The sequence below is a fragment of the Gymnodraco acuticeps genome, unplaced genomic scaffold (genome assembly GCF_902827175.1).
Source record: "Gymnodraco acuticeps unplaced genomic scaffold, fGymAcu1.1, whole genome shotgun sequence".
NCBI classification, from domain to species: domain Eukaryota; kingdom Metazoa; phylum Chordata; class Actinopteri; order Perciformes; family Bathydraconidae; genus Gymnodraco; species Gymnodraco acuticeps.
The window spans coordinates 3,513,437-3,626,312 of NW_022989894.1; the positions used below are offsets into that span (position 1 = coordinate 3,513,437).

The 112,876-nt window shown below is 41.6% G+C and overlaps 6 protein-coding genes across 8 annotated transcripts; 4 read left to right on the forward strand and 2 right to left on the reverse strand.

Annotated features, from left to right (window-relative positions):
- The first annotated feature begins 1,527 nt into the window (after positions 1–1,527).
- On the forward strand, positions 1,528–11,878 carry LOC117538227 (uncharacterized protein KIAA2026). The gene is made up of 10 exons (XM_034203817.1): positions 1,528–2,011; positions 2,559–3,294; positions 3,804–4,004; positions 4,088–5,712; positions 5,818–5,879; positions 6,038–6,127; positions 6,273–6,388; positions 6,679–6,902; positions 7,063–8,871; positions 9,334–11,878. The coding sequence occupies exons 2-10, from the start codon at positions 2,585–2,587 to the stop codon at positions 10,821–10,823; spliced, it is 6,327 nt and encodes a 2,108-aa protein (XP_034059708.1). The 5' UTR covers positions 1,528–2,011; positions 2,559–2,584; the 3' UTR covers positions 10,824–11,878.
- Positions 11,879–11,919: 41 nt separating this feature from the next.
- Positions 11,920–14,566, reverse strand: mlana (melan-A). Its single transcript, XM_034203829.1, has 5 exons — positions 14,408–14,566; positions 13,452–13,544; positions 13,170–13,266; positions 12,891–12,998; positions 11,920–12,232 (listed from the first exon to the last, which is right to left on the reverse strand). Exons 2-5 carry the CDS (start codon positions 13,538–13,540, stop codon positions 12,164–12,166), a joined length of 363 nt encoding a protein of 120 aa, XP_034059720.1. The 5' UTR covers positions 13,541–13,544; positions 14,408–14,566; the 3' UTR covers positions 11,920–12,163.
- Positions 14,567–18,263: 3,697 nt separating this feature from the next.
- LOC117538219 (nipped-B-like protein B) lies at positions 18,264–45,155 on the forward strand. The gene is made up of 47 exons (XM_034203804.1): positions 18,264–18,646; positions 19,919–20,066; positions 20,770–20,935; positions 21,200–21,300; positions 23,088–23,187; positions 23,273–23,421; positions 24,290–24,408; positions 24,492–24,576; positions 24,664–25,188; positions 25,286–26,965; positions 27,139–27,267; positions 30,145–30,321; positions 30,629–30,700; positions 30,796–30,885; positions 30,976–31,079; positions 31,162–31,248; positions 31,336–31,567; positions 31,688–31,839; positions 31,935–32,015; positions 32,135–32,235; positions 32,347–32,467; positions 32,564–32,646; positions 35,272–35,404; positions 35,510–35,653; positions 35,751–35,837; positions 36,031–36,245; positions 36,338–36,440; positions 36,525–36,623; positions 37,407–37,553; positions 37,922–38,056; positions 38,145–38,243; positions 38,336–38,389; positions 38,506–38,614; positions 38,725–38,861; positions 39,837–39,977; positions 40,097–40,190; positions 40,514–40,668; positions 40,753–40,843; positions 40,961–41,134; positions 41,567–41,757; positions 42,160–42,267; positions 42,434–42,634; positions 43,188–43,334; positions 43,451–43,815; positions 43,921–44,095; positions 44,187–44,375; positions 44,802–45,155. Exons 2-47 carry the CDS (start codon positions 20,003–20,005, stop codon positions 45,153–45,155), a joined length of 8,265 nt encoding a protein of 2,754 aa, XP_034059695.1. The 5' UTR covers positions 18,264–18,646; positions 19,919–20,002.
- Positions 45,156–47,137: 1,982 nt separating this feature from the next.
- Positions 47,138–67,727, forward strand: nup155 (nucleoporin 155). Its single transcript, XM_034204505.1, is given in 34 exon segments — positions 47,138–47,279; positions 50,842–50,979; positions 51,121–51,217; positions 52,205–52,275; positions 52,368–52,460; positions 52,608–52,871; positions 52,962–53,035; positions 53,138–53,229; positions 53,307–53,404; positions 54,830–54,997; positions 55,131–55,231; positions 55,436–55,606; positions 55,711–55,821; positions 56,517–56,611; positions 56,704–56,789; positions 56,969–57,110; positions 57,222–57,288; positions 57,382–57,454; positions 57,457–57,496; positions 57,867–57,970; positions 58,175–58,308; positions 58,429–58,620; positions 60,104–60,242; positions 60,323–60,458; positions 60,555–60,708; positions 60,800–60,904; positions 61,142–61,296; positions 61,426–61,555; positions 61,641–61,754; positions 61,865–61,985; positions 62,397–62,507; positions 64,817–64,953; positions 65,098–65,204; positions 66,905–67,727. Coding segments are annotated over 34 exon segments (4,101 nt in total). The 3' UTR covers positions 67,044–67,727.
- Positions 67,234–70,178, reverse strand: LOC117538653 (neuropeptide Y receptor type 1). 2 transcript variants are annotated; one of them, XM_034204532.1, is made up of 2 exons: positions 70,163–70,178; positions 67,234–69,714 (listed from the first exon to the last, which is right to left on the reverse strand). In XM_034204532.1, exon 2 carries the CDS (start codon positions 69,705–69,707, stop codon positions 68,622–68,624), a length of 1,086 nt encoding a protein of 361 aa, XP_034060423.1. In that variant the 5' UTR covers positions 69,708–69,714; positions 70,163–70,178; the 3' UTR covers positions 67,234–68,621. The 2 variants fall into 2 exon arrangements, with proteins under 2 accessions (XP_034060423.1, XP_034060417.1); XM_034204526.1 differs by lacking the exon at positions 70,163–70,178 and having other exon boundaries at positions 67,234–69,961.
- Positions 70,179–71,163: 985 nt separating this feature from the next.
- Positions 71,164–83,055, forward strand: zdhhc8a (zinc finger DHHC-type palmitoyltransferase 8a). 2 transcript variants are annotated; one of them, XM_034204514.1, is made up of 10 exons: positions 71,164–71,642; positions 78,596–78,717; positions 78,806–78,963; positions 79,358–79,530; positions 79,649–79,751; positions 80,164–80,255; positions 80,344–80,473; positions 80,585–80,684; positions 81,129–81,241; positions 81,337–83,055. In XM_034204514.1, the coding sequence occupies exons 1-10, from the start codon at positions 71,476–71,478 to the stop codon at positions 82,609–82,611; spliced, it is 2,433 nt and encodes an 810-aa protein (XP_034060405.1). In that variant the 5' UTR covers positions 71,164–71,475; the 3' UTR covers positions 82,612–83,055. The 2 variants fall into 2 exon arrangements, with proteins under 2 accessions (XP_034060405.1, XP_034060412.1); XM_034204521.1 differs by having other exon boundaries at positions 71,164–71,529.
- Positions 83,056–112,876: the final 29,821 nt, after the last annotated feature.

A 112,876-nucleotide genomic window follows, 5' to 3' on the forward strand; every position in this document is an offset into this window, starting at 1 on the left:
AGATCAGATCATGACGAGTGCAAAGTCCTATATTCTTTTTTTAGATACCATTATTCAAATTACAAAGCACACACTTCATAGTGACCCGAGGAGTTTGCTGACCCCTCGGAATATGAGGCCCATTTAGTCTGAATAGTAATCCAGTGATGGTTAAATATACTGGTACTCTTTAGGATTTCAAATGTTGTCATGTATTTCATTGCCTTAATCAAAATCTTGGATTTCTATCTTACAATAAATAAATGATGATCCGAAATAGCCTCCACTCTCTGCAATTTCTGCCAACTTTAATCAATATAACATTTTCCTACGGTGAAGTAATGATGAATTATAATAATACCCTTTACAAATATCTTGATTAAAAAGCCAATCCATACAATTCCCGAAGAGTAAATAAAAAAACGTAGTCTGGAATATAAATCTTACTTTCCCAAAACATATGGCTAGTAAAATCCAGGTTGTGTCTATTTGACAGAAGTGGATTGCATCTGTCTATGTTCCTTATCATATTATTACACACCACTAATGCACATTGCAGTGGGGAAAGCCTATAATCAAAGGAAAACCTCTTGCCCTGACTATTTCTCCTAGTTGAGCTAAAATCGCTGTAAAGCATATGCCTCTCGTGGCACAACTGCTTAATTAACAATTTCCCCAGCTGGAGACCTCTTCGATGTGCCACTGGCAAATCCATTATTGTCAGTATAGGGGAGGATAATCGGTATTTTGCTCGCTTTGCATTTGCTGTATGTCCTATCTTACATGGTAGGCCTAGTAATATTAAACGAATATGGGGTGCTAAAAATACGGTTTTAAAAGATCAATCTGGTAACAAACAACTCTAATCCCACACCTCATCCTACAGCAGTGAAGGTATACATTGAGCAGGCAAAACATTATGTGGGAGTATATTGCCCTGATGAAGGTCTCTCGGGTAGTCAATTTACTCAAGCGTTGTACAAATTCTGCTTCCTGACGATTTGATTAACACACAGTAGTCCATACATAGCTAAAACCAGAAAAAAACATGTTGTGGAGCTTTTTGGGGGCGATAAATAGTCTGGGGTCAAGAGCTACCTGGAAGTCTAAACAAAGGGCAGTTAAGCCCTTTAACGCCACTGCCTGTAGAACATTAGTGACTGGCGACATCTAGCGGTTAAAAGTAAGTCATGCGGGACACTGTACATTCAGGAGTTCACAGTGTGTCTTATTTAACTAACTGAAAGGCTATCCATTAATACAAATACGTTGACATTATGATGCTGCTTCCTTGCTGTTTTGCTGCCTATCGATATTGAGGCATTTTATAAATAGGTTCGGATGACAGCTGTGTCCAGATCCTCCTCTTTCAGTTAGTTCAACGAGAGAACAAATCACAATAGGTGTGTGTAATAATACAACGTAAAGCGAATGAGTGTGTATGTGTGTGTCAGCAAGGACCCTAAAACAAAACTAACAATTTAATATGACACTGGACCATTTAGATAACGTGCGTAAGGCAGCGCACATTTGTATTGGGCGCACGAAGGGTGGAAGTGGAGTGGACGGGGTCTTCAGGCAAATCAGACAGGCAGTTAGTGGGATACATGCTTCTCATAAAGCCAACAGGGTTTAGAATATTTCTGACACATGACGCAAATGTGTCTCTAAAGTAAAACCAAATGTTCTTACTTGTCATAAAGTGACTGTTAACTTACAAACCTAGCTTGTTAGCTGGACAGCTAGTGATAATGAAGAGTCGGACAATCAGCTAGTGTTACACCGGCTAATGCTGCTTTAGCCATCTTCCTGTCACTGACATCACTCCTTACGCTGACGATATGAGATGTGTGCATAACTTTTTATCTGATGGACATGTTATTGCTACCCGTTTTTCATTATGGACAGCGATCTCAGCAATTGCTGGCCCCAGATTGGAGACAATGGCAAGCTAACCTGGCTAGCAAGTTGCCTTTGCTGCTAAGCTTGCTAAAAGCTGGTGCGTGTCTGCAGCCGCACTAGACACGTCGAGGTATGTTATTTAACCAGCCAAGCTCTGCCTGTGGTCTGTTTGTTTAGGTCATTATCTACACGTGACAGCACATGCTAAGGGAGTTCGCTGTATATTTTCCTATTAGCAAGCAGGACAAAGTTTGTTTACTTATTGTTGTGATAACTATCGTTAGCTAGCTCGCTAATAGCTAACTCCAAGCTAGCTAGCAAATGATCCGGGGAAAATAAAAAGTTTGAAAACATCAGGCAGATGGATAAAGTGAATATTACTGCTAGATATGTTAAACTATCCAATTGTGAAAACATTTCAGTGTTCATGGCATCAAGTCTTTAATAGTGTCAGGATAAAATGACAGGATATGTAATGTCAGGAAACTTAGCCTAGCAATTTGTTATTTTAGGTAGGAAAGCCTCATCTTGCTCTCATTTCTTCTTGATCTCTTAAAAATAAATGCTAAGTAAGCACCGTTTTTTTGTTTTGATTTATTTTGCCCTCGTGTCAAAACTGTGTTTGAGTGTTATTTGCATCCATGTTCACCATATGTGACACCTGTTACCCACTGCAGGTGTCTTCACCACGAAGCAGGTGGATATGACAGACCAAATCACAGCAGCTTGTAGTCAACCGTTGTTTCCCAACCAAGACCAGGCTATGGCCGGCCAAGAATCATTCCCCCAGCAGCCCTACTCCAACATAATGTCTTCACAATCCAAATGGGTGAGCAGCAGCAGAACTGAAGACACTGACCTGATCATAACTGAGGATCTGCTCAGTAATGGCACCTGTGAGATTGAGACAATGGTAGCATTACACTGTCCTGGCGAGAGTGAGGATGTCATTGTTGAGGGTGACCACCTTGCACTGACCAATGATGGCATTTCAGAGATTTCTAACAGTGACCTCTCTCTGCCTGAGGTCTGCATTTCTACCAACAGCAATAGCTTTGAGGAGGATATGAACTATGAGGTGCAGCAAGCATATCGGATATTTAATGGCTTTCTTTTGGACAAGCACAAAGGGATCACCAGCCCGTTCCTCCAGCCAATAGGCCAGCAGGAAGCCCAGCATGGTATTGGAGGCGTCCGGGGCTGGAGTCAGGCACAGCTCAGGCAGTTGATGTGCTTGCGAAGGATGGAGGAGAAGTTTATCAACCAAGAGTACGAGACCATTACAGAGTTTGTTGCAGACTTTAGGCTGATGTTGGAGAACTGTTACCGTTACCATGGGGTGGACCACTGGATATCCAAGCAGGCTCAAAAGCTGGAAATCATGCTGGAGCAGAAGCTGACATTGCTATCTAGGTAAACATAATTTAAATATACTGTCTAGCCAATTAATTAGTTGGCAAATGTTTAAACCCACTATACTGCTATCGTGTATTTTATATGTCACATGAAATGTGATGATAAGTTAGTGTTGCAAGGCAATACATGTTTCTCTGTCAAGGATAGCCCTCAAATATTTTTTAAATAGCGTATTTAAAAAATGCCATCTATGAAATGTGTTCTAAATATAACAGTATAATTACATTTTTTCCATCCTGTATTTCATCATGGCATAAAATAAAAGTGTCTACACTATATCTATTGTTTATTGATAACATATGAGCCTGTTTAGCAGCATACTATGATCTTACAATAATGGTTCTCAAAAACATGTTTTAAAAAGGTAAACAAATCTATGCATTTTAAACAACTCTTGTTAAATTACATGGCTGCTAGGTTACAGTGGTGTAGATATACTGTATTTTTATTTCAAACAATACTGACAGCTATAAAACAGATTTTTTTCTCTCTTTCTGTCTTTCCAGGACACTGCGAGAGAAGACTACTTTGGCAGTGACGTCTAAAGGACGTTTTGGTGCAGAGGAGGAACGAAGTTCAGGTGGCACCTCCACGAGGAGGAGGCTGGCACCTCGTAGCCTGGCTACCATCATTGTTGGTGGACATGAGTCTGTCATGGTTCAGGCCCTACGGATGGAAGAACAACAGAAGGCCAAGGAGGAGAAGAGGTGAGTGAATATTTGATAAAGAAAAAAAAAAAGATGCTGTCGTAAACCCACTAACAATATACATATTTTGTCTTACTTTTCAGGCAACGTGAGCTTGAGAAGAAAGAAGCAGAGGAAATGTCAGCCAAAGAGGTGGAAGAGTGGGAGCAGAATTTGCTGTCTCAGGCTTCCCCCCACACTGTGGACACACTTTGGGAAATCCCTGCTATAGGGCACTTCCTCTGTCTGGCTCAGTCTGCACTTAACCTCCCAGAGATTGTATTTTTTGATCTGGAGCGTAGTTTGCTAATGCCCAGATGCAGCCTTCTTCTCTCCAAAATCATGTCTTCCCTGCTGTCCCCATCCCAGCGAAGGGCCACTCTGCACCGCCGGCCTGTACTGCCTTACCGTCGCTGGGAGTCAGAGCTCAGGCAGCGGGTCATGGGCTGGTATCGGTCTGTCGGTGCCTCCCATAATCAGCCAGGTCGGGCTGAGCAGCTGGGACTCTGCTACACATTTTTCAGCACCCTTGGAGAGGTGAGTCCTATGGAAGAGAAACCCTTTCACTTACTGCCCTTCTACCAGAGAGTATGGCTTCTGAAGGGGCTGTGTGATCATGTGTATGAGACACAGAAACATGTGCAGGATGCTCTCCTGGCCCAGCCTATCCATGAATGTAGGGAGTCTATTTTGGGATATGACAGCAAGGACAATGCCTATATACATTTCCCACATTTCTGTGGGGCAGACCTGAGGATATACTGCCAGAGCCCCAGCACAACCCCAGTGTCCCCTTTCCCTTCTGTGTGGGTCAAAAGGGTTGATATAGAGCAAGGGACGGAGGGTGAAGAGTCGGATGGAATGAAAGAAGAGGGGGTTACAGGTGGCGGTGGGTGTTATGAAGGCTCAATGGACACAGGAGAGTCTGATGACTTTGGAAAGGGGAGAGCAGAGACACTCAGGGGTTTAAAAGGGGAAAATGGGGATGGACAGGAAGATAACATATTTCAATCCTGGTCATTGAAGAAGAAGGAGGAGGGGTCTGAATCAGTGTCCTCTGACGAAAACTCCTGTGAAGATAAATTGGACTTTAAAAAACACATTAATTCCTTAACACTTTCACACACAAGTCCTATTGGTGGAAGTGATGCGGGAATACATTTGAATACAGAGACTGTAGAGCTAGAGCATCAAGCCAAGCAATGGACATTAAAACAGGAGCAGGGCCTCTCATTGGGCTCAATGCGCACCATTAAAGCAGAGATACAGGAGCCCTGTCTGAGTGTAGGGGAGCACAGCTACACAGGCAGGTCACCTGCTCGCTTGGTGAATCTTGCCTCCCCTATGAAACCAATCAAAAGGGGAGGAGGAAGTCCCAGTCAGGGGCAGCAAAGGTCTTCCTGTCTGGATTGTTGTAAAAGCAAAACTAGTAATGTTGAATCTAAGGAGCACGACTGCAGCTGTGGCACATCAGGGATAGCAACACAGTTGTCTTCTGAGAGTTCTCAAAATTCAAGTGATGAGAGGGTGAATGAAAAAATCTGGCCTAAGAAAAAAAAGCGAAAGAAAAGGCGAGGGAGGGAACAGCTGCCAAGGGTGAAAGGGGAGCACAAGCAGCTGCAGCCTGTGGACAGGATGAGGCTGTCCCCAGCGGAGACTACCAAATCTGCGGTGCGGAAAGTTGCCACAACGATCAATAGAAAAGACAGGAAGAGAAAACATAAAACAGGTGAGGAATAAAATGCACACTTCCTTCATTTCATTTAATATTTAGTTTATGTTTTTGAATAATAACTTGTTGGTTCAGTGTTTATATCTGCTATCTTGTTGACAGGAAAAAAGCTGGAATCTTCAATGAAAATTAAAGATGAACCTTCAGTTGAGCCATCATTTAAGGTAGTTGCACTGAAATATACTCTTATTTCTTTAGGAATGTATTTTGAATGCTATATTTATTGAGTTCACATTAATCAAATGTTATAACCAGTCTTTGCATACTCCTGTCCTTTTTTTAAATTTTCTTATGCAATCATGTTGTTATTTCTCTTCTGTAGTTGGTATGCTGCAGTCTTGAGGGGCTGCGAGCGCTGATCAGTAAGACAGAAGATGAGCTTGATGATCTGGAGAGCACTAAAAAGAGATTGGTAAGGGGCATTCTAAGTTTTGCAAAGAGACTCACTTGCTCGAGAGCCTTTTGCTTTTGGTGGAGAATGCAATGCAGTCGAACCTTTGCTCATATCTAATCCTGGTGACTTTAATAAAGTTTCGTCTGCATGTTTGGACTGACAGGGTCGGTGGTACCACAGGAGAGAAGCAGTAAAAGACCTCCACAGCACTCTAATCAGACTACTGAATGAGCTTTCACTCTGGGAACCCAAACTTGTAAAAGCCTTCCAAAGGAACAGGTATAACTTATTTGACATTTAAGAGGACCACCACAGCCACATACATCATGTCGCACATAGTGTTAGAAAGATAATACAAAGTTCACTCTCCATAAAAAGCCTACATGCACAGTATCTCAGCTTTTCCTCTGAAATTTATAAATATACAACTGAATTTTACATTAAAGAACATTTATAACCAAAATGAGCAAGGATCACATTTTTTTTAAAAACCTCTTTGGGTCTTCGAATGATTGCTGGACTGAGATAAAACCTTGCTCTATCTTTTTCTTCTCTTGGTTCTACATCAGGCTTCGTTTGAAAAAGGAATGTGATGATTTCAAGAAGCACCCAGAATACAATAACTTTGTGCGTGAGGAGTGCATTTCATCATCATCATCATCAGATGAGGATGATGATGAGGATGATGAAGAGAGCGGTTTGGGAAAGGAGTTGTGTTCACCCTTGGATAATTACAGAAAATCCGAAGAGGAAGACCTGGAACATATGGTTCCAAGAGGTCTTTGGAGTGGAGGTAAAGTATTTAACTTTGAATCTCACGTTTTGGATTTTGACTGTAATTGAAAAATGTGTTTTCCTTAAGGCTATAGATACACATTTCTGGTCTTATTATACACGTATAGATGGCTAATTAATCAGTGCACCCCTAACAGACATCTTTATTATTTTTTCAGCCACTAACAGAGAGTTTGTGGCAGAGTCTGCTGGAGAAGAAATTATGACCTACTTACCCCCCAACCACCTAAAACCATCCCTTTCCAGCACAGAGAAACACATCAGTCCACTGACAAGAAGTCAGGCTGGCAGCAGTATCAATCATTCAACCCCTGAATCTGGGAAACATTCTCGATTCGACCTGAGATCATCAAATCAATCCAAGGATTCCATCTCAACCCAGGCTCCACTATTACCCAGAACCCCCATCCTCCATCCCACCACTGGACTACCTAAGGGCTACACGCCCATCCCCACCCTGCTGGCTAAGAGTGTGGGAAACAAAGTGACCTTAATGAAACGGCCTGCTGATTTTACTACACAACTTTCAAAAGCACAATGTTCTCCATCCAGTTCGCGACAAATACAGATTCAAGGACTTAAACAAACAGAAGTACTAAGACAGCCAGGATTGGCTACAGTAATGGAAGCTCTTCCTAAATCACAACAGGGGAAACCAACACAGACTTTACAAAATAATCCTGTCCAAGTTGTGTACACAGTACCTGACAGGCTGGGTCACCTTGTGAGGAAGGAGAGCCCAGTCAAGATCTCTGTTCATCCTGTCGTGGACCAGAACACTGGGGAGAAGATCATGCAGCAATTGGTGATTCTGCCTTCTAAGCTTCTCATTAACAACACTGAAGAAAATGTGTTTTCTAAGGGCGTTCAGGTCCCACTTTCTAAAGTGGCCAGCCCCTTCTGTATGTCTACCAATGTGCCTGGGTTCACTATTCCCGAAAACAAAATCCCTGTTCAGCAAGTGGCTCCCTTAAAATATGCCAGGACACCTTCTCCTTCCCCTCATCTAAACACAGCAGGGCTCAAGGGGATACAGTTTTGCAGTCCCCAAGCTAGCAAACCACAAAGTGTCATGCCAAACCCCTCACCGATCCTCACTCCTTCTAGTGCAGTTTCTACTGACCCTGATAAACCCACGTACCCTAAACAGGAGCTTAAGACTGTATGTATCCGTGACTCGCATTCCATCCTGGTTACAACTAGAGGAGGCAACACGGGCATCGTCAGGATCCAGACCTCCTCAGACCAGTATGCTCTTGGTTCGTTGACCAACAGTCCAGTCATCACCATCTCACCCCAGTTTAAAGCCTTCCTCATATCCAAGGCTCATTCTGCACAATCTCAGACTTCCCCTTGCACCGTCCCAGCGTTGACAAATATACCAGTGGCCGCAAATCAGGAGCAGGTTCCTGCATTCACTGGTGACATTTCTGTTACACATCCAGGAAGCCATACAGCAAGCACCACGGTTACACAAAATCAAAGCCCCAACACATCAGTTGGTTTGACGAATTCAGCAAAGACACCCGCTCTTGGTTCTCATTTTCAAGCTTTATTAGGAACAAACACAGTTGCTGTCTCATCATTGAGTAATTCTGGTGTTCCCCAAGTTCTCACACAAGCTGAGTTCAACAAGACGGGTTTGAAGAGGGCCAGTACAGAGGAGAGATCCCAAGTTACTAAATTCATTCTAGTTACTCCCTCTTCTTCCTCTAATTCAGCCTTATCAAAAGGTAAACCCTCTTTCACCAAATCACTTCCTGGTTCAAGAGTCATGTTCATCAGCCAACCCACAGCGACATCATCCACAACCTCAATGGGAAGCTTTCCTAAGCCGACAATAGCGCCAGGGGCGAGTGGGCAGCTGCTGAGCACTTCATTATCAGGTCAGACTCTACAGATGGCATCGAGCACAGGCCAACCTGCGGTCAACTCAGAAGCTTTCAAGAACATCACTCTGCCCTCAGGTGGGTTGGTCTGAGTTGATGAACTGTTATTCTCATGTCTGCTCTATTTATTTTTGGGTTCAGTCAGTACATTTTTAAGCTGACACGATTAGTCAATAGAAGAAGATATTGGCAACATATCTTACAAATGTTAAAACCAATATACATTTTCTGATTCAAACCTCTTTTAGGTTGAACCAAACAAGTCATTTCAAGACAAAAAATGTGTTTATGTAGTTTTTACAATTATTATATATTATTATTATTTTTGAAATAATTGGAATATATTGTAAGAAATTGTTAGTTTCAGCCCTAGAAAATGCTGCAAGAATGGGACATTTTCTATTTAAACATATAGAAACAGCAGTTGGAGGAATGTAAAACCTTATTTTGTAAATTTGGTAAGACTAATGCCATACATTTAGCCCAATTATCAGTGTTGAGCTACTGAAACAAATCTCTCTATCTCTTGTGTGTCTCCAGGTGTTCAAATCCAGTTGTCAGGGAAGACGACAACCATTGGACAGACCATAGGTGCCCTGTCGCGCTCTCCTACTAAGAGCACACCAGAAACAACCCGTCCATCAGCCACCACCACTGGTCTGGTCCCAGTTACAAGTTCAAATACCATCACAAGTTGTTCTGCTCAGCTTGCCTCTCAGGCGTCTCAGACCATTTCATCCTTCAACATGATCTCCCAACCATTCTCTTCCACATCTACTTCTACCACTCTGCCTGCAGGAAACATCAACAAGAAGGCCGGTGGTATGCCAGCAGGTCGCTTGTTCAGCAACTCAACTGCTCAGGTAACTACTGCTGTGCAGAGTAACCTAGCTCAAACCTCCACATCCACGCTTGTTCATCAGCATTCAAATATCCAAAGTGGCATTGGTCAAGAAATCACTTCCTTCTCACCTCCCCAAACAACCATCCCCTCAGCATCAACCACCAATACCCCGTTCACCACCTCCACTCCTGGCACAATCCAGCAGCGCATAGTCATCAACACCTCTAAGCCCCTTGCTGCCGGTACACAGATCCTCCTCAACAATGCACGTTTTGTAGTCCCTCCCCAGGGTTTGGGCCCAGGCAGCCATGTCCTCATCATCTCTAACCCTGCACCACAAAAAGTGCCTACTGCCAGTGCCGCCAGCACTGGAGCATCAGGTCCTGCCCAAGTGGCAAGTCATGTCACTGTAGCCCCTCGAGCACCAAGTTTACCCCAATGCCCCGCTAGGCTGCCTGGTGTGCCAGCCGCGAGTTCTCCTTTTGTAGCATGCACACCTGCTGTTGGTCCATCGTTGCTAGCAAATACTTCAAATGTCCCGCCATGTCCTGGCTCCACGTGGTTACCCAGTAAAACAAAAGTAGTGTCTGCTCTGCCGAGGCTGCCAGCTGCACAGGTCTGTAACTTTGCTTCTCCACCTGGAGGCACACCCTCTCTTATGTCATCACCACCTAGGTTTGGCAGTGTACCAGCTCTAGTTTCCCCAGTGGTAACCAGTGCCCCTGCTCTCAGCTCAGCACTCACTACCTTCAGGTTAGCTGCTGGCACTCCTACACCAGCTGAATGTTCTACCATTTCACCTGCAGTAGCATCCCCCCTGTCAAGATTGTTTGCACCTCTATCATCATTGCCTGTTTTATCAAGCCCTTCAGCTGTTGCCCGGCCCAGCACTGTCACACTGCCCCTCTCCTCAGCAGGCACCCCAGCTTTGCGTTCTTCTCTTCCTGCTCAGCAGGTGGTTTCAGCAACAACACCGGGCCCAGGCACACAGCCCCAGCAGACAGCAGTTGGAATTGCAGCCTACTCCACAGCTCCATCACAGGCTTTGCTGCACATGGGACTAGGCAACATAGCAGTCAAAAACATGACGCCTGCAGTCATGCATCCAGTTCTTGCTGGCACACGGACACAGGTACTGCCCACAGTGGCTGTCCCGCCAATTGTAAGTGCAGCGTCTAGGATGTAGACGCTGCCCATTGCTACAGTTACACCCAACGGAAGCACTCAACACCTGTGAAACAGCGCCTGTGGTCACAGCGCTCTCCTCCAGAAGCACTGTAGTAAGCACTCCATCGCAACCAATCACATCACTGAAGACAAACATCATCCTACCACCTTTCGTTTCGACCAATCAAGCACTTGAAAAGCATACCAGTGTAGCATCCAAGCTACTCATTAGTCCTGATGGTGCTGTTTTGAACACAGTTCAGTGCCGGGTCAATCCAGTTGAGCTGACTGCCTGCCCCATACCGCTGGATGCACTGCTGGTTTCCCCCAACAATTCCACTGGAGCTCTACACACACAAGATTCCCCTTTACAACCTTCACACACAGACAGAAAGTGAACCAATAATCTCAGACTTTGACATCCATGTGAAGACTCAGATGCCACCTTTCAGATGCCTAGTTTTTCCAGGACTCATATCATCTTGTATAAATCCTGGGGTTAGTTAAAAACTGCTGTCCAGCTGTAGTTTGACTTACATTTAGAATGTAGTAGGTTATACCTTCCGGTTAGAACATCTTATAGGTAAAAGGTATGCTCAGACATACTGAACATGTGTACTGTGATGGTTTTCATAAGTGAAAAATGGGGAGGTTGCCCTAAGATGAATGTTGGAGACTTTCCTTTTTCTTAACTTTATGGCCAGTAATGTTATAAAAGAGCAGGGTCGATGCAATGAAGTTCAACTCCGGTATTTGTAATACTTTTCCATGCCATAACATACTGCTTCAATAATGAATAATAGGATACTATTCACCGGTACAACTTGGCTTTACTTTATGTCTGTTTTACAATACGGATTGTTCAAATCCAGATTGTCATGTGGTCCTCTTTTCAACTACAATTTAGAAATATAGATACATTTGTACTACATGTTGCACCCCATATACAATGTTTTAAATTCACAGTTATTTATTTTTACCATATAGATTTTTCAACAAATATTTACTAGGTACATTTTCATTGAACAAATGTGGACGTTTCTGCATGGGAATAAACAATGCAACTGTCCCCAGCAAGTGTGTTTGAGCGGCTTCATTATAGACAGACTTGTGGAATCCTTTATTTATTTATTTATTGAATCAACCTACAGTATATACAGTACATTGTGTTTGTTCATGGGAATAATTGTACAAAGTGAGGAATAGGATAGTTTCACATAATGGTACATTAAGCTACAAGGTATAAGGCACTCCAGTGACATAAAATGACATACGATCAGACTACGGATGAAGTTTAGAGTTTGTTGTCCAGTATTTTCCTTTCTTCTTCAGACATCTTTCCATCTTCTAGAAGTCCTTTTAGGGGGAATAGGGAGGGGGCATTGGCCCTGTAGACATCTTTTCGTAGGCTGGAGGAGCATTGGGAAGCTGAAATAGATTGGAACAAATACATCTGGATAAAACGGCTGTAAACAAAGTTTCCAAACACAGTCAAGGTAATATATTTCATTGAATCTCTATTAAGTTTTTAAGGATATTGAATATTTAAACCCATGTTGCCTTTGTATTTAAGGCTTTATCTACACACATGGAATTCAGCACTGTTTGTTTAAACAACCTTGGGCTTTGTATCACATTAGATATTTCAGTATGATTACTCTTAGAACTGGTGACTTCTGCAGCATTAAAGGACATTGTGCTTTTCCAACTTCATCTCACATGTGAGGGTGCTGATCTGCCCCCACCCCCTTCACTTTTCCCACACATGGATACACATACCTCCCTCGGGAATTAAACATTTGTAAGACCTACCCCTGGTCTGGTGACACAATAATCCCCCTAAAGGCATTAATTACGTCAGCTTCACGTGTTTTGTACTAAACAAGTAGCCTGTGTCGAGGACTGTATACAGAGTTAAGGAATAGGAACTGTTGATTTAAAAGATTATAGCTATAATTAATATAGGCAAATATAATTATATGTATCCAATTGTTGACTCTGTTGCCAGTTTCCTGTGTTTGCAAATTCTTGATTTAGGTACTGTGATACAGGAAATTCAGTGATGGGGTAACTTCCTATGCCTCACCGCTGATTTGAAGCTGCCGAAATCAGTGAGAGCCATCTTGTTATCTGCTGAAGTTCCTGCCTCTGAGAAATGGACTTCTGTCTGACGTGGAGACCCCGATCTAGGGCTCTGCAGGCAAGAGAAAGATTTATGAAAGTTATGAAAACAGATAAAAAAAATTAGGAAGGTGTGATATAGTGGGGGGATACAGTAAAGTAGAGTGGAAAGATATGTAAAAAAAGAACATGGATGTTTGAAAGAGGTATAAAGTGCAAAGACTGGTATTTCACAAGGTCTCACCCTGATTATTTTGTAGCCACTCCTCTTCTTGAAGTACCAGCAGCCCATGATGAGGAGAGCTGCCAGGATGACCACCAGCAGAACTATACCCACTGCCCTGTTTTTCACAACCAAATTCAAACAGACATTTTCAGTTAATGGATTTATCTATTATATTGTCATATTAGTTTTATTATATTCACCACAATGTAACAATAGAAAAAGAGGAAGATCATAATGCAAAAAAGCTCCATGGAACACAGGCATTATTTTCTGATTACAAAAATAAAAAGTTACACATACTCCTCAGCTCTGACAAATCCTCCCCTGCTGCTGGAAAAATAAATGTTGAAGTCTCCACGAGGCATTCCGTCTGAACAATTACGCGGCATTAAGCTGAAAATCAACAGAAAATTCCTTCATAAACTAATACTTTGTACACTTTAATAAGACATCATTATGTACACAAAGATTTTTTTTAAGTGTCTTTATAATAACAATTAATGCGAGACTATCATGTTAAGTCTGCTGTAATGAACAATTAAAATGCATTTGTCCAACACATTATTTTATCACCAGGTTGCATAACAATATGTATAGTCTAGACACACTTATTTACCATGAAACTGGGCATTGTTTATTTGTTGCCTTTACTATATTACCATTTTCTTCTCATTAAGATGCAGCAATAGGAAATACTGTCATATTAACTATTTTACCCCAAAACTTTGAAGGATCTCATATATCCTCAAGTATTCTAGCCTATTAGGAACATATTATCTGTGACTGCTTTCCTCACGCCACTGCCCGGACTCTATGACTAATGCTTTAAACAAAAAAGTGAAAACATGATTTTTCTTTAGCGAATAACGAAAATTCACATCTAAATGTGTCGTGTTTCACAACTCAACTTAGGCTGTATAACATATGTAACTTAAAGCCTGCAAATAAAAGCTTACATACGAATCAACAAGTTTTAATATGGTAAACCAATCGGAAATCTATCGATTATGCAACGTGGATCTCTTGATAGCACGAAGTGTCACTGTTATTCTGTTGGGTGGCAGCATCACTTGTTTTAGAAGCAGTAAATGTTATAGTTTATTCAGAATTGATTTCAGAAAGTGTAAGGCAGCATCCAATGTATTTATCCCCTACTAATTCAGGTCATACCTATGTGGGTTGTAATATTCATTAAAAGCATCTATTTGCACAATACTACTCTGCTAGAGAAACAAACAAACGCACCATCATCTTACCAAATTGGATAATTCGAGTTCAGGGAGCAGCTCTTCTCGTCGGTCGGGATGCCTTCTCAAAATGACCTGTTCCTTAGCTCTGTGTTTCTTCCCTCCTCGGTTTGCCGGAGAACAGAGAGGGGCAGAACACCCTCATGACCGTCACGGGATAGAGGCTCATGGATAAACCCATTGAAGTAGAGTAATTACCGTGAAACCCCGCGGTCCTGAACGCAACATTATTATCCACACGTGGAACTACAGGCGTCAGCTGCTGGCTTTTCATATGTGGGTGTCTGTGTGTGTGCTATTGTTGTTCCCACTTACCCTAATCCATGAGTTACAGTCAATGTATCTACTCTGTAAATAATAGATTACAAAATTGGTCGAGGATAGCATGCTAAAGGTGCCTTGGAAATATTATGGTTGTATAGAAAAGAAGAAAAAAAAGTTCCATAAGAAATATCAGTTGATATAAGCTTCTTATCATAATCGTATAGCAAAGTAGAAACTCTATGAATATTTCAACTGGTATATTATAACTGAGGACATTACTAATAATGTGTGTAACATGTGAAACCACAAGATGTGTCTATACCAGTGGTTCTCAAAGTGGGGGGCAGAGGCATGCCAGGGGGGGCGCGAGAGACCAGGAGGAAAAATGGTTATACAAAATAAAATAAAAGTACTATTACGTCTGGGTCTCTGTGTTTCATTAAAGCTCGGCTCTGTGTGTGTGTGTGTGTGTGTGTGTGTGTGTGTGTGTGTGTGTGTGTGTGTGTGTGTGTGTGTGTGTGTGTGTGTGTGTGTGTGTGTGTGTGTGTGTGTGTGTGTGTGTGTGTGTGTGTGTGTGTGTGTGTGTGTGTGTGTGTGTGTGTGTGTGTGTGTGTGTGTGTGTGTGGAACGAGCCATGTTGTGTGCACGAGCGAGCGAGAGAGAGAGAGCGCGCACCGGTACTGGAGATCGTTGTTGTTAGCTTCTGGTGCTAGCGAGCTACGCTAACGGATATAAGGAGTTTTTTCAACAACAAAGTGGAGGAGAGTCCTCTCCTGTCTGTCAGACTGAGAGACTCAGTGAACTAAAGCAGTGGTTCCCAACCTTTATTGTGCCAAGGACCGGCAGATCCATACAAAAAAAATCGCGGACCGGTTGTCAATTTTAACTGATTTTAATATTTACTCACCACCAGCAGGTATAGCAACAGAGGCTAATTGTATGTAACAGCCTGAACAAATACTATAACAATATGCATCCAAAACATTAACAACGTTTAAAAAAGAACCGGTGTCGTTTTTTGGTTTTTCGGAAAAACGGAAAACCAAAAATCCGACGTTATTCAGTTTTTAAACCAAAACGGGAAAACAGATAAATCAACGTTTTGGTTTTGTTTGTATGCTTTACGGATAATCCAGTGATGGGAAAACGAGGAAAAGGCGCATTATGAAGGAGATGTCCGGTCGCCAGGGTGTGTGTGTGTGTGTGTGTGTGTGTGTGTGTGTGTGTGTGTGTGTGTGTGTGTGTGTGTGTGTGTGTGTGTGTGTGTGTGTGTGTGTGTGTGTGTGTGTGTGTGTGTGTGTGTGTGTGTGTGTGTGTGACACTGACATTTGTTTTCAGAAGATATTATGATAGTCGTTCGTTCCGGTGCACTCCGACAGCATTTAGCACTATATCGAGATTAAGAATAAAGATTAAACTTCTTTTGGGAACACCCGTATATGGAGTTAGCCAGATGTGTGTAAATTACTGTTCATGGTCATTTGAAAACAAATGCCGGTGTCGGGCAGACACGAACACACAGAGCTGAGCAGAGCACACACACACGCACACACACACGCACACACACACACTGAGCCTGACTTGTGTTGGGGGGGCCCGACTTTTTTTTTCTCCAAAGGGGGGGCCTGACAGAAAAAGTCTAGACGTTGTCACTAATTTACGAATAAGACCAAAACTTCTCATCAACATTTCTGTTGCTTTTTAAATGTGGTTAAATGTTTTCATGGATGTATCGCTGTAGGGTCACCAGTCAACAAACTACAAGGATTTTCCTATAGGGAGCAGTTTTGTGATATTTAAATCAAATACAAATAAAAGTAATCTTTTAAGAAAAATGGGAGCTCAGGGTTGTGTCTTTGTTGTGAACAAACAGGAACAAAATGTAGGAGGAAAGAATGATTTTTATGATTCAACTGTAGGAGCTCTATAGCACAAGCCCTGAAGGCATCCTTAATAGTCTCAGATAAGAGTCAAATGGTCCATTACGCTCTTTAATAACAAATAAAAGAAGTATTATTTCTCAATGAATCACCCTATTGATCTTGAATAAAACTTAATCCAGATTAAAATTCAGAGTTTAAATATTTGTTTTTACAGTTGATAATCTTTTTTAATTTGTTTGTTTATTTGTTTACATCATCACACGTTACTGCAAAGATATTTTCATCACATTATCAAAATGGAAAGTGTGACAGTTTGAAAAGGGTTAACTGGAAGGTAGAACAACTTGGTTGACTATGCAAAATAACTTACAATTATCCCCACAAGAGGGAGACCAAAACCTGTTTATAAAATTCAGTCAGTTTTGTCTCAAGCTGTAATTACTATTTCAATGCTTATCAAGTAGGCCTACATGTTGGCCTACTAGATAGAATACATTTATGAATATTTCCAGCTGATTCCCTTTTTGCTATACCTCTACATCCCTGAACAGTTTGGATAGATGCAAGAAAGCCTAACTTTAGCAGCTTTGTGTAATGCTTGGTCAGTTGTTTTGTGGGCAGCAGTCAGCTGATGTTTGTTGTGATGACAAGCCTACATACTTCACTTCTCATTAGAAATTACAGGCAACAATTTTAAAAGTGAACAGCATCTGACCAGAAAATAACATATAATGACACGTTCCCCCCAGTTGGCGCAGTATAATATGGCAAAGGACATTTAGTCGTGCTGGCCAAAGCTTTAAAGCGTCAGATATAAACTTCACCAATATCAGAATTAGAATACCTTTATTAGTCCCACGGAGGGGACATTTGCGTAGTTACAGCAGGAAAAAGAGCCACAGACAGCTTAATGTTACATATGTTACATATGTTACATATGTTACATGCATTAAAAAAAAGTACTAAGTTAAGATATAATAAAAAATATAATAATAAAAAAAAAAAAGTTACATAATTTTCAAAATACACATCATGTAACAGTTCTTAGGATTTAGCAGCCAAGTATATTACACAGTTATTAACGGCACATATAGCACGTATATTGCACATTATATGATACTAAACCTGAAAAAGACAATTTAATCAGAATTACAAATACTTTTATTGATCCCTGGGGGGAAAGTGGGTTAGGTTATAGTTAATCTCATTGTATATACATATATAAGCACTGAGAAATTAATAGATACATATGAATGAGAAATAGGTATGTGCATATGACAATATCACAGTGTATAATAATGCTAAAATATGTCTATAATTGCTACCATGCAGTAGTGGTCTATAAAATACGTTGAAAAGTGCAGTATTAATACAATAATAATATCACATTTGAATTATTATTATTATTACATAGTACATTTTTGTACACAACAATTGTACTTTTAAGTCAGTTGGGCAGAGTTGAAGATATACATCATGATGGGGTTATAGCTGCTGACTGGAAGGCACATCAATAACGGTATTTCATTATTTGACATGTATAATACTGTCTTTAAATCTGTGTACCATTTTAATAACATTAAATGGATCCAGGAGGTACTTGCTAGCAGTTGTCAATGGTCACCAATGTTTATTATCCCGGCTCCTCACCGGTTGAGGGAGTTATTCCCTTTACCGGTTCTTCCGGTCGGCATTTTGAGAGAGAGAAAGAGAGACAGAGAAAGAGAGGAAGAGAGAGAGAGGTAGGGGCTAGACAATGTGGATCCCCCTTTTCGCTGTCCCTCGATTGTTTTCATTCCCGAAAATAAACTCGCTAACACAACACCCAGCGTCTGATAAACTAGTCATCTGAATTTGAGAGGATGCTCCCCAGCTCCCAGCAGATGTACATGCTCACCGTGAGAGAGAAGAGAAGCCCCCGGTCCTCCCGACAGGGATCACTGCCGTTGTGTTAGCTGTTAACCGAAGGAGCTGTTTGAACGGTGGGACGGAGAGGGAGCTAGAGACTCTTCTCCAGCTGCCATCCTACTCCTGCTCCTCCCCCTCCCCCCTCCTCCTCCTACACCACCAGAACCACTTCTCTTTCTCATCACATCCAGAGGTAAATAAGCCAGATTCAACAATAACAACCTCTATTCAGAGAAATCGTTCACCTTCCCCGAGTGTTTCCGGTTTGTCAGACACTCTCGGGCAGCCGTTGGTAACCGTTACCGGGATCAGCTAAAGGCGATCTGATTTGTGATGGGGTCTTTGCTTTGTACCCCTGCCTCCCTGGCGTCGGGTCGGGGTTACGCTTCCTAAGGCAAGTCCGAGGTCCACTTTGTGAGCTAGAGATGCGTCAGGGAAGGCCATAGTAAGTGTGAGGTGGAAATTTAAACCCATACACGACCTGCACGGTAAAGAAAAGAGCGTTACAGAGTATGCTAACCGGGTTTGATGCACTCCCGGTGATGCTAGCTTAACGTTAAGCAAGTTACAGCACCTTTCCAGTTAGCATACGTTAGCTAACTACATCTCCAGTCGCTGCTAATCGGCTAACCCCGAGTTGATTTAGTCACTTTAATAAACTTAGCTATGATGCTAGTTCTCTTAGCAAGTGTCTACAATGACAAGAAAATAAGAAATGAGTAATAATACCGTCATATGTGGGGATAAGATAAGCTAATGTTGCTGTTGTGTGTTTGGTCAGCCCCGGAAACCTTAACTGATACTGTAACAAAAGAAATAATTTTAGCCTAAACTACGAGGTTTTTTGAAATACGTTTGCTAGTAGACTTCATGTTTACGTCAATAAATAAAAACTCAGACTAGCTGACGTTTTACGTTGGAGACAGAAAGAGTGAGACAGAATCGTTGTAACTTTTTTTTAATCCTTAATTCTACCAGATAGCTAGCTATGTTTGTCACCACTGCATTGCACGACATCTGTATGAGAGCTAATATTGTTAATTGTATGTTTCTTTAGTTATGTAATGTTTGACTTAAGTTGGAATATCACAGGTAAAAAATAATACACACACTCAAGCTGTGAATGCAAAGTGGAAGAATGACCAGCAGGGGACAAGATGGTTTGGCCATAAGAAGCTGCCTTTAATCAATAACTTGTAAGGCATGCCCAGGCTTGCTATAAGGCTTCTATAAACTGTCTACGTCAGAGATGCAGTTATGTTGGCAGTTTAATAATGCACACTCATAAGCTGACACATCCCTAAAAGAAGCACACTATAGCTATATGGGGAAATATTAATTCTCATACTCCTATCATGAACAGTGTTCATGATAGGAGGGTATCAATGCAATGGCATCGATACCTTCATGGTAGTGAACATTCTTTAAAAGTGTGTGTTGCCATTTTTTTGTTTTGTCTCCGCAGCCTTTGGAGATGTGAGGAATAGAAAGAGATTGGTGATATTGAGCAGCCTGTGCATTGACACGACCTCTTGACCTCATCTTCAGCATGAATGGTGATATGCCTCATGTTCCCATCACTACTCTTGCTGGAATTGCTAGCCTGACAGACTGTAAGTGCAACATCATCTCTCACTAATGCTGTCCACACAGCCTAAATACTAACATTTTAACCAAGTTATGGCCAGGTTAAGGAATTATTGACTGCCAAAATGTTACTATGTGAAGTCTTCTTGGGCTTCTAGTATAATGTGTAGTTATACTGGAAGCTAAATACTGGTAATTATGATGTTTTCACTACTGCTGATTTCAGGGCAGACAGGAGTGAAGTGGCTTATGTTCCTAAAAAAGGGAAGTTGTAGTCTTACAGACAAAGATATCATAGCCCTTTCATATTTGATTGTAATAGATTGTAAAAATCGAACTTGTTCAATGTAGAGGTTGATGGACCTTTATTTCTTTCATTAACTTTCAATATAATGCTACCATATATTGATGGCTTTTTGATTACAAAGATAGACAGAACTTAAAAAAATGTATTCTGAGGCCTTTAGTAAACGGATTAGAGATGTTAAAACCCCAACATTAAATCCTTTACTTTTTATTTTAGCTTAAATATATCAAGCTTAAATAAGCATACCCAAAATGTACTTTCTTAAAAAAAAATTAAAGTGTATCATAGTCATTTGGCAATACTATCAAATAGTTGCATGGTCTACTAATACTTTTCCTAAACCTTTTTTCTTTGATATCTTTCCCATCTTTCTTTCTTTTTATTTCCAACGAACCTAACTAGTCTGTGTATCATCCTTTTAGTGTTGAACCAGCTGCCCTTGCCTTCTCCTCTCCCTGCCACCACCGCTAAGAGTCTGCTCTACAATGGAAGGATCTCCGAAGAGGTCAGCAACCTCCTGGTGTGCCGGGACGAGAATCTGGTGACTCAGCTGGCCCATAGCCTCAACCAGGTCTCCACTGAACACATGTAAGTGCCAATCACTGATGTTTCACAACATCTTTTAATCATTTAAATTGAATAGACAAAAGCTTGCCAGTAGCTACTACAGTAGGTTTGTAAAAGTGTGATTTAAAAAATGGTTTACTAGTTAAATCACTAGTTTAACCTGCACAGGGAATGTAAATTGAGGCTGGAAGGAATCAGATTGCATTACTCAATACTGCATTTAGGCCTAGTGTGCAGCTATTTCCTGCAATATGACTGTGTGCTATATTATTGTTTGCTTTTCAGAGAGTTGAAAGACAACTTGGGGAATGATGAACCTGAGGGTGACATGCCAGCGCTTCTACAAACTCTGCTGTCCAGGAACCCCAAAATATTTGGGGACAAAAGTATGCCAAGTCATTACATTACTCAGTACTCTTGTTTTTTTTTTAATATGACTAGTTACAGCTAGGTAGGTACACACAAGGACTTCCTGTGTCAGATGCACTACTTTGGTGATTTTCTAACAACAGGGGCAGAAGTATTGCAAGAGGAAAAAAATTCTTATTTCTATGGCTGAACTAACTCTTAAAAATGTGTAATGGACGGAGGTGAAATCTTTTTTTGGCCTCTGGGAATAAAGCATCTCATCCTGTCCCACTTAGTATAGATAAAACAGCTTGTTAGATAAAGTTATTTCATTAGACATTTTAAGTAATAGTTGTTTAAGTATAGCACTTGTCACACCATTTTTAGCAACACAAAAATATTTACTAATAAACCAATACACAGCTCTTAAAGGCTTAGCTGTGTTTGTTTTGTCATCATAGATTAAATGACTAATTGCCATAAATAGTTGAACATTTCTCTTTTAACCTTTGTTCAGGGAAGCCTTCTAGTTTTATAAGCAGCTGCACTAGACTGCAATTACGGTTGATTATAATTACATAGTTTTCATGCCCACTTTCATACTAAATCATTATTTGAAGAGAAAAAATTAGGGATGCTCCGATCGCCAATTTTGGGGCCGATCGCCGGAATCAGTATCGGCCGATAGCGATCGCCGATCCGATCAAGTGGGCGGGGCCTAAATGGAAGATTTAAACATCACTTTAAATCTTCCATTTAAAGTGATGTTTAAAACTCAGTTAATGGGGCTCATTCACTGGAGCTTCCACAAACAACAATCAACTTAATTATTACATTCAAATGATGTACATTATTCAAGTTTACATTCACTTTGGATAATAACACGGGAGAAATGAGCGGAAGCGCTCTATTTTCCTCTCTCTCTCTCCCTCCTGACAGCCTGTCAGTATATCATGCAGCTCACTGATCCAGTAATGGGTGACCCGACAGTGAAGAATAAATATATTTATAATAACTAGTTTAGCTTGTTCCAGAGGTAGATCAAATAGCTAAGTAGGTCTAACTCTTGTGTGTTTTGCTCCGCTCACCGGTCCGTCACAGCGGGTGGAGCTGCAGGATTTCTGCTTCACACACGTTGCATACCGCTATTTTACTGTCTTTTTCGGACACCTTGAAATACTGCCAGACCGGTGAAGCCATTTTGGCGAGCTTGTTTTGCCGCACACAGAGAAAAGTGTCATGTATTTTACGTCATGCGATCGGCATGTTTAGAGAGCACCGATCGATCGGGAGAGAGTGAGTATCGGCCGATCTCGATCGGTGACCGATCGATCGGAGCATCCCTAGAAAAAATACAGAAAAGCTGTGTGCACAGTGTGAACTAAACAGCTTGTGTATGACTGAAATCTTGATTACTTCTTATTTTTTACAAATGTACACAGATTTACCAGTTGACTGTGTATACATGTAATTGTTTTCCCAAACCATTACTGCAACAAATCCTATATTTTACTTTCTTTAAAGCTTTAGTGTCATCCTGGCACTGATCTTGATTTAACTAAAGTAATTGATGACGCTGCATATGATGGGGGTGTTATGACATTGTTTGGTGTAGAGTACATAGGGTTTGGTTTAGTTATTTCACTTTTGATGTTGTTAAATCTGAGCTGCCATGTTTCAAGAAGTGTTTATGTTATCAAATATGTAACCCTATATTACTGAGTTGCTATTCCTGAGGTATGTTGGCGAGTTTTGTTGCTGTGGAATTGTGCATATTCAGCTCATTGTTTGAACCAACGTTTTGTTTTCAATTCCTATCTCGTAGGTGTAATGCAACAGCCAATGGTGCAACAGTTTAAGATTTCTCAAAACCAGGTGCATGGGAGTCCAGGATCAAACTATCAGCAATCTCAGAGCCCAGCTGGGTAAGGCCTAGCCGGCATTCAGTCAGATGATGAAGATGTAGAAGTATCTGTATTTATAACAAGAGTACTTCTTCCTCCTTTGCAGATGTTTTGCATCGCCACAATCTGGATCAGGTGCTCGGTTCGTCCCCCAGCAGAACAGCCCTATACCCAGTCCCTACACCCCCCAGAGTCCTGCAGACTACATGCAGTACAATCCACCCAGTTATTCCCAACACCAACAGACCCAGCAAGGTAAGTACCAATAAAATCAAGAACATTTTAATTAGCTACCTGCCACACTTCTGCAATGGATAGCAAAAAGCAAACATTTAGATTTGAATGAACAACATAGAAAAACAGTTATTTATTTAATTTATTTTGTACACTTATTTGTATTCCAAGTCAAGGTGGAAACAATTCAACAAGAAAAGTACTGTGCATTCCCATTTTGATTTACCACATTTATTCATTTTATACTTAAGCATTCTGCCTGAAACAGGAAGTGTTTTGCAAGAGACTACAGAACAAATAGTACTTAGTCAAGGTGTGGCTCTGAGGCGGTGATCACACATTTCCCCCCCAGTACATACCTTTTAAAGTCCACCCACTATTCTTTGAAGGAAAACCCTTGTACAATTACACTGCCATTTCCTTAATATCTTTCATTTTTGTAAAGCACTTTGAATTTCCTTGTGTTGAAAGGTGCTATATATAAATAAACTTGCACCAACTAGATGGTGTTTCTTCTTTCGTCGTGGTCAAAATGCTTATACTGTAACTTCACTTCTCACATTTATTAAACCATGGTTTCTGTGGTTCTTAAATTCAATTATCTGAAATTCAGGCACAAAGAAGTAAAATTGAGGTTTTCCAAGACGCTTAGAATTTACTTCAAATATTAATATAATGGTCTAACCCTCATTGCTCTTGAGTTCTCTATCGTATATCTAAAAAGGGAAAAGGACAGAGACAAAATGACACAAACAAATCTTTAAAAATGTGATTAGATTAGGTCCAAATAGGTTTTGAAAGTCGTGAATTAACTTGTTGAAACCTGTGGTAAGCCATTTGCACGTCACAAATGATTAACCTGGAGATTTTCTTACGCTCTCTGTTTCAGTTCGAACCATCCATGACAACAAGGTCTCTGGTCAGCTGTCAGGTACTTCATCTAATCATAATGCGAGACTAGGCTCAGATGAGGACTACATCCACATGGCCCACAGACTGGGGAATGAGGTAATATAGAATCAAACTACCTGACCTACAATTAGAAGACGCTGACTGATAAACGTGATGCTAAATGTCTTGTGTTCCCACAGGTAAATGACCCCTCCATGAGGGCCTTTCAAGTGAAATCCCCACAGTCTGTGTGTTCCCCTGCTGGGAGTGAAGAGGCTGCAAAAAGTATGATCAATTCTTCTTCTTCTTCTTCTAAAAAAAAAAGACAAAATCTTAGCTAGCTTAACCTTAAATATATTTGTGTTTAACCAGGGTCCAGGCCTCCCCTCATCATGCAGTCTCCTCCCCCCGATGGGCCCCCAGGTGCAGCAGCTGACGTGCTCCTCAGCTCCGGGGACCGCAAAAAGAAGCAGAAGGAAAGGAGTAGAGAAGAAAATGAGCACACGGAAAAAAATCTCTCGTACGACATTGTCAGTTCTCCCTCTAAACAGTCCGCCAAGCTTACTATAAAACTGTCCCGCATGAAGTATTCCGACTTGGATGAACCTGAAGAACATCCTACGAGGTCACGGGTCGACTCAGACCGTGAAACTGATTTGATGTATAATAACATTAATCAGTTGTCAAGGTCTGCACAGGACTTGTCACACAAGTTAGGCGCTGAGGAGCAGGCCAACTGTCAGCAGATTCCTGTTCGGCCAATCACTAAGGAGTCCGGAGGCGTCAGCGGGGTCGTGTTTGATGACGCTGAGATGGACACACTAACGGAGATCGAGAGAATAGACCGCGAGTCGGCCAGCGAGAGAGAAAGGTGGTCTAAAGAAGTTCAGGATAAAGGTAATGTTCGTCCGCCTTTGCCCTGTTCTTTCTGATTCTTCCATGACCTACATCTGTTTGTAGAAGATCTCATTTTCATCTTTTTTTTATATCACAGATAAGCCACTGAAGAAACGAAAGCAAGACTCATATCCTCAGGAATCCGGAGCTGAGTCCAATGAAGGGCCCGCTGTACAAGTGTGCAACGCTGACAGCAAGTTGACACCCAAGAAGACGAATGCTGCGAGTAACGGAGCCGGTCGGCCTGCTTTGATGGTCAGTATTGATCTGCAGCAAGCTGGCAGAATGATAAGACAGCCTGTCGTGGTCTTGGAAGCACAGAAGATGTGTGACGACCACGTACTGCACATCAATTCAAAGAATGATGCAATCGCAGATAAAGTTGTTGAAAACGCAGATAAAGTTGTTGAAAACGCAGATAAAGTTGTTGAAAACAGACCTGGGATCATCAAACAGCATACTGACAGCACCAGGAAGTCTGGCTCAGAGGGGCAACCTGTAACCCCCAAACAGAAGCAGGAAAGTCGACGCGATTCCAAACACAGACATGACGATAAAAAAACAGTCAGTGGCAAGGGACATGTCGACAAACAGCCAGACAAACAGCCAGACAAACAGCCAGACAAACAGCCAGACAAACTGCCAGACAAACTGCCAGACACACCGCGGCAGAAACATGACAAGCATTCAGACCCACGCCACAAAGAGGAAAATAACCACAACAGTCATCGATCCAACGTCGGCCAACCTGAGACTCCAAAAACCCCGAGCAAGGCAGAGCGTAACTCCAAACATGGAGAAGACAAAGTCAAGGAAAAAGATAGGGATAAAGATAACGAAAAGGAAAAAAATATAGATAAAGAAAAAGATAGAGATAGGGATAAGGTTAGAGAACGAAAAAAAGAAAGAAATAAAGAAAGAGAAAAGGATAAGGTACGAGATAAAGATAGAGATAAGGAAAAAGACAGAGATAAAGAAACTGATAAAGAAACTGACAGAGATAAAGAAACGGACATAAATAAAGAGAAAGATAAGGAAAGAGACAAAGAGAGAGATAAGGACGGAGTTAAAGACAAAGAGAGAGATAAGGACGGAGTTAAAGACAAAGAGAGAGATAAGGACGGAGTTAAAGACAAAGAGAGAGATAAGGACGGAGTTAAAGACAAAGAGAGAGATAAGGACGGAGTTAAAGACAAAGAGAGAGATAAGGACGGAGTTAAAGACAAAGAGAGAGATAAGGACAGGGTTAAAGACAAAGAGAGGGAAAGGAAGCACAAAATGTCGAGGGAAAACTGCAACCGACCCTCTCCTGACGGGCATACTAAACCTGAGAGCCCGAGAGTGAAGCAGGACGGTAGCAGAAAATCTGCTGACCTCAATGGACGACAGAGGAAAGAGAGTTCCGGCCCTCAAAACTCCCAAAATAAGAAGGAGAGGAAAAGTGGGGAGGGAGTCGTTACTGGCCAAGCTGGAAACAAACAGCAGGCTGTGGAGGCCAAACCCAGCGAATTCCCCGCTTACCTGCTGGGGGGCAAGTCCACTCTGAAGAACTTTGTGATCCCTAAATTGAAACGCGATGTGAAAGAGAAAGACCCCCAACTCCTGAGCAAACTGACAGAGAGCGAGCCCCTGGTCCGGCTGGAGAGAGTGTCGTTGGTGGAGAGTTTAAACAAGGGAGCCAAACCCCTCGTGGTGCTCAACAAACTCAGCATCGCTGAAGTCAAAACCATCATCAAGGAAAGCAGGAATTCACACAAATCCAAGACCTCAGGGAAAGGTACGATTTACTTTGAAATATGTACAATGGGCCCAGTTTCCAGATTGTGTATTTCCTTCACACCACTATCAGTATTATTATCACAGTCTTTAATGACTCAGTAACTGATTGTATTTTCTTTTAAAGTACAGATGTGTCTGTGCAGGAAACTAACTCATCTCTTGTTTTTACAGAAATGTCTTCTGCTGAGAAGACAAACAAGCGGAATCACAGTTTGATCAGTAAGAAATCCAAGTACGCTGAGTCGGATGATGATGAAGAAGATGACAAAGAAGAAGATGAAGATTACTCTGAAAATGAGTGTTAGTATTTAACCTAAGATTTTTTTATTTTTGTACACACCACAAAATAAGTCAAAAAGCACTTCTTATACTAAATAAATCGAAGAAGAATAAAAATATACAGTGGGGCAAAAAAGTATTTAGTCAGCCACCAATTGTGCAAAAAAAAGAATTTATTTGCAAATGATGGTGGAAAATAAGTATTTGGTCAATAACAAAAGTTCATCTCAATACTTTGTTATATACCCTTTGTTGGCAATGACAGAGGTCAAACGTTTTCTGTAAGTCTTCACAAGGTTTTCACACACTGTTGCTGGTATTTTGGCCCATTCCTCCATGCAGATCTCTAGAGCAGTGATGTTTTGGGGCTGTCGCTGGGCAACACGGACTTTCAACTCCCTCCAAAGATTTTCTATGGGGTTGAGATCTGGAGACTGGCTAGGCCACTCCAGGACCTTGAAATGCTTCTTACGAAGCCACTCCTTCGTTGCCCGGGCGGTGTGTTTGGGATCATTGTCATGCTGAAAGACCCAGCCACGTTTCATCTTCAATGCCCTTGCTGATGGAAGGAGGTTGTCACTCAAAATCTCACGATACATGGCCCCATTCATTCTTTCCTTTACACCAGGGGTGGGGAACCTCCGGCTTCCGGGCCGTATACGGTCCGCGAGACAATTTGGTACGGCCCTCGAGGTAATTTATAAACACACGCAAAAAAGAAAAAAATGTAAGAAATCTAGACCGCAAAAAAATTAAACAAGCGAGTACCTGTTTTTCCTGGCCAAGGTCAGGGTCCTTGAACACAACACGAGCCTAACGTGTCATCACGTGGTATATGTCTCGACTGACAGGGGTGCAGTTCTGACTGAGAGCACCAGAACGCCACTCCAGCACTTCAGAAATTGCAGTACCGATAAGGAGCCTTACACATGCTGCAGTTTCTGCGTGTCTGTGTCTTTAGTTGAAAGCCCAGTGGCGATCTGTTCATCTGTCATACTGATACAGTCAATAACTTTGTTGTTATTATCATCTGGTTAGCTAGCTATGCTAACAAATATAAGATGCTTTTTCTACAACCAGTGAGGTAAAGGCACATCTTTATATGATCATTATAGTTATAAAAAAATAAGAGAATAAAGTGTAGGTTTAACAGGTATAAAATACTATATGACAGTAAAAAAAAGTTGTTATTAATAAAGAAGAATACAGTTTGAGAGGGGAGTGATTTGTCAAATATTCATAAAGAAAAAAAAATCTGCTTCCAGTTCTGTTTCATATGGGTGTTGAGAGATGTATCCATAGATCTCCTAATTTTGCTCTCAAAGTGCACCAGGTTGATGCTTTTAACTTCAACATTTAAAAAAAAAATCTTCCCGGGGGAGCATGCCCCCCGGACCCCCCTAGAGGAGGTTAGGTCCCCCCCCCCCCCACTTAAATCATGTTCACATGGATAGGAAACTAAATACATTTGCACACATCTTGTATCCATATCTTTCTGTTTTGGTGGTCACGCCACACCGTGCACGTGCATGCATACGCGAGTCATGGTGAGATATCTGGATTAAGAGGTTGCTTTTTCTTTGCACAGAACGAAATGAATGGGCTGTGATTTTAGTTTTTTTAAGCAGAGGTCAATAATTTGTACGGCCCTCTGAGGATATTGTAAACATTGAAATGGCCCTTGAGAGGAAAAAGGTTCCCCACCCCTGCTTTACACGGATCAGTGGTCCTGGTCCCTTTGCAGAAAAACAGCCCCAAAGCATGATGTTTCCACCCCCATGTTTCACAGTAGGTATGGTGTTCTTTGGATGCAACTCAGCATTCTTTCTCCTCCAAACACGTCTAGTTGAGTTTTTACCAAAAAGTTCTATTGTGGTTTCATCTGACCATATGACATTCTCCCAATCCTCTTCTGGATCATCTAAATGCTCTCTAGCAAACTTCAGACGGGCCTGGACATGTACTGGCTTAAGCAGGGGGACACGTCTGGCACTGTAGGATTTGAGTCCCTGGCGGCGTAGTGTGTTACTGATGGTAGCCTTTGTTACTTTGGCCCCAGCTCTCTGCAGGTCATTGACTAGGTCCCCCCGTGTGGTTCTGGGATTTTTGCTCACCGTTCTTGTGATCCTTTTGACCCCACGGGGTGAGATCTTGCGTGGAGCCCCAGATCGAGGGAGATTATCAGTGGTCTTGTATGTCTTCCATTTTCTAATAATTGCTCCCACAGTTGATTTCTTCACACCAAGCTGCTTACCTATTGCAGATTCAGTCTTCCCAGCCTGGTGCAGGTCTACAATTTTGTTTCTGGTGTCCTTTGACAGCTCTTTGGTCTTGGCCATAGTGAAGTTTGGAGTGTGACTGTTTGAGGTTGTGGACAGGTGTCTTTTATACTGATAACGAGTTCAAACAGGTGCCATTAATACAGTTAACGAGTGGAGGACAGAGGAGGCTCTTAAAGAAGAAGTTACAGGTTTGTGAGAGGCAGACATCTTGTTTGTTTGTAGGTGACCAAATACTTATTTTACAGAGGAATTTACCAATTCATTCATTAAAAATCCTACAATGTGATTTCCTGGATTCTTTCCCCCCATTCTGTCTCTCATAGTTGAAGTGTACCTAGGATGAAAATTACAGGCCTCTCATATTTTTAAGTGGGAGAACTTGCACAATTGGTGGCTGACTAAATACTTTGTTGCCCCACTGTATATAACAAAATAAAAAGCACTAATTATGCTAGAATATTGTTTACAAATACCCTAGTTTTTAAGATTTAACCCAAAAAAAAAAGCGGAGATGTTTTGATTAGAATTATTGCAGCTATTGAGCAACAATTGGAGCTTAAATTACTTGATATTTTCTGACCTATCTTTCCTGGGTTCTGTGTTTTTCTTGTTACAGCTCCAAAGAAAAGGTCTAAGAAAAGTCACGACAAACCATCTAAGTCTGAAAAGAGGGCGGGCTCTGGAGAGCACCGGCGAAGTAGCGGTTCCCACGCTGCCCGTCGGGGGTCCGGTGGCCGCAGCCGTGAACTGAGTGAATCAGAAGAAGGCAGCCCAACTCCAAGCCTGAGTGATTGTGAGTTTATTTTCCACAAGCTTAATATAAATAGATACAATTATAAAGGGTTTTTTGTTAAGTATCTCTAAGAAGACAACATGAATTTACCTTACACAACATACACTTGTGTAGGTCAATGCAAATCGTGATTGCCGTGTCTGGCGGCTGTCGTTCAGATCATTGCCATCTGAAATCAATGATCCATCTGGCCAATCCCCTGGATAGTCAGATTACTGCACCAAGTCTTCCTCTAATAAATATTCAGAGCTCGAGGGTGAGCTGCTGCTGTCAAGGATTTGACAAATGTTGTTTTCCTTTTGTTCAGCTGCCAGAAAATTGAAGAAGAAGGAGAAACAGAAAAACAAGAAGGCGTATGATTCCAAGCTGACAACAGAGGGTATTCTTTCACCACGTTGATTACTTTTATACTAATGGTGCATTTTAAAGCTAAATATGTTTTTTTAATCAATTTGTTTACATTTCTTTTAACAGAAAAGATGGACTCCTCCTCATATAAGAGATTCCTGGCCAATGTGGACAGCATTCTTGAGAGCCTCGAGGATGTGGACCTCGCTGCTACAGGTGAACATTTACTGCTGCAATATTTTTATGACATTTGATGAATTGTTAAGACATTTTTTTGACTATTATAACTTTGTTCCCCTCTAACAGATGATGATGATGGCATACCTGAAGAGCTGTTGCTCGGAAAGCACCAGTTGAGTGAGCTATGCAGTGATTCCACTAAGCTCAAAGCTATGCGCATCTTTCACAAGGTAAGAGGAGTGTGTTTGTGACACCGGTTGATATTTAGCTATTGTAAGTTTGATTGAAAGTAATCATTTGTTTACTCCTTAGTTTCCGTCTGATAAACTGGTGAAATTTCTGAATATCCTGGAGAAGAACATTCAGGACAGCGTCAAACTTACCACGTTAATGAACCATGTAAGTTTACAGGCACCTATCATTTTTTTGTTGCTTACTTGATTTAACTTTTGAGCTTTTCAATAAGATTTTTTTTTGTTTCTGTAGGATAATGATTCATTGGACGAGGAGCGGTTGTGGCGTGACCTCATCATGGAGCGGGTGGCTAAGTCTGCTGATGCCTGTCTGACTGCTCTCAACATCATGACATCTCCACGCATGCCCAAGGTTGTTTACATAGAGGACGTGATTGAGAGGGTGCTGCAGTACTCCAAGTACCATCTGCAAAATTCTCTGTACCCTCAGTATGACCCCGCCTACAGAGTGGACCCCCATGGAGGTCAGCACACTTTTCTTCTTAGTTCTACAAAATCTGTGAGTGTTTTTGTGCGTGTGTTCATATAAGCTCCAATACAACTCTTTTTTCAACTCCGATTTTTCTTTGTCTTCCTCACCTAAGGTGCTGTGCACACTCCAAAGTCCAAAAGAGGAAAGGGTTCCAGCCACAAACAGAAGGTGGTGGTCATGCTCTACAACAAAGTGTGTGATATTGTCAGCAACATGTCAGAGCTGCTAGAGATCCAGCTGCTCACTGACACCACCATTCTCCAGGTGAGACTCTTTATCTGTCTGTCATCATTTCAGTTCATGACCCTGTTAAACCTTTGAGTTCTAACACACCTGATACTCTTGTTTCCCACTTTTAGGTGTCGACTCTGGGTATAACACCTTTCTTTGTGGAGAATGTCAGTGATCTGCAGTTATGCGCCATCACACTAGTGACAGCAGTAAGTCTCCATGGCATCCATTTTCGTTTTATTTCAGCAGTCAGTTTTGTGTTTTATGACACCCACACAGTGTCTTCATTTTTATGTTTTGATTCATTGCTTTGCTTTCTCTTCCTCAGGTGTTCACTCGCTACGAGAAGCACAGGCAGCTAATTCTTGAGGAGATATTCACCTCCCTGGCTAGACTGCCAACGAATAAACGGAGCCTCAGGAGCTTTAGGTTACTATATATTTAGTGAATTATATCATTAAAATAACATGAATCAACATTTTTATTATTTAAGTGCTTTGTGTTTCTCTGTAAACCTAACAGCAGTTGTTTCTCGCCCAGGCTAAACAGTGATTCAGGAGGAGATGTGTATATCCAGATGGTCACTGCACTGGTTCTTCAGCTCATCCAGTGTGTGGTTCACTTTCCAGAGAAGGACGGAGATGATGATCATAATAAGAAGGTAACCACCGCAGATTTAGAAAATACTAAAACCATATTTTTCAGAAATTATGCTTTTATTCGGAAATGATTTAACATATTGGATGCTTTTTTCTAGGTGGATAAAGATGTCTTCATCACAAACTCTTTTGAAACTGCCATGCGGACAGCTCAGAACTTCCTATCAGTTTTTCTCAAGAAGTAAGTCACTGTAGAACTTGAACACTTGTCTTTCATCGTTTTCACACTGTAAATACACTTTTGTTCAGAAACATATACAAATATGTGTCGCTATATGTGCGATATATACGATGTGCGATATATATGTGCGATATATACGATATGTGTCGCGTTTCCACTGCAGGCCTCGCTCGGTTTGGTTAGGCCTTATTAGGCCCGACTCACTTTAATGCTGCGCTTCCATTACAGTTTAGGAACTGGGGCAGTTACTATAGTAACGCAGTGTAGGCGGAGCCGTGACGTCATCTTCAATGAGAGCCCCAGAAAAACAACACAGCCGTTAGCTCTTAGCACTCAGAGCTCACAGCTCCTCATATCTGTTCAGAAACTAGACAAAACAAGTACAAACCACAGACTGCCTGTGTCATGGCGAATACAGTCGCTGGTTTATTTATGTCTGTATAGGCCGTTGTTGTGAGTGTGGACGGTCGGAGCATATATAACGTTAGCTTAGCCAAGCTACATTTAGAAAACACGCATTTTTAAAGAGTTTTTCGCCTGCCGTCTGTCTGCAGACTTGTCAAAGCATTAATTAATGGTTTTTACTAACCAGTAACCAGTATGTTGTTACTTCGGCATCATTTTGAAACGTGTATTACAATTAAATCACGGTCAAATATGTTCATCTTGTTGTAGTTGTAGCCCCCTTGCCAGCGATTCTCTCTCTAGTTTAGCATACTCAGCCCGACTCAGCCTGGTTGTTCCTGGCCCTAGAACCACGATTTTATGGGCCAGAAAAAACTGTGAATTAGGACCCGCTAGCCGGTACTAGGCCAAGTGGAAACGCAACCAAAAACGGGCCCCGCACGGCTCGGGACGCTTAAAGCAAGCTACCCGCTGCAGTGGAAACGCGCCATTATGGGTGTCAAAACTAATCACCAAACATTTAGGCAAAGGTTTCGCTCCACTCCACCCAATGCAGTTTGGTTTTCGTGCACACCACTCCACTGAGACAGCTAACTGTCTTTGTGGAAAAGGTTAAATCTATGTTGGACATGAGCCCATATGTAGGTGCTGTCTTCCTTGATCTCAGGACGGCGTTTGACACAGTTGACCACCAAGTGCTCCTTACAAAGCTCACTCATTTCAATTTTTCGGCAGTTTCGATACATTGGTTTAAGTCTTACTTATCGAACAGAAAACAGTGTGTTTCGGTCAACGGTGCCAAATCCCCCTGCCTTGTGAACCCTGTTGGGGTTCCACAAGGTTCCATTCTTGGACCATTACTGTTTTCACTGTACATAAATGACTTGCCTAATGTATGTCCTGAGTTGAATGGGCAAATGTATGCCGATGATGCGGTAAAATGATCTCACCCTGTCTCTCAAATGCTTTGGACAAGGTTCAACACTGGCTGAACAACATTTGGCTGAACAACATTTGCTTACAGTTAAATGTAAAAAAAAACAGTATGCATGATGTTCGAAGGATCCAATGTGTTTTTTAAATGGAGCAGAAATAGAACTAGTCTCTCAGTTCAAGTATCTTGGAGTCATACTGGACTCAAACTTGACTTTTAAGAAACATATTAAGAAAGTATCCAACACAATTAAATTCAACTTGCAAAATGTTAAACAAATCAGACCTTTCTTAACTGTCAATGCTGCAAAGTCATACCTCCACTGTATGATTCTATCCAGTATTGAATACTGTTTGACAAACTGGTCGTTTGCTTGTGCCACACACCTTAAACCAGGGGTGCCCAATACTTCGATCGCGATCGACCGGTCGATCGCAAGGGTAGTGTGGGTAGATCGCATGGCATTGAAAGAAAAAAAAAACATTTCTTATTTTTTAAAGTTAGCCTATCAACCATCCTTACTGTGGCATTTGCCACTTGATTGACTTACAGGTAAGCCAGTCTGAGTTGTATTGTGCCATACGGGTTGATGTCGTTATGACGGGGCCTCACCTCCTCATCTGAAACGCAAATGTGGCGCACTATTATACGCTTATGCGGCGCAATTAGTGTAAGCACGCCACAGTTTATCCGCCGTTTAGGTCCCCCCCCCCCACACACACTGGACGCTGCACTAGGTCAGAAGCCAGAGGAGACTGTGAAGTCCACCGTAGATGGACCACTTTCGGTCAAAATGTACTATCAATTAAGGGCAGCTCATTGTGGAATAGCCTCCCAACTGAGATACGGGATTGTCCCACTTTGAACAGTTTTGAAGGTCAACTCAAAGAATGGTTGAGAAACAAACAAACGTGCAATGTTAAATTGTTAAACCGCTAAATGCACTTTAACACAGGGTATCTCCTCTTGCACTTTAGGAAGCTCTTTTATCTTCTCTTGCACTTTATATGTCGTAGCTGCTACATTGTATTACCATGTGTTTAATTGCCTGTATATGCTGCTCATGCTATTTCTGCATATCAAGTATTTATTTTTGCTATGTATATAAATGTCATGTTCTTAAATGTTGTATGTGAGGGACTACGAATGGAAATTAGCTAAAAGCTCAAATCCGGCATATTTACATTTTGAAGCATTAATTGTTAAAAATGTTCATCAATTGTCCCTCTTCAAATAAACGATTACATGAAAATGAAATGAAATATATTGTATTGTGTGTGTTTCAGGTGTGGCAGTAAGCAGGGGGAGGAGGACTACAGGCCTTTGTTTGAGAACTTTGTTCATGACCTGCTGTCTGCAGTCAACAGGCCTGAGTGGCCTGTAGCTGAACTGCTGCTCAGCTTACTGGGCCGGCTGCTGGTGAGTAACATCAATCACTTTAAAGGAATCACCCCCATCATCTGCTCGGTAGAAACAGCGGCTGATTCCCTTTTTGACATTTCCCCTCCACTTCTCGTGCTCCAGGTGCACCAGTTCAGCAACAAGCAGACAGAAATGGCGCTCAGGGTGGCGTCGCTCGACTACCTCGGCACCGTGGCATCTCGCCTGCGTAAAGATGCTGTCAATAGCAACATGGACCAAAAGACTATTGACCGCATCCTCAAAGAGGTAGACTAGATGATCACACAATTACTTTCACGGAGCTACATTAATAGTGGTGTTGAACTGCTTCTGAGCTGCTTCTGGTTTATTGATTTCCTTACAGACTCAAGGCAGTGATGAGATCCAGCAACTCCAGAAGGCCTTGCTGTACTACCTTAATGAAAACATTGAGACAGAACCCTCTCTTGTGGTAAGTGTTTAATATTCACCCACTAAACTGTGAATATACAGAAATCATTATGGGCACATTTAGGATTTTATTATGAATGGATACTAGGCAGTAGTTAAACACATGGACTGTTTATATAGTTAGACAGGGTTCCTTGATGTCAAATTACTTTATAGTCTTCTTAATTACTTATGTATTCATTTGTTTCATATAGTTTGCCAGGAAGTTTTATATTGCCCAGTGGTTCAGGGACGCTACGACTGAGGCCGAGAAAGCGATAAAGTCTCAAAATGACGATGAGGAAGTGAAAGGCCTTCATCATTCCATGGAAGTTGACTCAACTGAGGAGATTATGCAGAAATCCGAGTCACGAAAGAAATTCCTCCGCAAAGTCATCAGGACATCACCGTCAGATTTCAACTCTCTGAGGTAAATACTACTGTACTCTGCATCAATGCCCTGATTTGGTACGCTGTTTGACCTTATCTCCAATCCTGTTTGACTCTTGATTGTTCTTTCAGGGTAAACTCTGACACGGTAGAGTATGAGGACTCATGTCTGATTGTCAGATATCTGGCCTCCATGAGGCCGTTTGCACAGAGCTTTGATATTTATTTATCACAGGTGAGAGGATTCATTGCAAATAAACGTCAGTGAGAGACTTTGTTGTATTGGTAGTCTCTAACTTTTAAAAATATTTTGTAATAGATTCTGAGGGTGCTTGGTGAGAGTGCCATCGCAGTCAGAACTAAAGCCATGAAGTGTTTGTCTGAAGTAGTAGCTGTGGATCCAAGTATTCTGGCACGGGTAAGTCATCCTGTATTGTTGCTACATGATGCTCATATTACTGGATTGATAGGACCCAGATGAGGGTGTTGCACTTTTTCTTTGTACATGTGATGTGGGTGGCTGTGTGGATACTAGTGTGCTGGACTTCGAATCAGGGTATAGCAAGTTCGAGTCCCACTGCAGTCAGCATGTCGTTGTGTCCCTGAGACACTTCACCCCTAATTGCTGCTGTGGGGATTGTCCACAGTACTGAATGTATGTAAGTCGCTTTAGATAATAGCGTCTAACAAACGACATGTAATATGATGTTTCAGTGTTCTTGTTTTTTGTTTTGTTTCTTTCCGTTAACTGTCAAGTGGGAACTAAGTATTTTTTGTAGTAAGTTTTTGTGTTTCTCTTATTATCCTATGACACTGTGTGAATAAGAAAATATGAAGGACAGACCATCTATTTCCATTTTTTAATTTATTTTTTAGAAAGGGGCAGGTAACATAAGATCATTTTCTTCTCTCTGCTCCTTTTCGGTTAATGGTGTGTTAATAGAGACATGTTTTTTAAACAAGTATTAGACATTAAGTTGTGCATACCATGAATGGAACAAATACAAATTAAATTAAATAGAGGTAGCGCTAAATGTTTTTTTATTTGACAGATAAAAACCTTTTTTTACTGTGAATCTAACAAATTCAACAGGAGATTCTGTTAAAGCCTGGTTGTAATGTTGCTACATTCTAACCAGCAGTCATAACGCTCAGTGATTTGTTTCTTTGCTTGACTTCTCTTTACGTTTTTGTTTTGCAGTTGGACATGCAGCGTGGGGTTCACTGTCGCCTCATGGATAACTCTACCAGTGTGCGAGAGGCGGCGGTGGAGCTGCTCGGCCGTTTCGTGCTAAGTCGACCGGAGCTCATTGAGCAGTACTACGACATGCTCATTGAAAGGATATTGGTAATTTCTTTAGCTTCTCTCTTTACATTTTGAACAGCTCAATGAGAGCTTCTGTATTATGCACAAATGAATCAACTCCTTCCTGGTTTAAAATGATTGGGTCACATCATTGCCCTCTTAAGGGTTTGTGGACGAGGCCATGGCTTACATTGGTCCAACTGAAGTGGAACCTTCACACTTACTTGAGCAAACTGACCAAAAAGTTCATTTAAAGTGCCAAAGTTCAACTGAGGTTAAATCATATTCTCCCACACTGCCCCCTAAAGATCACATGTAGAACTACAACAATTTAGCAGTTTGAATATGCAATCGAGAAAGATATTTCTTCTTGACTATACTGACCTTCCCTTTAACCCATGTTCACACAGGACACAGGTATTAGTGTCAGGAAGAGGGTCATCAAGATCTTGAGAGATATTTGCCTGGAGCAGCCGGACTTCCACAAGGTGACCGAGATGTGTGTGAGGATGATCCGAAGGGTCAACGATGAGGAGGGGATCAAGGTTAGTGTTTGTTACAATCTGAATGATGCTTACATGAGGCACTTAAAAAAAAATATTCTTATATACTAACATTTCTTTTCATATGCAGAAACTGGTGAATGAGACTTTCCAGAAAATCTGGTTCACCCCCACACCCAGTCATGACAAAAATGCAATGACCCGGAAGATCCTGAACATCACAGACGTGGTGCGTATTACGTTGGCTTCCTAATAAGAAACTAATTGTGCTGTTTAACTTTTTTATTTCCTGACTCATGTTCTGCTTTGATTTCATGCCAGGTGTTTGCATGCAAAGATTCAGGCTACGACTGGTTTGAGCAGCTTCTCCAAAATGTGAGTTGTTGACCTGTGTGGTCGTAGTGGTATCTCAACATCATGCCCTTTCTCTTTATGATAGCTGTTTTTTCGGGCATCTTACTGTATCCAACTTCTGTATTAAATCTGTTTAGCTGCTCAAGTCTGAAGAACAAGCGTCGTACAAACCTGCCAAGAAGGCCTGTGTTCAGCTGGTGGACAATCTAGTGGAACACATCCTGACATATGAAGACACTCTTGCAGGTAATGAAAAAAACACCATATTAGCTTACAAAATGAGTATTGTATTGTTTTTGTGTTAGACATTCCTTTGCTTTGACAAATCTCAATGCTCTTTGTGTTTTGCCATTCAGACTGTGAAGACAAAGGGGTCACCTCAGGTCGTCTGGTTTCATGCATCACCACTCTTTACCTGTTCTGCAAGATCAGAGCACAGCTGATGGTCAAACACACCATGACTATGCAGCCCTACCTGACCTCCAAGAGCAATGTAAGTATCATCATTGGTTAAGTATAAGTCTAAAATTCTGACTTTTCTAAAAGTAAGAGTTATCATTTGTTGCTCTAAGGACAGATAGGAACAATACCAACTTTTATGTTGTGCTATAGGGCCATCTAGTGGCAGCCAAATGGAATGAACGCAGCCCTTCTCAGAATCAGAATACCATTATTAGTCCCACGGAGGGGAAATGTGCGTAGTTACAGCAGGAAAAAGGGCCACAGACAGCTTAATGTTACATAATGCATTTCAAAAAAAGTACTAAGTTATGATATACTAAAACAAATATAATTTTTTTTTAAAAAGTTACATAATTTAAAAAAATACACATCCTGTAACAGTTCTAAGGATTTAGCAGCCAGGTATATATTACACAGTTATTAACGGCATTTATATATATTGCACATCTAGCACATATTGCACATAGTTTGTTGGTATTTAGCAGCAAGGGGTGATCTGTGTTGTGTGTGTGTGTGTGTGTGTGTGTGTGTGTGTGTGTGTGTGTGTGTGTGTGTGTGTGTGTGTGTGTGTGTGTGTGTGTGTGTGTGTGTGTGTGTGTGTGTGTGTGTGTGTGTGTGTGTGTGTGTGTGTGTGTGTGTGTGTGTGTGTGTGTGTGTGTGTGTGTGTGTGTGTGTGTGTGTGTGTGTGTGTGTGTGTGTGTGTGTGTGTGTGGTGGGGGTCAACTAGGGGCTCTGCTGGTTGTACCCACATTTGCTGTAATGTGTGAGAAATCAATTGCTTACAATCAGTTGCCATATATAATGGGGCACACCTGTGTAATAAAGACATTCAAATACTAAATGCGTTATACTCAAATGCTAACACTAATGCTGTACATTGTTTAATTAAGTTTTATATTGTAGGATAAACTATACAGTGTTGAATTCATGTCTAAAGCAATTACTTAGTTAGTTATTTCCCAGCTCAGCTTTGGACTGAGCCGCTGTCTCTGCATTTATATTCCAGACTCAGAACGACTTCATGGTGATCTGTAACGTGGCAAAGATCCTGGAGCTGGCCGTGCCTCTGATGGAGCAACCAAGTGAGACTTTCCTCACCACCATAGAAGAAGACTTGATGAAGCTCATTATCAAATATGGCATGACGGTCAGTGTGATTTACAGCTTTCACAAATATATCCCAGGAAAACACAACAAATTCAGATGTGATACTGCTCTGAGCGCACTGATTTTAATTTGATTCCATTTGTTGTGTTTGTTTCTCAGGTCGTACAACACTGTGTCAGCTGTCTTGGTGCTGTTGTGAACAAGGTCACACACAACTACAAGTTCGTCTGGGCGTGTTTCAATCGCTACTATGGTAAGGCTTCTGTAAACATCAATTATAACATAAACAACACACATTTTCTCATACCAGAATTAGCATTCAGCTTGAGATGGGAAAGGCTGGAAAGAAATGTGAGAATACACAAAAACATCACAAAATATACGTAGGGATTATTATTGTTAACATGATAATTCACTTTCAAATGTACAGGGTTACATTATGCTCTTATCACCTCATTATACTCACTTTCTCATTTCACATGGATATAAATAAGAGCATTAAACGCACCAAAAGTTATTTCTATAAACCAGAGAAACAGAAGTTGGTATTCAATGCCGATTTGTATCTTTCTATAGGAGCTCTTGCAAAACTGAAGACCCAGCACCAAGAGGACCCCACCAGCGTCACCCTGGCTACCAACAAACCTACTCTCCTGCGCTCACTCTTCACTGTGGGGGCTCTCTGCCGACACTTTGATTATGATCAAGAGGAGTTCAAGGGCACTAGCAAGGTAAACAGCAGCCCTCAAACTATTTCAATCATGTGCCTTCTGACTTCTGTTGAACCTGACTCATAAATGACTGCTTTCACTCAGATCGTCATCAAGGAGAAAGTGTTGGAGCTTCTGTTGTACTTCACCACTCATGAAGATGAAGAGGTCCAGATCAAGGCCATCATAGGTCTAGGTAAGTTGCTCCTCATCTCATACTAACATAACATAGATCACTGTCATGTCTTCTTTTTATTTGCATATGTCTTTGGGTTCCCTCTATATTTATTTAAATGATTTCCATTCTCTCCAGGCTTCCAGTTCATCATGCATCCAGAGCTCATGTTTGTTCAGGATGTGAAGGTCCTCTATAACAACACCCTGTCAGAGGATAACCCTTCGGTCAGTCGGAGGATCCAGGTGCTGAAAAACCTGCAGATATACCTGCAAGAGGAGGACTCTCGAATGCAGGTGGCCGATCGTGAATGTGAGTTTAATTAAATATTCCCATTTTGGCTTTATTGTGAAGACAGACAAAATCCCTACTAATCTGTTTGCATGGCTACTCAAAATGAATGTTCCTATTTAAATGCCCTGCTTGTATGTTCTATGTTAGCATGTCAAACATGTAGCACCTTCGAAGACTAACCAAGCCAGTGGTCGCGTTAACCGAATATTTTCCTTCTATGACGATTTTTTTAAAAATAATGACGGAAAAATCTGCCGTACAAATAATTGAAATGTCTGTGAGTTTCTGCGTGACGCTGTGCACGCTCCCGCGAGGTGCATGCATATTTCGGTGGGCATGCATAACACCGACGCTAACAGTTCTCTGCACCCCGACCCCCCCAAAATGACGGGCAGTGAAAAAGTCTAGCGCCACCACTGAACCAAGCTGATGGTTTTTTTTTTTATTCAGGGAAGAATCAGGAAAAGCAGGAGGATCTGAAGGAAATGGGAGACATCTCATCAGGCATGAGCAGCTCCATAATGCAGATCTACCTGAAGCAGGTGCTGGAGTCCTTCTTCCACTCTCAGTCCACTGTTCGCCACTTCGCCCTGAGCGTCATCCTTCTGACTCTCAGCCAGGGCCTCATCCATCCTGTGCAGGTTTGCGCACAGTCTCACTCCAGCACTCTCACACAAGACTGAGTTTAAGATCTTACAAGCAAGAACTGTTTTTTTGTCTCGCAGTCATAACTAGGTTGATGATTAGTCACATTTAAACCTCATTTTCTAATCGCAAAAGATTCAAAAGATTGTTGTTCTGCAGTGCCTTGTTCTTTTTTATTATTGTATTGATGATGGTGATGTAAATATGATCTGTTTGCAAAGCTTGAAGTTACAGTTTACAATATTCTACTTTGTTGGAAGGTTTCTTACAATTGAAATGGTCACATGAGCGAGTGTATTTGACTGTTCTCCATGTTGTTCCACCCCAATGACAACATTCTCTTCCCGTCTTGAATGACTGATGAGCTGATCACTGATTTGAAATCTTTTTTTTTTTAGTGTGTGCCATACTTGATTGCCATGGGAACCGACCCGGAGCCAACAATGAAGAACAAGGCCGATCAACAGCTGGTGGAGATTGACAAGAAATATATTGGCTTCATCCACGTGAGTGACTTGTTTGTTTATTAACGGCAAACTAGATAAGTTACATTTTTGCATTTCTGTAAACGTACACATCTCATAATGGACTTTGTGATAGGCATCGGAAGGATTTGGATCATTATCTATTATCTACATCCATGCTGAGTTGTATTTCTTTGTGAATCCACAGATGAAGGCCGTAGCAGGGTTGAAGATGTCTTATCAGGTGCAACAGGCCATAAACGGAGCCAAAGGCCCACTGCTTAGAGGTTTTCGTCCGGATGACACAGACACTGCTCTCTGCGCTCATCTCTACTCTATGGTGCGAGGGAACCGACAGCACAGACGGGCTTTCCTCATTTCTCTGCTCAACCTGTTTGATGACAGCTCAGTAAGTCACCTTCAGTGCATCTCCAACCAGGCAGTATCCAAGCTTTACTGCTGGCCATTAATAGTTCATTTAGGTCAGGGGTGTCAAAATCAATTTCATCTTGGGCCACATTAGCATCATGGTTGCACTCAAAGGGCCAGTTTTATATACAAGAATATAAAAAATACATATATAAAAATGTAATGTATATAAAATAATGTATTATATTACATTATTGCCTCTGCATTGGATTATTATCGGATAGGGTAATAACTGAATAAGTCTCTTCAGTGAGAATGTCACAAAATGATTTAAAAAGAAAAGCCAAATTCTGGGAAAAAGTCAAAATCAAAAAAAAGAAATTACATTTTGAAAAAAAAAGTCAGATTCTGAGAAAAATACAAATTCTGAGTGCTTCTGTAAATCGGCATGTAACCTTATAATAAACATATTATATTCTTTGCAAGCTCTTGTGGGCCACATAAAATGAAGTCACGGGCTGGATTTGGCCCCCGGCCCTTGAGTTTGACACCGCTGATTTAGGTAGTGATTTTCTACCTTTTGTCTCCTGCAGAAAACAGAGGTGAACATGCTGTTGTTCGTAGCAGACAACTTAGCCTGCTTCCCCTACCAGACCCAGGAGGAGCCTCTGTTCATCATGCATCATGTAGACATCACGCTGTCAGTCTCTGGCAGCAACCTGCTCCAGTCCTTCAAGGAGGTGCAAAGCTTGCTTTTACTTTGGATGGGAAATATTGCTCTTTTTTGTGAGATGAAAATAAAAGCTCAGGTAATACATCTTCTGAATGATTGGTATGTGTTTGGTTCTCTGTGCAGTCTTTACGGAAAGAGCCTGTCAATCAGGAAGAGGAGATAAAGGCAAAAAAGAAGAAGAAGAAGAAAAAGAAGAAGAAGAAGAAGCATCATAAGAGACAACTGGGCTCGGATGAGGACGATGAAGAGGAGGACGAGGAGCAGAGCAGTAGCTCCTCCAGCAGCAGCAGTGAGGAGGAAGAGGAGGTGGTACACAGGGCGAAGAAACCTGTGGATCATGATTCTGACTTTGAAGATGAGGACGCAGTGATGTCCCGCCTGCCCGAAAACTCCAACCCTCTTCTGGAGTTTTCCAGCTCCTCGCAGGGCATCCTGCTGCTGCTGATGCTCAAACAACACCTGAAGAATCTGTTCGGTTTAACAGACAGGTGGGGCCACATCAGAAATGGACGGTTTAACCAATCTATATTTAAAAAAAGTAATGCAATTGATAATATGACTCGGACTAAACTTGTTTTTTGTTTACCTTTCAGCAAAATCCAGAAGTATTCCCCGACAGAGTCTGCCAAAGTGTACGACAAGGCAGTGAACAGGAAGTCTAAGGTGCACTTTAACCCCGGTCAGACACTGCTCTACCTGAAGAGTGATCTGGCCAACACGGAGCTCAGCCACGAGACCAAGAGGAATATTGTTAAACAGTATTTGGATGTAAGCATTCAGCACTATGTTCAAAGTGAATGTGTATTCATGTTTCAATCTCAGGAGTATGACTAATATTATATCTGCTTTTATCTCTTAGTTCAAGGTACTGATGGAGCACTTGGATCGTGACGAAGAGGACCAAGAGGGTGAAGCGAATGCAAACGCCAGAAACAAAGCCATTACTTCACTGCTGAAGGGCCCAAAACCAGTGAACCACAACCACAATAACCACACTGCTCCAGTGGAGTCAGAGGAGGAGGAGAGTGAAGCTGAAGAGCCCCCTGTGGTAGGAATTTTAAAACATTTTAAAATAAAGAACCCGCATAGGATTTCTATGTTCCTGTAATAAGACTGCATCAACGTGGGCAATAGTGAGGTGGATATCAAATTGAAGTTACAAACCAGAAGGGTTGAGGAAGGTTAATAAGAAATAAAAGAGAAAATGTTTTTTCATGATCAAATACAGGATATATTCTGTCGACCCATACAGAATTTCAATTTGACATGATATGACTGTAATGTCCATGACCTACACCAACATCTTAACATTCTTTGGATTATCTTCATTGTTGTAAACAGAAACTCAACTTTGATGGGCGTCTTACTGCAGCTTCACACATTATCCCAACAATTCTGTGAGATTTGTCTGTGGTGCCTCCTGTGTAATAAAGTTGTTTTCATGTGGTACACCCTCTGCTTCTTCTATCAACAGCGCAAACCGAAGAAAGCCGTAGAGACCCCAGAAGACACAGGCAACCTGCAGGAGAGAGTAAAGGCCATGGACATCATTGCCCTCTGCTGTCCCAAATTCAAAGACAGACCACAGATCGCCAGGGTCATCCAGAGGATCAAAACTGGCTACAGCATACACTGGATGACTGGTTCTTACTCTGGGTCCTGGGCGGAGGTAAAGAAACGGGAAGGTCGCAAAAAGGTGCCTTGGGTTGACACCATCAAAGAATCAGACATCATTTACAAGAAAATATCCTTCGCAAGTGGACAAAAGCTGTCGAACAAAGTGGCACAGACGTTACGGGATCTATACGCTGCCAAGGACGGGGACTAAGAGTCACATGGAACCTCCTCCCACACCCCAAACCTGTGCGGACCCAGTATGTTACTCAGAGGAAATCAAACCTCTTTAGATTTAAGGACCAGAAGGAGGAAAAGTATTGTGAACTATGATCTGTTTAAATACAGACATGTTTAAGTTAAACACAAGAAAAACATAAGAAGGAAATGTTTGGGAAAACATTGTGTGGGAGTTCCTTCGCTGTTGTGCAGCAACTTCGTTGTTTGATTTTTACTCCCACTGTATAATAGTTTAACTAAACACATGTTTATATCTGAACATAATTCTGTAAAAAAGTAAACTGAATGTTGGAAATTAGTGTTATGATGATGTTCTTAATAAAGTGTTTTTGGAGTTTAAACTAGCACCAGATGAATTTATTCACTTGACCTGAGCTCCAAGAACTTTTAGCTTTCTTTTTTGTTCTTGTTTCGAACACTTTGTTGTTTACCTACACTGTGTAATGGAGTATCTTTGATATGTTTTATTTATGTTAAGAGCAGTGCAGTATCTGTGCCTATATGCAGGGGAAGTTATATTGTTTTTAATATAGATTTTGATGTTATAGAACACAGCAAGAAAAAAGTTATCCCCCGCTCTTCTGGTGAAACAAATACTGCAATAAATTTTTCTTACGTCTTTGTTACTTGTTTGCGTTTTTTTCCTCACCTAAGAATATTTATTGTGTCATTTTCAAAAACGAATGCCTCGTTTTTTTCTGTCTCACCTGTCTGATGGAGATTTAGAATAGTGAAGTAAGACTTGGAGGGTTTTTTACAGATCAAATGGGACGGCAAACAGCTCTATCCGTGCCTCTAAAGAAATCATAACAGAGCATCCTAAATGGTTATTTAATTATCTAATCATTAAGCAATGTTTGCCATAACAGCTCATCTTGCTTTGATTAAGACTGGAAGGTCATTTTATAAAAATCAGTTGGACGTTACTCCACACTAGTGGTTGATGTCCTGTGCACAATTACGTTTTCTCTTTAGGATTATTTGCATTCTGGTAAAAAAATGTTTGATCAAGCAGATGATTTGAATTGAACAAGAATGCCCCTTTTCTACTTGTTTTTCCTCTCTATGCTTTAATTTATGATTGCTATGAAGCCACTTGCTTTTTGGAGAACAGAGAAACACAGGAAGTTCTTCATAGTATCAAAACGATGGAAACCTCCTAAAATGTACATGTACTCTAACATTTGAAAGTGCGACAAAGTCATTATAAATAATGTCAAGGGAATCAGATTTTCTTTATTTTGATGCTGAAATAAAAAACACTTGCAATATTTGTTAAGAATAGAAAACAAAAAAATTCTATAAAAGAAAAATTAAAAAACAATTAGGTGTTTAATACCTCTTCTTTGAATACTAAGGCAACAGGTTGAGTTGATTTCAATTATTCACATATCATTTTTACAGGATTATTTACATGCTTTGTGCTGTGAATTACAGATAAAATAACATTGACCGCTGGGTGGCAGCATAACCTTTTACTTGTCCCAGTCTGCGAAAATTAGGGAATCGAAGAAGAATTTGGTCAACCGGAAAAAAACCTTTCACCTCTGCCGCTGTGTGTGCATGAGGTTGGCGGGCTGCTAGTTGTATGTATTTGTTTAAATTCTGCTGCTCCATTGGTGAACACAACTTATTTGCCAAATAACCCATTACTACGCGGAATATTTTCAGTCGGGTAAAGCAACGAGTTCACTTTAAAACTCTTAATTTACACTTAGCTAGCATTTAGCTAGCAAGCTAAATAATAAGACGTTACTGATAGCAGCGGGCTAACTAACCGGTGGTCTTCCATCAGCATGCTAACATCAGCTAGCACCAGACAGAACATTTAATTGGTAGTGAAGTTGGCAGGATATCTCTTTATTATTTACATTTAAAACCTGGCCACCTTTGCTGACACTATCGTTAACTCTCATTGAACGGTTCTGTAGGTAAGTTAGCGGAGGTAGCTCAGCCATGCCGTCCGGCGCTGGACCCAGCAGCCCCGCAGCTGCACTCGCTGAAGCGCTGGAAAACTCTTCCCAGCTGATCGACAAACATCTGCTGGAGGACCGATGCTTCCCTGACCTGTCGGAGCTGCTCAGCGTCCCATGTCACAGTGAGTCCTTTGGAGGGATGGATCACAGAGACCTTGGTGTAGCTATCAAACTTGTGGTTCTGTTGACCAGTGGTGTAGTCTCATTTGTTGTAGTGGGTATACTGTAATAATTGTACTCATCCATCCTAGAGCATCACGGAGCGACACCTGTCTCGAAGCAACACCTCATGAACACCATCACACTCACTAATGCATAGACTAGTCTCGAGACTGGTTATGTGTTATCAACATGTCAATGTATTATAAGCATTTGTATGTGACTTTTAACTGCCCGTGACATTAACAATACACAAATAAAAGAATGAACAATGATGGAAAAAGCCCACTTATCTTCTAGGGTTGAACAATTAATCGACATTTTTATCAAAATCTCAATATGGCCTACTGCAATTTTCAAGTAATGTACAATAAATATGGTCATGCTACAGATGTCCTGACCCACACATCATATTCTACACTTCAAAAAGCATCTTTGTTTCGCATAGATCTGCACAAATATCACACAATAATCATTTTAAACATATTTTTCAATGCATTAGATATTTATTCAAACTTGTTCAGCCCTATTATCTTCCATAAATCATTGTCAAACTATGTACTGTATCAGCTTAAATGAACAAGCAAACATCCTTGAAGTGCTACAAGACAAATTAGCTTCAAACAAGAAACAAATGAACAAATAAGCTTCACGTCAATAAATGAGGGTTGAAAAAGCACTCGACGTGTCCATACTGGGTTCACTGTGTTCGTCCACAAGCCCTGAGAAAAGGATGGAACACTTCTAGACATAGTCTGGTAGTCTACAGAGCTTTCCAGATATGTTTGTACTCATCTGAGGTGTGCATTGCCTCCTTGCTTGCGTGGCAGAGCGATGGCTTCTCAGCCATGTGACGTACTTCCTTGGCTCATAAAGTGTTACAGGGTGATGCTGATCATCATCAAATTACTTACATTTGACAAGAACAGTGTCGATCTCTTGTCTGTGCATATATTGGTCATGAGACTGAAGCCCCTTTCACACTCAGCAGTGCTGCAAGGGATGGTCTTCGTCGGGGCAATGTTAGTATCTGTAGTGTGATTACTGAATTATAAAAGTACCGCGTTACACTACTCCGTTACCGACAAAAGTAATATTATTACACCCAACTCTGCTGGCCACCCATCGCGTGCTTAAAACTCTGCCAATTTTCAGGACTTGCGAGCCCACTTCTTGCGCTGCTTCCAGAAGCTCTCGAGAATTTGTATTGGACTGACTGTAGAGATCGTGGATCTTCTCTAGGAACACTTTGAAGTGGTTGACTGCCTGAACCTCATCCACAGCATCAGATACAGCCAGTTCCAAACGGTGGTTCATGCAGTGCCATGTGAAGAGGTTAGGGTACCTTGCTGTCAGCCTGGTTGCCACACCAGAGTTCTTGCCTAACATGACACTGGCTCCATCAGAAACAAATGAGACCCAGTTCTTTTGAAGCCACTCTTCAGTGAAGCCTGCAGTTTCCAAACACTTCAGCAGAGCTTCTTCTATATCCTTTGCCCTTTGGCTCTCCAGCTCAACCAGCTCCAGGAACAACAATTCAGGAGTAGCTCCATCCACTGAGGCTTTCAAGTTGACAATCATTGCAGATTTGTGGCTGATAGATGTAGCCTCGTCAATGAGAACAGACAACTTGCTTGAAGATGTCACAATACTGTGAACTATTTTTTTCTGCATCTCTTTTGCTATGTGTTCTACAATTTGCGTGGAACTGTACCGTGAGTACAGACTAGTGCCCATGTTGGCACCATTTTTTTCCTGAAGCTCAATGAGACTATCATGGTCAGTAAAAGGTCGGTTCATCTTCGCAAGATAGTATGCTGTTCTGAATACAGAATCTGTCTCTGCAAACACAGTCTCTGACACAGCTCTCACCACATTTCCAACTAAATCCTGCCCACCCTTCTCCGTGAGCTCCTGGGCTATTTTGTGTGCTCTGGACGTCTCATGTCGTCTAATCTTGTTCTTAAGCGACCCAACGGAAGTTTATTGTAAAATGCGCCGCGGCCATAACTCCGGCTAGGAAGGTCGTATCAACGTACTCCCGTCTCTAGCACCCCGCAGCCCGAGCTACGAGTGAAAGAACTAAACTTACATGAAACTTCCGTTGGGTTGCTTTAAAGTCAAGCTTCAGTTTAAGATTCACCCTGTAATAGAACATGTGATGGAGCATCACTAACCTGACTCAGATGGTTTGTTTCACCAAACCATCTAAAGCTCCATTGGAAGCCATTTGGAAAGGGCAGGCACTTTCAAAAGCACTTGGCAGGTGATTGGATCAATCTGTCTATCACCTTCTATCATGGGCCACTTCTGATTGTTTAACAATGGCTGGTACATGTGGAGCACAGCACTTCTGATTGGTGTGGATGACTGCGATTTTTTGATCGTGTTTTTGTATCTCACTCCCTTTCTCTTCCATTGATCCACCACACTAACGTTGATCAAGTTAGCTAGTTCTAACCAACTATCCCCTGCTACAGTTACGTTAATGATAACCATGCTAATTTCACTTACCGGGTAACTTTGCGGTAGCGCCGTGCTCGTTCTCTGTCACCTTTAGGACAGCCGCCTGACCTGGCTCTTCTTCTGTAGTGGTAGTAGGGGAAAACATTGAAATATTGTCGTCTGTTTTCGTTTCATGTTTGCTTCCTGTTTAGCGCTCTGCGAACTTGAATGGTGGACGGATCAAATTCTGATAACGTTAGAGAAACGTGGGGTTTGTCAGAGCCGAACAAAGTGTGTTGCTGTTGCTTAGCAACAGGTGACGGAAGCCCCAGACGTCCAAAAGTATTAACACAGAAAGGGCGAAAGCGTGAAAGCACGGTCACAAAATGATGTTGCGTATCATCGCTCATTTTTAAGAGGGTATACGGAAATCACTGGCATTTTCTAGTGGGTATACGGCGTACACCAGCGTATCACATAGACTACACCACTGCTGTTGACACTTGGGCTGCCATGCCACAGTACAGATGTTGGTTTGATCAAAATGGATATGGTGCTTATAAGGATTGTTTTTAGGCAGATAAATGTTCGAGGAATGATCCTGTGGAATTGAGTATGATGACGAATAAAGGTAGCTTTATCATGTTATTGTAATCCATCAAACGAGAAAGCAGTCATTCTGAGACAAAACATTGATCATACTTAGAGAAGACCTTTTGCAACTCTTTCCACATGAACTACCAACAAGACACGGATATATGGCATTCGTTTTTCATTCCACTGTATATATAAGAAGAAAGACCACACCCTAACAGAAATAATGTGTTTACTGTTTGAACCTGTTTCTGTCAGAATCTGTTAAGCTCTTGAACATACAAGTTTTCTGGCACCCATGGTAACGGGGATGAAAATAGGCCAGCTGAAAGAGTGGAACCATCAACTGGTTGAATACACAAAAATACTTTCTGCTGACTTTCTAACACTATGATTGATTATGTTTGTATATAACTGATATATATTATGATTGGGATCCAATGCCTGGGACAGTGCTTGATCTGCTGGTATTGCATGTGTTTATAGATATGCCGTCCCTCTCTGGAGTGTCGGACATGGACTACCCCCTGCAGGGACCGGGTTTACTCAGTGTGCCAAACCTCCCGGAGCTCAGTGCAGTCCGCCGGGTCCCTCTGCCGCCAGAGCTGGTGGAGCAGTTCAGCCGTATCCTTTTTATCATTCAGGAAATAAAATCGTTTCAAATTCACTGGACCAGGAGGTTTCTATCAAGCATATAGCACACAGTTTAGTTGATCCCTTTTTAGTTTTGCGTTGTATTTGAGTTTCAACTTAACAATTTCACAGATATGCAATGTAACTGCATGATGGGAGTTTTCCCAGAGATCTCTCGAGCATGGCTTACTATTGACAATGACATCTTTATGTGGAATTATGAAGATGGGTGAGTACATTTACTTTATGAGGAACACAGTGATGATCATGAGCAGCAAGGCAAGTTTATTTATAGCTCCTTTCAATACAAGGCAATTCAAGGTGCTTTACAAAAATGAAACAAAGGCATTTAAAAACAGTCATTAAAAATAAAAGATAATAAAAGAAACATTAAAAGAAAAAGTACATGAATAAACAGTTACAGTGCAGTTTAAGATATGAATAGTTCACACAGAAGTTCCACTTTACTGATGCCTTTCTTTAAGGTTTCTCCGAACATGAGCTGTGTACGCTTGTATGGCACATACGTCCCGAGCAGCATACACAGAGAAAATCAGCCAGGACAAAGTCCCCAGACACTGATTCCCTGGGGTTACTAGCCCCAAATGTTCATTAACCAAAAAACGAAACACAACCGCTCAGTTTCAATTAAAAGCAGCGACAAAAAGAAAAGTCTTCAGGCTGGATTTCAAAGTAGTCAGAGTTGCAGCGGACCTGCAAGTTTCTGGGAGTTTGTTCCAGATATTTGGAGCATAATAACTGAACGCTGCTTTACCATGTTTAGTTCTGACTCTGGGGACAGAAAGCTGACCAGTCCCTGAAGACCTGAGAGATCTGGATGGTTCATAATTTAGTAGGAGGTCAGAAATGTATTTTGGGCTTAAACCATTCAAAGCTTTATAAACCAGCAGCAGTATTTTGAAATCTATTCTTTGACACACAGGAAGCCAGTGTAAAGACTTCAGAACAGGAGTGATGTGATCCACTTTCTTAGTGTTAGTGAGGACTCGAGCAGCGGCGTTCTGAATCAGCTGCAGCTTTCTAATAGATTTTTTTAGTGAGACCTGTGAAGACACCATTGCAGTAGTCGAGTCTACTGAAGATAAAAGCATGGACAAGTTTTTCCAAATCCTGCTGTGACAGTACATAAAACCAGCTGAAGTTCACATGCAGTGCTTTTAAATGAATGGCTTTTTCCCCACATTATTCTTTGTAGGGGAGATGTGGCCTATTTTGATGGCCTTATTGAAACAATTCTGGCAGTGGGCCTTGTAAAACCAAAACAAGGTATGTGTCAACTCATCATTCATTATTAATTTTTATTTTTATTGAAGCACTTTAATTTGAGTAATGTTTATGTGTTGTGTTTTCCTTCTCAGGGATTTTACAGCCACATATCCACTACCTCTTAGTACTGGCCACCTCAGTGGATGTAGTGATCCTCGGGCTGAGCTTCCCCAAGAGCCAGGCTGGTGAGTTCTCCTTTGAATGTTGTGTTTCCAGCTTACTGTGAATAGTGTTTGGTTTCCTTACTCCAATGTGACAGTTAATTGTGGGCCTGGAGTAACACTGGTCCACATATTTGACTGTTTCTGACCTTTCTCTTTGTTTTGTCGTAGGGTTGAATGACAGCATGTCTGGTGCGATGCAGCTCCTTCCAGACCCCCTCTTCTCAATCCCCACAGACAACACCTACATCATTTCCATCACCTCCACAGACCTGGGACGCATCTTTATGGCAGGAAAGGACGGCTGCCTTTATGAGATCGCTTACCAGGCCGAGGCGGGATGGCTGAGCCAGCGCTGCAGAAAAATCAACCACTCCAAAAGCTCTCTGTCCTTCCTCGTGCCCTCTGTGCTCCAGTTCTCCTTCTCTGAAGACGGTGAGGAGAGGGACAGAAATCCATGTGGAAGAAACGTCCTTGATTTCATTAAAATTAAATGTAACCTTTTGATGTCCTTGTCCTCCGCAGACCCCATTGTGCAGATTGCGATTGACAACTCCCGCAACACACTTTTCACACGCTCAGAGAAAGGTGTCCTGCAGGTATGGCACTTTGTGAAATCCCATTTTAAAGTGTTGCTGTTTCGGATAAATTAAGAAACTTATCAAGGTCCAAAACGTAATATGAACTTGTCTGTGTTTTAGGTGTATGACCTGGGTGCTGATGGACAGGGCATGAGTCGTGTGGCAACCATGTCTCAGAACACAATTGTTGCTGTTGCTGGAAACATTGCCAGGTATGTCTGGGTTTGTCGATCCTTAAACGTGTTTGTTTCACATCTGTCATCTGGCTTTAACTCTCCTTCTTTTGCAGGACAATAGATCGTTCAGTATTCAAACCTATCGTCCAGATCTCTGTGATTGACAGATCTGAGTCGTCAGACTGTCACCTGCTTGCTGTCAGTCATGCAGGTAAAGACATCAGAGCAGTAACGAAAAGTAACAAAACCAGTAGGACACGTATTGAATAATATGCAGTGTTTCCCCTAGGATGGAGTCATAGCAGCGGTGCTAAGGCACGTGGGCCTAGCATAATGTGAGCGTGCGGAATTTTTTAGTGTGCACGTGCGAAGTGCGCCCCGCCAATTTGTTTCTATGTGTCTGCTAGCACAAGAAAGGCTCTTGAGGCCTAGTACCAGGGCCGGTTCTAGCCAATTTGCTGCCCTAGGCGCGATTTTATAAGAATAAATGAAAAATCTCTACAAAAGACAAATACACTACAAAAACAGAAACGTATTGACATAGGTAATATAAGTCAAAATGGTTACAAACGTATTCAGTATTGTATGAAAATGTTTTAATTGGGGGGTGGATGTCACATCCTCTAGGGGGGTCCGGGGGTATGCCCCCCCGGGTGGATTTTTTATTTTTTAACATTTTAAAGTAAAATGCTTCAATCTGGTGCACTTTGAGCACACAATTACTAGAGACCAGATCTAGGGGGTACAACTCTAAAACACCCATATGAAAAAGATCGGTTTACATTTTAATAACCAAATAAGTATGTGAACATAACCAATCACCTACCATAGCCAATAACAAATAAATGTAACTTTTTTATTTTTGTTGTTCATTTATATCTTATTTTACCAGTTAACATTTATTTATTTATGCATATTTTTGTATCTCTCCCACTTTAAACAATATTTTTGGTTTACTGTCCTATAGTATACATTGGAATGATTTCAAACCTGTTTTTATTTATCCTAATAATTATAAAGGAGTGCCTTGGAAATATGTGTTTACATAATTTGTAAACACATATTTGTTTGAGACCCACTGAGATAACTTAGACTAAAATTAACTATCCAAACACTCAGAGAGTCCTTTACCTCACTGAGCCTCTCAGTCTGACAGGAGAGCTCTCTTCCACCCTGGTTGTAGAAACATCTACTTCTTATATCTGTTAGCGCAGCTAGCACCACATTCTAATAACAACAGCGCCGGTACCGGTGCGCCCTCTCTCTCTCGCTCCCACGCTCGCACTTTGGCTGTGAGCTGCGGGCGCCTGATAAGTCAACATCCCCCACTTTCATCACTTACAGCGCCCATCGTACAGGGCAAATTAAAAGTGTAACCCCCCCAGATCTGGCCCCCTACAGTGGCAATGTCTCAAGATTTAGCAAAAATACATCTTTATTGAACATACAGTAACACAAATACTACAAATCCACATAACAAACAATCAAAAATGAAAAAGGGTCGCCACTTATTATTATATTATTAAAAAAGAAAAATTATTATATATTTTTACAGCTGCGCCGCCGCTATTTGTATATAGGGGAAACACTGATATGAAATGTTTATACTTTGTGTGCGCCATATCCCTTTCTCTAGGTGTGCGTCTCTACTTCAGCACTACACCTTTCTCCCTCCCACACCAGAGGCACCTGGCAGTGCGACCTAGCCTGCTGGCTTTGGTCCACGTCCGCCTGCCGCCCGGGTTTTCTGCATCCTCTACCCTCCAAAAACCTGCAAAGGTCCATAAGGCACTTCACAGCAAAGGTACAACTCTTCTGTCTGCTATTCAGTTCCCCACAAGGACCAACTCACTCAAAACTCAACAAACCCCAATATTAAGAATAATCCAGATCTGCCTGTTTATAGCATTCGTCTTTTCTTTGTTTAAATCCTGCAGGTATTCTGTTAATGGCTGCTTCAGAGACAGAAGACAGTGACATCCTCTGGTGCATCAACCATGACTCCTTCCCCTTCAAGAAACCCTTGATGGAGACTCAGGTAGGCTCTCAAAACAAAGTTGAGGTGACAGTTAAGGTGTGCTGTTACTACTACTTCTACTGCTATCTATACTTACTTCTCGGTCAGAAGTAATTAACCTTTTTTTTTTTTTTTTTTTAAATCGAGTGCTTTACTACCTAAAAGCCAGGCTACACTGAAAGAAACCTTAAATGATGCCTATTTTTCTTCTGCCTTCTATTGCAGATGATGTCTAATGTCGATGGACACTCTTGGGCTCTTTGTGCCATTAATGAGGAGAGACCATCCAAGATATCTTCTCCTCTGAACACAGCACTGATCCCCATCACTGATTCCCCTGTGGTGGTCCAGCAGCACAACATCCCTCCACAGAAGTTTGTGCTTCTCTCTGCAAAGGTCAAAAATGTTTTCCCTCTCATTGTTGCACACACAATCAATCTTGTCAACCAAAACATGTTTTAATTCTGTATACTAAGTGTAGACTTCTTGCCGTCCTGCAGGGGAGTCATATCTTCCAAAAACTGCGGCCGGTAGACCAGCTCCGTCACCTGCTGGTGAGCTGTGCCGGAGGAGAGAGTGAGGAGGTGGAGCGTTTCTTCAAGCTGCACAGGGTACAAAGCTTTTTCCCTCCTTCAAATGTTTTGATCCCCTTAAACCGGAAAAAGATACACATGTTTTCAGGCTACGCACTGTAAGCCAGCAGTTGCACGACACACAAACATCATCGCTTAATGAAGGCCTGCATATACTGTATCAGGGTGTTTGTGGGGTCTTAAAAAGTATTAAAAGTTGATAAATCAATTTAGCGAAAATGTAAGGCTATTAAACTGCATTTTCCAAGGTATTACATTTTGTAGCTTGTTTTCAATAAGTATATAAATTGTCCAAAGAGGTTGTATTCTACAGTGTGCCTGAATGTAATCACTGCGTAGGTGTGTAGTGTGATTCTGTGTAGTTTATTTATGGCATCCCGTTGGATTTGACGTCATCTGAACAGGACATCGCACGTTCACTGCTTGATAGCGCGAAGGTCCGTTTACGCCGGTTGTTAAACAACATCGTTATGGGGAAATGCAAGTTTACGTCCAAATGGTTGGAAGATAAGGAGGAAGGACAATCAATACTGTATATAGTAAATGTGAGGTAAAGTGTCGCCAATGTAACCAGTTAGAACTCCAAGTGGCGATGAGGTCTTAAAATGTATGGAAAGGGTCTTAAAAAAGGTCTTAAAGGGTCTTACATTTGACTTCAGGATTCCTGCGTATACCCTGTGTATATATTTGAGTTGTTATTCATTTCTGTACAGGAGGAGCAGGCTTGTGGCACAGCACTGATCCTGGCCTGTTCCAGTTCCGCCTGTGACAGAGAGGTTTCACAGTGGGCCACCAGAGCTTTCTTCAGGTCAGAAAACATTTTTACAACATGCTCATATTAACAATCACTTGCACTGCACATACAATTAAAAGCAGTTCCTTTGTTGTTGTGGTGATCAGATATGGAGGGGAAGCACAGATGAGATTCCCAGCAGCCATGGGATCTCCGAGTACTGTTGGACCTGTGATGAGCTCTCCAGCACCAGGTACATTATAAATAAATACTGACTGTGGGAATTATAGATAAAGACTAAACGTAGAAGCTTAAACTCACTGTCTATTTGGGTCAACAGAATATACAAACAAAATGTATTTACATTTCAAACACCACATTTTGTAATACTTTTATGAAAGACGTGTGAGCTTCCTCTTACTCTGCCCTTAGGCATCGTGCCCCCAGCTTTGGCTTCACCTTTCACACCGATGCATTCTGGGTCGGCCCCCCTCACACCCATGACGGCTGGCCCAGAGGTGATCTTCTCAGGGAAACACAACGGCATCTGTATCTACTTTGCTCGCATTCTCGGGTAAGTAAATGCTGTCATTGGTTGTCACATCGACACATTATGAATCTGAAATATGTTCCTCTTCAGTCTGTATCAGCACTGATCATGTCTTTCTCCCCTGTTCCCTAACAGAAATATTTGGGATGGAAGTCTTGCTTTTGAGAAAACCGTGGCCAATGGGAGTCAGACTGTTACTATTGTGAGTATCCACGTATTTATTTAACAGTTGATGTTTTTAGAATAACGGTAGTAATGGTTCGATAACACTGCCTTTTATCCGTCGTCTCCACAGTTGGAAAGCAGCGTTAGTTCATTTGATCTGGAGTCGGTACTTTTGGAGCTCGGCGGTTTGAGGGAGTTTCTGGATAAAACTCTCAGTTCAGTCCCTCGGCTCTGGGTGCTGCAAGGTAGGAACTTTTACTCTACTTTATACGCCTTACCTCAAACTAAGGGTAATGTTGTTGATGGATTCTGTTAGTTCTCACACACGTCAGTGCACACATGTCCTGACACTCAGGTAACGTACAAGACTTACATCATGTAATAACAGGTGGTTGCGTTTCACTGATCAAAGCTAATAAGAACTACATCAATGTTGCATTTGTGTTGATATGAAAGCTTTCTCATGACTCAACTCATGGCTGATTATGTGGTTAACAATAATAAACATATTTACTCATTTCCTATTACTTCTACGTTGTCACTGTTAGTACTTACTGCATGAAAACTAGATCTGATCAAACTCTACTGAACAACATCTGTGCTGCTCCCTGTTAGTTTCAGCTCCCCTGCCAACCTGCAGCAAAGGCTGCTTGGATTTATGCGTCCTGACGGAGCCAACACTCAGCAGGTCCAGCAGGAACTCCAGAGGAAATTTCACAGTGAGTTATGAGGGCAGGTTTCACCCCTTTTTCTTCTGAATATTGGAAAGGAAGGATCCAAATCAATGTGATATATTTGATCTATAGGGAAAGAGTGAATGTGGATCTTTGACGTACTAACACAAGAAGAACAAGTTATTTATGTTTCTCTCTCGTTACTGATGTCTTTATTAATGTATCTCTCTATTTTGTTTCCGTTTCCAGCCAAGGCTCAGGTGTATGAGAAAGTGTCTCTGCAGGGCATCCAGCAGTTGGTGCATCGCTGCTACCAGACTCTGGCCCTCCTGAAGCTTCTCTGTGATCATCAGTTCAGCCTCATTATGTCTGAGCTGCCGAAGGTACATCCCAAACAGATGCTCATACATTATCTCTGCATTAATCATCCACCTAATACACGTCCATTTTCTCCATGGTTCCTCCTATTGCTGCTCACCCTGCCACTCTGTTTCTGTTTTCAGGAGTTTCAGGAGCAGATGAAGGCAGCAAGTTTTAAGGATGTAGTGATTCGGGGCAAGGAGCTGTCTGGAGCGCTCATCACCGCCGTCATTAATGTCTACATCAAAGATAACGCGTCTGTGGAGGCCATCAGCAATCACCTGCGAGACATCTGCCCCCTGCTGTACAGCAGCGACGACAGCGTCTGCTCCAAGGTACAAACATAATGTGTTACGGTTCATTAAAGGTTTTAGAAATACAATATATTCTTGTTAAAATGCACCGGATAAAGTAGGACATAATCAGACCTTTCTCCTTATCTTTAACTATTATAATTAGGGCTGTCAAGTTAACGCGTGAACGCAAAAAAAAATTAACGCCACTAATTATTTTAACGCGATTAACGCATGTGTATTTTTTGTCCTCGGCCGCCCCGTAGTTTCAGAGCGCATCGAGTTTAAAATACATTCTACAAGCTGATGCTGACAGCCCCGCTCCTGCTGCCCGCTTGCGGCAGACCACACTTCCACGCTCACCGGCAGGCACCGACTGGCTATTGGGAGGACCGGGAGGGTGTGTGTATGTGTGGCCCGAGCGAGCGAGAGAGAGACCTTACGTGCATTGTTGTTGTTAGCATCTGGTGCTAGCTAGCTGCGCTAACGGATATAAGGAGCTGTTTCAATGAAAACAGAGGAGCGACATTTCGCCGACAACTGCGCCGAGCACTTGACTTTATGCAGGAAGCCAGACAGTGGGACATTGTACGAGAAGTCAGCACACTCAGCACGGATAGTGCGCAACATGATTGCAGCGTCCAGGCAGCTCCCGTTCGAGCATATGCCTTGAGTTGCACATAGCTCCAACGATCCATCACAGTGTCTCTCTCCACACACACACACACACACACACACACACACACACACACACACACAACACACACCACACACACACACACACACACACACACACACACACACACACACACACACACACACACTGTATTGTATGAGAGAGGTTCCAAATTGAATTGAGGCGGATATTTTTAATGTTCAGAGGTTGTTATGTTTAATAGTCATGAGAATATTTGTCATTGATAAAATGATAATAAACAAACATTTGCATAAAGCATATTTGTCCACTCATATATAAGAGTATTAAAAACTTAAAATATCCCTCTAAGGTACATTTAGAACAGATAAAAAATGTGCGATTAATTTGCGATTAACTATGGACAATCATGCGATTAATCGCGATTAAATATTTTAATCGACTGACAGCCCTCATTATAATTGAATGACTACAAAACTACAAATTCTGTCTGTACAGTTCTTGCAAACTTCTGGATGCTTTTGGGTGCATCAGAGTCATTCACTCAATTTACACACGGCATCTATTGCACGTCTGTACGTCCTGGGAGAGGGATCCCTCCTCTGTTGCTCTCCCTGAGGTTTCTCCCATGTTTCCCTTTAAACTGTGGGTTTTCTCCGGAAGTTTTTCCTTGTACGATGTGAGGGTCTAAGGACAGAGGGTGTCGTATTGTCATACTGATATTCTGTACAAACTGTGAAGTCCACTGAGACAAATGTAACATTTGTGATATTGGGTTATATAAATAAACATTGTTTGATTGATTCAACGGGATTGATTTAGCAGCATTGATTCATGTGTCCTAATTTGTTGCTTTTGTCTCCCACTCAGGCGAATGAATTGCTGCAGAGCTCTAAGCAGATCCAGAACAAAGCCGATAAAGAGCGAACACTGAAGGAGTCTCTACGGCTCTATCAGCAGATCAGCCAACACACAGATCTGCCGCTCGTCTGCTCCCAGTACAGACAAGGTGAGGACACACAACACACACGGTAATGCTGTGATTAGTTTTTTGACACCAATACTAATGCTTTTTGTTAATTGTCTCAGTGCGTTTCTACGAGGGCGTCCTTGAGTTGTGCCTCACAGCAGCAGACAAGAAGGACCCACAGAGGCTGGGGCCCCACTTCTACAAGAACGGAGAGCCCGAGGAGGACGGGGCGGGACAGCAGGCCTTCCAGGAAAGGTAACGCAGGAAAGAAACGGCACCCAAATCAGCAGCGTTGAAAGCCATTTCCTTTTCATCACCAACATTTGTTCCCCCCGCCTCGGTCTGCTCCAGGCTTTGCTGTTATAAGTGCATCACAGACACCATGCAGGAGCTGGTGAACCAGAGCAAGGCGGCCCCTCAGTCCCCCAGCGTACCGAAGCAGCCCGGGCCTCCTGTCATGACCTCTGACCCCAACATGCTCAGTAATGAAGAAGCTACAGCTCATGTGAGTATAAAGGAGACAGTTGATGCTTAATTTTCACCACAGCAATGTTCAGGATCTGCATTATTAATGAGGATATGCCGTTTCCTTGTAGTTTGAGCAGATCCTGGGTCTGGCCCAGCGGTCTCAGGACGAGCTGTTTCACATCGCTCTGTACAACTGGCTGATTCAGGCCGACCTGACTGACAAGCTGCTAGAGGTAGGAATTCAATCTTGGTATTCATCAATTTCCTGTTTGTGTTTTCTATTTCCAGGCTTTTTTCCCTGCCTATTTTAATGACAAATCCCCAGACCTTTAAAAATGAGCAAATTATTCAGAGTTTATGACCCAAAAATCAACAACTTTTGTGTTTTCTAATGAATTGAGACACTTTCCTGTTTTTGTTTTTGTTGTTATTGCTTGCCATGTATCTTACAGCTGTCTTCTGTTGTCCAGGTGAATTCTCCGTACCTGGAGGAACATCTGATGCATATGATCAAGCAGGACCAGAGTAAGGTGCACAACATGGACCTGTTGTGGCGCTACTACGAGAAGAACCGTAACTTTGGCAAAGCGGCTCACGTACTCGCTCGTCTCGCTGACATGCACAGGTTTGTACTCCCAACAACTGGATAATACGTTTAATTCAGTAAGATTCAAATTAAATATCTCCAGAAATTAAATAAAAATGACACTGACATTAGACTAAAAAGATTCTTGATCCTTCTCTGATTCTGCAGCACTGAGATCTCACTGAAGCAGCGTTTGGAGTACATCGCCCGAGCCATCCTGTCTGCTAAGAGTTCCTCCTGCATCTCGGCTCAGGCGTCTGACGGAGAGTTCCTCCACGAGCTGGAAGAAAAGATGGAGGTACGTGTGTGGCAGTGATCACGCTGAGAGAAATCTAGGAGTGATCAGGCGTTGTCACCGCTAACTTTCTGTGTTTTCTTCCCAGCTGGTGCGTATTCAAGTCCAGATCCAGGACACCCTGATCAGACAGTACTCCCATCATCCCTCAGTGAAAAATGTCATCTCTCAGTTAGACTCTGAGCTCATGGACATCACCAAGGTAACACACACACAGCAGCAGCAGAATAATGATGATGAGGAGCTGGGGGATTAGGAAGATAAAGTGAAGGGAATATTTTATAAATGCTGGGTTATTGTTCTCCGATGTAGCTCTACGGGGAGTTTGCTGACCATTTCAAATTGTCCGAGTGCAAACTGGCCATCATTCACTGTGCGGGACACTCCGACCCAATCCTGGTGCACTCGCTGTGGCAGGAGATCATGGAGAAAGGCAAGTGACAAGTCAGCAGCTTCTTAAAATAGTACCCTTTCATTCATTCATTTTATTTATTCATTCAGATGTTTAAATAAAGATGCAAGTACAATTTACAATATATATAGAATGGAGAAAGTTCATGTGAACATTACAACCCAAAAACATACCCCACACTAACCTAAAACCCTAAAAACTAAACTACTCTAACCACAACTACTTAATGGTCTTAAATATTTATTTCGTCAGTCTAAACATTTGTTTCAAAAAAGTATGACGGTACACCTAAAAGCATTTCAGAGGAAAGTAAATGTGTGTAGAAGTCCAAAGCCATTCAGCGTGTTAAATCTGCAATTGTTGCTTGCAAATCCTTTTTAAATGCCTTTTATTAGCTGCATGTGTGAATGATTATTGTTTTGTCTCTTCTAGAAATGGCGGACAGCGTGGCCATGAGTCCAGCAGACAGGATGAGGACTCTCAGTTTGAAACTGGTCTCACTGGGAAGGATTTACGCCGGGACACCAAGATATTTCCCTCTGGGTGAGCATATACCTTCCTGTAATTATGTTCAATTTTCCCCTCGTTAGAACTTTCCGTCTCGCTGTTTACTACTTTGTTAACAGTAATATAATTAGACTTCCCCTTTGCATCATACATGTCACCATGTCTCAGGGGCACAGGCCTGCAGGGTCACGGTGATTGCCCTCTCGTTACTGACAACCTGTTCCAACCTGTCCTCTCTACGGAGACAATGATTCATTTTATATACACCCTGGGTACCTACTCCAGTGGTTCTCAAACTTTTTCTGTCAGGCCCCCCCTTTGGAGAAAAAAAAAAGTCGGCCCCCCCCCCCCCCCCCCCCCCAACACAAATAGTCACGTAATGGGCCAAGTTAACATTTATTAAAATACATCAATATGAACGTGAGCATTCCTTTGCTAGAACAGTGATAATAAAACAATGCTCCATAAGTCTGTGGTCAAATAAATAAATACATAATACAATTGTGCAATCCCTTTGCTAGAACAATAAGTTATAATACTTTGCCACTTTGCAATCTGTGCAAAAAAATGAAAAGAAAGAAAATGCTGATATTTTGCTAAAAAGTGTGTCTTATCAGCATTAGTGGCTGCAATGAGCCTGTTCTGCACTGCACATTTCTTCAAAACGGGGCTGCAGGCTCCGTGGCGGCGCCAGAGATTTATTTTGGGGGTGCTGTGGGGTAGCTTGACGTTTCATAGAGGGTGCTCAATCATTTAGGGTTTCCCATCAATGTACCGGGCGCTACAGTTGAATTGTGTACTGCAACACTCCACGCAAATTAGGGATGCCAGAGATTATTCGATTTTTCGAATATTCGTTACAGTCTCCATAATCTAAAATTATTTTTAAAATTCGATTTTATTTATATATTTTTGTATTATTATTTATGTTTTTCTTTTTTATCTGGCTTAGTTTCAACCAAAATATAGACTAATGCTAATAATAGTAATAGTATTAATAATTGTAAATGGCCATTGGTCACACCACCAGTTTGTTTTACTGTAAACTTGGAGGAAGCCAGCAGCGCAGGCTTCGCAGAGTGCAGACTGCTGCTGCCTGCTGCAGCCTGCTACACACCGACCCCGCCCCCCCCCTCTCCGTCACACGTGCGATTGATTTATTGGCGATATACAGAACAGTGAGAACAACACAACTAAAGATGAACAAAGCGGCACGTTCAAAGAAGGGTTCCTCGTGGAACTACTTCGAACTGACAAGTGCAAATTAAGTAAAATGCAAGCTCTGCGAAAATACTTTGGTCTACCACAGCTCAACATCAACAATGCGTTCGCATTTGAGTGCGAAGCATGCCAAAGAAGTGCCTACAGAGAAAGACGCAGCACAGCCGGCCATTACTAACTTCACTTCAAGGCCACGTCGTTGTGATGACAGGTCAAACTGACGGCGGCGAATAATCGATTAATATTCGCATGGGCTGTCCGATTTTCGAATTTGATCGTGGTCAGTTTCTGGCATCCCTAACGCAAATACACAGTGTACCCACGACTGTTACAATGAAGGCTCGATAATCAGCTCACGGCATATAGGTGTAAGCAGGGGTAAAGTGCTATTTTTACAAGTGGGGAGTGGAGCTAACATAAAGGGGTCCGGAAGTTAAAAGCATCAATCTGATGCACTTTGAGAGCAACATGAAGAGATCTATGGATACCTCTCTCAACACCATTTGAAACAGAACTGTAAACAGATTTACTTTTTCTTTATGGATATTTTACAAATCACTCCCTTTTAAACTTTTTTTTTTTTTTTACTGTCATACAGTATTTCATACCTGTTTTTCATTTATTCTCTTATTTTTTTATAACTATAATGATCATATAAACGTGTGCCTCGGCAATAATTGTTTACATTAATCTTGACCAAACAGTTTGAGACCCGGCCACTAGCTCGCTAGCACCAGAAGCTAACAACAATCTCCGGTACCGGTGCGGCGGTGCGCTCTCTCTCTCTCGCTCGCGCACACACACACAAAATGGCTCGTTCCACACACACACAGCCGAGCTTGAATGAAACACAGAGACCCAGACGTACTGTATCATATTATTTTCGAATCAATAATCTTTCAAAATATGATTTTTTTTATTTTTTTTTATTTTTTTAAAAAACATTTTTCCCCCTGGTCTGTCGCGCCCGCCCTGTCATGCCTCTGTGCCCCCCACTTTGAGAAACACTGACCTACTCGCATGGACTCAAATCAATTATGTGAATCCCAAATCCTTTCCCCCCCAGTGATGAACACTGTGCTCACATTGCAATGCTAATAAGTGTCGATGTCCTGTGATTTCAGAGTTCCTAGTGAAGTTTCTAGAGCAGGAAGTGTGTCGGCTGAACTGGGATGTGGGCTTCGTCACTTGCACCATGCAGGAGATCGGAGTTCAGTTACCGCGCCTCCTCGAGGTCTATGACCAACTCTTCAAAACCAGGGTACATGCTTAAAAAAACATTGTTTAAATCCATCCTTTTTTATAGTTTCGCTGAAATGCATGCACATGATTATAAGCAGCAGTTGTTGTTCTTGTGGACTGAAGACTAAATTGTATTTTATTGAATCCACCTTGGGGCCTGTAGGATCCCTGTTGGCAGCGGCTGAAGAAACCTCTCCACCTGGTGGAGTGTATCCACGTTCTTCTGTCAGGATACGTGGATGATCCCAGCAGAGTACCAACCTATGACAGGTAATCACTGCTGTTCAGCTGCTGGCCTGCAGTGGGTGCTGTAGTGTTTGGCTTTGTTGATCATACTGAGGCATTTTTTGCTATTTTCTAGGTATCACATCGTGTCTGTCAATCACTTTTGTGCTACCGCCAGCAGATACATTCAGTCAGTCAAACACACAGTAGATAGAAAAACTCTTGAGACAATACTCACAGGCTTGAATGTACAGAGAAAGGTTCATACATACATACTCCTGACCATTCAGGCTGTAAAGAAATGTGTTCCTAAAGCTATTTCAATGCAGGGCTCGACATTATAAATGGCCCGCTGTCCCGGAAGCCCTATTTAGACACCCCGGGCCAGCATAACGTACTTTCCACTTGCCCGCTCGGGCCACTAAAAATATTGTTTAAAAAAAAATATTTCCTGTGGTATTGATATTTTGACTAGCAATTTTGTTAAATTGTTTCGTTTATCAACGCTACAACATAGCGTTTCGTGAGTCGCTTGTCATTGTTGGGTGTAAAGCTAACAGCTGTTTGCTGCGGAGCGCAGCGCGAGCAGGCTCCCGTGAGCGGGAGCACGCTCCTTCACTACAGAATATCGCGCCACCTTACCATTCGCCAAATGTTTTTAATACCAGCGGTAACCGGCCAAGCGCCGTGCAAAAAACAATCTTCAAATAAAAGAAAGTCACCGGAGGAGTTAAAGGAGAGTGACAGGGAGCATGAGAAGAAGAGGGAGAGAAAGCTTCAGCCAGCTTGATCGATGGAGTTGGCTGCAGTGACGCGTCCTAAAACCCTTTTATAATCTATCGGTTAGATTTATGATTCGAAAATTATAAAAGTAGGGTAGACATGTGGAGATTATCCGGCTGAACAAAACGTGCATTTATCAAACAGGTTTGTTTTCCACAGACCTTATTTCCAGCTATTTTCCAAAACCCTGTGGAGAAATCCCATTACTTTTTGTCGAGGGAACCAGCAGCTTACTTCCTGGTTTTATGACGCGTCACTGGCTGCACCTCTCAATATGATGCCAATACAAACAAGGTCTTCTGTCGGCTCTGTACATCAATGCTGACCTATGCTGACAAGTAAGTGAAGAGTAGACGATATAAAGGTATTGGCTATAGGGAAATGTCCCAGCAGTTTAGGATAATGAAGGATCTAATCTAATCTATAGCCATTACATTTCTAACTCCTAATGACAGGAAGGCAGAAAGCGCATTATACAAATAATAATACTCATAATAATAGCAGAATCTTTTTAACAATGACCACAATATCATTATTTTAATAAACCAAATATGAACAATTGAGGAAAATGAGGAAGAACTGATTGTTCAAATGTTGTAGTAATGTAGTTAGTGCATAAATTACTATTGCAACAAATGTGTTAATTTTCTTCATTATTAATCGATTTTTTTTTTGGGACGAATGCTCCGGGCCAGTGGTTACAATGGTGGGGCCAGTGATAATACAATTCCACCGGCCCGGAGGAATGTCTACCCCTGCAATGTAAAGGATGGATAGTGATTTAAGTGCAAATTTCCCTACATTGCATCTCAGCTAGTAATCACTGCCTGGGGTAATACAAATAAGAAATACAGAAGCTTATAGTAGCATCAGCAAGGCAACTAGTGTGTTTTTAAACTGAGAAAACTTGCAATAAACCTACAGTAAACCCGGTTTAACAGCTTGTATTCCCTCCATTTCAGACGCCGGTTCACGAACGTGTGTCTGGACAACATCTGTGGATACCTGGTGGAGCTGCAGTCTCTGAGCCCCAACTCGGCCCTTCAACAAACCATCGGGAACTTCAAGTCCCTGCAGGCGAAGCTGGAGAAACTCCACTGACGCTAGCCATGCCGTTCTTCACGGGACAGGTGACCTCTGGATCTCGCACTGTTGGCCTTAATTAAACAGCTGATCGAGTTTGCTTCTTTTTCCCTTCAGTTTGATACGTTCCAGCTTAGCGAGTGCTTTATAACGGACTTTGGTAGCCGATAACTCTTAAGTCTTCTGATAAAGATGAGGGAGACCGAAGAAGTTTTATAACTTATTTAATACATTTTGTTCTAAGTCTAAACATTATGCTGAAATACAACTTGGTTATCTGCATTGTGTTCAAATAGCTAGGTCTAAAATATGGATGTCTAAATTGACAAGATATTTGGGTTTTCATGTATTGAAAAAGCAGTTATTGATAATGAATTTTTGATATCGTATGACTACCCTATGTAAAGATACCTGACCTAAGTCTTTTGATCACAGGGGAGTCATTCAGATTTTTCTACGTTACCTCCAAACAAAGTGATGGATGTTGTAATTATGTACATAACTTGGCCACAATGTCGTCTCTTCTGCCAAAGGTCATTCAAACAACTCAACATTTTTTTTCCATGTGTATCATTTACATTTTGTCTTTTTGGCTGATTTAAGTGATTGTTTTGAATGTAGAGCAAGTTTTTATCCCGGTGCAGATCACAGTGCTACACCGAAATCTTTGAAAAAAAACATAAAACATTTTTTATAAAGAAATGAAACTTGTCATGGTTTTTGTGGATGTTTTGAAAACACTAGGAAAACTAAACATTACGAACAATTAGCTGCAGAAAGGAGGATTTCATTGCTTTGGGTTTATTATGTGACTCTGCAGAGGGAGTGCAATATTAGACTTAATGGTGTCACTGTTTGTGTTCACACAATTATCTTTAATTGCAATGGGCACTCAGGACTTCTTACTGTCATCACCAACAGTGCAGTGTTTTCCTTCTTTCTCCAATTAGCTTTACACTCAAGTGCACAATTTGTAGCCTCATGAAAAAACAAAATCATTTTTACCTGATAGTGGGTTGATATATCTTAATAACAGTCAGTACACAAATACAAGAGCCAAAATATTGCGTACATCAGCCAGATTGGAAAGAAATGTCATCCGTGAGGAACTTTACATTTGTATAATGTCTTCATGCATCTCTGGGCACAACAGGTAGCTAGAATACATGAATGATATGTTCTCTTGTAAACTGCAGTGAGCAGCAATATTATATTTTCTAATCTTCACTACCAACATTTTGCATTGTGATGTCTTTATGTCTGAACAACAGTCCAAACCCTGAATATCCACTTAACCATCACATAAGAGAACGCAAAGCAGCAAATCCTTATCTCTGAAGAACCGAAACTAGGGAATGTTTGGTATTTGACTTAACAAATGATTTAGTTGCTGTCATTTTTCTCAAAGAAATGACTATACTGCTAAGCATTTCAGATCTAAAGTATACTGAAGGAAAAAAAGGAGATTAGCTACCAATTGGCTAGAACATTTGCACTTTACCCTGTTTATCCCCATCTATTTTGTTTCCTCAACAGCTAAAGGGTGTTTTAAATGATCAAATCTGATCATTTCCTCTGTCTGCGTTATACACATTTCTACCTTGTGCATGAGCAAGACAGTTTTTTCACTCCGTACAGGAATATGTAGGGGATGATGCAGGTGTAGGAGGCTGCTATATAGCTTGCCACCTCCTTCACTATGGGCGATGTGTGGATGTTGTTGGTGATGCGGAGCAGCAGATGAGTCACCCAGCAGACCACGAACACGCTGGCTACAGCCACCACGCTCTTGGCTGCCCTCACCTGAGCGCTTGGAGAGTTACTGGGCTTAGCTGCCATCTTGCTGGCCTTTGAGACCTTTGGTGGAGGTCCATCACTGCTGTCTGTGTTTGTTTCCTTTATGGGGCTGCTGTGACCCGTCAGGTCTCCATTTGGACCAGAAGGAGGCACGCCTGTGTAAACGAGTGTTGGAGAGTCTTTGGGATCTTTTGTGTTGCCTCCAACAGAAATAGTGCCGACTGATCTGTCATCGTTAATCTTTTCAACACTTTTATGTTTATCCTCCGCTATCGCCTTCGTAGCTTCAGAGTCATTACCTTGTACGCGGAGCTGGTTTTGAAACAAAGTGATGACAATCTGTACACAGGTACATACAATACCAGCAATAGGGAGAGCATTAGCCAGGGTGAGATAGAAGATTTCGTAGATTTGTGCGGCTGTTGCTTCAGGAAACATATCCTCGCAGTCTAAGTGGCTGTCATTGCCTCTCACCAATCCGACGTACATATAGTGTGGCACGTTGAAGGCCACAGCCACCGTCCAGCTCCCGGCCATCAGACAGCCCACCAAGAAGAGGTTGTCCAGCTTCACAGGGGCCCCTCCACGTTTCAGGGAGCCCACCAGCTTCTGGTGCCAGAAAACGCTGATGAAGAAGGTCGTCAAGATGCTGCTGGTTTCCGAGAGGTTTGCACAAAAACTAAACACTTTGCAGAATGTTTCCCCAAAGATCCAACGTCCAGCGAAATCTGCTATGGTGTCAGGGAGGTCCACCAGGTAGTTGGTGATGAGGTTGGAAACGGCCAGGTTGATGAAAAGGAGCTCGTTGGTGCGGATGCCAGATTTCTTCCCAGGCAGGGAGCGTATAGCCAGCATGTTGTTTCCCAGAATCCCTGCCAAACACATGAGTCCTCTGATGAGGGATTCAATCAGCTGTTCAGCATCCATGACTCACAGGATCAGGTGACACTTGAACTTCACTATACAGTCGACTGGTCTCACAGTTCTCTAAGCTTGTGATGTGTTATGGTATTTATAGAGGTAGGTAAGAAGCCAGGCCAAATCACTAGAGTTCAAGCATCTTACTATTGGTTTCCCTCAATGAGCTGTCATCATGTAGTCCCACTGAGACCATGACACGCCCTCCCAACGAGTTTACCCTGACTTACCCTAGTAGTGTATTATCTGAACCACAATCAATAACCCTGTAGTGTCAAACAGTTGTTTCTACACTATAATCAAATCAAGTTTTATTTATATAGCACATTTATAAACGATTTTTGGTCGAGCCAAAGTGCTGTACATATAATAATTTTAAAAAATAGGTTAGGTTAGGAAGAATTCCACCCTTATTATCTCACCAATCCGACGTACATATAGTGTGGCACGTTGAAGGCCACAGCCACCGTCCAGCCGTCAGACAGCCCACCAAGAAAAAGAAAAAAAGAGGTTAGGTTAGGAAGAATTCCACCCTTATTATCATCTCTGCAGTTCAGTTCTACTTCTTTGCATATGACAAAATGAACTTTGAGTGCAAGTGGGACCTTCATTTTTTTTTATGTGTGGAAAAAATAACTTCTTAACTTCCAGCTGCACAACGGGAGAGCCTATTAGTTCTATATGCAGCACCGCGTGGTTTTACACCCCGGTGGTGAGACAAATGCCTGATTTTCTTTCTCCTTTAATCCTCAAAACAAACATCTCTATCACACTACTGTGTAATGTGTATGCAATGTCTCGTCCCCCTTTTACATTTAACATGTTTCTGCGGTACGTTGGCACCACTTTCTCTTTTTGTTTGGTCTCTTTGTATAAAAGGTCATACAGGAGCAACTCAGGTCTCTATGGTGAACTTGTTGTCATTATAATCCATCAATGAATGCTCATGGGTTCCTTTTTTTCTCTCTCTTTTTTTTAAAGCCCCCTCTCTGTAATTGTGAGCACATCAAAAAAATACTTTTGCTAAAGTTTAGTAGTTTACTATTCTACATGTTAAATTACAATCATGGTATAAAAAAAATTCATATTTGAAAATAATGATAAATTCACATTTGGTCCAACTAGCATAATCCTCTCAATTGGGCCTTACCATTAAAGCTATTAGTTAAACATTAAAGGAAGTTTGTACCGGATACAATCAATAAGTGGTGATTTAGTGCTCTCGTAAAAAAAAAAGATCATATAATATTTTCTTATATTAAATGTTGCATGTTATTAATAACTTCTTGTTACTATGAAAACCAAAAGACATGGCTGACTATTAATTATATAACAAAAGAAAAAAGCTATCATTACTTCACAGCGGGGCTCTGGCTATGTAGTAGTGCTCCACGTGATCCATGAGTAAAAGCTCCACCTTTCGGATAAACCAGAGGCGGCATCTGCGCGGCTGCTGCCTGCGGGACAGACGGACAGGACGGCATGCGGGAGTGAGCTGTGCCGCTGCGGGCTTTCAGGATCTTTTTATTTTTTACTCCTTTTTCGACTATGATTTTCGCTTTCCGGCTGCCTGAGGTTGACGAAGGGCTCAGTCTGAGAGAAAGAGGCACACAAACAGGTCCTCGCGCGGTGCGTTCGCTGTCTTCCCGGTAGTATGAGGCTCTGATGAGACCGGAGAGGACAGGATGCCCGCCAGCGGCGCAGACTCCCTGAAGACCAGCGCCTTCATCCCGGTATGCACGGCCGCCGTCCTCCTGGTCGGCTCCACCTCCCTGTTCTTCGTCTTCACGTAAGTGCGACCCTACAAATGAAAAGTTGGAGACATGCATTGTTGGTTTGCGCAACAGAAAAAAATCATCCATCCATCCTGACACCCATCGCTGTTCATCCACCATGCATCAGGTACTCTTTCATTTAACGATGTCATTATTTGCATGTGGAAGTGGATTTTGAGTATAACATGTTGGTAATTCTCTTCTTTTCATGGTTGTAAGCAGAATATTGAACAGTATTTGACCCATTATTTGTGATTTAGTTAATTCTCAATAACCAGAAAGCTGCTATAGTAACTAGCATAATAACCATTTAACTATAAATGTTCAAAACAACCATTTCTTCCTCACTGACTTCACCCTGCTGGCAGACGGTATCTGACCTTGTTGGCTCTCAATGTGGGCTATCCTGGGTGCCTGCCCAGTGCACCCTGAGGACTCGGAGTAAGCACAGTTGAGGGGATAAGCCACCCACAATCAACATGTATCAAAGTGTCAATATGACCCACATGGGTAATATACATATAGCTGAAAGAAATCAATACTCTCTGGTGTGTGTCAAGATCAGAAAAGCTGATTTTAAATCTCAGTTTCAATACAACATGGTGATGAGGTGGTGAAATGGATAATTTTAGCCTCCTGTTTCTGACCTATTTGTGAGGAACTAGTGGGAGGCTGCACTAAAGCCAACGCTGGGATGCTGAAAACAATGAAACACAATATCCCATAATACCCTCGAATCCAATTTAAATGAGGCCTATAGGTTAGTCAGATTTCTCAATATTTAAAAAAGCCTTTACTTGTGTACATTCAGAAGCTAAAAAAACAGACCACTGTCACATTTGACAGTACCGTACTTTGGAAATGAAACCCCCTCTGACATGATATGACTTATTGAGAAGGCTCCCACCTCATCAGCTCTATGCTAGTCATCTGACCTTTGACCTCTGTAGCCATATCTGTCCTACTTTCTCCATGTTCTCCAGCAGTGCACCGTTTCCACTGGAAATCTGACACCAGATTGGGATTAGGATCCTCTTTTCATTGCCATGTGATCCCCCATCTGGAAAAAATGGAGGCTGGGGGTCATTGAATTCACTCTGCAGATGTTTACTCTTCCCTCTTTGGAAGGAATTTCACTATGAAATACAAGTAGTTTTAATCTTTTTTTCAGAAAGCTCCATTATCGTTCTCATATCTACCTTTGCCTTTCTTTATATATACCTTTTTTTATAGATATAACTATAGATAACATCAGGAATATAAGCCCTTGTTTGCTGGAAAAAAAATAATATTGAACAGAAATTGAGTTTAGTTTTTAAACATATCATTTGAGAAGTATATAAAACACTTTCTTTACTTTAGGGTAGGGCTGGGCAATAATTCTATAAGATCATTTATCATCTTTAATAAAATCATGTTGTGATAAAACCATACACATGAGACATTGTGATACAAAATTAGGCTGTCTAAACTAATAATAACAAGCACATACTCGCTCAAATTTCTCCGGAAATCTCAAATCTACTGCAAAGTTAAATCTAACTATTGTCTTGATCTTATTATATTTGAGTAATATTAGAAATTACTTAAAGGGATTTGGAATTGTCTTAATCCATTTGGAGCGCTCTCCATGTTCTAATACACAGATATTCACAGCAGCTAATTGCTTGGGTCATGACGCCTTCGGGTGGCAGGCTCACAGGCCAGAAAAGGTGGAGAAACCCGGATGAACCCACTCATTCTCAGCGAGAGAAACAGAAATCAATGACCTGCTGACGTGATGGATTGAGATGAGACTTCTTAATTGGGACTGGACTGCTTAACCAGCAAAACCAGGACACTGCAAATGATTGAAAGAACAAGTGATGAATCTGCTGCTTCTTATGGGACAAGGGTTGCAATCTAGCGCGACTGACTTTATAACGTTCTTAGTGTGATATATTAACCTTAAGGGAGAGTAATTTTTCCTTTATTCAAGAAACTGTACATGTCCATCAAACATTATACACAAACAAGAAATGTACTTCAGGGGTAGGACACATAGGTACATAAAGAGTACAAAAATATAAAGAATATAGTGATAAAAAAAGGTAATATTTCAAGTTAAATATTTATCAAATACACATTTGGTTTCATTGCATTCTTTTTTAGTAGTGGTGCCACATTGTTGTAATTCTAGGAAAATTGGGCAAAATTTGGTTTAGAGTCAGTCCATTTCTTCGTAATAGAATGTGTTGTATAAAAATAACAATATTTTTATCACACCCATCATCTCTAAAGTATATGTTCTCATCCTGAATTTGTCTCGTTTGTCCCGTTTATATTTTTCGAAAATACTCAACATCAGACCAAAACATTTGTACACGTATAATCTGACCAATAAGCGGTGTGATATCCTGTGAGTGTGCCCAGTCAGCAGCTGCAGACTCCTCTCCTCCAGAAGATGGACAGGTGCCACGCTCTGTCAACCTCGTCTCTGTAACACTGAGTCAAAGGGACACCGCTTGTCACCCGTCAAAACGTCACCTTGTTTTTACCCCCGGTTGCTGTGAATCATGGGAACACACATGAAAATCATCCAGCCTTGAGTCCTTTTTTTTGTCCCCTGATGCATCCTTTTACCCATCATTTTAATCATAAACCCTGCAGTCAAATAACGTCTTAGCCCTTTCATCTTATCATCCAATATTCATGCAGTGTGTGTGTATATGCGAGGGTGCATGCTTCCATTTCTGTTTCCACTGCCGGTTTGGTACAGTTACAAAACAACCTTTAAAAAGGCTCTTTTGTTTTCCTAAAATTCATCATCATTTCCTGCTTTTGTTCCTCTGACCGTGAACTGTTGTTTGGGTTAGTGCTCAAGGTTTTGTGCATTGTTAAACTCTGGTTCGCCTACGCCCAACAAAGACCACTGACATCAGAACGACCACAAAAATGTCCCTTGTTAATTAGGTTGTGTTTTGCTCTCGCTCAGAAAATGTATTTAGAATACAGAAATATGTAGAAACTAGAATAACTACACTTGTGCTGAAGCGTCCACGTTGAAACGCTGCAGACAGGAATGTTGTTCTCTGGATGTGACATGTTGAAGGGGAGCTGCAGGTTACATTGATAAACCCCTGAGTTCATTGAATTGAGCACGACTGTTTTTATTATCTCCGTCAGGAATAAGCCTGGTGGGAGATCATGCATTTAGTTGTGTGTGTGTGTGTGTGTGTGTGTGTGTGTGTGTGTGTGTGTGTGTGTGTGTGTGTGTGTGTGTGTGTGTGTGTGTGTGTGTGTGTGTGTGTGTGTGTGTGTGTGTGTGTGTGTGTGTGTGTGTGTGTGTGTGTGTGTGTGTGTGTGTGTGTGTGTGTGCATCTGTCTGCCTGCAGCTAAACTCGTATACTACTGGGCCCGTCAGCGTAATACTTTTTGTGTACGACTCATGGACCTCTTGTAGTAGCACTGATTCACATTTATTGAAAAACCTTTTTTATTGTCTATTTTATACTTTCATTGACTGCTGACTTTTCACTCCTTTAATCGGCTGATAGTTATAAACAACTGCTTTAGTAGCCAATTTGAATTTCAGGCAATAGGCTTTGCTGAAAACAAGCCTTACTCAGTCTGTTGCAGGCCACTTTCTGGCCTGTGTTGTGGTTAGAAACTGACATCCATAGAAACATTTGGTCTCATGTTGAACGGGAACATTAGCATGTTATTTGTATACAGTTATGTTTCATATGGGTGTTTCCATAGATCTATTCTCTTTATTTTGCCCTCAAAATGCACCAGATGCATTTAACTCCAAAATAATACAAAAAAAGTGTTATGATCCACTAAAGTAAGACATGATACAAGATGAATAAGCTAGTGTTCTTGTGACCTCTCCACCATTCTGACTGTAAGGATGCATTAGCGACCATTGAGGCCGATTCCAGTTTTTTTTTGATAAAGAGAGAAACACAAGATTTAAGATTTCAACTTTTCATTTGCGAAGATAAATGTGTTGTGTCTCCTTTAAAAAATATTAAAAAATCCATATATCGAATATACAGACATAGACTTTCTATCCCTCATCCTCTGTGGTGTATAACGCTTAAATTGCTTTACTTGCGTGCATCAGAAAAATAAGTCCATTGAAAGGATTTTTTTGAACTTTTACACAATCATAAACCTGAATTGACTTTATCTCCATCTGATAATACACAGTGAGAACATGGATAAGGAAATAAGGAAGTCCTTGATCCCATGAAAAAGATTGAACCCATGACATCACCCCCAGTCCTTTCTGTTTATAAATCTGACACATCACATGGCAGTGATGTCCTTTATGTAACCGTGACAATGGCCCGTTTGAGGAAGGGAGCTCTGGCTGTCATCAGTGGCGAGCTCGCTGCTTGACCAATTGTTTGGCGTCTGCTGTGCCACTGACCCACTGCAGGGATGGGGGCAGTGTGCAGATTGCGAGTGCAGCTTACTGTTCTGTGTGATTTAATACAGCTTTCTCCGGGCTGTTTCATTAGGTGGGGCTTGTCTTTGCCGCGCTGCAGTGTAATGAACTGTTTCTCCCTGAGGTCCAGATGGCCTCAGAGCGATGATGGAGGCTGTCCACACTGTAATCTGCTGCATAAGAAAATCAGACGGATGAACTCTTACCATGCTCCCAGTTCACCTTCATCTGCAGCGCCATTACTGATTGGGAACAGGCCTGTGTTTGTCATAACACACTAATTTGGCCTTGAAATGGAAAAAATAAACAATTAATCTGTGAATCTGAAGACAAAATAGAGAACATCAAATATACTCTAACATTTAAAAATCTCAGGGTTACAATTTATGATTGAAGGATTGTTTTTTTATTAGCATTTTTTTCATTGTGAGTGACTGTTATAACTAACCAGCTCGAGTTACACAGATTAATGATCTGATCAGCTATGACAGTTTAGGCACATGTCAACACAAGATCATATTTAGTAAGAATGAGTTGGATGCATATCCTTAATACCAGCCTTACGGGGGCGCTGTGTTCTGATATGCTCCTTAATCTTTTTGTCACATATTTTAAGATACTCATAATTTCATTATTCTACATTTGTTGAAGTCTACAACAAAATCTTGTCCTTTCTCCAGTCTTTCCTAAGAATCTATAAGGGAATCGATTTGATTTATGTCATGATATCCAGTATATAGTAAGGTGCGGTGTGATATATGGAGACCTCAGGATCTGTGTTTAATGTCTGATGTGAGGAAGCCACAATGCGCTGGACGAGCAGAAATGGTCTGTAATCCAGAGATCATAATCCAGGGATTACTGGGTTTGCAGCTGGCATGGCATCAGCAGGCGTTCCTCTCGAGGGGGGTGGACCCCTCCCCCACAGCTTTAAACCAGCTGGGGGGTTTGGGGATTGAAGCAGCACTGGGATGAGGCGCATAATTGAGGCGGATGACTCTTAATTTAGTCAGCGTTTTCACTTAACATAAGACCTTTTGTTTTAATCACTCAAATGTATTTATGGTTTTCTTTCCCGTGGAGAATATATCTGGAAAAGAGATTTAAAAATGGATTTAGACACCTGTTATACATTTTCCATTCAACAGTCCTATGAGGCCCTTTTTTCTCTAACTATGTCATACCAAAAACTATAACTTTAACTAATTCAACTAAAGAATTCCCACACAGTATATATGTAGGTTAACATGTGATGTTCAATCAAACACTGTTCATATAATCCAGTGAATCTTTTCCTCACTGTAGCCTGATTACACTGCCCCTCCCTCTAATCTCACACAGCAGAGATATAATCATACTCCCATTCAGTATAACACAAAACACACACAGTGTGTCGGTGAGAAATAAAGTGATGGTTCTCTAAGAATTTAGTCCAGTAAGAAATATGTTAAACTGGTTCGGACACTCGATTGTTCTTTTTTTAAATGAGTTTTAGTTAGTTTATTAATCAGTAAACAGTGTTAAAAAAATTGTGAAAAGCAGCAAATTGTAGGAAGGAAAGATCCAGATGTTTTATAGTTCGAGTTTCTCAAATGTGAGGGTTTACATACTTAAAGGGGACCTATCATGCAAAATGCACTTTTGTACGTCTTTTACACATGAATATGTGTCCCCGGTGTGTCAGGGAACTCACCAAGTGTCAGAAAACACAACCCTCTCTCTTTTCCTCCATACCCAAATCTCTAAAAACGGGGCTGCAACGGATCTGATACAGATTTGAAAATTCTCTGACGTCAGGAAGGAGGAGCTCCACCTATATGGGCAACTCTCCACCTATCAGGGGAATGAGAGGTTGCGTGGCATGGTAACAGCATGGTAACAGCATGGTAACATGACGCTCGTGCCTCGCCCCCCTCCTTTGCAGGGGGGCGTGGTCAGCTGCAGCTCATTTGCCACAGAATCAGCCCTTGTGAAGACAGGGCTGGAATAGAGCAAATAGAGCGAAATGAGGCATGGCTAAAATGCATGATCTGTTTGGTATTTTGAAAAAAAAACTTCACAGACATGTTTTATATAGGTATGGCCCTACAATATATTGTTCAAATATAGCATGATAGGTCCACTTTAAGCTGTTTTATATACCATTGTTCATTGAATATATTTGAGTGTTGGACAGTTTATAAGCTAAAACGAGCCATTTGCAACCTTACATCAAGAATGAGTAAGTTCAACATGCATCTTTTATTATTTTTGGACATTTTATGCCAAAATAATGAACCGATAATGGAACCAAATGTCAGTGGCAGTATCCAGACCTGCTTCAGTGTGTACCACAGCTAGCTGTGTGCCTTTACTGCAGGGTTCAGAGACTCTTTGCCAGCAGAGACCCCAGCATTTAATCCCTTGTTGTGGGCACTAATACATGCTTATCTTTCACTGTAAACAATTACTTTTGTGAGCCTCTGCTCCCATCAGAATAAATTGGATGAAGATTATCCCTTAAAATCTTTGTCATCGCCCTGCTTTGTCTTAACCTCAACTTCTGTAGGATGGATACTTGCAAGGCTAAAAAAACGTTGTAAAAGCTCTGATTTACAACGTGCATTTTGCTTTGAATTGACCCTCCGTTGTGCTTGTATACTCAGATGCCCATGGCTGGCTGTGAACATCTGCCCTGCTGTGCCACCATGTTGTGCCATCCTCTTCCTTTTTGTGCTGGCCAACTTCACCATGGCAACCTTTATGGATGCTGGTGTGCTTCCAATAGGTTCGTAATCAAAGTGATGTTATGCTCACAGTAAAATGCAGTGTTTTTAATTTGTGGAGGTGTTATTTTAACAATTTCACATTTCCAGCAAACGAGGACGAGGACAAGGATGATGAGTTCCGCGCTCCGCTGTACAAAAACGTGGATGTGAAGGGCGTCCAGGTGCGGATGAAATGGTGCGCATCGTGTCATTTCTACAGACCCCCACGCTGCTCCCACTGCAGCGTCTGTGATCACTGTGTGGAGGTGAGTTCAATCTGAGAGAAGAGAATGGGCATTCATCGTTTTTAGTAAGGAAATCAGTCGTAGAGAATGAGTGATAACGGCATGGAGGGACAGATTGGGGGAGAGTGGCGCTTATGAGTGAGTGTAGCAGCGTGTGTGTGTGTGTGTGTGTGTGGGGAAAGTCAATAAAGGAGATTTCTGCAGAGTGAATGATGGACAGAGTGTGATGGAGGGAGAGAGATCTCATTAATCAGGTTAATCCTTTTCTGAGGTCCTTTGTGGTCTCTGTAGAAATGCAATTTGAAAAAGGGTTCAGCATTAAACAAAGTGTATTTACAAAGCACATCGGATTCTACTGTGTTATGTATGTGTTCTTTTTTCTGTCTTTTAATTTTCTCCCACAATGTCCCCTCAGGACTTTGACCACCACTGTCCCTGGGTGAATAACTGCATCGGGAGGAGAAACTACCGCTACTTCTTCCTGTTTCTGTTTTCACTGACAGCTCACATGATCTGTGTCTTCACCTTCGGCCTCATATACGTCCTGCACCACCGGGACGAGTTATGGAAGCTGCACTGCACTGTCACGTATCCTTATACACACTCAAAATGTGTGTGAGCGCATCTATCTGTGAGATTATTTGTGTTAATATATCAAACTTAAATTAGACCTATATCAAGCAGTTTTCCTTAACAGCATGTACAGTTTGGTGGTGATCAGTATATCAGGGCTGTTTATTCTCCCGGTCCTGGGACTCGCTGGATTCCACCTGTACCTGGTGTCCAGAGGACGAACCACCAATGAACAGGTCAGTCTGATTTAAAGTGAACTTTATAAGGTTCTGAAACACTTAACCAGGCCAGAAAATTTTTCCCCCTCATTATTCTTAAAATATGCTTAAAAAATGAAACTGAAATCACTTTACCTTACATTTTGTCAAATAACACATATTTTTTACACTTTCCTTCATGATGATTTCTATATTTTTAAACCAGGATCAGCTTTTTTAAGTAAATAATGTGATATTATTCATGATTATCCAGATACAATTAATTCACCATGATCAACTTATTATGTTTTTTTAATGCGATCCAAGATAAAATCCCATATCGTTCCATCCTTAGATTTACCAGCTGTGTTTTTCTAAAGTATTATCCCTGACATGATTTATCTAAATATAATGAATACATGTGTACTGTTATCTCTTCCTGATGCCACAGGTCACTGGGAAGTTTCAAGGAGGAGTAAATCCCTTCACACGAGGTTGTTGTAACAATCTGGAGTATCTGGTGTGCAGCCCCATCGCTCCAAAGTAAGATCCATTACTTCTACTCAATGTTCCGTTTTTCAGGAAGCTTTATAACTCACTGTCTGAAGCCCTGTTTGTCATGTGACTCCAGCTACACAGCGAGGCCCTGTAAGAAATCAGTGATTCACGTCCAGGCTCCGTTCCTCAGACCAGAGATTGACAGGCAGAGGCCGGTGAAGGTCAGGGACAACGGGATACAGAGCCAGGATCTCCAAAATAAAGTATGACAAATTCGAAGTTAAATATGTTCTCACACCACGTCTAAGGGTTGTAACTCCAGTTGTCAAGAGATCAGATCCCTCACGCTTCTCTGTGTTTTTTTCTCCTGCCAGCGAACGTCAGCTGGAGCTGTGGAGCCTGTGAAGACCCCTCCACCGCTGCCCCCCAAACCAGACCACGGCCTGCTGAAAAGCCAATTCACTGTTATGGACGGTACTGTTGGATGACACATATATACTCTGTTAAACACATATTTATACAAGATACCAAGTATATATAGTATACATCTAATTTCATAAGCCTGCAGAGTCATTTAAAGGATATGTCTAGTGATATTTATTTCAAATCCTATTCATGGTGATGATGGTCATGGTGACAAAATACGTATTGTGGGCAATTTTTTACACTAACTGCAGTTCCTCCTATTTGAGTATCTTTGCTACTACAGTGCCAAAGTGTTTTAGGAAGTAGCCATTTGTTAAATATGAATATTTTAGTTGTAAAATATATATATATGTGACTTACATAATCACTAGGTACTAATTATACCAGCTAACTCAACATTAGTTTGATCTTTTTTGGAATTTGAATGAGAAAATTACAAATATATCTACCTTCTGTATCCTCCAATTAATCACAATGTGTTTTCTGTTTTAGAAATGGGACATCATACCAAATCTATCATTCCTGTATCAATTCCCACTGTGCCGCAGCTACGGCCTGTCCTGGAAGCTATATCCAGAGGATCGTCACCCATTCCTCCGGAGCAGGTGCTTTTCAGTCTGATATTAATGTGGTAGGGTGTTTTTTTCCATATCGTAGTTTGATCCTTGTCTAACAGATATTTATGTCTTTGTGTTTTTAGTTACTGAAGACATCAGAGCAGCAAGGGAACACCAACAGGCATGACTCCCGCTCTGAGCCTAAAGAAAGCCCTGCGAGAGGAAGTCAGCAGGTCGGACTTCCTGTCCAGACCAACCGCAGCTCCAGCCCGATGCAGCTCAACTCTCTGACGCTCAACTCCCGCTCCCTCACCCTCAGACACAACAATCGCCACGGCAGCAAATCTCACCTACCTGCCATGCACGGTGAAGGTTTGGGATCCAATCCCCCACCGGGAATCATCAACTCTTCCAGCCTGCTGGCCAACCACAGCAGCAGCCTCTCCTACGATAACATCATCATCAGCCCTGCAGACCCTCAGTTCCCGGCTCAGAGAGGGGCTCCTCCGGTGGGCTACCACCCTCACTATATGACTCTGGGCTCAGACGGGACTGTGGTGCAGCGGGCCTCTCCTCACGGCTACAGCCCCGTGTTCATGGGCGTCACCAGGCAGTCCCCTCAGCCTCGAGACTCCTCCCCCTCACTGCAGGGTCTCTCCTCAAGAGAGCCCTCGCCGTCCTTCCAAGGTTTCATCCAAAGAGACCCTTCTCCCAATTTTCAAGGAATGATGCCGAGGGACCTGGCCTCCCAGAGCTTAACATCGCGAGACGTCGCCCCTCCAGGTCTGGCGATGCGAGATCTGACCTCTCAGAGTCTCCGAGACAGCCTCCGCGATCTGGGTACGCAGGGTTTGGCGCCTCAGAAGTCTTCCACTGCACGCTACGACAGCTTTTCAAAAACCATCATGGCATCCATCCAGGAGAGACGAGAGATGGATGAGAGGGACAGGATGCTGCGTCTCCAAGCCAGGACCCAGGCCCTGTACGGCCCAGATGTGGGGATCTATGACATCCCCAGCAGGAGGAGTCTACCGCCGGAGAACATCCGACCCCCAGGCTCCCGTGGCCCCACTCCTCCGGCCTACGGCTCCAGGGAGTTCCTGATGAGTACAGGCATCCTGGGGTACGGCATGAGGACCTCGCCTCTCTCCAGCTCCTCCACGTCGTCTCTGACTCGAGGCCCGAAAACGTCCAGCTCCCCCCTGCAGAGCAGCAGCAGCAGCAGCCTGCAGAGCAAGGGCCGCTCTTCCTCTCCGGCGTACGGCCCCGCGGACAGACAGACTCAACCCTTCCCCTCCTCTACATCCACTCTGCCCCGTTTACCCTCCTCCACCCCCTCGTACGCCTCCACTAAACGATCCTCGCTCCCATTCTCCTCCGAGGGGAAGGACTCAGTCACTCTGGGAGCCCTGAAATAAATACTCCCATGTTTCTGATGGTGTGAATGAATCATCTATGCAGTGTTAGTCTCAGTCTTCACAGCTCCGAAATACTTTGTAAATAAGAGACCATACGGGACTTTCATCTGTGGGAGGGTGTGCGAGAATACACAGTGGAGGACAAATTTAGGATTATTCAGTCATGCAAGTTCCAAATCTGCAAAATGGTGAATCTCAGGATAGTTGTGCCTCCTCTTACAAACAGAGTGAGCTCTACAAACACTCAGTGAAACCAGAAGAGCTATGTGAAGAATACAGGTTAACTTATTATCTGTTTGTATGTGTTTTGATATTGCTTTTGTGAAACAATGTAATACCATATCATCCAATATGTCTCCCGCTGAAAAACACCCATTTTAATAGAATTTTGTAGTTGTTTATATGAATAAACTTATTTTGTAATTTTAATTTCTGTTTCACGCTATTTTCTTATCTGAATGGCTGCCAGTGAAGCCACCTGCACAGCGCTGCAGAATAAAATGGATGACTGTGAATGAGGTTTTACATTTTTAAAGCACCTGCTTCTCTAAGCTGCAAAAGGAAAAATGCATTTTACTGCTGGTGATCAATCTTGCTACAAAGATATTATACTACAACACTTTTTTTAGTGCGCCACATTCACAAGATAATTTGTTCTCATTACAGATGACATGCTTCACTGAAATATAGCAACTATGCACTTTACAGTCATTTCTATTATAAACTGGGACCGTTCATACATCTGTTTAGCAGCGATCGAAGCGCTTATGGAAGTCAAAGAAGACATGTAATGGGGAGTTTAAAATACATCTAAATGTGGTGGATTGATTCACTGGATCTGCAATGCCTGTTTCTGCATTGCATTTGTGTTTGGCACCCTCTAGTGAACAGTTTCAGAAGGAGGTGTGACGTTGGCTAGGCAGCGAGCTCCAGCAGATGATGCTATTGTGTGGAAAATGCCAAAAAACAGCATGTTGTCCATGTCAAGGACTACAACTAATGGAAAAGTCCTGGGGAGGCTTAATAGTGTGCCCTATATTTCAGAAAGTCCATTTCACACTGCACTTTATTATCACTACAGGTAGTTCACATTACAAAAATAATAAGAAAATCAAGAATATAAAAACTTCCCAAGGCACACATCTCCTTTAACCTTTTTTCATGTAATCTACAAGTGAAAAAGACATATGGGAAGTGTGTTTTATGTTTTTGCAGGGTCAGATGAGAAATCCAGTGACTCATTTTGCATTTTTCTTCAAACGTCTGCTCTTCTGGCTAGCCTTCATTCTCAGGACAGCCTCGTGAGTCATTCAGGGTCTTTGCGGCAGAAATGTTTGGAGTTTTTATTACCTCGCGCCATGATAGACAATCACACGTTTGTGTTTAAGCAATAAATGACAAGGCTTGACTTTGACGCTGGAGCTTTTCATGTGAGTTATTGTTGCACTTTACCTTATAGCAGGTGCAGATTCGACAACAGGAAAGCTTGAAAGGATTTAGTGATTTCAACTGTTGGCAGGAATTTACAACACAGCTGAATAACTGACAGATCTCACACTAGACCGGTTAATTCAGTGATGTAAAAACAACTCGCCTAGTTAAAGACCTGAGAACAACTAAAGATGTGAAGCATTTACAGAAAAAAGCCTCTCAGTTAAAGTGCCAGAGAATAACAAGGAAAGTGTAAACAGCATTGTTCGGGATTCATCGGAGCATTAGCTCTTGCCAATATTATGTCTAACAAGATTGCAAATTATATTACACAGTCTTTTCACTCATGACATTGTGCAGACGGCTGTAAGGAATTCAGAAGCTGTTGAATATATTGGTGCCTAAAGCATCATCAGAAGAGGGGTGTGAACAAATTATATGCAAGCTATTATCTCAAGTGCTTTAGTGCTAATCTATTATTTTCTTTTTACAGTCCCATTTTTATAGGGAAACGTGCAATATTGACCAGAAACCACTGCAATCATTGTCTGCTAGAACAGTTTGAAATGCCTGCCTTCATAAAAATTCACGGTAACACTTTATATTAAGGTACACTTATTCACCATCAACTGATTGTTAATTAACATATTAGAGACAAACTATTAGCTTGTTTGTTATGAACAAGACTTCACTTTAAAATAGGGGACATAATATGTTTCTGAGTTGGAAATACCAAATCTTTTGTTATTTATAAAAATAAACACTTGTAGTTTCATGTCTTGTTACATAAGAATATACCATATTTGTTCGGTGTTATTATGGGAGAATTACTATTCTTGTGGTACTACTGTCTTATTAGGCCCATATTGAGCATATTAACACCAAAACTCATTTACAACAACTTCTTTACTTGCAATAAATAAGCACTAATTAGAGGGTTATTGAGGAAAAACTCTTAACTAATGGCCTAGTACTTGTAGAATATGGTCATGTAGAATAAGGCATTAATAAGTGTTTTATAATGACTAATAAAGAGCCAATATACTGCTAATATGCATGTAAAGTTGATGGTGAATATGTTTACCTTAATATAAAGTGTTAACAAATTTACACAGATCAACAAAAAAAGAAAAGGGATCCAGTTAGAGATACCTTATCTGCCATGATTACATTTTTCAAAGATATCCTGTTTATTAAGTGGCAGATTCACAGTTTATCAAATGCCCACATTCAAACAGTTTGTGGTCCCTGCAAATATTCATACTGAATGTGAAGATAACCTTTCTTTAATAACTATAATGTAAGACATGTTCTCCTCCCACAAAGTGGCTCCATTATGATCTCCAGAGTGGATGAATCTTACAAATGCTAGCTCTGTGTGTAAGAGTACATCTGCTTTAAGTCGGTTTATTTCAACACTGTTTTTCATGACCAGAAATATAACTTTTCCAATCCCACTCAGTTTGGAAAGTGCTAATTTGTTTTTTCTTCTGTTTAAAATGTAAATTGTACCAATTTAAAAGCACTCCCAATAAGAGTTCAACAGAAAATTACAAGACACAATTTCAAAAAGAAACACTTTACAATCATACTTTCATCACTGTTGGAAACATCTAGTGCACATCCATATTTTTTACCTGCTTGCTCAAGCTAACATTTTTACAATTATGGGTACCACTTTACAATAAGACTACCCTTATAAAGGGTTTACGAATAGTTTGTAATTCATTTATTAATTAGGTTGTGAACACTTTATAAATCCTTAATAAGCTTTTATAAGACATGAGATAAACAGGGCAACTGTGACCGGTTGCTTGCCTAATAGTGAGCCCACATTGATCTGTGCTAAGCCTTATTATTAGAAATGGTAGTAACTCATTCAAAAATGGGAATGTGTTTTACACTTTACAATAAGGCTCCCTTTTGGCAACTATAAATGTTAGTAACTCGTAAATAAATGGTCATAAAGAGATGCCAAGAAACATCAAGATGGAAGGGGGGGAATCAACTCAGTGAACAACAGATACCAAGGATGCTGGCTGATGAAGAAGACGAGGTAAGCTACGTAGCCAATATAAGGCTTAGTCATCTTGCCAAATAGTGAGCCTGTGTTGATGTATGACAACTATTTTAGAACAGGTTTATAAATGGTTCTTAATGATTAATAAAGTGTTCACAACCTAATTAATAACCAAATTATAAGCCCTTTATGAATCCTTTATAAGAGTAGTCTTATTGTAAAGTGGCACCCAATTATGTTCCCAGGATAGACATTTGGATCTTCTGATGTTACTTTTTGTCTTTTTGGCAGTAAAAAATTACAGCGAATATTTTTGTTCATAGTTTTGTAGGCTACAATGAAAAGGAAGAAAAACGGTTTAAGGCAGTGGTTCTCAAACTTTTTCTGTCAGGAGACAGAAAAAAAAAAAGTCGGGCCCCCCCAACACACATAGTCAGGCTCAGTGGCGGCGCCACAGACTTCTTTTGGGGGTGCTGTGTGGTAGCTTGACGTTTCATAGAGGGTGCTCAAACATTTAGGGTTTCCCATTAATGTACCGGTCGCTACAATGGAATTGTCTACTGCAACACTCTCCACACGCGCATACACAGTGTTCCGGCAACTGTTACAACGAAGGCTCGATAATCAGCTCACGGCATATAGGTGTAAGCAGGGGTAACGTGCTATTTTTATAGGTGGTGTGTGGACACATTGAGAGCAAAATGAAGAGATCTATGGATACCTCTCTCAACACCCAGATGAAACGGAACTGTAAACAGATTTACTTTTTCTTTATGGATATTTTACAAATCACTCTTTTAAACTTTATTCTTTTTTTAATGTCATATAGTATTTCATGCCTGTTTTTCATTTATTCTCTTATTTTTTTATAACTATAATGATCATATAAATGTGTGCCTCGGAAATAATTGTTTACATTAATGGTGACCAAAACGTTTGAGACCCACTGAGATAACACTGAGAGAGTCCTTTAGTTCACTGAGTCTCTCAGTCTGACAGGAGAGGCCTCTCCTCCACTTTGTTGTTGAAAAAACTCCTTATATCCGTTAGCGTAGCTCGCTAGCACCAGAAGCTAAGAACAACGATCTCCGGTACCGGTGCGCTCTCTCTCTCTCTCGCACACACACAAAATGGCTCGTTCCACACACACACACACACACACACACACACACACACACACACACACACACACACACACACACACACACACACACACACACACACACACACACACACACACACACACCACACACACACACACACACACACACACACACACACACAGAGCCGAGCTTTAATGAAACACAGAGACCCAGACGTAATAGTACTGCACTGTATCATATTATTTTCGAATCAATAATTTTTCAAATTATGATTTTTTTTTTTTTTTTAAATCTTTTTTTTTTTTATATAACCATTTTTCCTCCTGGTCTCTCGCGCCCCCCCTGGCATGCCTCTACGCCCCCCAGGGGGGGCGCGCCCCACACTTTGAGAACCACTGGTTTAAGGGAAGTGGAGGGGCGTGTCTGTGGGTGATTGACAGCAGGTGGCAGATTGAGTCCCTGCACCTCCTGAACAAGAGGGAGTAAACAAACCGTAGCTACCGATTACAAAAAGTCATGGGCAGATAGTGTTTTCTAGAATTGAAGAACACCAAACCTGCATCTTCGAAAATTATACCTGCAGGTGAGTGTGTGTTTAATGAGCTGCAGCTGGGCAGACAATTAGCTAACTGTGAATTAGTGGCTAGTTCAACAAGCTAGCTGCAGCTCAAGACGAATATGGATCAGTTTTGTGATTAAATAATAACAAGATTTGAGCAGGAAGCTAATATGGGTTGTTCATAGGCGGCGCGTGAGGCTCAGGTTTGGGAAGGCTAAATAACTTGTTTTACCTGACGCTGCCTGCCTCGGCGTCTATAGAAAAGAGATAAACTCAGTGAAAGCACGGGCACCGCCTGATCAGAGCTCAGTGTGCGGAGTTTAAATCTATTAAGTATAAAGGAAATACAGTTTAAACTGCCGTATGCAGAGAAGACGCCGACGTGTCAAATGTATCATTCATATCACATCATCAATCAGATCATCGATCATATAATATCATAATCTATCATATATTTCCTTATCCGAGTCAGCTTCTCGAGCCGTATCTGGCCGTGCATCACCTACATTGTCACATACTGTATGCAGAAGTATTATTTTAAGCAATTGACGAAACACTCAAGTCAAATATAATTCAAGTCAGATCCACTCGTGTTTTAGACGGGGCAGTGATGTCATAAACCTGTTAATGTGCGCATTCAGCAGTGACGTGCGGTGAGGTTCATGGCTGGTGAGGCACTATGAAGGTAGATATGGTGCAAAATGCGAGAGCGTGTAAAACCTGATGTGAGCACTTGCAGAAAAAAAATCTGAGCTTGTGTGCATACATTTACACTTGTATAAAATATCCACGTAACTGTGAACCAAATGTACACTTGTATAAAATATCCACGTAACTGTGAACCAAATGTACACTTGTATAACATATCCACGTAACTGTGAACCAAATTTGAAGTCACAGAAGAAAAAAAAAAGTTTTGTAGCTTGTAGAAAAAAAATGAACTTAGTGATGAAATGTTCACTTGTAGAAAAATACATATTTTAAAAATGTATTTTCCATTACAACCTCTCAAATCAGTCATTACAACTTGACGAATCTGCTCTGTGGCAGTATAAATCGACGAATCTGCAGTCTTGATTTTTGCTACACTTCTTGCGATAAATGTGTCGCAAAAGTAATTTTCACCTGTAGATGTGGGGGGAGGGAGGGGGGTTGGAGCGAAGGGGCGGAGCTATCAGAACAACGAGGCTCGGGTCAGTCACCCAGTCACAGGCATAGTCAGGTCGAACCGGATGACTGCGGAGCTAACGGTTCGTGTCGCTACCAGTCCGCTGACATGGCGCGTCAATCAACAGTAAGTTTTGCCCATTACTTGCCCAGTATTACTTTGATTATTAGGGTCTGAGACCTAGGTCGGCGAAGACCCTATTGAAATCGGTCGCGCAGCGACCGATAAACCTGCCAAAAACACCAAAAACAGGGAAATCGACCCGCAAAAGCACAGAAAATGTTCGGAAATGATGACGGCTGATAGGCTGCGTTAGCCCAGTCACTGCAACTCGCATAATTGATATCGTACGATCTATTTAGTCGCTCGCGTAGCGAGCGATAACCATGCAAAACCCACCAAAAACAGGGAAAAAGAGGGGCAAAAGCCCATTAAAGATGGCCGACATCATGTCTGGACGGCCTACAGTGAGGATCTCTCATCCACCTCAATGTTAAATCGAACAAGATTGAAATTGGACGGATTATTTATTTTATTTATTCTTCTGATTATTATTTGAACCTTTCGAACGTACTTTTGACCCCCGCAGCATATGTCAAAACTCACCAAATTTTGCATTCGCGTCAAAAGTGGCGCAACTTACAATATGTAACTGGTCCCGGAACTTTGCGTAAAAAATTGCGTACGCCACGCAAAATACCATTTTTAACGTTAACTTCCCCTACTTTAACTTTCACGTAAACGAACGAAACTCGCTATGCATATCTAGGGTGCGGAGACGAACCAAAAAGCCTCTTGGAGGGGTATAAAATAATGTACAGGAAGTCGGCCATTTTGAATTATGTGTCGGAAAAACGCGATTTATCGCGTTTTTCGTCCTACGCGCAAAATCTATCTCCTCCTAGGGACTTTATCCGTACGACTCCAAAATCGTTGGCTAGCTTTGCGAGACATGGGCAATCTAAAGTTATCACAGGACTTTTTTTCTTTCGCACGGCGTAGCCGTTATTTGTCGCCAAAGTTCGCGTTCGCTCGATTTTCGGCGGTCCCTCGCCATGGAACACGATGATGTCATAACTCAAACTGACATTAATGGTCCGGCCCTCAACAGCTCTATGCAAATTATGGGATGTCCTCACATGCCGTTTCCATGGAAACGCATCCCACGCCAATAAACTTCATGTCGTCGTAATTCAATGGAAAATCTTCCAAACGGCACCAGACTTCACACTATCATTAATGGTCCGGCCCTCAACAGCTCTATGCAAATTATGGGATGTCATCATATGTCGTTGCCATAGCAACGCATCCCACGCCAATAAAACTCATGTCGTCCTAATTCAATGGAAAATCTTCCAAACGACACCAGACTTCAGACTATCATTAATGGTCCGGCCCTCAACAGCTCTATGTCAATTATGGGATGTCCTCACATGCCGTTGCCATGGCAACGCGTCCCTCGCCAAACAACCTGATGTTGTCCTAATTCTATGGAAACTCGTCAAAACACCACCAGACTTCACACTATCATTAATGGTCCGGCCCTCAACAGCTCTACGTCAAATCGGAAATCTCACCGTATGCCGTTTCCATGGCAACGCGTCCCTCGCCAAAAAACCTCATGTTGTCCTAATTACATGGGAAATGGTCCAAACAGCACCAGACTTCAGACTATCATTAATGGTCCGGCCCTCAACAGCTCAATGCAAATTATGGGATGTCATCATATGTCGTTGCCATGGCAACGCTTCCTCGCCAATAAACCTCATGTTGTCCTAATTCAATGGAAAATGGTCCAAACTGCACCACACTTCAGACTATCATTCATGGTCCGGGCCTCAACAGCTCTATGTCAATTATGGGATGTCCTCACATTCCGTTGCCATGGCAACGCGTCCATCGCCAAAAAACCTGATGTTGTCCTAATTCAATGGAAAATGCTCCAAACTGCACCAGACTTCAGATGACAGTTAATGCTCTGGCCCTCAACAGCTCTATGCAGATTATGGGATGTCCTCACATGCCGTTTCCATGGCAACGCATCCCTCGCCAAAACACCTGGTATTGTCGTAATTCAATGGAAAATCGTCCAAACAACACCAGACTTCAGACTATCATTAATGCTCCGGCCCTCAACAGCTCTACGTCAAATCGGAAATCTCACCGTATGCCGTTTCCATGGCAACGCCTCCCTCGCCATGAAACACGGTGTTGTCCTAATTCAATGGAACATCTTCCAAACGCCACCATACTTAAGACTATCATTAATGCTCCGGCCCTCAACAGCTCTACGTGAAATCTGAGATCTCACCATATGTCAGTTGGAGCCATGACATCATCGTCTTTATAGTTGAGTCTGCTGCTCTGAGCATGTCAGTTGGAGCGATGACATCATCGTGTTTATAGTTTAGTCTGCTGCTCTGAGCATGTCAGTTGGAGCGATGACATCATCGTGTTCCATTACACAGGTGTTTATATTTGAACTAACGAGCTCTGTAGAGATCACAGGTTTCCATTGTTCTGAATGACAGATGAACCTCTTACATGTGAACGTTTTGTGGAAGAACCGTAACAGATATCTGTGAAATTTAAAAACCTGAAGCATGTCAAGGAACACCTACACACGTCGACGTGCGGACAACAGCCTGCGGAACGTCGAAGACCCGCTCAACGCTGCTCGCAGCTTTAATTTATTATTATTATCTGAAACGATGTAATAAATTAAAAAACTTTTTCCAGTCACTTGCCCCATGCATTCAGCAGCAGCAGGCCATTCACTTTGATTTTATCCCGTTATAAATGTCATAATTTCGACAATAAAGAAATGCTACATAAACGTTATCTTGCACATTTTATCTAACCATCTCCGTTTCTAACTTTCAATATATTTTAAGAGAGAGAGATCTCTCTCTCTCTCTGCGTGCGGGGGCGGGGCCTCACAGACACGCTGCATCTCTCTCTCGCTCACAGAGTGACATGCTGCAGCGCCGTGCAGTGTGCACACAGTTCTGCCGGTGTCGGTACACGATGTGTTCGGGGTACACCAGGGGTACACGCATGGATGTATAATAAGAACTGGATAGTACAGCGTGGGAGGCGGGGCCTCATTCATTCCTATGAGAACTGCTCATTAGCGCATGATAATAAAATGGCCCTACTTTTGAGAGTGAAACGTCACAGATTACCCAGCATGCCTGAGAAGTACCCGTATGTGCACTCATAGAGCATGCGCAACTTTAACCAAAATGCTCGTTCACATCAAGCACGTCAATTTGCGTACACGTAACACCACCGCGCGTTCATGACAGCATGGTAATGAATTGTTGTTATCATGGATTTGATATGAACGAGGCGGCAGTTAGCAGCTAGCGGCTAGCTAGTAATGATGCTAATGTACACATCAATCGTTATGTACTTATATTACGCTGTAACAGGATCTAGTGATATCCAACAGAGCTTCATTTAGCATGAAATAATTATTGCACTGTATATATATATATATTTATATATAGCCTATTTATATACACTGCAATAAGCTTCTTAGTGCAATACGAAGCTACAGGGACGTTAATAATGTCGGTAATATTAACTTTATTTAATACAACATTTACGGTACAAGATTTAATCATACAGCCCATGTAGTATGATAATGAATTACAGCAAACATGTGCAATATATCCATTATTACAGCTCCGTGGGATGGCAGTAAGACGATATGGATCCGTTCTTATCCATGGGTAAAGATAAACGCAACTCACATTGGTTTCTCATACAGCATCTCTGTAAACTACGTGTATTCACTGAATTTCACTCTCTGCCTTTAACGGCTCGTTGTAGCTCCAATAGCTCCAGCCCCACCCTCCCTGTGAGCACAGTGTGCTCTGATTGGTCGGGACACGTAACATGAACGTGCCGGGCGGCGCGGTCCCGTGGGTTAGATGCGCGTTCATAATGCAGAGGGAAATAACTCTCAGAATAACGTTATTAGCACATTTTTACAACTTGAGGAACGAATGTTTTTAATAAGGGCTATACAAGTGTTCATACTGGGTAGTTTAAAAAAAATTATCCAACGAGTTACAGACCACTCTTTCCCCATGTAAGTCAATGGGAAAAAGTGTTTCCGGGCCTGGCAACCAAACGGAAGTGTACTACCGCCGTTTGGCCAGCACGAATATTTTCATCTGAGTCCGGCGCACTTCCTGGGGGCTTGGGTACACGATGTGTTCGGGGGCCGTCTCTTACCAATGACGTCACGCATTGTACGCATTGTGATTGGCTGTACGGTAATTTACCCAGGGGTGCTCGGGGGCAAATCACATCTACAGATCATGACGAACCGAATTGAAGTATTCCTATACTCCTAGCGTGTGAAAATGTTTGTGAAAAACAAAACATGAAAACGGAGCAATGGCTGTACACCATTGGCTGTACGGCAACTCAAGAGGACCATCATACACGGTCAAATTCCGAACATTTAAACATAGCCTACACTTCATTCTTTACTTTGTCCATTATTATATGTAGAAGATATTACATTTTTCTCGGTGATGTTGTTTCCATAGAATCCTTTTCCGTTTCACAGAACACAAATTGGGTTATTTACATAATTATGTTTACACTACTACTCCCATACTCCTAGCGTGTGGCTGCGATGCTAGCTTTGCGGCTAGCGGTTAGCATTTTAAATGGAAATATACATCAAAACATCATGTTTCAGTAAAAAGTTGTTTCATCTACTCTCTGAGACGATTCCAGGGATGCCTGACTTGAGTTTCTAGCACCAGGGAAAGTGGACAAAAGTGCCCCAGATCAGCCTCTTAATTTACCCAGGGCCTAGTGCTTGGCTTTGGGCATGAAAATTCAGGAAACTCCCCTGAGTGTTTTATAGACAGCGTGGGTAAATTACCGTACAGCCAATCACAATGCGTGACGTCATTGACGTCATCATTACGTCGTGACGTCACTGGTAAGAGACGGACCCCGAACACATCGTGTACCGACACCGGTAATGAATATTAAATTTTGTGAGGAAACTTTTCCACCAATAATTCCAATAAGTATTCCAAAATGTATTCACTTCAGCTTTACGAAAGTAACTGTAATCAGATTACTCGTTTTTCAAATGTAACGCCAGCTGAATACACTTGATTTTTGTATTCTGATTACGTAATCCTGTTACATGTAGGCTATTCCGTTACAACCATGGTTACAACCCAACCCTGTGTATATCTCTCCGGACTGTCCACCAGCAGATGAAAAACACCCACTTCTCCGCTTCTTCCAAGGGACGAGGGAACCGTGCGGCAGAGTTTCCGTTAACATTTGTTTTCTTCTGACAGCCCAGCAGCAGGAGAGGTGGGGAGAGGGAGAGGTGGGGATATTTCATCATTATCAGAAAATGATCGTATAGATCGCTGCTAGATGAGGGCAGTCTGGCTTTAAAAAAACAAACAAAGTTCATTAGTGAACTTTGAGCCATCATTTATTTTGCAGGCAGCTCTCTGCCTCTCTCACGTTATAGCAGTGGTTCTCAAACTTTTTCTGTCAAGCCCCCCCTTTGGAAAAAAAAAAGAAAGTCGGGTTCCCCCAACACAAATAGTCAGGCTCAGTGGCGGCGCCAGAGATTTATTTTGGGGGTGCAGTGGGGTAGCTTGACGTTTCATAGAGGGTGCTCAAACATTTAGGGTTTCCCATTAATGTACCGGGCGCTACAGTGCAATTTTCTACTGCAATCGAGCTTTCATTGTAACAGACTGTTACAATGAAGGCTCGATATCAGCTCACGGCATATAGGTGTAAGCAGGGGTAAAGTGCTATTTTTACAGGTGGTGTGTGGACCTCATATAGGGGGGTCCAGGGGCAAGCTCCCCCGGGAAGATTTTTAAATATTGAAGTTAAAAGCATCAATCTGGTGCACTTTGAGAGCAAAATGAAGACATCTATGGATACCTCTCTCAACACCCATTTGAAACAGAACTGTAAACAGATTTACTTTTTCTTTATGGATATTTTACAAATCACTCTCTTTTAAACTTTATTCTTTTTTTAATGCCATATAGTATTTCATACCTGTTTTTAATTTATTCTCTTATTTTTTTATAACTATAATGATCATATGTGTGCCTCGGAAATAATTGTTTACATTAATGGTGACCAAATCGTTTGAGACCCACTGAGATAACACTGAGAGAGTCCTTTAGCTCACTGAGTCTCTCAGTCTGACAGGAGAGGACTCTCCTCCACCATGTTGTTGAAAAAACTCCTTATATCCGTTAGCGTAGCTCGCTAGCACCAGAAGCTAATAACAACGATCTCCGGTACCGGTGCGCTCTCTCTCGCTCGCGCACGCACACAAAATGGCTCATTCCACACACACACAGAGCCGAGCTTTAATGAAACACAGAGACCCAGACGTAATAGTACTGTACTGTATCATATTATTTTCAATAATTTTTCTAAATATATATTTTTTTTAAATAACCATTTTTCCTCCTGGTCTCTCGCTGTCATGCCTCTGCGCCCCCCACTTTGAGAACCACTGCGTTATAGAGAGGCGAAGTCACGCCCATCTACTTCCGGTTTATGGGACCTTATTTCGGAAAAATAATGTATTGAAGTCAATGGAGAGAGAAAACTTATCTTTCGATCCCGTTTGAATTGTGCCATGAATTACACATATGATGTTTGTCAATCTTAAAAAATAATTTCCATGTCAAAAAAGCCACCGTTTGTCGTAAAACTATTGAAATATAAGACTATGAACTATACGCAACTAGAAAGACTACAAATCCCAGATTAGATTCCCAGTAGTAAGTGATGTCACAATTGTTTTAGAGATAGCTAAGATAAGATAACTTTAACAAGATGCCTGTGTGCTCAGTGGCGGCGGGTCATTAGGGGCAGGTGGGGCACAGCCCCACCTAGTGTCAGAAGAAAGTATTACAAATAATGATTACAAAAAAATACAAAAAAATAAATAAAAAAACATATAAAATATATTTTAAGGTCATGTTTAATAATCTGATTCGTCTGTACATTTCTGTTTTAGTCTGTGTTCTTCTAATTAGTGTCTAGAGTGCCGTTTTGAGCTGTTTAGAGCCATGTGGGACAAAACCCGATCCTGCCCCTCCCTCTCACAGTCTAAGTGAACGGTGATTGTAACAACTACACTGCGCATGCTCAGAGTATTTTTCTATTTAATGTGTGTGGCAAAAAAATAATGACCGTAGGGGCATAGTGCTCCCATCCCCACCATACGTCATCTCACATAATTCAGAATTGATTGGCTGTAAGTACTCATGTGTGCAGTGCTGCGAAACGTCACGTGTAGTTTGAAGAGGAGACGAGAGAGCAGCATATAGCTAACATCACCAGCGATTAAAAGAAGTAAAAAACTGAAAGAAAATGAATGAAGTTGACCATTTACTGGAGCACACATTTGAGACACTTAGTCTCGGAGAGAAACTGGAGGTAAAGCGCCTCGGTGCCCACCATCCACCGGATTTCCAAATGGTCCAGACTGCGGGCAAAGTTAAACGTGGGTTTAACGCTGAGTGGTTTGCTAAAAAGAAATGGCTAACGGCGAGCATCCAGAAGAATTCCCTCTTTTGCTTTCCTTGCCTGCTTTTTGGTGAAGATCAAGGTACTTGGTCGAGGACAGGTTACAAGGACTTAAAGCATCTTTCGGAGAGGACAATGAAGCATGAGAGCAGCAACAGTCATTTGGAAAATGCCGTAAAATTGGGATTACTTGGAAGGGTGAATGTTGCAGCTCAGATTGACAGCGCCTACAGACGCGGCATTGATTCTCATAATAGGAAGGTGGAAGAAAACAGGTACGTGCTTGGTCGGATCATCACCTGTATTAAACTGTGTGGGAAATGTGAGACAGCACTGCAGGGCCACAACGAGTCGGCGGACTTTCTGAATCCAGGGATATTCAGGTCAATTTTCGAGACAATGTGTGAGGGCGATTCCAGGCTTCAACGGCACTACGAAGCTCAGCTTGTTTTCAAAGGGACATCAAGCACCATACAGAATGAACTCTTGGACTGCATGTATGATGTGTACAGGGAGGAAATAGCCAAGCAAGTGGACAACACATCATTTGTTGCCGTTCAGGCCGACGAGACAACCGATGTCTCCTGTAAATCGCAAATGGTGATTGTGCTGCGATACATTATGCCTGACCTCACAGTTACAGAGCGTTTTTTGGAGTTTGTGGAAGTAAAGGACAAAACTGGTGTAGGTCTCTCTAACAGCATCAAGGCTGTTCTGGAACCCCTGAAGCTGAAAGAAAAGCTAATCGCTCAGACCTATGACGGGGCGGCCGTCATGAGCGGTAACGTGCGCGGGGTACAGACTGTGATGAAGGAGACGTACCCAAACGCTCAGTTTGTTCACTGCTACGCCCACCAACTGAACCTGACCCTGCAGCAACTGTGTTCAGCAAGGATGAGCATCCTGAAGGTGTTTTTTGCAGATCTAACTGCTTTTTCCACTTTTTTCTCCGGTGCTCCAAAACGTGTTGCAGCTCTTGCAGAGGCAACACAGAGACGCATCCCACGGCCACCGGCTGTGAGATGGAACTTTAAAAGCAGAACTGTGAACGCGGTTTGGGAGACCCGAGATGCACTACTTCAGTGTATGAAGCATATACGCGCACAACCAGGATGGGATGCGGTCACCATAAGTGAGGCATACGGCCTGTCAAAGAAACTGCGGGACCGAGCATTTATGCAGCTCCTGGAGTTTTTTTCGTTGCTTATGCCAGAAGTGGATGTTCTATACAACACTCTGCAAAAACGAAGCATCGATGCACCTGGGATCAACAGTGCGCTCTGCCGTTTCAAGGAAAATGTTTAGAAAATGAGGCAGAAAACTGATGCATTGGCCGCCACTGCTCATGATGGAACAGACGAGCCAGGCCGACGAGTCAGCAGCACAGCGCCGGTGATGAAGGAGGCTTGTGACACAGTCATCTCACAGGTGGAACAGAGGTTCTCACAGAGTGACCATTTGATCGCTGCAAAGCTTGTTGACAGCTCATTCTTCCCACAGCATGTCCTGTCATTTCCTACACCTGAGCTTGACTGCGCCGTGAAACTGTGGCCTGCGTTGGGAAACAAGGAGAAGTTGAAGTCTGAGCTGACCGCGCTCTACCGCCACAGTGAGCTTCACACTGGAAACACTGCCCTGTCTCTGTTGAAATCCATTCACGAGAACAACTTGGAGGACACGTTTGCTGAGACTGTTATTTTGGTCAAAATAATAGTGACAACTCCGATGACGACATCCGAGTCAGAGAGGAACTTTTCCACCCTCAAAAGGATAAAGACTTTCACTCGCAACACCATGGGACAGCCGCGACTTAACGCATTGGCCATGCTTTCAATTGAAAGCCAGTTGATCCAGCAACTACAGGACTTCATCCCCAAAGTGATAGACACATTCTGTCAGAGGAAGGACCGCCGTGCCGCTTTTCTTTTCAAGTGAGCCTTCAGCTTTGGTAAGTTCATTTATGTCATATATTTTGTTGATTTTCTGTGTTTTGCCTCTGCTGGATCGATTGATATTGTGACCTCGATGATGAGTGTCTGTGTTTTCCTTATATTTACAGTCTATGGTGTTTTAATGCTAAAGCATTACGGTTGTTGTTATTGTTAAGAATTACTTTGTGATGGTGACCTTTACTCCATGTATGAAGGTGCATTACTATGACATCCCCACGCTGTGTACGTAAATGTATGCGCTCACAGTGTTGCTCCTGTGGTCTTCAGTATGTAATTTGACACTCCCCCCTCTCTCTCTCTCCTCCCCCCCTCTCTTCTGTCCCCCCTCTCTCTCTCTCCTCCCTCTCTCTGTCCCCCCCCCCCCTCTCTCTCTCTCTCCCCCGACCTCTTTCTTTCTGCCCCCCCAGTTTTGTACACCTAGAAACGCCACTGTGTGTGCTTAGTACCAGGTTGTTATCATACCAGCAATGGGTCTTGCTCGTTCTTTCGCTTCTCGTCTGATAAAAGGACCAGGAGTGGCTGGATCAAGTTAGCTACCTAGCTAGTAGCTAGCACGTTAGTTAGCATTACAGCCTTGTCATTTTTATTAGCCTTAATATGAAGTAACATTAAGTAACCCAAAATGTTAAACAGTAAGAGTAGTAGTCATATTTCGTGAACCCTTTGAAGAGTACTGTCACCGGTGTGATCATTCTATAATACACAATTTAAGCCCGGGGGAGAAATGCTAACGCTAGCATCGGCGATCGCCGATCTTTTCTACTTCATGCTATCTGCACAAATGGTTGACATTAAACATTAAAAAGACCAGGCAGTTCAGAGAGAATCAAAGGAAGGCAGGCAGGCAGCTTTGCATGACATTCTTCTGGACGTGTTTCATTGTGGTGATAGTGAGGGTAGTCAATCGTTTTGTTGACAAGAGAGTAGTGACGGCCATCTTGGTGACGGCCATCTTGGTGACGTGTGTTGTTCTGTGAGACCAGAGATGTAGTTCATTGAGCGTTTCACACACTTCCATAGACTGTATATATAAATGGACGTAGGGTCTGTGACGTCACCCATAGGATTCTGCAGAGTTGCCGAGAACCCTTAGTAGGCGGAGTCGGCCACTAACGGCTCGACAGTGACGTCAGAGTTCAACTCCCGCCTGCTCCAAATAAGGGCAAAGAGGCGGGACCTCCTGCCCACCGAGCTGGAAGTTCCAGAGCTAGCTGAAGCTACCAAGCTAAGCTAACATGCTCCCCATCTGCACACTGCCGTCGCATTTTACGTTTCTAAGGTAAGCGGACATGAAACTATTCAGCAAAACTATAAATAATAATCTAAGTTATTGAGTTTTTAGCATACTTCAGAATCTTAAAACCCCTTAATGTTTGTATGCAATTGTGCTAAATTCAACACTGGAATCAAGCAAATATGAATATGTTTAAATGACATTAGTTATTTGTATTTTGATATCACTTAACTATACGTTTAATATATTTAAGTCAAGCTAAGGTACATGTGATGGTAGCTAGTTAGTGCTCTTACCTGTGAGGCCTCCTCCAAACAGCATAATAACCAGACTGTATCATTAAAACTAAGTACCAGTTCTAGATCCTTGACTTTAGACAAACAATTCAAAAGACAACATGTATTTAAAGACCAATCTTTATTTGAATGTGCCTCTTAACTTGAGATATTAGTTATACAGTAATAGTATTGACAATCTAAAAAAACTGAGCAACTCAACAGTCAACTTTATGTTTCTTATTGTCTAAAGCATTTATTATTTTCATTTCCCCCCTCTCATATTCAGTGTGGACGGATTGAGACAGCCTGGTGTCCAGAGAGCTGCAGAGACTTCAGGGAGAAACCTCTGTGTGATGGATGTCCAGTCTGTTGGTTTGGAGAGGACTGAGGGTCTTTCCTCAGCGAGGAGGACCAGGCCTGATGGAGGAGCCCATGCTGGGCAAAGCTGATACCAACTGCACAGGCCTAGTCTGTCACTTTATTTGACTAAATGTGTTTACTTATACATTTAATAGGTTTACACCTTCTGTCCATATGTGCTTTTTATTTAAAACATTTGATGAAGTTTTGGTTCACATTTCAATAAATTGTATTTGTATTTGCACTCCTTTCGTCCATTATTCTTACTGAAAATGTTAGATTACACATTCACATCTGACTGAAGATTGGCCCCATTTATTTGTGACGTTGCAAACTCTGCGGTACAAGCAGAGATGGGGTCGTTACTAAAAAAAAGTAATATATTACATATTACATATTACTTTAAAAAAAAGTAATATATTACACTACTCGTTACTCTCTACATAAAGTAACTCGTTACTTTACTCGTTACTTTACTCGCTACTTTACTCGCAGGGCCGGCCCGCCCCTCCCTGCAGGCAGATCACGCAGACTGCTAAAGTTTCAAATGTTCTCTTTAGTTCAGTTTCCATTGTCGCATAAGACTGATCCAGATCCTGAATGTTTTCCTATCAGACCATGGCTGTTCTCTGTCTCCTGCTATCTGTATATTTTGCGCAGTCTATCTCTGCTCACGCTGTTGCGTCGGCGTGTTTTCCTGCGTGTTGGCCATGTGTTGCACTGGAACCAGACACCGCAAAGACTTCAGCCGAGCACGTACAAACTGCGCATGCGTGAGTGGCAATAACTCTCCTTACCAGCAGGCGGCGGTAGTGTGTATTCGTCATTCAAAACAGGCAACAACCGGAAAACAGAGAAGAAGAACAGACTAGTGATATAAACAAACAACAAATAGCTGTGCGTTAGCTTCACCTTAGCATGTGTTCTTTGCAGGTGTTTGTTGAGGTTTCATTATGACTGATTTTAGTAAGTAACGAAGTAACGCGTGTCGGGGCAATATTAGTAACTGTAGTGTGATTACTGAATTATAAAAGTAGCGCGTTACACTACTCCGTTACCGACAAAAGTAATATTATTACAGTAACGCGTTACTTTGTAACGCGTTACACCCAACTCTGGGTACAAGGCACAAGTGATGTGAAGCTCATAAAGTGAGGCAAATAGAAATAATCAGCTGATGGAGTGTAGATGTGGAAATAGCTGCATTCGATCAGCTGACTGTGTTTTCACAATAAAAGTAGTTTCTTAGTGAATGTCCTGTACTGGTCTTAAAATATCATAGCATCAGCTTTTAATGTTCTTCTTGGATGTTCTTCTTGACCCTCAGAGAAGGAGAACATGTCGTGTCTTTCAGGCATGTCCTTTCCTAACAAAAATGACAGGAAACATAAAACATATTATTGCAGAACAAGTGTGTTATTTATGAAAGCGGTGTGTTTGTGTGTTTAGGGGCTGTAGATGTAATTATTTTGTAATTGTAATGTTTTTTTTTCTTCAACAGAGCTACAAAGACAATCAGATTATGAATTAACAGTATGAAGTTCATCAACATTGAAATATATGTTATTATCAAAATAATATTTAACTGTTATCAAAACGTAGTGCAGCTGTAGAAGCTTGCTCTGTTGTCTCACTGAAATAATCACTTTTACCACGTTTTTACAGACAATATTGAGAGATAAATAGTAGCAGTTCTCACTATGTGTTAAATATCTTTGCCTACAATACATTAAATTAGAAAGCTGACAAAGTCATATTGCTAAATATCTAAAATGTAACTTTTTGCATGGAAAAAACCCTCAACTTAACTGATGTGTAGGTGATCTAGTATTTAGTATTGTTTAATGGAATACATATCAGTGTATTCAAGTCAATACTTCATTCATTTAAACCAATATCTTTCTTGATTCTTTGTACAGTATGAAAAAAATAGTCTTTGTACCTGAGCTGAAGTTCACTGCTGTGAGGAGTCCAGTTCTGTCTCTCTCTCTGGTCCAGCCTGTCTGCATCACCTGGACACCTTAAACAAACAGATATATATATGTAAAGTACCATGTGTACACACAATATACCTGATTCTCTTCTGTTGAACATGTTGGATTGTGTATTGTCCGAGTCAGGGTCCTTTTTATTTTACTGTAACTTACTACTTATTACTGTTTATTTGATACCCATTTGGTAATGCAATTAATAAAAGCAACAAGGTTTGGGTTCGTTCTTCAGATGACTGTGACGTTAACGTGTAAGCTCAATAATGAACTCCAGCTCAACCAACCATATTGTAATATCTAAGTAATCATCTTGAAATATGACATTAATAATTGTAATATACACACATCTTATTGTGAGGTTGATTTCACATACACTACTTCGACGTTAGCTTGTCTACATACTTGAGCATAGCCAATTTAAATTAACCTTAGCGATGCATACAGTTCCTAACTACATAATAAAATATCTCTAAGTTACAAGGATGACCTTATTTTATCAACCTCAAACAGAAGCCGTTTGTTCTACAGTATTATCCCACTTAACGCTTAACACTTGTCTATTTCGTTTTAACCTTTATATATACAGTCTATGATTTTAACTTGTAGGCTACGATTAGCATCGTTAGCAACGATGTAGCTACCACTCGCTTACACACTAAACCAAGCCTTAACATTCATTACGTAGCCGATTAAAATCATTAACACATAAATAAGTACTCGATTTTCACTTACCGCAAAACCGCATGCATGCACCGTCTGTTTTAACCGCAGAGCGAGTCACAATAGTCCGATATATAAGCATGAAGAACAAACAGCCACGGCCGGGGTCAAGTTGTGTTTCCTGGATGAGCGTGAGCAGGCAGAGTCCCAGTAGCTTCACGGAGCTGCTAACAGAGAGACGAGAAGCTAGCAGCAGCAGTCACTTGACAGAGCCGTCACTCAATGTGACCACGCCCTAATTTATGCACAAACTTTAAGACCTAATATAAATAAAAGGGTCGTGTTAGAAAACAATTCACTCACAGATCCATAATCATGAAGGTGGAACCTAACTATATTCATAATAATATTTGTTGCATCCATGGGTAGAAACATGTTTTTTTCAGCTGTAAAGTTGGGCATTTTAACATGGGGGTCTATGGAAATTGCTCCTTTCTGCAGGCAGTCCCTATCGGCCAATATATGAACTGCAGTGGCCGGCTCTTCCCCAGAGTTTGCCGCTTGGTTACTTCACAGTTTTACGACACATTATTTTTTTTTTACTTGCAAAATGATCTTTTAAATTGACAAACATCATATTATAATTCGTGGCACAATTCAAACGGGATCGAAAGATAATCTTTCTCTCTCCATTGGCTTCAATACATAATTATTTCGAAATAAGGTCTCATGGAGGTCCACCGGAAGGGGAGGGACTTCGCCACTCTATTATGGCGCGCGCCGGAACCATGGGGTTCCATGGGGCCGAAACCATGGGGCCGGAACCAACAATCAGTTTTTACCGTAAATGAGTTCTGTTCAGTGGATTAAACCAGGGGCGTCGCCTGGGGTAGGCATCCGGGGCTTTAGCCCCGGATGTTTTTTCTTTAGCCCCGGACAAATTCTCCCTCAATAATATAATACATTAACCGTACTTTACCTAGAGGACGGCAGGATTGTAATTTCCCGTATTCAGTGAATGCAACAGGGCAAGACACCATCAGACCAATCAGAGAGTTGCATGGAAATAAACGTGTTTTATTGGCTGACAGGTACGTACCTCTCCTCTGTGACAGTGTTTGAACTTTCAGCCGCGGACGCGGAGTTTCTGAAGATGGACATTAGACATTTTTTTAATAAAAAAGACGGCAATTCTTAAGTGGTGGCTCACACAACAACCCCAGAGCCACCACCTAAGCCAGGTATGTACATGTCAGTAAACTTACAAGTTGTGTCAACATGTAAGCAAAGCATAAATTATAGCTACGTTGACGTTACTTTGAATCGCGGGGGTAAGCTAAACCGTTAGCAAGTAGCTATAGCTAGCCAGATATATTAAATAAACACTTTGTCATTCAATCTAAATGTTGTGTTTTTTAGCATTACCTGGTGATTTCAAAGAAAGCTGTTGACTTACATGTCAGTGTTCGACATGAAGCTAGAAGCTACAGTACACAGTTGATCCTGAGTCCTGTCAGTTAAAGTGTTTCATAGTTAGCTTAGCTAAGCATCAACCTAGCACTGAAATATATATGGATGTTATGTGACAGTATTTCTGAGAAAAAGTCAGCTGAAATGGTGGCATAGTTGCCACTGCTTTACGTGTCAACAGCATGTTTGAACGTATTTGCAGCAGTAAATGTGGCTGTTTGGCCACTGACGTTGCCATAACAACACCTGCATTTAAATGTGCAACCTCTTTTTATGACAGATTTTTGCATGAAAATATAATTCTTCTGATTGATATTTCCTATTGACAGCTAGTTTCTATGTGAACATTATGAGATGGACAGCCAGCTAACAAGCTTTATATACAAATATTTCAGATCAAAGCTAATCCAGTGGGGCTCCTGAAAGGGGGAAGGGACACTATGCTCCCAAATATTAAGCCTTGACCCCCATCTTAAAATTGATATGATCAACAAATGATCTGCATTGTTGGAGGCCTTTTTTCCTCATTATCATCTCAAATTGTACAGCTTTCCTTAGTGTTGAATCCAGAAAGATGACTATATTAGAGTATTAAGTGAAAATGACTATATTAAAGTGTTAAGTGAATATATTAAGTGAATTACTCAAACTGCATTTGTATAGGAATGATTCTGTCCTATTGGCAGATAAATACTTAATAGTGATATCTACAAGAGGTTTCCAATGTAAATTTAACTATTTTCAATTGGTTAGTATTACATTTTGTGAGAGTGTGGTGACACTCATTTTAATGAAGACACATTTGTGTATCTTGAAATTCATTTATTTGACAGAGCTGGAAACTGATTGACTTACATACTTGTTTGTGTTTACCTACACAGTCATCACAGATGAGCCAAACAGAGTAGAGGATGAAGAAAGGAGAACAGGAGAAAGGGACACACAAGAAGGAGATACAACAGACAAGAATGACAATGGAGACAACAATGAACAGGAACACCAGAACAGACAAGAGTCAATGGGTAACATGAATGATTTAGGGACTGCAGATACAGGGCCAAGGCAAGTGAGACATCACTGCTTTCCATCCAGCATGTTTGGCCAGCAAAAGAGATCATTTCAACCGCAAACAGCAAGTGATGAGGGATTATTATTTCCTCCTTCCATCCCTTTTTTCTGTTTAATCTGATTACTAACAACTTCTAATAATTTGACATAGTTTATGATTTAATTGGAAAATGAAGTGTTTTTAAATAATAAACCCGTTTCTGATTCTTTGATTTCTTTTTGACATATGGGTGTTGAGAGATGTATCCATATCTCTTAATGTTGCTCTCAAAGTGCACAAGATTGATGCTTTTAACTTCAATATTTAAAAAAAGTCTTCCTGGGGGACCCCAGAGGAGGTGAGTTCCCCCCAAAAGAGCACTTTATCTCTGCTTATGTAACTCCGGTGTAGTGTCCCCTCGGCAACAGATCACTCAGAGCTGGTGATTACTTTCCTGCATTTCAATGGACAGCATATAAAAAGGACACGTGAGCTGCATTGCTTAAAGGCCCTGTCACACTGTCCCGAAATTGACACCCGATGGACACACGATAAAGGAAATGTTCAAATTCGGCTGTGATCGTAGCAACATCGGGCCATTCGTGAGGGCATCTAAGCCATCGTATGACCGCCGGTAGAGTTTCTCAGGCTCCGGCAGCAACTTCGTGAGCGGCAACTTCGTAAGGCACTCGTGAGGGCATCTTGTCAAATCGTGTCATCTTCGTGTTATCATCGGTGCATTCACCCTCACTCTGATCGGGGCGAATGCCCGATGGCACCGATGATAACAAGATGCCCTCACGAAGGGCAAAATTGACACACGAATTCAACACGAAAATGAACCTTCGCAAGGTCCTTCGGCAATTTTTTGGCATGCCAAAGATTTTGCCACCGCTCACGAAGTTGCTGCCGGAGCCTGAGAAACTCCACCGGCGGTCATATGATGGCTTAAGATGCCCTCACAAATGGCCCGATGTTGCTACGATCACAGCCGAATTTGAACATTTCCTTTATCGTGTGTCCATCGGGTTGTTTTATTGCACAACAAAATCATGTAAATATATTATGTAAATAACCCAATTTGTGTTCTGTGAAACTAAAAAGGATATAATATATTATTTTGAAGGACAGTTGACAGGAAGTTGTTGTTGTTATGGAAACAACATTACGGAGAAAACGTAATATTTTCTACATATAACGACGGATAAAGTAAAGAACAAAGTCTGAAGATATCAGTACAGTATCATAGTACTGTAACATAATTGTTTTTGGTACTTTCATTGCAGTTGTATGTCTTAAATGTAATGTAAATGTTGCCTTCGTGTGTGGTTCGGGGCCATCTTCGTGCGAAATTCACAATTCCATATTCGTGTGTCCATCGGGTGTCAATTTCGGGACAGTGTGACAGGGCCTTAAGAGATCCTCTCATGCTATCTCTTTTACAAAATAAGTGTCCAGTCAACAACAAAACATCAGTGATCGTATAGTGGTAGTATATTCACAAGCAATGTGAAACATTAAACGTATACAAACTCATATAAAACTCACATACCTGCGTTGATCTCCTGGAGTGTCTCTACTCTTTCTTCTCCACATCTCTTGTCCACCATCAGAGATTGCAAACATTTCAGAAACAGCTAGAGGTAGGAGACAAACAACTTGTTCGCTGGGCATGTCAAAAACCTCCCTGCTTTGATCAAGACTTTAGGGAGCCTTTCAGCCCCTCTAGCAAAGGGACTGGAAAGCAAGCTTTGAAAATGCAGTACCATCTACATGCTGTCATGTTCCAGACACTGCTCTCAACCACTCAGGGCCTGCACAAATACCTGCAGAAAGAAACACTTGACTTGGTGCAGGCAGTAGATTACAAAACAGCAGTTGAGAACACACTGAAAAGTTACCAAAGTAACGAGAAAGCACATGAGGTCTATGACAAGACCAAGGCCCTGTGCAATGATCTTGATATTCCCGAAACTGAGACACAGAGGAAGAAGCATAGAAACATGGAAGACTTTGTAGTCGAGGCATCATGTGGAGCAAATGTGAAACATTACACATAAATAAACTGGTGAACAAAACTCACATACCTGCATTTCAATGGACAGCATAAAAGGACACGTGAGCTGGGTTCTGGTGCTCAGATTAGCTATTGATGATCACGTTGATAAATCATAAAACAAATAGCCAATCACACTAAAAACATGTTGCTGTGACTGTGAGCATTAAACAATTAACATTACACTAAACAAACACAACAGTACGTTATTGTCCTTATAAAATAAAAACATACATTTTGTCCACCGAGATAATACAGGCACCTTACCCTCAAGAGATCCTCACGTGCTATGAGAATCTCCCACAATGCATTGCCGTAACAAAGCTAATGCAGGCACACGTTTGTGACACCAGATGGCGCAATTGTGTATGTGCGTGTGGAGAGTCTTGCAGTAGAAAATTCGACTGTAGCGCGCCACTGTGGGCTAAGCCCCGAATGTTTCCAGGTCCAGGCGACGCCCCTGGATAAAACACATACAACATTAATTAAACTCGATATTTGTTCACTTGAATTTCACTTTGAATTCTTGGATATTCTCAATGGGTGAATCAATTTTTTTTCCTCCTGTTTTTTTTTTAATTACACCGAAGCTTTCTCAGGGTGGGCCAATGAGTAAACTGGGTGGGCCACTGCTCTGACTCAAGAGGACTTGACATAAATGTGAAACCTACTATATTTTTTTCTTTCTCTGGATCACAGATTTGTATCCGTTGCCATGGTTCTTCTTGCATATGCATGATGTTTTGAAAAACAGAGCAATACAAAAAGAGTAAACAGTGTGAGAGTTCATCTGAGGAACACAGACTCCTAAACTTGGGGTAATTTACTCTGATACATTTTCAAGTCTCCTAAATTGTTTATGATAATTCTAGCGACGCTGCATACTGACCTACATTTGTGTCACTGACTCTCTGTAGCAGTGGTTGTGTGTGTGTCTCTCTCTCTCTCTCTCTCTCGCTCTCTCTCTCTCTCTCTCTCTCTCTCTCTCTCTCTCTCTCTCTCTCTCTCTCTCTCTCTCTTCTCTCTCTCTCTCTCTCTCTCTCTCTCTCTCGCTCTCGCTCTCGCTCTCGCTCTCTCTCTCTCTCTCTCTCTCTCAGTCTCTTTTCTCTCAGCTCATTGATATGCCTGATCATCAGAGACATCTCTGAACTGGCTGATTGTCATTTTCAGCTGCAGTGCCACTGATGCATTTCATTTCCTCCCCGGGCTCTCCCTGGGTGTGATTAAGCACTTGCTGCAGTCACACTTGACAAAGAGAAGTTGGATTAATAGCGCCCTGGTTGGTTTCTCCTCTGGATGGGAGGGGGCTGTTTTATAATATTTACATTATTAATCAAAATCACAGGGAAGGGATGTATTGTAGTGCTGCCTCAGGAGAAGTTGTGCTTGTGTGATCCTGCCTGGTGGTAGTTCCTAAAACTCACCATGGGGGGACTGCTTTGTCATTTATAGTCTGAGGACAAACTCTCAATCTGACTGGATCCTTTCCAGAAGTAGCATAATGTACTGATTGCCTGTTATACTTCTGCAAATTGGTGTTGCTTATGTGATCATCTTTGAATATGAAAATTAAATGTGACCTTTCCCATCTGAAGCCGATTTTGGTGACCTTTTCTGGTATTTCCAGTGTTATTATGCACTGTGTGTAAAGGGGGCCATCTGAAATACAAGCAGGATTTAACACATTGCTGGCACCAATTTCTTATTTTTTGTAAACTCTTGATAGACGTTTTGTCTCAGCGTTAAATTGAATTAGGCTCAGCTCAACATGCCAGTCTGAGCAGAGCAGAGGTGGGCAGTGTGGGTTTTAATTAGGACAAAAATGTGCACTGACTGTGCCTCTGTGTGGCAGTGTACACAGGAAAAGGATGTTAAATTCCCCGCTGAGCACCAAAGACTGTGTGGGCATCTGTTCATTTCAATTCATTCAGCTCCATACATGCTGCAAATGTAATATGCATTTATCTGTGTGGGTGTTTGTCGACTGTGTTTAGATAATAGGCAGCAATAATTAGATTAATCTCTGTCACATGGTTGGTTGTGCCAATTTTCGATACAGTTATTGTGGCTATGACGGCTTTAACAAAACGGCATGTACACATAAAGCTGAGGTGTCTGATTGGAGGAATGTGTGGCTCTTTCTCCTCTTTTTAATTCATCAATGCATTCAGGACAATTGGATTTATTCTTGCTGTTAACATAGAGAACATTATTTCCTACGTGTGTGTGAGTGGTATCAGGCCAGGCGATAGGAACCGAGAATAAATCAATGTACAGATTGTAGAAAATAGTTCAAAGCTACAGTAGTTGCCCAGGTAGACTGTAGGAGAACATGAAAAGAAAAGTAAAACGTGATCGGAGTTATAATATTTGAATCCAAACACACGATGTCTTTGGTGGCAACAAAGTACGAGGGTAGTCGTTGCTGGCGATTCAGGTCGTTTTTGCAGATTTGTATTAGATAGTAAACTGAGAGTAAACACTGGAGAGCTCTATGAAATATAGGTAGAGAACATGAGAGAAGATCCAGGATGCTGCACGAATATGAATGAAAATACACAGTATTCAACTATTTACTGTTTAGCTTCCCAACTTGCTGATTTTTTACACATCAAATCTTGAAATGTATCTATTTATACATCTCATGAATTTTCAGAACTGATAATTCTTGATCCCTGGAAGTGCTCAACCCCTTTAGGCATTTACCACAAATAGACCTTGGTGGTTGTTTAGATTTCAGCCAGTTATGTTTTTTTTAAGTAAACAGAATATTAAATGTTCACCTTTCCACAACTGATCTCCATCTTTAGGACCAGGCTAATATAACATGGAGTTTAAAAAAAAAAACGTTTAAAGATGTCCCTGGCAGTCTTGATTACTACCTGAGTCAAATAACACATACATGGCTAAATGAAAGGCTGAAATATCTGGAAAATAACCTACAACACTGCACACGTCACTGAGAAAGCATAATAAAGGATGGACAGAAACTAGTTTGTGAGCTTGAAAAACATGTGACTGTTATTCCATTCAGCAAATGTATATGTATTTAACAAATAATATTGTAATGGGACAAAAGGTTTCAAAAATTCGATAGATACAGTACAATAGATGCCCAGGCAGCTTACTAAAGCATAACACATTCATTTTTCTATTCTATTGTATCATAAAGGGACTATAACTTGAATGTTTTCCCTCACTGTATTGTAGAATGACAATAATTGAACCTTGACTTGAAATCGAAGAAGAATGAGCAGCAATATAAAACATGTTTGACTCTGAAAGCTGTCCATTATAAACGTAATTGCCAGAGATGCTAGGCTTTCCGTATGGAAAGTGAAATAAAGGCAGATGCAGTGAGTAGCTGACATGAAGACAGCGGTTGAAGTTTAATGACATCTGTGTATGGTAATTATACATGCGGCAGACCTAAGGGAGACGGCTCCCAAAGTAGGTTAACATTGAAGTGTAGGGAGACCATGCAGGTGTGTCGTGTGGGCCCACATGGGTAAAAACGGTCATTTGGGGTTCATATCCAGAAGGCCCACTTAACCGGATGGACGAGTAATGAGTTCACCGTGAGGGGGGGGGGGGTTACTGCAGGCACATGCAAATGCCTAGAATTTAAAAGCAATTTAGGGAAAATGACAGAGCCTAGAGGCAAGACACGCTTGAAAATCTGGTGGTTACAGACTCTCTCTGTCACAGCAGTCCTTGATGCCGTCCCAACAATGAAACATTTCTCTATTCAGCCTGAAGAGAGGAATAGCAGAGAAGTCCTTGAGGCAAAAATAATTGTTAAGAGTTGTGTCTGTGTGCATGTACGTGAGGTGATATCAGGTAAAGTTTGTGGGCTTGAAAGTGAGAAGAAGCTTATAATAAATGAAATATTAATTTTGGCTCACAGATCCATACAGCTGACATTTTGTCACATAAGTGCAATAATCTCAAAGTAATTTCCAAAACTGTACACCCTGAGGGAATGTCAATAACTCCAGTATAATTTATTTGAAGTATGAAAAGGTCTCATCCATCATCAGTGACATTTCCAGCTCTAACGATAAGGTGTCAGTCCCTGCTATCTCACACTGACTCACCTGTGTGGGTTGTTTTTTAGTGTTTTACTTCACTTCTTGCTTTTTCAGATGGACAAAATGATGCACAGAGAAAGTTCACATAATGTAAATGTTTTAAATTGCTTGCTTCATAGTTATTGCAGTGACTTTTGAGAATTTAAAGGTTTAACAAATTCAAACTACATACAGCACATATATGATGAAATGGTGGAAAACCGAGAGGCTATATTGTACAATTAGCTATTTGCAATTTACATCACAATCATTGAAACACTACTATGCAATTCCTTGTGGAGGAATGGTTTCATATCCTTTAAATCAGGGGTCGGCAACAGGCGGACCGCGGTCCGGATCCGGACCCAGACGCCGACCTATACGGACCCGGAGCTATAATCAATACATTAATAGGGGATTTTTCGGTGCCTCCCGCTTTTTTAACGCTGATTTGGGTGACTTGTGTAATTCGTGGAGAACCGAAGAGTTTTCGTTTTGGGGGTGGGGGGCAGGGGAGTCCGTCTGTCAGTCCGACTGTGAGTGATTTGTAAAATATCCAAAAAGAAAAATATGCTCACAGTTCTGTTTCATATGGGTGTTGAGAGATGTATCCATAGATCTCTTAATGTTGCTCTCAAAGTGCACCAGATTGATGCTTTTAACTTCAATATTTAAAAACAAATCTTCCCGGGGGGGGGCATGCCCCCGGACCCCCCTAGAGGAGGTTAGGTCTGATATTGTTCTATAATAATAATAATAATATAACTGTTAAGTCATGATGTGAAACGGTTAACAAAGAAAAAAAGGGAAACTCAAGCTGCTGCTACACTTTATTTTATTTATCTAAAATTAGCTATTTTATGTATTTTATTTTTAAATGCAGCCAGAGAGGAACATTGCACATATCCACAGTACTTACTGTATATCTGTATAGTTCAATTTTAATTGACAATAAATATTGTTGTTTATGAATTTTACTTTCTTTATTTGATTGGCAGTCAGTTTTTGATTACATGCAGACGTTGATAAAGCTACAGGTCATTTCAATATATATCACACTAATTCATGAAGCAACTTAGACATGTTGATGTTCCGGACCTTTGCATGGGGACATTTTCTCTAACTGGACCTCGTTGCATTTTAGTTGAATACCCCTGCTTTAAATGATTTGTTCAAATACATAGGAACTGTTGGAGAGATAGTCAGATTAGTTTTCTTCATTCATGTTCCCCAGAGGATGAATCATTAGTTTTTCAACAGTTTTATCGTGAAATATCTTAAAAGCTAAAACGTGCTTGCTAT

Coding starts and splice junctions, on each gene's coding strand:
- LOC117538227 (XM_034203817.1), top strand. CDS start 2,585: ATGACAGACCAAATCACAGCAGCTTGTAGTCAACCGTTGTTTCCCAAC. Junction 4,005..4,087: donor AAGGCCAAGGAGGAGAAGAG/GTGAGTGAATAT, acceptor CTTACTTTTCAG/GCAACGTGAGCTTGAGAAGA. Junction 8,872..9,333: donor GAACATCACTCTGCCCTCAG/GTGGGTTGGTCT, acceptor GTGTGTCTCCAG/GTGTTCAAATCCAGTTGTCA.
- mlana (XM_034203829.1), bottom strand. CDS start 13,540: ATGCCGCGTAATTGTTCAGACGGAATGCCTCGTGGAGACTTCAACATT. Junction 13,267..13,451: donor GGATTTGTCAGAGCTGAGGA/GTATGTGTAACT, acceptor TGTGAAAAACAG/GGCAGTGGGTATAGTTCTGC. Junction 12,233..12,890: donor TCGGCAGCTTCAAATCAGCG/GTGAGGCATAGG, acceptor AATCTATTTCAG/CTTCCCAATGCTCCTCCAGC.
- LOC117538219 (XM_034203804.1), top strand. CDS start 20,003: ATGAATGGTGATATGCCTCATGTTCCCATCACTACTCTTGCTGGAATT. Junction 36,624..37,406: donor ATCCAAGTATTCTGGCACGG/GTAAGTCATCCT, acceptor TTTGTTTTGCAG/TTGGACATGCAGCGTGGGGT. Junction 38,862..39,836: donor ACCTGACCTCCAAGAGCAAT/GTAAGTATCATC, acceptor TTTATATTCCAG/ACTCAGAACGACTTCATGGT.
- LOC117538653 (XM_034204526.1), bottom strand. CDS start 69,749: ATGGATGCTGAACAGCTGATTGAATCCCTCATCAGAGGACTCATGTGT.
- zdhhc8a (XM_034204514.1), top strand. CDS start 71,476: ATGCACGGCCGCCGTCCTCCTGGTCGGCTCCACCTCCCTGTTCTTCGT. Junction 78,718..78,805: donor TGCTGGTGTGCTTCCAATAG/GTTCGTAATCAA, acceptor TCACATTTCCAG/CAAACGAGGACGAGGACAAG. Junction 79,752..80,163: donor GACGAACCACCAATGAACAG/GTCAGTCTGATT, acceptor CTGATGCCACAG/GTCACTGGGAAGTTTCAAGG.